The 144,179-nt window shown below is 38.6% G+C and overlaps 4 protein-coding genes across 6 annotated transcripts; 2 read left to right on the forward strand and 2 right to left on the reverse strand.

Moving 5' to 3' along the window:
- Positions 1-4,949: 4,949 nt before the first annotated feature.
- On the forward strand, positions 4,950-19,398 carry OSGIN2 (oxidative stress induced growth inhibitor family member 2). 3 transcript variants are annotated; one of them, XM_059863415.1, is made up of 6 exons: positions 4,950-5,184; positions 8,080-8,234; positions 12,924-13,060; positions 14,683-14,874; positions 15,531-15,622; positions 17,578-19,398. In XM_059863415.1, exons 1-6 carry the CDS (start codon positions 5,141-5,143, stop codon positions 18,623-18,625), a joined length of 1,668 nt encoding a protein of 555 aa, XP_059719398.1. In that variant the 5' UTR covers positions 4,950-5,140; the 3' UTR covers positions 18,626-19,398. The 3 variants fall into 3 exon arrangements, with proteins under 3 accessions (XP_059719398.1, XP_059719389.1, XP_059719406.1); XM_059863406.1 differs by lacking the exon at positions 4,950-5,184 and adding an exon at positions 5,420-5,567; XM_059863423.1 differs by lacking the exon at positions 4,950-5,184 and adding an exon at positions 5,705-5,726.
- Positions 19,399-27,911: 8,513 nt separating this feature from the next.
- NBN (nibrin) lies at positions 27,912-50,673 on the reverse strand. The gene is made up of 16 exons (XM_059863391.1): positions 50,515-50,673; positions 48,681-48,814; positions 46,998-47,143; positions 45,578-45,737; positions 45,062-45,165; positions 40,157-40,274; positions 39,688-39,878; positions 38,506-38,606; positions 36,899-37,040; positions 36,191-36,451; positions 35,446-35,914; positions 33,144-33,215; positions 31,957-32,112; positions 30,836-30,949; positions 29,800-29,849; positions 27,912-28,112 (listed from the first exon to the last, which is right to left on the reverse strand). Exons 1-16 carry the CDS (start codon positions 50,543-50,545, stop codon positions 28,082-28,084), a joined length of 2,280 nt encoding a protein of 759 aa, XP_059719374.1. The 5' UTR covers positions 50,546-50,673; the 3' UTR covers positions 27,912-28,081.
- A 2,045-nt stretch (positions 50,674-52,718) lies between these two features.
- Positions 52,719-67,390, forward strand: DECR1 (2,4-dienoyl-CoA reductase 1). The gene is made up of 10 exons (XM_059863436.1): positions 52,719-52,870; positions 56,134-56,336; positions 57,238-57,295; positions 57,446-57,532; positions 59,871-60,018; positions 63,205-63,304; positions 64,541-64,613; positions 66,572-66,718; positions 67,034-67,096; positions 67,189-67,390. Exons 1-10 carry the CDS (start codon positions 52,805-52,807, stop codon positions 67,246-67,248), a joined length of 1,005 nt encoding a protein of 334 aa, XP_059719419.1. The 5' UTR covers positions 52,719-52,804; the 3' UTR covers positions 67,249-67,390.
- A 6,547-nt stretch (positions 67,391-73,937) lies between these two features.
- Positions 73,938-91,053, reverse strand: CALB1 (calbindin 1). Its single transcript, XM_059856825.1, has 11 exons — positions 90,966-91,053; positions 90,602-90,678; positions 86,068-86,142; positions 81,314-81,397; positions 81,169-81,225; positions 78,128-78,205; positions 75,819-75,874; positions 75,682-75,721; positions 75,537-75,590; positions 75,333-75,404; positions 73,938-74,923 (listed from the first exon to the last, which is right to left on the reverse strand). The coding sequence occupies exons 1-11, from the start codon at positions 91,045-91,047 to the stop codon at positions 74,810-74,812; spliced, it is 789 nt and encodes a 262-aa protein (XP_059712808.1). The 5' UTR covers positions 91,048-91,053; the 3' UTR covers positions 73,938-74,809.
- Positions 91,054-144,179: the final 53,126 nt, after the last annotated feature.

A 144,179-nucleotide genomic window follows, 5' to 3' on the forward strand; every position in this document is an offset into this window, starting at 1 on the left:
TGTTCTTGTTTTGAAAACTATTGTTATCATTCTTTCTAATATACTTCAAATCCCTCAGGCCTTTGTATATGCCAGCCTTGACCAGTTTGTTTTGCACAAAATCTTCTCCTCACACTTTTCAAACATCCATGCAAGTACACAAAGCTTCCCCATGGATTTGGCACTATCCCTAAGAGATGCATCCTGACTTTCATAACAGGCAGCTTGGGCAATGGCTGGGAACAATCTGTTTCAAAACAGAAGAACTGAGAAACATGAAACTAACATGAATACAAATGCAGTTTTGACACTTTTAGAACTATGTTACCCTTTTTCCAACATCTCCTATGACATCTCAGTCCCCTACGAAGTGTGCCCCACTGGCTGAGAAGGCAGCACAACACATCCACTGGAAACTGTCAGGAACAAGTTGTGCATTCTCATGTTTACCAAAAAAAATGCTGTTAGTAACACAGAGCCACATTTAAAAGAAAGCAAAGCAACACAATAGAGATAGGCCCACTTCTTTAAGAAATTATAAATCAGACTTACAAAAATATGGATTTAAAGTTAATTTATAGTTAAGGAGTTACTTTTGATGATGTTTTGGCATAATCAGAAATATGATTGAGACACATTTTGCAGGTTTTTGGGGGACAGAGGATTAGATGTAGCTTATATAATAATTTACCTCTGGGAGCTGTACTTTGGCAAAATAACAAGCACAAAGAAATAAATGGCAGAAATTGGGAGGGGAAAATTCTATTCTTCCAAAAAAGTACTTTTTATAAACAGGAAAACTCTGAGGTAATAGACAGTCTTTCCTAATTAAAAACTGCAAATTGCTTCCCTAGAAATGAATGTGACATAAAGTAAAATTACTAGTTGCTAGCATCAGTATCACCATGATCTTACATGGGATTATTTACAGAATAAAACATTGGGGCACTGCTCAGGAAGTGGCTTGGCATTGGAGAGCAGACGGTGAATTTTCGTATATTCTTTTATAGTTGCTGTTATTATTTTCCTTTCCTTTTCTGTTCTATGAAAGTGTACTTATCTCAACCTGTGAGTTTTACCTTTTGGCTGATTCTCTCCTTCATTCCACTGGAGGCAGTAGCAAGTGGTTATGTGGTGTTTTAGCTTCCAGACCCAGTTAAACCAATGGCAGAATTCTTTGTCTCTTCTTTAATCACAGAATACTACATAGACACCTTTTGGGATGTTCAGGAAAATTGCACCCTGAGGTGCAAAAGGCCCATAAAACTGTCCTGTCAAAGCTTCTATAAGATAATTAGAATAAGATAATAACTTTTAGTAAGATAATTCTTTGACACAGAAATTGTTGAATATTTATTCTCAAGCAATTGTTTTTTCATTAGCGCTTAGTAACATCTGGAAAGGACCACTGAAAATAACTTTATTCACAGGTGATGAAAATATCCCAGGAACCTTACAGATCTGCTCCTTTAAGATAGTTTTATAAGCATCTTTTCTTGGTCCCTCTTGACAAGTATCTTGGCTTTCTGGCAGGATCTGTTACAACTGCAACAGAACTTCTTCACTGAGATTCCCCCATTTTTACAAATTTTTCTTTTTTTTTTTTTTTTTGAAACTTGGCCAGGCAGAAAGTTGTTTTTCAGCTAGGCTGTCTAGTTGCCATCTTGCTTAACAGTATTGAGAGCAAATAAACTCAACCCTTCCTAATCTCTCCTGGCCTTTTTTCAGCACCTCGTGCTTCAGGCTGAGTGCCACAGGATTGTGGCAAACTTTCTATTTGCTCATGTCAGAAAATGTTTCACTACTCTGTCACTTGCTGGGCCCTGCAGTTCACACATCTTTTGGAGTCATTTGATGTCACTGGGAGCAAGCTTGCTCTTGATGAGACATCTGTCCTGGGTAAACTCCAGAGCTGAGACACTGCATTATTCATTCAGACAGAGTTGATAATAATCCCGTAGTGACATTTGAAGCCCTGCCTTATTTTGTACTTTAATCTCATATTGCAGTGGGTGGGGCCTGGGAATCTTACCAGAATGTTGCAGTCACTTTCCTTGTTTCCCATGCTGTATGACAACATGCAGGTTGCATTCAGGACACTGTTAGAGTCATTCTTCAGCTACTCACTGACCTTGTCACTTCTACAGAAGAGGATGTAGTCCTTTTTCCCATGCTGTGCATTCTGATTTGAGGCAACAGCCTCCTCTTCTGATGCTCCCAACACAGGCAGGATTTTTAAGAATTCTGTAGCATCAAGTACTAAACATATTTAGTTACCAGTCAGTTGATCAGAAGGTACAAGTTCTGTTAATAACTAATAATACCCTCATGCTTAACAAAAAGCTATTTAATGCATTTTCCAGCACCAACAGTTGAGATAATGACTTCCTAAATACTTGGGGAAACGTATTTTCAAATTAAATTGATTTTGAAAAGAGAATACTCTTGAACAAATGTACAATTTTATTACCTAAATTTGTATCATAACTGTTAGCAAGAGAAAGGAGATTTAAATTAGCTAATTGGCTAGCATGATTTAAAATGCAAAGATTTGGAATAAAGCTAACAGCCAATAACTGTCCAAATCTCTTTACAAAAATGAACTCAACAGGAAAAATAGATCCCTTTAAAATGTGAGGAAATGTTTGCTGTGGCTTGATGTGTTTTAGTCTCTTCCCATGTGTTCCAACCTTAGTGAAAAAAACTAATAGAAAGGTACATCTAAAGAAAATATATTTTATTCTGACACATGGAATTTAAAAAAATCTCAAGCACAAAACACAGACATTTGAAAAATCCAAGTTAACATGTAGAAATTAAAGGGAACAGAAAATTTTATTTCTGGGAGAAGCATAATTCATTGAAAATCAGGACATGTATACAGAACATAATTTCCAAGGAGGCCCCACTAGTACTTTTTCCAAACCACCTCTTTATATCAAAAACAAAAGGTCCAATATAATCCTTTAATTTTAAATGTGAAAGCATGCTGGGGGAAGATATATCCTGACCTTAGACATGGACACAGATGTGTTTACTTTCCTTCTCGAGTGTATATACATAAAAATGGCACAAACTAATAACAGGAACAGTACAGCTGAGGTTCTGTGTTATATTCTAGATGGTCAAACTTGTTTGTGGGAGGAAATAAGGGCGGTACTTAAAGCCAAATACAACCTTAATACATTGATTTTGAAGTCAATGTCACCTGATGCTGCCACCAAGTGAAACCGCAAAAACTTTTGCTTGGTTATAGCTAGTTTCCTTGAAATGTGAGGTCCTGAAGACATGGAGTTTTGTGTCTGGGAGGAGATTGTCCTGACTATGAGGAAACTATTATGTGAAAAAAAATTAATAGTTTTTTCAATTTCTGCTGTAGTTTTCTGCAACTCATTGAAAAGCAGAACAACCTTAATAAAACAGTATGACTATTCACATAGTATGAGTTATGTGGTCAACAAAAAAATCATTCACATAGTTTCCTGGACTAAAGACAGTATTTTTGAGGACAGAGAAAGCTAAATGCAGCTTCATGTTGCTAACTCTGGTCTAATGACATATTAGACCTGGTGCTGCACTTAAATAACAATGTGTTTAACTGAATATGTCTCATCCTTTCAAAATATAATATTTTATCAATATTCTATATTTCCTCAGTGGTACAGCTCAGCTCCTGTGTTCTTTTACCTTAAGCTTTTACAGAGCACAAATCTAATAAAGTCATTCTTTGTACTGGAACCAGACTAGACTAATAAACACTAAATATTCTCTGACTACAGACATGGCAGTGTTGAATGAGCAGCCTTTAGGTGAACTGGGACTGTCAGCTGCCAACAGCTACACAGCAACTCCACAGCTTTGTAAGATCTTGATATTGTGGATTTATAGAACAGATTCACAATGAAGAAATATCTTCATTGTCAGGTTTAACTCTGTGCGGAAGGCTGTAATTGTTTAGTTAATAGTCATAGATTTATTGGCATTCACTCTTATTGTCTGGTAGACTTTGAGAAAGAAAAGCAGTGTAAGACATTAGTGTCTCAGCAGACTGACTGCATGAGCAGAAGCTTAGAAAGCTTCTGGGACTGTTTAGCCTGTGGACGAGAAGGGTTGGAGGGATCCTTAATCCATAAATGGGAGACGAAGAAGAAGACTTGATCAGAAAATGGGAGGGAATGCAATGGCTCCCTGAGAAAGGATGCAAGTCAATGGACACAAACTGAAAGACAAGAAAATCCATGCAAACATAAGGAAACGCGATTGTCAGAGTGGTCAAACACCTTAGCAGGTTGCTCAGGGAGGTCATGAATTCTCCATCCTTGGAGATACTCAAAACTCATCCGGCCTTGGCTTTGGGCAGCTGGCTCAGGTGGGCCCTGCCTGGGCAGGGGGTTGGACTGGATGACCTCCTGAGCTCCTGCCAACCACAGTCCCTGAGATGGGTGTGACTCCCCACATAAGCACTTCTTCAAAATATTTATGATAAGACACAATTCAAAGTTATTAACTGGTCATATATGAAGCATTGTTCCCGAATAGGCGGCTGTTAGTCAAAAGGTACGTCGAAAATTTTTTAATTGTTTGATTTCTGTCAACTTCTTCATGCGCGTCTCTAGAGAAACCCGATGGGGCACAGCAGGACGCTGCGGGCCGGGATCCTCCCGCGCCGGCCCAGGAGCCCGGTGTGAGTCCCCTCAGGCACGGCAGCCCCCTCACGGGGCCGCGCGGCTGCCCCAAGCCGCCGCGCCGCCTTCCCCCGACCCTGCGCCCGCGCCGGGTCGGGGCTGCCTGCCCGCGCCGGGCCGGGCCGGGCCGGGCCGGGCCGGGGCTGCCTGCCCGCCCTCCCCGGGGGAGGCGGCGCAGCCTGCATCCTCCGCGGGGGCCGCGGGGCCGCGGCAGCGCCGGCAGGGGGAAGCGGCACTCTCCTCCCCGCTCCTCTCCCCTCCGCTTCTCTCCTCTCCTCCTTTCTGCTCACCCCGCTCGTCCCTCCTCCCTGCCGGTGCTGGCGGCGGCTCCTCCTCCGCGTGTGACCCGGTGCCGCATGTGAGCGGGGAGGAGGAGGGACCGCGCGGCGCGGATCCCACTGTGGCGGCGGCAGGAGCGGGAGCCGGCGTGCGGTGTCCCCCCGCAGCCTCATCGCTGGGCCCCGCCGGCGCTCCCCATGCCCGTGTGGTGCTGCCGCTGCTCCCTGGCCGGTCACTTCAGGTGAGGCGGCGGCGGGGGGCGGTGGGGCGGCGCGGGAGCCGGGCCGCGGGGCGGCGGGCGGGGCCGGTGCGGGCAGGACGGGCACACCGGCCGGGTGCGGCCTCCGCGGGGCTGCGGCGGCGAGCGCGGCGCTGCCGGCCCCGTGCGGCCCCGCCGAGCAAGGGATGGCGGCGGCGGGGCCCGGGCGGGCGCGCCGTGACCTTGGGCAGCGCCGAGGCGCAGCCGGGCCGGGGGCAGCCCGCGGCCGCTGATGCTCGGTGTCGCTCCGGGGTTCGCAGCGCTGCACCGACCGGGATGCCGGCCCCGTGGGGCACCGCTCCGCCCGCTTACCTGAACGAAATCCAACAGTCTGGCAGTGGTGAATTCTCTTCTGGAAGTGTCAGGTTGAGACCAAATTCAGATGCCTTTTATATAACGAGTTTTCTGTTAACCGCCCACCACAGTCCGTTTCTTCCTTTCTATTTTTTTTCTTTTTTTTTTTTTTTTTTTCCTGAAAGTACGCAGTATATTCTAGCATCTTTCAAAACGGCTACCTGGAAAAGGTACCATTTATTTTAAAAACCTGCAACAAATTACGCGTTGTTATCAAATTATTATTATTAGCTTTTTCAAATGGGACAAAAACTGTTATGTGTATGCTGTGTTTTTTCTCTTAATGGGTTAAAAAGAAAAAGGCAAAACCATGAAGGCACATTTTTGCATGTGTTTAGAATCTGGGTGATTGACAGAATGTAATTCCCTATTTGAGTGACCAGTATAAGATAAATTAGGCTCTAGTGTTGGAACTGACTCATCTTGTGCCCACTTGCATGTCTGAAGGACTAGAGCCGTAGGTGATTGTGCCAAGTCCCCACCACTGCAAAGCTGTCTACCGTGAGTTTTATCAAGATAAAAATTGCTGATATTTGCTGGCTTTTAGTGCTGCTCAGAGGTTAGGAAGGTGGTGGCCCCTAACTTCAGATCTTGCTAGGTTCTGGTATGATGTTCTTGCAAAGGAAGTACATGCTGCTGACAACACTCCTTCGTATGCCCTGCATTTTGTGTGCAGATATTCCGGTGCAAAGAACGAGAAACTGCACATTGTGTGCAGATATTCCTGTGCAAAATCACCAGTTTGGTAATTTGTGATGCACTAAGCTGCATAGAAGCAACATTTTTATTGTTAAAAGATTCTTCTACAGCATTGTGCATATATCTCTTAAAAGAAGTTTTGAAATGTTTCTTTCGGTTTTGTGTTCCATCAAGCGCAGCAAGTATAGTAAAGCCACACTAAAGCAGGCATACTCCCCTTAAGCCTGTCTTTTGCAAAACATAAGGTAGTATGCCTTTGTCAACTTTGAGCAATGGCTGGAAAATAAAACAGTCCCCCTGCTCCTTACTAAAAGAAGAGGTGAAAAAAATCAGTATGATAATGTGTTAGGTGTCTGCAAGAGTTAATGTGCAGCTGTAATCAAACAGTAAGAAAATAATTTGCTTTTTTTTTTTTTCCTGTTGTACTGCAGGGAATAGTGATATCAAGTACTTTCCAAAATAAGTGCAAGATCAGAATATCTCCACACCCTTTTTAACAATGCCATCAGAGAGATATATTACAGATTGTGCTACTGCTGTTGTTACTGCACGGCTCTCTCTCCAGTTTACTTCAGACTTCCCCACTGAGGAAAGGCTTTTGAAACAGAATCTTGGGTGCTGTGGGAGTTGAGGCAGTACATGGTTTATGTGGCTTCTTGAAGGCTCTGGGAATTGGATCAGCATCTTACAATTTTGATCCTGTGTAGAAAATAATTGCTGAAATGCTAGAATAGCTTTAAGATATGCAAAGTCTTACGAACTAGATAAGATTACTTTTATTTATTCTTGATAATTACTATGTTTATTAAGAGAAAATTTTTTTAGAAATTTTTCTAGAAAAATATCCCCTTGTTGATACAGGTATTTTTGATGAAAACTTTGGTTGTGCTTACTTCACAAAAGACTTGACAAAATAACTGCAGTAACAGACTGGTTTTAGTTTGACTCTGTCTTTCTAGCTAGACTGATAGTTTGTGTGCTTCTTCAATGACCTGGGAAGGTTTCAGAAAGGACTCCTAAATAATTAAATAGAAAACATTATAAGACAAGTCTTTGTATTCAAGAAGCTCATCTACATGGTGAAGAGTTACAAGAGAAACTTAAGTGTATTTTTCAGAGAAAGAACTGAAAAATCTAGGAAAATGGCCAGCAGTGAAAGCAGTCTGCTGTGCAGGAGCTGACCTGACTACATGGCAATTCCTTCTGTAAAAACTTTTAATAGTGGTAGGATGGGTTATGTTTAGTGCTTAGAGGGATCACTTCACAAGGATCCATCCTCACACCACTGCCAACTTTAACCAGCCTCACTTCTCTCTGAATGCAGATTTGTTGAGGTGAAGTCCTGTGTGCTGTTCAGCCAGCAGGAAGGGATATGAACGCTGCTGTTGTACCTTAGCTGCTCCTTCAGGCTTTGTCTGGCCTTAATGTTGTTAATTGGCTAGGCAGTGTGTATCTCCTGATTTGATAAGGATAATGAGGAATGAGTTCTACTGTGTGTGGGATCAAAATAATGCTTGTGGCTATACTTTGGCTTTGTATAAACTGAGATTAGAAATCTGCACTTCTGCAGAGCCATCTGTGCTTTTTTGTTATCCTTCTGTAGACTTGCTAGGAGAAAGTAGTTTTAAAAAATCTTCTGTTAGAAAAGCTGTGCTGAAGAGTAAAATTGTGTAGATTGGATAAAACATATCTGTTTTGGTCTCAATTTCGCCAGTTTCGTTGCTTTTAAAGTAAAACATCAAAAGCGACTATTTTTGAAGAGTCTGTTCTGACAACAGTTCACTGTTTCATTTTAGTTTTCTCCCATCTGTCCTTCTTAATTAGAACTTACAGCGGCACTGAAACCGAAGGACAGCTTTTGAATTCCTTTGTTCAGTACTTTGGTGACAGTCTTGGGAAGAAGATTAAAAGAATGCCTTTAATTGAAGAAACTGTTCTGCCTGGGGACTCCCTTCTTACCCTGCCTGTAGTAATAATAGGTGAGTTTTTTCCCTTTTTAAAGATTCACTGTCACTGTCATTGCCTTTATTGACCTGCTGCATGAAATAATTTATCAATAAATAACTAATGCTTAGAATCCTTATAGTGAAGATCTTTATTAGAGTAATACAGTTGTTATAATTAACAACAGTAGCATTATATTATGTTAAGGGACTTGTTGGAGTATATTTGAATTTAAATTGTGCTTTGAAAAAATCAGCTGTGTTATTTAGCAGCAGAGTGGGATATGGGAGTATTAACAGAAGAACTGTATTGATTCTAGTGTTGATAACATATGTTTTGATTAGTGTGATATGTCTATTTCTGCATGCATGGAGGTTGTCAATGGTACACCAGTAGAAATCTGTGGGGTCATGTGGAAGAGTGAAAAGCATAATGTGTGCTCTGTGTTGGTTAGGTGCTAACTTGTCATTAATTGCCTTTTTCTCTGTTGCATCCATCACTAATATCTATATATTCTCCCATCTTTTTCAAAATGGATCCATCTCAATTTGGCTAGTTTTAAATAATAAATTGTAGTCTTGATTGAACACTTAAGGGCTTGTACTTGTAAAATGACAAGGTAACAGAGGGAGGAGGCTCCATAGGTACACAACTTAATTGAGAGTGCCAGCATAATGTGTATTGGGCCAAGCTTTTTCAACAACAGCTGATCACCAGCTCATTCTTGCCATGACTTCATGAGGGGATAAAGAAAAGATTTGAAGTAAAGAAGGTTTTCAATAATCTAGTCCAAAGCTGTTGGGACTAGAGCAAGTACCTACCTGTAAACAAACAAAGATTTTGGAGATCGATGTTGCAACATAATTGTGTTCACAGTCCACAACATTGAAAGACTGGTGTTTGCACAGTGCCTGTTCTCAAAGCTCTCTTTATGACAGTTTAAAATAGTGCTCATGGTGCAGACTTAGGTGTGTGTGACAGACGTGAATCACTTGATGAGTTCTGCATCACAGTTGAAGAGAACGGTGTCCTGGCATTTCGTCAGCCTTAGTATAGCTTTGTCATATGGTTTATGATTCAGTTTCCACTGTTTAGTTTTGCAGAATGTGTTATGCAAATACCTGTGCTCAATGCTTTGTCTAGAGCACCTTTTTAGGTGCCGACACCAAACACAGCTGCCTTGACCACTTCTCCATCATCAAAATGCTTCTTCACAAATATATTTGAGACACCTTGCAAGCTGATCTTTTCCACTGTCAGCCTATTATCACTGAAGAGCCTTTGAAGGGTTCTAAAATGATTTGATAATGTGGTAGAGGAGTATGAAAATAGTTGTCATCCCCCCTGCCCCCCATATATGCACACACTCTCTACTGGTTTAATAACTTCTGTGCAGTAGCTGTGTACCTGTGTTGGGAAGAAACAGATACATTCCATCAGGGTTGAACAATTTCATGCTGAAACTCCTAAGTTTAGAATATGTTCTATGCTAAACATTTTTATCTTCTGCACTAGTTTTGATCATTACTATGTGGAACGTTGTCACTTCTTAGCCAAATAACAAGGCTGTTATGATACTTGAAGTTGAATATTTGCTTTAAATTTAGACACATAATGTAAAGGTGATTGTACTACAGTTTGCTGTTGATCAAGAGAAGATTTTGCTGATATTCAAACTTCCAACTCCTTCTTAAATGAACAGGACCATGGGGTTTCTGATTATATTCATTGTACAACTAAAGTTTGTGTAATAGTAGTATCTCTTAATTGCAGTCAGAGATCTTATCGAAGGCACTGTGTGCAAATAAAAAACAAAGTTTGTAATTTCAAAAAGATTTTTTTCTCTTTTCCCCAAGAATTTTCTGAGAAAACCATAGCAAGTCTAATTGCAGACTTCACAGCTGAGCCTTCATCCTGTGTGTTCTTAACAGCATATCCTCAAGGGATTTCCTTTCCCTTGAATTCAGTCTACTTAAAGAATAGGAGCTGGGTTTGGATCAGCTCTCTGGATGGTCCTAGAAAAGTTCAGGGAACTCAGTGACTCAGTAATTCACCTTAACATCACATAATCTCTAGGTTGGAAGAGACCTTCAAGATCATTGAGTCCAGTTCATGCCCCCACACCCCAACTAAACCATGGCACTGAGTGACACATCCAGTCTTTTTTTAAACACATCCAGGGATGATGACTCCACCACCTCCCTGGGCCGGCCATTCCACTACTTTGTTACTCTTTCCCTAATATCCAACCTGTATTTCTCTTGGTGCAGCTTTAGACTTGTCTTCTGGTTCTGTCTGTTGCTGCCTGGAGAAAGAGACCAACCCCCACCTGGCTACAGCCACCTTCCAGGAGGTTGTAGAGAGCAATAAGTTCACCTCTGAGTCTCCTTTTCTCCAGGCTAAACACCCCCAGCTCCCTCAGTCATTCCTTATGGTGCTCGTGTCCCAAGCCCTTCACCAGCCTCGTTGCTCTTCTCTGGACACACTCAAGCATCTCAAACTCCTTCCCAAACTGAGGGGCCAGAACCGGACACAGCACTCAAGGTGCAGCCTCACCAGTGCCGAGTACGGGGGAAGAGTGACCTCCCTGCTCCTGCTGGCCACACTGCTGCTGATTCAGGCCAGGTGCCATTGGCCTTCTTGGCCATCAGGGCACACTGCTGGACTTCTCCTCAACAAATTTGCATTCAGAGAGAAGTGAGGCTGGTTCAAGTTGGCAGTGGTGTGAGGATGGATCCTTGTGAAGTGATCCCTTTAAGCCCTAGACAAAACCCATCCATCCCATCCTCAGTAATTTCTTTGGGCCTTGCCAGTCTTTGGGTGACATTTGTTAACCATTTACTTTTTTTAGCCTTATCTGGGAGGAATGCTCTTTTGCATGGCATCCTTGGCTGTGGCATACATTTTCCTCTTTCCGTTGTGGATAAGTTTTCTTTATATCCCAATGGAAAAATAAAGTTAGCTGTGCAATTGTAAAAACATTCAAAATTCTTAATGCATTCTAGTTATAATTCTAAAAACAATTAAGAATTTACTCAGCCATGGAAATGCTTGTGAATTATTGGTATGATTAAAGTGTTTTCGTCATTTCATTTGATTTTGTTAAGGATGGTTTCTCTGTAATGCTGCAGTTCTCTCTCACATCTATATCATGGCAAATGGGTAACAGGAGGGGCTTGCATGGTCTTTAAGCTTTAAATTCCTAGACTGAAGCATATCCAGCTATCTTATGTTGATCTGTTTGTGAGAGGGCAGAACAGTGTGAGAGTAAGGAAGATCTTTTTCACTGTCTTTAGATTCTTTAGATGATTTCCTGTAGCCTACGGCTGTGACCAGTCTATGTGCACAGAATTATAATAAAGTATGGGATATTCTGCCACTGGGGACCAGGTGAGTATAGCCTGGTGAAAGAGGAAAAAGAGATCCAATGTATGAAGAAACTGGGAATGAACAGGGCCTCAGCAAATTAATGAGGGATTTAGGACTGAGGAATCAGGAAAGGGAGAAGAGACAGGCATTGGAGAAATGGGATTGTTAACAGGTGATGAAAATAGTGTGTGCAAAGGTGATGGTGACAAGAAAATGACCTGTGAATTCTTAACATCAAGAGATGAAATGGTTAGAAGTAAGAACAAACATCCAACAGTGCCTGCTATATTAAAGTATGAATGAATTAATAACTTAAACCCAGAATTTGCAGTGTGTGCTAAATACCATGTGTCCAAACAAAGACAAAGTACTGACAAGTGCCTCATTAGGAGAACACTATGCTTTTCATTCAGTTAATGAGTAAGAGGAGCTATAGAAATAACAACACATAGCCACATATTTAAATTTTGTATCATAGCACATACTTTTCTGATTTCTCTTTCTGTAACTTTTGATGTCTGAGTTTGCAATATGAATGTTACTTCTGTATTTGCATGTGATAAATATGGTCCCCTACTTTGTTTAATACTGTCACATAAATAGAAATGTTTACCTTATGGTAATGTTTTGGTCCCATCTATCTCATACTTCTAATAACATTTTAAAAATAATTGTCTATTAAAATTGTGTCAATATACATATACAAATTGAAAATGCTACAAAGCTGGTAAAAGTTTTTGACTTAATACTCTTCCTGAACAAAGAATGTGGACTTACATGAGTTTCTTTTTCTCTACCACTTACCCACAGGAGGTCTGTGGTCACTTAGGTTTTATGTTGCTGTTTTGCAGTGTCTGTAACTTCTATTCTTTCAGTCTTAAGCTTTCTGCTTCTCTTCCCTTTATTTTATGGACAGACCTGAAGAGAATATAATCCAGATTGTCTTTCTGCTCTGTGTTGTACAGTGCCTGTGGGAATGCAAAGTTGTAAGATGGCAATAATATTCAGTTATCACTGTGACTGACAGGCAGGCCATTAGCAGTCAGGCCATTTTCACACTGTAGTGAATTTGACATAGTAAATTAGGGAACTTCTTTATATGCATTTTGCTTCCTGGTGTAAAAGTCTGGCTTGTTTCTCTTTAATTGAAAAAAAAAATTGCTCTCTTTATTTGGAGGATGGTCCTTGTAAAAGCTCTATTTTACTGCAAAGTTTATAAGCTGATTTGAAATCATACTACTGGCATTATACTACTTCATTATTATTTTGGTTGCTGTATATTTAGTGATTAACAAACTGTAGATTATAAACATTTTTACTAAAGCAGCTAAAACAGTAAATTTTTTCTTTAATAGGAAATGGACCTTCAGGAATTTGCCTTTCTTACCTGCTCTCTGGATACAGGCCATATTTGTCTCCTGAAGCTATACACCCAAACCCCATTCTACATACAAAATTAGAAGAAGCTCGACATCTTTCCATTGTTGACCAAGTAAGCTTTGGTTGCCTTCTTGTCTAGCTCTTTTCCTACTGTAAGCATTTGTGCATTAATATTTTGTTATTCTGTTAATTTAAATAGAATCAATTCTATTTAGATTAGATCCAAACCTGGACTGTGTAGTGTTGTTTGTGGCTCTTGAAGGCTTTTAGTTTGTGGTGTTTTTTGGTTTTCCAGTCTGCTGTTTTGTGTGTTCTTACTACTTGCCAGGAATGTATAAATTATGACTTGGTCAGTGGCTGATGCAGGAATTCCAGTTGTCATGTCCTGGGATGTTTGGGCACTATCATCAAGGAACACATGCTGCTAACATACACAAAGTACACATAGTTCAAGTTAAAATATTCTTAAATACTACAATTCTTACTAAGATTTCATTTTTAGTTGTATTAGGGACATATATCCTCTATAAACACAATCCATTTTTCTTTTTGGAACAGTATGCATCCTTCAGTGTTTGTGTTGTATTGATAGTTGCTCTTGTGCTGTAGTTGTTACCATGTATACGTGCAATTTTTCTGTCTGGTTTGATTAGTCAATTGTTCTCCAGTGTTTTTCTTTCCACTTGTCCATTGGTTTGCCATGTTAACACTGTTTTCTGCTCATCTCATTGTACTCCTGATGGATTACTGACAATGTTGTCATTGTATTGCTTTTGTGACTAATTTATTTGAAATACAAACATGGATTTATATTTGTAGGAGGTAAATAGGAGTTTGTTTGGCTTTGGATTTTGGAGGGTGTTTTTATTTCAGTGCTGTGCTATTTGCATGTAATGTTTACTCTATGTCTCAAGGGCTTTTCCTTTTGCAGGAGAGTGGGTTGCCTAAGTTTTGGCTACAAATGTTTCATGTACTTCATCCTCTCCCAACCCCCTGATATTTTGACTAATTAGGAAGCTAAGCTGTACTGACTTTGTCAGCAACAATTGGTCTTTTGTCTAGTTCTTTCTTCAAATCTCTAGTTTCTCTTCAAATATTTGCTATTGTATAATTTTTGCAATTATTGCAATTTTTAGAACAAGACTGGTTAAGCGATGCTGAAATGTGAACTTCACAAAGTTCTAGAAATTTTTCTCAACATTACCTGCTGTGTAAAATAATCCTAGTTTTACTTTTAAAAATAATGCTTATTTTATCTTCATTGTTTTAAGATATAATACAGTTAGTGTTGGAGCTAGCTAAGAGCTGTCAAAAGAGCCTTTTGTGCTTGATTTTTAAAGCCTAATGTTTTTAGATTCCAATTTTGCATTATCAAAATGGGGCTCCTAGAAATATTAGCAGTCCTTTGTTAGAAGCAGTCTGCTGTCTATAAATATAAATGTTACTAAGTTGCTCTGATCTCTATTTGTCCACATACTTCTTTGTTCTCCAAATACTGACTTGCCCCAGAATTGCTGTTATTAACAAGTAATTTTTAAATGAGTGAGATGTACTATTCAGAGTTACAAAGAACTGAATCATAGCAGTTATTTCTGAAAAGTGTTTTGATAGAATCTCTACATTAAATACCTTTACCTAAAATGCAATTTGATTTGTGTTTTCTGTTGCAATTCAACTTCTGCACATCAGAATAGCATGATGAACATTAAAAGTTTAAAATTTGTCATCCTTCAGGATCTGGAGTACCTGTCAGAAGGCCTGGAAGGACGCTCCTCAAACCCAGTTGCAGTGCTTTTTGATACATTGCTTCACCCTGATGCTGACTTTGGCTATGACTACCCACCTGTTCTGCACTGGAAGTTAGAACAGCATAATTATATTCCCCACATAGTGCTTGGAAAAGGACCACCTGGCGGGGCTTGGCATGTAAGTAAAAATTTCATCTCGCTCCTAGAGTAACTTAAAAATGGTGAATTTTGGGATTTTTCTTACTGCCTTACTCTAGGGTTGTTTTAGATGGTATCCCAGTTTCAGCTGCTCATTAGCAAAGCCCGAGTGGGGGATATGAGAAAGGAAGGAAGAAGTTGCCTTTTACTTGGATGTTTGTGACCATGAGTGCTGTCTTATATTACCAGGTTTTTTGTTAGTTCACATTTAATGAATTATAATGAAGAGTATTTTCTATAACTATTTTTTCTTGTCTGCATTGCTTCCAGGTGCTTTTATATACAATCTTAAATTTTGGTGTCTTTATATGATGCTGCTTTCACATGTTATGTATTTCCTTCCTCTTTTGTATTTCAAATAACTTGCTTTTAGTTTCCCTTTCACATGTTCTCTCTTCACCTTCTTTATTAGCTCATGTGGTTGCTTATTATCTAAGTGTAACACAGAAACAGTTCTTCAGTTCTTCATTTAATGTCCTGGGTTTTATGTTGTATTCTGGTATTTTGTTGCTTTACAATGAGAAGACCTTCACTGATTTTTACATTTGAATTTTTTTTTTTAATTACATTCTACATTTGAATTGAAATTTGAATTTGAAATGTGTCTGATCATGCATCTTCATATTTTCTCCATAGTCCATGGAGGGCTCTATGCTAACCATCAGCTTTGGAGACTGGATGGAATTGCCTGGCCTCAGCTTTAAGGAGTGGGCAGCTAGCAAACGCAGGTAAAGATACTGCAGAATCCATTTGGGAATCCTAGTGGCTATAAAAATCCAGAGAATTGGAAAATATTCAAACTTCACTATTCACAGGAGGGCTTCTTGTTTAGTTTGTTAAATTGTTTGATGGCACTGGAAATTCTTCTGCTGTGTGTAATCTGATGGGAAAAAACTGGACAATGGTCAGGCAGAATAATTGCTGGTGAGTGCACTGAAAGCACCGTACAGGCAGCGGTGTGTTCCAGCAGCATTTCGGAAAGAGGTGCTTGCTGAAAGCAGTTCTGATCAGAGGTGAGGGAAGATGGAGGAAGGAATTTCAAATCCACTGAAGGAGGTATTGCAAGTTCCTCTTTCAACAGCCATGCAGCTGAAGTTGCTGCGCACACCAGCTTTCTTGCAATTCTGGAAGTTATATATTTCAGCATTTGCTTTTACAGGCAAAGCTGCAACATCTGAAATCTATGAATTTTAATTTTAAGAGAATAATTCAGTATTTCTGTGTTAATTTCTAGCAATGAGTTTCTTGAAAAAACATGAGAAGAAAAGTTAATCTTGTGCAAGCTCAGTGGTCTTACTTCAGTTCATAAAGGCCTGTGTCAGCAGATGAACCTAGGAACACTCTACATGAGCTTTTTCTAAAATTTAATTTTTTTTTTACTTTGTTCTAGCAAAATTAAAGGAAGTTGGTTTTGTACCATGTATGGGAAAAGAAGAAGTACAGTTGCTTGAGCATATGTCTTTAAGGGCAGACTGTTATTCATTTCAGGACAACTCTTGAAGTGAGGAAACTGTAGCTTTGTTCTTTAATCCTTTTCTTAGATAACCACAGCAGTCTTGCCTCCTTGCCTAACTAAAATCCCGTAAGCTGCTTATTATCTGAAGCTATGTATTATAGTTTTCAACAATGCTAAAACCAGAAATGCTGACCTGTTATACTGCAATTAAACAAGCTTATTTAAAAGGATTGATGATAGTGTAAAATTCTAGTTATGTAGAATAGTTTCCTAAGTTTCCTTGTAAGAGGTGTCACGCTGTCAAGTTATTCTCTTCCAATAACTATCTCATGAGGATTTCCAGAGTAGTAACCTGAGCATTTAAAAGAACATGTGCTATTATATTGTTAGTCTAAGAAAATGAATAGCCTGATTATTTGTAAATATTAAGTGTAATTTAGTGGCAATGCTGATGTTCACTACAGTTTGTTTTGCCCTTTTCCTAGAGCTTACTTCTAAAGAAGCAGCAAAGTTCATGCAACTGTTCCAAATAATTACACTGTCAGCTATTTTTCTTATAAATGACACTACAATAATCACGAGAAAAGCACAAATGTAATAGCAGGTTTGCAGTGCAAAAATGGTTTTTATTGAACACTTGAACCTCACAATCCTGTTTACATAGTTGCATTAACACTCTGTGTCATGTTTGCTTTGCTCATTCATGTGACATGGAACTACTTCATTTGATACTTAGTGAACTTAACCTTACCCAAGGGAGAAGTCTTTTGTAAAGTATAATGACTACTTGGTTCCAGTAACATATTGAACCTAGAGTTTCAAAATTAGCACTTAACTATGACATTTAATTAATCAGACCATAAGTAAGTTCTCACGGGGTACAAGTTTAGCCAATTGTTGATATTTGTGATGTTAAACTTTGTAAACCACTTCCATATGGAGCTGCCGTGATGCTCCAGAGCTTTGTTACATCTAATTTCTTAATCACCATAGCAATTTACATTGTATAGTCACTTAAAACTGTGTTTAAAAAGTTAGCTGGTCTTGTGTATCAGGAAACAAGAGAACAAATAAATCAAATGCCTTTAAAGATGCTGAACTCAGTGTCATTTACACTGAGCAGATTCGCTCCTCATAAACTTGACCTGTCATGTGGTATATCATATCTGAGATTTAAATTACCAATAAGGTCTATTTATTAACCAGAACCATTCAATTTTCTTTCAGAAATATAAAGAGTGATCGAGTAATGCCAGAGGAAATAGCTTGTTATTATAAACACTATGTTAAAGTTATGGGCCTCCAAAAGAATTTCAGAGACAATGTTTACATAACATCAGTGTCCAGGCTTTACCGAGAAAAGGATGATGAAGGCAGGAGTCACCAAAATGAAGATATTTCAACACAGCATTTGGAAATGGAAGATGGACAGAAATCAGTTATTAAGAGAAACTGGGAAGTCAGAGGTTATCAGCGAGCAACAGATGGCTCTCATGTGCCCTTCTGCCTCTTTGCTGAGAACGTGGCTCTTGCAACTGGAACCTTTGATTCTCCTGGCCGACTGCAAGTTGAAGGAGAAGACTTTCCTTTTGTCCTCCATTCCATGTCTGACTTTGGAGCCGCAATCAGCAAAGGAAAGTTACGTGGGAAGGCAGACCCTGTGTTGATTGTGGGTGCTGGACTAACAGCAGCTGATGCAGTACTATGTGCCTATAACAACAACATCCCAGTAGTCCATGTGTTTCGCAGAAGAGTTACCGATACAAGCCTAATTTTCAAACAGTTACCTAAAAAGCTTTACCCTGAATACCATAAGGTCTATCACATGATGTGTACTCAGTCTCATACCGTGGACTCTAACCAGCATTCTGCTTACACTAGTTTCCCTGAACACAATGTACTTTCCTTCAAGCCTGAGATGAAGTGTGTTCTTCAGAGTGCCTCTGGACTGAAGAAAATTTTGAAGTTTTCTGTAGCATTAGTTCTGATAGGTTCTCACCCAAATCTTTTCTTTTTAAAGGACCAAGGACATAGCATAGGTCATCACTCTAATCAGCCCATCACATGCAAGGGGAATCCTATAGAGATTGATCCATACACTTACGAATGCACTAAAGAAGCCAACCTCTTTGCTTTAGGGCCTCTGGTGGGAGACAACTTTGTACGGTTTTTAAAAGGAGGTGCCCTGGGCATTGCACGATGCTTGGCAATAAGACAAAAGAAGAAACATGAATTGATTGAAAGTGAGGATGGAGGAGGTGAGGGGGTACCATAAACGAGACATTAGAAACTCTCACATCCGGGATTACAGATGTAGTCTTAACAGAAAACTCACTGGCAGCAAAAGTTGATAGCAGTCACATTTCTGTTGTGTACAAGTAACCTGCGCTTGTATTGCTTGGTAAAGGATGCTGATATTACGATACTTCACTCTTTAAAAATACAAAAAATTGATCTGCTATTTCAACTGATCTCAACTGGAATGCTTCCAGATAAACAGAAAATGAGACTAACTTTTCTTGGCCTGCCTGTCTGTCATCTCTTGCTCAACTACAAGAGCAGACTTCGTCTGTGAAAGGCAATGCCTACCAGAGTGGTTTTACATTTTAGTGTCAAATGTGACATGAATACTCTTACCATGAAATTGAAATAACTTTTAAAAGCAGAAAGCTTGTTTTGTACCAAGTGATTCTTTGTCCCAAAGCAAATTTGGAGCCTTCTGCTTGAAACAAGGATTTTATTTATTTGCTACAGTAATACTTGGAATGAGCACTTAGTAAAATGGTTTCTACTATAAGAAGTACTTCTGTAAGCAAGAAGTATTCCTCAACAGTTTTAAATTATCCTGGTAATTGGAATAAAAGAATAAGCATTCCCATTTAATCTTTAACGATTTGACACAACACAATCCATTAATGTTTCTTCACACTATGCCTAGACTTGGGTGAGTGCACAAAGACTAACATGAGATGTTCCCCTACAGTGATATGTACATTTCTGAGAATTCGCATTAACATAAACAATAAAGTACTGATGTAAGTGCTCTTATTACAGTGTCAATATCATGAATATCTAGTGTTCTACTGAAAAATTAGGTACATAAGAAAATTAAGGGGGTTTTGCTTCCAAGCTCAGGAAGACTGAATGGCATCACTTGGCTGATGAAGGTGGGTTGGGTGATAGATATTCTCCCATTTGACCAAAAATTGGTTCTCTTTTTTTCCTACAGCAGCACATGATAGTAAAATATTTTAGCCTGCAACTTTTGAAACTTAAGAAAGGCTTATATCTTACAGTCAGCTAAAAAACAAACCAATCTCAAAACAAACATACAATAGTACCTTTAAATCTTAAAGCTTCTAATGGAAGACAAAGACTTAACTTGTACCTACCTCTGAATCCAAGTTTCATCATTCCATTCTATAATGTAAGACCTAGATACCGTTTACTGGGTTTTACAGTAGTTAGTTCAACTAAACACACTTATAGGTTATTTACCATCATGAGGTTAAGTTAGGAAAGTGGATTCCCAGAACTCTCAATAGACAAAAGTGATTGGTCTTAACTGTTTCTTTACCAAATATTTTCATTCGGGTCCAATATGATGGAAAAGGTGTTATTTTTCTGTTTGGGGTTTTTTTGTGTTCAAGAATGCCATGTTAGTTTCAAGTATTCTGTTTGTGTGATTAAAAATCTCCATATTGAACTTCAGCAGATTTTAAAAAGGAAGTTAGGCTTTATGAAACTGCTAGTGGTTGCTGGTTTCCCATCTGCCTTAACTTTCATAAATGTTTCTATCAATTTCTTGCAAATTCTTGCATTGCCCACATGGTTGGCTTTAGCCATGTATTGTCAATACTAGCTAAAGTCTAAGCATGTTTTTTTTTTCATATTTTAACTGAGATTCTACAATTTGCCTTCTCTGGAGGAAACTCTGTATAGAAAAACAAATTCTAAACCTGTGCTACCTAATAATTTTGACTGTTGTAAGTGCTGAATACTTGATTATAGAATTTTATTGCCGTTTAGTTATTGGGGAATACATCTGCACTGTGATTAAGTTCCTGCAGCTTTGTATCAATATAATTGTCCAAATACAACACATGGCATGTTACTGCTTTTTCATAAAATCACAGGAGACATTTAAAATGCCAACATAAAAGCAATTTACTTAGCAGTTATTTTGCAAAAGGGGGAAAAAACTTCAGCCCCTTTTCTAGCCTCAGCTGCTGCAGCGACTCACAAGCTCTGTGTGTTGTAGTGACAATTTTGTATCAGAGATCTTTGACCTATTCTTACTCAAGTATCTTTCACTGCAATCTTACAGCACCTTGAGGTTTAACTGCTTTTTTTTTTTCCATCATTCTTGCCAGTATTTTTGAGCTAAAAAGTTGCATGTGAGACTCCCTAGTTGGGCAGAGAAATCTCAGTGGTCATGTTTATTAAGCCAGTGTAATAATACTTTTTTCAACCTAAGCTTTTCTAAAAGATCACCTTGTGTCTTCTAGGAATTGCTAGATTTCAAGCTGTAGCTAGACTTTTTCATTTTCACCTTTCTGATTTCTCTCTTTCTGAGAGAAATTTCTGTTTCTATTCTGTTTAGTATTTTGAAGAACTAGGTGATAGGAAAGTTTGGGCTTTGCCTTAAGATAGTTTTACCTACTGCATTTATTGTGAATTAGATGTTGGCACTGAATAGTTATCTTTTGGGGAAACACCTTGTTTCTCAGATAAAAAAAAAAAAACCCAAGCATTTGAATTTCCTGTGTAATATAGTAATTTATAGAAGGGAGACTGTTTCTTTCAGCTCTTCTTTCATTGAGAAGAATAAACTTTTAAACATTGTGTATTTTAAAAGGGTACTTAGTACTTAAGATTTATCACAAAAATGCAGACAGGAAGAACCTAATTTTTTAGCTGAAGTAAGTTAATTTGGATTTACAGATTTTTTAAAGATGTGTTAACCCATACTGTGTATTTTCTAATAGGCTAGTGGAAAAACAGCTTTTACACTTGGATTTGGTTCTTAATGCTGTGAATGTGTCTTCTAGTTAAATTATTGCTAAGAGTATTTTAAGGATTTCCAGATCCTGAACTGCTGGGAGATTTTTCCTACTAGATTTTCCTAACAATCTGACTCTTTCCAGTACCTCTTCTGACTGAATTGTACTTAAAACTTTTTCCACAAAGGAGTAAGCCTAAATTTCACCCAAGTAAGTAAACACAGGAATCCTTTCTGCAAGTAATCCAGAGAGAGTGGTGACAACACCACTGAATTCTTCTCTCTCAGGAAAGTGATTTGTCTTGGACTAGAAGCCTGAGCTTGCCAGTGACTGCATGAAAAGAGTATGGCTCCCAGGAACAGTGGTTATGCACTGAGAAAGGGACAACAAAGTCTATCCCACAGCTCCAGGTCCCTCCTCCTTGTCATAGGGAATTCTTGTATTTTACCTCCGGCCTGGTGGATGTAGGCAACTTCTTTTTAGTAATTTCATAGAGGGATGTTGGCATAATGAAAAATATTCATTTTGTAGAAGGAGGTGGCTATAGCTTCTTTCACAGCACAAGAACTGAAAAGAAGGCTAGAGCCAGAAGTCCAGGGTATTTACTCAAACATGGAGGAAATCAAACTAAAACCTCAGCTTTGAGACAGGCCTGACCTGCATAGCCAGTTGAAAGGAAAGGCCATTTTTAGGCCTAATACTCTTAAGAGAATGAAAGAGAGTAAAATTTGCAAGCTTGCAGTGAGTCTTCACAGCTGACAAGTGATGACCAGTGAGGGATGATGGGAGGAAAGCTGTGAAGAACATGTGCAGTATGAAGTGCAGACGTACAGGTGCTGAAGTGCCAATGGACTGGGGCTGTCTCATCCTCCTGGGGGGAGATGTGGGGCTGTGACAAGAGCTCTGCACAGGAGCTCTTCATCCAACACCCGGCCTATGTATCGTGTGAGAAATTGTCTTTGCTGATGAAGCTGTAGGACCGGATCAGCGACGTGGGGTGCCAAGAGATAAGGCTTTGTTACTCTGCTACCATATTTTGTACTTCTGAGAAGCAAGCAAGTATCTTCTTGTAATAACAGGATCTTGACAGTGCTCCCACACCTTTCTAAACAGGAAGAGGTAGCACACATTTGCTTTAAAGGCAGCTGATTTTATTACTGTCCATATAGTAATGATTTAATTTTGAGTAAGGGAACCAAAAATGCCAAAAGGTTTATACTGTTACATCTTAATTTAGATGATCCATTAGAACCTTACAATAACAATGTTCTGTCCTAATTTTTGGGTTCTTACTTTAGAGGGAGAGCAAGACAGAAGCATTCAGTAGATGTGAGAGCTTGTTGTATAAATATTTTCCACATTTCTCCTTGCCCAACCTGAAAGAAAAGTCTTGTTTGAAATACCTGTAAGAATTGATTTTACTGAGAAGAAAGAATGGAAATTGAAGCATCTTTGACAGAAAAAGAAAGGCTTTGGTTACATTAGGGGTACAAACCTGAAGTGAGGAATTATAAACAGCTCTTTTTCTGAAACAGAGTATTTTTGGGAATGTGGTACACTGGGAGTTTCAGTTTAATTTATTTTTGAAGCTTGAATTGCACAAAGAATTGTGTGGTCAAGGATGAATTTGGTGTGAGGAACAAGGATTATAGGCAAGGGGGAAAGCATTTCTAGTGTTATTTAGTAGCTATAGTGAATCTAAGTGCTGTTTTAAAGATGTTTTGTCTACAGACACTAGAACATTTCAGCTCAAGCATACCTTGAACGAGTTCATATTATACCTGTCTGCATGTTAGGTAATTTTCTAACTGATAATTTTGTACTTTCAGGGCATCATAAACCAACTCTTAAAACCTAGGTGTAATCAGAAGTCATCAAAACCAGGAAACAACTTGTTCTGAAGACTAAGTAACTCTAATTTGCACCTTCCTCCTCCATCTCTTTATTATGAGATCACTGGCAATTAGTACCAGCCTACAGTGGATGCTTCAATAAACTGTCCCTAGACACCCTCTGTAGACTTACATGCCAGCATAAAGAAAATTAACAACTAGGTTTGCTATGTATTCACAGAATACTATAGAATCCTGGCATTTTTTAGGTTGTCCTTTAACTAGATATATGAATATTTTTCATCAGTTTGGATGCTAGGACCAGCTGCTACGTGAACAGTGAGCTATTGTTTGAGAATTGATCCTGCTACCTTACGTCTCCCTGGCACAATTTACTGAGTCAATACTCTGACCTTGCCCATTTCTGTTAGACCTGCTATGCTGGTTGTATGCTGGAATTCCAGTTTGAAATTACATAAAGGACTGTATTCATCTATGTTTCCTCACACACAATGCCCCTGGACTTGGAGATATGTGTAAATATAATTTCTTTGTGTGTGGCACTGCCAGTTTTCATTTTTTGCTGGAGTATGCTTACATAATTTTTTTTTTTTTTAAGATGAGCAATGTAAACACATACAGAACATTTTCTGTAAGCAACTTGTGAGCAAAATCTCTCTTTTGATTAGACGATAAATATTCCTGTGGTTTGCATGCTAGGCTTTTTTAATCTTAATGTGTGAAAACTGATTACAGACTGAAGGCAAAAAAACTAAAATAGTGTCACCTAGAAATCAGCTATTTTGATTTTGAGAAGTAGGGAACTCAAGTCAAATGAAAGATCAAACTGCAGAGGAAAAGGCATTCAGAATGAGAGAGATGTTTTGCATGGATCTGGTACTGAAACCAATGACTGACAGATTCCAGTAGTAAAAGCTGCAGCAGAGCAGAATGGGCAGAGCGCTAAAGCAAGTGGTAGAAAGAGTTGCTAGTCAGGGATATCTGATATTGTGTAACATTCTTGTAACTATCTCACTGGAATGTGGTGATGGCAATCAGAGATGGCAAGAGGAAGAGGGGGGAATAATGGTAAGGAAGAGGGTTCATTTTTTCGCACATTTGGCTTCAGTTCTAATGAGATACCAGAACAAACTGAACATAATTGGAATTTGAAAATCAAGCAAAAATCTGTTTGGGAATTTGTGACTCAAACCGGATGTGGCCAAATGCGACTGAGGATTGATTCAAGAAAGGGAAAAGAACAAGAGAAGAGGGTGCAAGACTCCCTCCAGTTTTATGGGAGATGGAGACAGGAAAAACATGGACTGAGAAATCATTTGTATAACATGGACTGGAGCAAGATGGGGAGTGGATTAGAGGTAGGTCTACAGTAGAAGCTTCAGCTACTGTCTCAGTTAGGATTTAATGTGGAATAGAGCCTATCACATATCATGAATGAGGGCAAGAAAGGAACTTGGCATTTCAGAGGAAGGTGATGGGGAGGTGGCTGGATGGAGGAACTCGAGCTGACTGCAAATACAGTTTCCACATATAGGAACTGCTGTAATGACAAAGGAGAGGGCAGCCCTGACGCACAACTGCCACCATTCTGGGAGAAGATGGGGGAGTTAAGGGTAGGAGAAAAAAGGACAGACTCATACATGTGAATGGACAGAAATAGAAATCACACTTCTACAGTGTGAATATCTTGGTAGTCTTCAAAAAAACCCAAACCTGTAGCTTCCCCAGCTGATGTAGAAAGTGGGAAGTCAGCTGAAATTGGTGTGAGTTAAACTGAAAACTAAACATGTTTTTATGCAGGGATACAGCACCTATCCACAGTTTTAGTAGTACCTAGAGTGATTCAATCTGCTTTAAACTGTTTTTATCAGCTAAACTGCTGAATCCAAGACTGTATGTTAAGAGCCTTGCTAATAAAAAGTTTATTTAGTTTATATATTGTGTGCATCTCCTTCCTGTAAGCAGCATAACCAAAGTATTAAGTGTTACCAAAGAAAAAAAGCATCCCAAACAAACCCTCAAACTTGGTTACACACAAAAAATGGAAGAAACAAGATCTGATGTTTCTGTTTAGATGCATTTTTAAGGTGAAGAACATAACTTTGTCAAAAAGGTGGGTATACTTGCAGACCATCAGTGTGGCAGATGAAAGAAACCTTAGATATCCTCTCCGATTTATTGAACTTTTTTTAACCTTCTAAAGCAAAGCAGCACCAACCAAGCTCTCCCAGGAACTGAATGGTTGAAACCACAGAGCACAAGCTGCACAGTGAAAATGGAGCATACAGCAAAATTTCTGAACTGCAAGATGCAAAGTTGATTGCCCTTGGCTTGTGCTCACAACCTTTGCCTTACCTATAAAAATGCCTCAACCCATGAGCTTTCCATCCTTCTCTTTTCTGATTCTGTGATTCTCCCATCCACTGGGGAGTGTGTGAGTGGCTGCCTGGGGTTTAGCTGCCTAATGTAGGGTTAGCCTACAACAGTATGTTCTATACCATAAAGGAAATTCCAGGTGAAGTTAATACACTAGCTCCAGGGATAAGGCAGATATTGATCTTATTTATTGGAAGTTGAAATTTATTGGATCATGTAATTATGTCCTTCACCATCTACCTCAGAAACTTCAGTAACAGAAGGCCAAACCAGTAAGCCAACAAGCATATTTCCTCTAAAGTACTGAGGTGAATTTCATGACAAAAAAAAAAAAAAAGCTAAAATGGAAGGAAGACTTCAGAATAATGAATAGGACTTGTAACATGAATTTGGTGTTAGAATTAAAGCCATGGTTAAGGGGTTTGTACGTCTAAGCTTTTTAATGCAAGCCTAACTTCATATTGAAATAGCAGAAGCTCACGTGCATTTATGTGCAGGCTTTTCATCAACTAGACAGCAGCAGAAACTGGATTACAAACCAAACTATATCACCTACTAGACACCCTCAAGTTGAAATCTGAGTTGAAAGGGAATCACAACTCTTAACAACTCAATTTAAAAAAAACAAGGATCAAAGCTGGTTAATTCAGCTGTCTGGGAAACTGGATTTGAAGAGCCCTAAACCATAAAACACGTACAAGAGCGCTCTCAGCTATGCCACCAGGGTTGCTTGAGCCCCTGGCAGATTGCAGCCCCTAGCAGTCTGAGCAGCAAAGGACTTAGTCTTTACTCTGTTGTAGAAGGCCCCTATACATTGCGTGTCTTGTCCCAGAAATTCTCCAGCTGTTTATTACAACTGTAAATACAACCTTTCTGAAGAATCTTGGAAAACCTTGTTCATTGATACTCTGCTATCCAAACTATTAGCTTGAATTTAGTGACAACAATCCAAAATGTCAGTAGTCTAGAAGAGCTGTTGGATCAGTAGGTCTTCAGCCAGAAAACCTGGAAATTTTCACAGCGACAGCAGAAAAACTCACCTGAGGATAGAACAGTCAGTACTTCTCCTCCAGAAAGAATTTCAACTGCTTAAGAACTGCTTAAGTCTTTTTAAAGGTGTTTGGTGGATAAGATTTGATGTGCCCTGATGCAAACACTCTCACAGCTTTTGTGCAGCCCAGAAGTATTGGGCTGCACTTTGTGTATCACTCTGGACACTGCTGACCAGCAGGAAGATGCCAAGACAGACTCAAGAAAACATTCACTTTGGAAGGCCAAATATTTTCTGCATGTTGCAACCATGATGACTTCAGCACATCTGCTATCTTGACATGCAGATCTCACAATGCTGTTCCTCAGATCTGATACACAACAGAGCGGCTTCAAACGGGGCAGCTCATGCTGACGGTATGCTCAGAGCTCTTGGCAGAGGGAGTGATTCTGTTTGTGTCAATTCAATCACATCAACCAGATTACTTCCTCACATGAGGAAGGAGATCCTCCCCCTTGAAATAGGCTGCAATACAGCTACTGTCCATCTTAATCTGTATGTGATATCTGTCCATCTTAATCTGTATGTGAGACGGACTTCATACACCTGAGCAGGAAGTCTGGAAAGTTTTTCTCACTGTACTTCCAGGGTAATCTCACTAATTGTAATTCTCAGATCATTAAGATGAGCTCTCCTAATCCACAAACAGGTAATTGTTTCATAGCTTTCCTGTCAATCAAACTATTTTGAAGGCCATATTTTTACACAGTGATTGCAAAAAGTAAAGCCATGAGAGAAAGAAATGGGTCATATAACTCCAAATGGAGTGTAACAGCTGTTTAAGACTTTGTCTGGCTTGGAAGTAAATTTTAACAAATGAACATTCAACCACACTGATTTAAAAGTGCAAATTAAAATATGTTTAAGCAAGAGAAAAAGAAGCTGTTTTTTTCAGTTCCAAGATATTCTGTACCAGTAACAATAGCATATGCTCTATAAAATGAACCACAGAGAAGTGGTTCATTATGAATCATATAACAATCATATCTTATCAACCATATCATATCATGATCCAATACCAGTTGCATCTCGGTCTAAATAGATTTTCAATTCTTAAGATAATTCCCTTGAAAATGCCTAATTAACAAAGCCTTTCTAAAAAAAAGAAAAAAATAGCCTGATGCTAACTTCCTTTTTTTCCCAAAACAGTACTGATAACCAAACATTAGAAATAGCCTAAAATGAAATCCTAAGTATCTACAATATTTTACTGAGCATCACTCTGAAGTAACTAATGGGAAGGTCTTGACAATGGTGCAATCTGTAAGTACCAAGCAGTGAAAGGAACTTTTCTTTTTCTTTAATAAAAGCAAGACTTAGAAAACATATCTTACAATAAGAGATATTCAAATGGTCATATATAGGAACATCATACACACTGTAACCAGGAAACCTAAGGAACAGAAAGCAGGTTTTGCCAGAGAAACACTATAAATCCAGGTCACAATTTATCTTCTTCTTTTCACATTAGGATCATATCTGCAAGAAAAAAATCAGATTTGTCACAAATAAGTAAAACAATGATATTCAAAGTTTATATAGATATACAAGGTAATGCAAAGAGCTTTATTATGTATTCCTAACAAGGGAATAACCAGTGCTCAGTCCTTTCCCTGACTACACCCCTATAATTAACTATAGTTACTACTACTGGAATGAAGGATGCATAAGGTAGAAGAACCTCTGTATGAACTTAAGATAACTCTTACTGAAATTTTCAGATTTCTTAATGTACAACCTTTAAATCTGACGCATGAACAAGCTTTTCCAAGCCTTTCATGTCATAGAACTAAGCTCTTTACTGGAAAAGGACACCACAAAAAACAAAAGAGGAGGGAGGGAAAAGGGATCCTGTATGTTTATGCTGACGTACATTTGGCCACAACTCATTCAGACAAAACCTTTCTGCTGCTCCCTGCTCCCACCTCAGATCCTCACCCTATCTTGCCCTTTATACAGCTTCTGATTGACTGTTAGAAATTTAGAGCTACTTTCTGGATATACTAAATAGTTACCTGATTTACTGTAATATGCTTATACTTTGACTCTACTTGACACTGCTATCCCTTGGCCTTCTCCATTTGTGCTTCATCTCCCAAACTCCTGTCATTTCTTTGAAATTCTGACGTGTTTTGTATTCATCATTAATAACTCACAGACACAACTGAATGATCAGGCAATTTTACTTCCACTAATTCTCCTTTCATTCATCAAGACTTTATGCTTAGACAGAAAAATGTGACAACTTGTGAGCAAAATTACATCACCATGTATCTAGAAAGGTATAAGAAGTCACTGTTGTTGCTATACAACTCAGACTTCAAAAATTAAATGTACACCCTTTAAAAGAAATGCTCTATTATGAACTGCTAATGAACAGAGCAAATTGTTAATGCAGTAGGACTTTCTGAATGGCTCTAACATGGCTTGCTATGTTAGCATCATGTTTGTTTGACAGTGATTCAGAAAAAAAAAAAAATCCTTCTTCATCACATACATTTCTCTACCCAAATGCAAACTTTTGGTGTTAGTCAAATTCATGAGAGGTGAAAAGTCAAACACTGGTCACTTGTTTCTTCACATAAAAAACATAGAAAGTAATGAAGTTTTTGCAAAACAAAATAAGAACCCTGTATTAACTCTCAAAACAGTTATTTGATTTTATTGTTATAGCATTGTAACATGATCGTTTTAACGCTTAAATGTCTTTTGGACAGCAAATTCTATGGAAGAGTCTATGGATTGGATATGGATTCTATGGGCAGGGGAGAAGTGGGGAGATAAAGCAGATTCTAAAATCTGCCCCTTAAAACCATGCCCAACTCCTTATTAGGCACTACAGCTGAAAGAAACTGGAAATCTCGCATCAGAACAACAGCAGCTTCAACCCTGTCTGTGACTGGCTACAGAGATGCTGACAGTCATGAACATCTTGTCATGTTAGCTCCTCCACCTCACCTCCTCCCATTTTCCAAGTTAAATGAAGCCTGAGTAGGTTGGTTTTCCTCCCCAAAGAAAATGCTGAACCACTTTGACTACATTCTATATATGAGAATACGTGAAATTTTGTCAAGAATAGTCAAAGCAATCTTTTCCAAAATCAAAATTTGTCAAAAAAAGATGTTATGCAAAAATACACATTTTTCTAAGAACATAAAACTCTTACCTAAAGAGATCATCAGCAAGTGATTCTTCTCTTGCGTGTCGGTTCTGTTCCTGAGAAAGGTGATTTAATATTTGATAGTTAAGGATAATTCTAATGAGCCATATAGAAAAACAATATTCCTGCACTAACTCAGTTTTCCCCAAAGAATTATGTTTTCTCTAAGTACTCCATTTAGGGCATATTCACATTAGACAAATTATTTCACTAACCAAATTTCACTACTGCTAACAACTAATGAAATAGTTTGTGAAAGGTATCAATTTTGGTCAGAAACGTGCTTAAGCACCATAATAGAAATATTTTTTTTTAATCTGATTATTTGTGTATAAGGGAAATTTTAATTAGCATTATCTATATTAAGGGATAAAAAAATGAGATAAGAAGTGTTGATGCAACTGCATCTCAATCAGGCTCTGGAAACAATATGACTCATCAGAAAGCATTTTTAGGGAAACTATCAGAAAATGAAAGTGCTAAAGAACTGCCATGATAAGTGTTTTTTCAGGACTTTTGGATCTAAAGAGGCACACAAAAGAAAAAATAGTAAATTTATTCTTACTACATCTCTTCAGTTTACTGCAATAGAGTTTTACTCCTGCATTTCCTGTTCTGTTCAAGACTAGAATATCACCTGTACTGTACAACTATTTGGACACAGTCAGCCATAGAGAAATTCTTTCTAGCTTCCTGTCACGTTTTTACAAGTCACAAGTTTACACAGCGCTTATTTAACTCATCAAAAGATTGTTCTCATTTAGGTTACTGATTTTGCTTTCCATAAATATTACTGATTACATGAGTGTTGCATGCGAAATGAATTTAAATAACCAGAAAAAGATGAGTGTTACCACTGACCTCTGACATTCTGTAACTTCACTACTGTACATGCTCCAATGAGCATGCATGGACAACTAACCAGCTGAGGTTTAATTTAAAAAATAAAATACTGAAGTACTCCACTAACTATCACAGGTTGGTACGACCACTTACATTACTCAAGTTTTTATTTGGTCATGTTTAAAAATGAATTTCTTACCTCCATTTCTTGCCTTAACCAGTCTTCTAGCTCTGAATTCTTTTTCGCATGGTGAGCAATCAAATCTGATCCTCCAATAATGTGTGGAAGTTGACCTGCCCCAGGGTAAGCTACCTGTTGGACAATAAATTCTTACAACTACAAGGCAAGCACAGTGCAAATAAAAGATCTATTTTAACAAATTCAGAAAGTCTATTCAGACATCACAGAAGAAAGTCAGGCAGTCTTTCTTTGATTAACATTCAAAGATCATATTTAAAAGTGACTGAAGTTAAAAAAGCATTTACAGAAAGCTATTAACTCCCTCCTTTTACCAAAAGGAACAAACAAAAATACATCTGTTAAGTTAAATATAATAAATAAATTTCAGAGTGCATTAAGCGGAGTTTGAAATATCAATAAAAATCACTTTATATTTTATTGTCAGACTGCATAAGCATCTGTTACAAAACGGTGGAAAATACACTATTATCAGAAAATTAAAACATTATCTAAAAATGAGAGCATACTCTCAGGAAGTAGTATTATGTGATCACATTCTATACATTGTGTTTTACTGAAATGCATTTCTAGTCATCTCATACCATTTGATCTTACTTTTTATTTTATTTTTAATATAAGTTGAAGTGGTACTTTTACACTGAACACTAAGAATCATTTTGCAATTGTCTTCAAAACCCAAGCAAGCAATCATCTTACTTTTGTATGATACATATTTAGTTCTATTTAGAAATCCAAAATTTATTAGTTAAAATGGAAGATTCTGAATCAGCCTATGCTGTATATACAGGTCTTTGGAGAAGTGGATTGCTAACTTTTGGAAGTACAACCTGAAGTTATGGTAGCTATCACTCAACAACTTATTCCAAGTAACAGTTTGGAATAGGGAGTACAAGTATCTAAATCATCTAGCACAAGGTAAGCCTTTGTCAACCTGATACTTCTTCAGTCAATTAACAAAATACTGTTTACAGTATAATATGGTATTTAAATTGCTTCTTTCTTTAGTTATTATCAATTTCTAAAACAATCTTTAGTAACATATTTCTACAATCTGAAGGCAACAGTTTTTAGTATTTTTAAATAGTGCTATCTTGTGACCATTCAAAAAACACACCAACCTTTTTGAACATTTTGAAATTTTTCTTTCCCCCATAGCTGTTATTTCCAGAGAGATGACTGTTCTGTCTTGGATGGCTGACAACCAGTGATCTGAACTCTGTCAACAGAAGCCTGCTAGGAAGATTGCTGGAGTCATCTTGCAGTTTGCTGTGGTTCTTATGTGGGAAGAAAAAGGAAGAAACATTCAAGTGTGTTAACAGACATACAGCATATCTATCTAACAGTACAAACTAGAGAAATTATCTGTAGAGCAGAGCTAACCAAAAGTTAGGATTACAGAACAGTGAGGGAAAGCAGCAGAAGTGCTAAAGCTAAGATGATGTACAAACTTCTCAGACTCCTTATATACCATGAATAGAGTAAATTTGTTTTGCTTGTATTTAAGTATGTATTTAAATGCTCCATGGCAGATAAAGTTGAACATCTTCAGATCAATTCCAGCCTACAGATATCTGCCCAACTTTAGGGCTGTAAGCTGAATTTGATTAATATATCAAATTTTTCTTGTCCATGAGAATGCTCATACATCAGCAAGTTTGCATGCACACTCTGCTGCCTGGGGCTACATGTATGTGGATTCCAAAGGATGTCTGAGGCAGGACAAGCTCACAAGTTACATTAAACTATGTTCAAGGACACTCTGCCCAGATGGAGTACAGCTGCTTTATAGTAAAATAAAACTAAAAGTCCTTTAATCTGAGCTGACCCTGCACTTTGGTACACCTGCTCAGCATTCCCTCTTCTTGGGTTTGTTTTTGTATGTAGGTGAAATGGTATTATCCTGTCCCTTGTTGACTGGCTACACTCTATCTCTTCAGAATTTTTTTTTATTTCAGTTTCATTCAGCCTAGTCTCCTCTTCCTCTGCCTCACTGTCACTCCAAGCAATTATCCTCTCCTTCCTTCCTTCATCTCACCCACAAAAAATGAGCATGCTATCTACTGTTAATCACTGTATATGACATCTCTTTTCCCAATGCTCCATCTCTTTCATTTTAGTTGTGATCTTACAGCAGACAAGATTACATCCCTGGCAGGTCTTCAAGCAGTAATCTAAGAAAATCATCAGTACAACTATTAACCACATCGAAGAGTTAACACAATGATATGTAGTTTCAGTCACCTTTAAATAACCACCCAAATGCCATTACAGAAGCACACAGATTAACAATTAGCTGGCTCCTTACCAACACTGGAGACTCTTGCTTGATATTGCTTTTCATTTCTGAAGATAGAACTGATCCAAGTTCCTCTTCTTTCTATTTGATTAAAAATTAATTTAAATATACAACTGAAATGAAATGGAAATTTAATTACATACAATTTTTTTCTGCTCTTTATGGTAGAATAAACATATTCAAATCAATATAAATTTTTAGACAGGAAATAAACTGCCCCATACTTTATTTTTTTATGATTTTATGCACACTGTAACAATAATTGGAGATTTTCCTCTATTAAAACATCACTACTACTTGTTCACTTGTTTTTTCTTTCTTCCTTATACACTAGGAAGTTTTGTCCATCTGTACAATCTTCAAAGTTCTGTCAGGTTCTGGAAAACTGTAAAAGCTTTTGAATATAAAAGGTAATATTTTCAATTTGATATTTGAAGTGTACATATGTGCAGAAAGGACATTTCATTACCAGGACAGGAAAGTGTTCTGCAGGTTGATTATGTCCTATAGTTTAAAACTAGATTTGCATTACATAAATTATTTTCAATGGCTGATAAAATACCAAATCAGCTTTATGCACCTTGTACATTTTGAGTCAATTACATTCTTTGTCTTGCCAGATACATAAGGTGCATCTATACTTAGAAAAAATAGCTATCAAATTTGCCTGGGGAGGTTTATCATGAAATCTCCTTCCCAGTCCACTGGAAATGTATTTTACATTAATAAAGTAGGTCATTATTAAACTATGAAAATACTTCTTTTCAGCACAAATCTTTGAGTGCATATTTATCTGAGAAATTACCAGTTTAGTTGCACATAAGATTATTTGTCTCCTTCAGAATCCTGACAAGAAGTTAGACTAGAACAACTTTCCAAGCACCAAGCAACAAATTTCAATAGACTATTGCAAGCACCAATTTTAGTCTGTCAGTATGCTCAGACCTAATAAAAAGTACCTATTGCCTGATAGGATAAAAAGCAAGAAACAAAATTCTCTAAATTATAGGACTTGTCTTTTAAAGTTTGCCTGTTAGTAACACACAGATAAAAGAGCATTATAATGAAGTTAAAGCCCACACTTTGCCAGAAGCAAGCTCCAGTAAAGCATCAACCAGGTGTCAAGCTGCTCTGACCTAAGGAAGCACAGACAATTACTAATTCTCATGTGGTCCAAGGAATCTTGCAAATTCCAGTTAATCATGCATTCAAACTTTTAAACACTTAAACACTGCCTACACTGTAAATGGACTGGACAGTAAGCATTAAAATATATATCCTAAATAAACAACAAAAAAACTCGTTCTCGTATTCCTATTGTATTGTAAATACTCTAGACCTCTCAACATTGTTTTCCTTTATAAACTTGCTTTTCTTTTTTTTTTTTCAACAAAGTGACCACTGTTAACTCAAGGTGTATTGTTTTCTTCATACCTCTTAGAAAATTTCCTTAGTGTCAAAAACAAAAACCAGAAAAATAATCACAAAAACACAAGCTGTGTTTTGGTTTTGCTGTTGTTTTGTTGGTTTTGGTTTAAAATTTCTCATACAGGAATTTAAATAATCTTTCACACAGTACCAAAGACTCAAAAGATGTTGAACACTACTGTGGTGTTCAACAGAAGAGGTCAACTAGAAGTTTCTTTAGAAAATTAATTACAAAAATATAATTGAGTACTATCTTAGTATAAATAACAATATTATAATTAACACAGCAACAAGCAGTATGAGAAACTTTTCTTGGACCAGGAATATATTCTCCTATTTTTCTTACAGTATATAAAGTAAAAAAAAGAGGAAAAGTTCAGAATTTCAGGCAGCTTTCAATACACAAAGAAAAAAATGCCCAAAAGAATGAAAAAACATGGGTTTTTTTCATTTACTTCTCTGAGCTTCCTCGTCATGATCTGCAATTTGATCTTCCTAGTCTATATCTCCACTTCCAAACACAATTTCTAGTGCTTCTGTATCTTTAGATAAATCATCTAATTCCTTTCTCTTTTTTGGTGCATGATTCTCACTAGAAGTGGTTTCAGTGTCTGTTCTATCACTTGTTAGTTTGACACTTTCCCTCATAGGCTTTATACCCCTGTCTTCTGCAAAATTCAGGTAGGTGTAAAACTGCAATGTTCACATGTAAAGGATGAATCATTCTGAACTAAAAATTGATGTATGAAATTTAAGCAAACAAATTTTACAAATTTTACACTTTCTGTATGCAGGCAACCTCCCCCTTAAAGGAGTTAATTGCATCCTTCTAACAAAGTTGCAAATGTCAAGATTAGGCACCTGAGAAGAATATAAAACTTACCAATACTTTATTCTCCTCTTGCTGATTTACATTTACTTCTGGAATCCTGCTTCCTTTGGCTTCCAAACACTGTCTTTTTCGTTTACTTCTCTGAGCTTCCTGGTCATGATCTGCAATTTGATCTTCCCAGTCTATATCTCCACTTCCAAACACAATTTCTAGTGCTTCTGTATCTTTAGATAAATCATCTAATTCCTTTCTTTTTTTTGGTGCATGATTTTCACTAGAAGTGGTTTCAGTGTCTGTTCTATCACTTGTTAGTTTGACACTTTCCCTCATAGGCTTTATACCCCTGTCTTCTGCAAAATTTGGGTTTGGGTCGAGGATGTTATTTTTCTTTTGATGCTGTTTTGCTTCACTGTTGCAGATCAATGAAGTTGTGGATTCAGTGCACTTGGGAAGAGGTGATGACCTTTCCTCCAATTTTGCTATTTTGGGTACAGATGTTTCTTCTTCTTCAGCTCTTTCCCTTAGCCAGAAATAAATTACAAAAGAAAGAAATTACAAAAGCATTTTTTGAGTATGATTAGCTGTACCCACAACATAACAGCTTCTGGTGTTTTAGGGACTGCACTGTAAAATTTAAAGTACCCTTGAGGAAAAACTTTCCATTCCAGGAATTTGATCTAAAAATTACCTTTTAAAGTACATGTCAAATTTAAAGTACATTGCTTGAGTTAAAATTTTCCAGAAACATCATGAACATGCCAATAAGGGAAGTAATGTCACAAACATTTCAACGCACCTTTTTCTAGAAACCTGGAAGTAATTTGTAATTGAGTTCGACTGGTGACGTGCAGCACTCTCACGAGGTTTGCCAGCTTCTGGAATTTTAGATGGCGAGACAGGCTGACTTCTCTGACTGAGCCCAGATGTTCTGTTCCCTCTAGGTATCGATGTTCCTGCATTTACACTGCCACTTGTGCCACTGTTTTTCTTTCCAGTTGTATCCTGGAAAGCCATTTTCTTTTGTCTATGCACCTGGGAAGTATTCTCTATCTCCATACTAGATTAGAGAGGAAAGAAATACTAAATGACACACAGGAGGTTACCAGAGATACATCGAACCAGAGACACACTTTTAAAAAAGCAATAGCTGTCCTTTGAATAAATTTGTATAAACAATGTGCTAAAAAAAACCCTGTGAAATCTGCTACAATCAGTATATTTTTATAATTTTGAAATGGCTTGAAGATTTTTAATAGTTCAGACAGCCAAGACAGATATGCAGTATCTACATGTGCATTTGAAAGTCATAAAAATCCTATGGGATGCTTTCTGTAATCCAGTACTCAAAAGCAGAAATTATCTCACTGCAGTCAAGTGACAGCAATTTAGTGAATGGCATTTCTAACCCTGTATTTCTTTCCCCATGGCAATGATACTGTTCCTCTGCCATAAAAGACTGCTTTATTTGCAAGTATTAGCTTAGAAATTGCCATGAATACTTTACCATGTCTGCTCCTCTGTATCAGCTATGTATAAGGGGCTGCTATCTGCAGCAGTTGGCATTACGGTTTCATCCACAGCCAGACTCTGCGAAATGGCTCGGCCTACGACAGCTGATGCAGAACTTTCAGGTACAGCTGCAAGAGCTACACAAGAGAAGAATTAGAAGATTAATATAAAATCCGTGTTTCTTTGCATGTGCTACTGCACATTACTACCTGATCACATGAGATCTTTGTAAAATGATATTAAAGTGGTTCTCGTTAAAAAATAAGCTGATTTATTAATTTTAAAAAAACTGACAGAAATAGTTTTAAAGAACCATATTCTGGAATTCAGATTTAGTTAAATATTCTACTGATTAAGTAATGAAATTCTGCTTAAATAAAAATGAAACATAATGAGAAATCATATACCAGTATGTACATAATGTACTGAAAAAATCATGTGGCATATATTTTATGCAAAAAATAATATATTTATCACGCAATATATAGATCATGCAAAACTGTCAGAGCACAAAATTCCTTATATTTACTTCTGTATGATGACCTCTAATGTGATTATTGTATCTGGGATACAGGCTTTTTCAATTTTAAATACTGCTCCCTTTAAACTCTGATATACAGTCTGTTTACACAATTTCAGACAAGTTAACTTTTATCCAGTTAAACTGTTCAGACTGGAAACAAGAATCAGCATCTCTGCCAGTATTGCATATATGTCTTTATTCAAAATACATTTTCAAGTAAGTAATGTTCCTGCATGTAAATACAAACTTAGAGGTATTTTTCTTTGATTTTTATAATAATGGTAGGATTTTCTACCTGATACAACAAACCAGAATCTATAAAACATAATTCTGAAAATTTCATAGCAACAAAATATAGAATAATATGAAGAGGCATTAAGAGAGAAAAAAAACCTCTTTCTGTCTCTCCAAGACTTTTGCTATTACCACATTAGCAAATAGAAGCTTCAAGTCAAAACTTGGAATGTCCACTCCCAAACTACTACTTCAGCAAATGTGGTGATCATGTCTCATTGTCTTAACTTACAGAAAGATTATTTTTAGTTTTGAACTGTGCAGGAAGTGTCTGTATTTTCCTAAAGCAAATTCTGTTTAGAGCAAAGGGCAAAAAAGAAAAAAATGCAAGCCTTAAAAAATTATTTCCATTCTTATTCTCCTGATTTCTGAAATTCATCTTTAACTTCCTCATTACCCCAGTCTTTTATGAAAAGACAGAATAGCATGGAATTCAAACTACCACATACACATGAATTCAGTGATCACTAAAAATATGAACTTCAGATTTTTTTAAATTACCTTTCCTTTCAAGGTCACTCCTGTATGTGTCTGCCTTCCAGGCTAGTTTTAGATCCACTTTTTTATTTACATCTAAGAGTCATATAATTTTCATTGCAATTTACTGCAAGACCATTAAAAACGAATTACCTCTTTGGAGTTGTATATATTTTTCATAGACTGTCACTCCTTTTTAGTGGTCTTGCAAAACAGAACAACTTGAACATCATAACTGATACTTCTACACAAAAAGAAATACTGCCTCTTTGAGGCTGTTAACTTATTACTACCCTTCTTCCAATTACCTTTGGAAGCAGGCTGCTTTTGAGGGTTGCAGTATTTTTCTGTAGACATGAAGATAACTGCCAATCCAATTTCTGCCTCTGGAATAGCCCTAAGATTCTTGCTGTTAATATAAAAATTTAAAAAAAAAACAACCTTTTTCAGTACAGAGTCAAAGATGAACAGGCAAATGACCACAGGTATGGAAAAGTACAAAATGCTCCACTCTTCCTCCAAAAAAAAAAAAAAAATCAGCCTCCAAAAAACACTACCGTTTTTCCCAATACAGTAAGTCAGCACAATTATCCTTCATTACAGCCATGTCCTGTATAAATTCCCATGGTTCCTGCTGCTGTAGCTACTGTCTAGCTACAGTAATCTGGCCCATACATCTCTCGTTTCCCAATTTTTGGGCATATAACCAATTATGCTCTACCTCTGATTCAAAAATGTGTGAAAAGAGACTCAAAAGATCTGACCACTTCTTACAAGTCAGGAACCGTTCCCCCCCACAAATCTTCTATACTACAGTCATGAGGAGAGATTAAGTCCTGTCTTCTCTACCAGCAGCAAAATTTAGGGGATGTAGGTTTATGTGTTAGGATTGAGATTTTTGTCTCATTGTTTAAATAAAATGGCATAATGATAATCCTAACATTTATAATATATGCAGTCTGCCCTCTCAAACAAAACATACTATCAAAACAAAAAGTAATTTTCATTAAACTGAAGCTGTTCTTTAAAAACACTGTACAAATAATTATACAACAGTGAACCACATGACCTCAAGGTGCCATCTCATCTCCTTTTGATGAAATTACATATAATCAATGAAATATCATAAATTATCTATTTTGAATTCTTAGAATGTATAAATTTTAATTTCTTTTAAATAGTAGAAGAGAAACTATTTGCTGTCTGTAATTTTAAAGCAGCTTCATTATAATGAATTTCTGTAGAACTGAGTTCTACAAAAATATAATAAAAAGAAGAAAGCAGGAATTCCATCAAATCCTCACGGAACTGCCAAGTTCTTTCTTTACTGCTTCAAGAAGTTTTAGTTACTTTGCTAAATACTTAGAACAATGTAAAAATGCCCTCTTTATAAGCAGCCTCCTGCTTAAATATGTATGTAAGCACCATGACCAGGTCTCTGCAGAAGTTCTGAAATTACCCTGCCACTGTACAAGAGAACAATGCTGCACCTTTCCAAGTCAGTCAGAATGGAATCAGTCCAGTTTGTCATAGAGTCAGATCCTGAGATCTGAGAGTTTGCCAAACCCACATCAACTACACAAACTTCAGGAGAAAGCAGTAAAGGCATTTCTTTTCTTCTTTCTGTCATCAACTTTACTTCCCCTCCTCCAAGAACAACTGCTGGACCCAGTTTCTTGTGCTAAAAAGAGAATGCAAAAAAAACTAACTTAGAATGCAGTCAATTCAGAGGTATCAGAATACAGAACAATCAGTGTAGTGCTTCTCAATGATGCACTACTGCAGATGAAATATGTTCTGTTCCTCCTCTACATTTTATCTTGCTTAGGCCACTGTACAATAGGATAAATACACAGAAATCCTTCTTTCCTGAAGAACCCAGAATGAGTGTGATTTCAGAGTGAACAAGTCTGAACTTAGCTACTCCCACAATATTTTTGCAATGAAAAGCCTGATTACCTGCTTGGCAGTTAGAAATACAAAAGTTTTTCCACTGAATATTTTTTTCCTTTCACAATGCTCAGATAAATCCAAGTTGTCACTGCCAATGGAAGGCTCATCAACTGGAGGATAAAAGCTGGAAGAACAGAAAATGAAAGTTACAAAATTCAGATTCACTTATCAGTCCTGACTCACAGTCCTTTCTGTTTCAGAGTAAAGTTCTGAAGTTAAAATCCTGCATTTCTCTGTTAAAACTACTTACATAAATAATTTTCAAGAGATTGTTAAGAAGAAACAGAGCCCCCAGTTTCTCAACATCAAAGGCAACACCAAGACTTCCTACTTCAGTTACTAAGAAAACACTTTAAGGAATGCATTCACCAAACTGCTATACACATATCCTCATTCTTACTAACAATACAGACAAATGAGCTTGCAACTTCCTTCTGCACTTACTCTAGACAATAGTAAAACTCCACACAAAATTAGTCATCTTGCTTGCTCTACCCTCCATGTGTGGACAGTTACCCCTCATTCTCTTCTACTGCATCAAATTGTGTACCACCACACTCAAGAACAGCCTACAACGTGACAGCAGACAAGCACACTTTCCTTGCTGGTGGGATAGAGAACTGAAAGGATTCACTCCACAGATTCTCTATTATTTCGTCCAATACAGGGAAAGTGAGCAAAAGTTTAGCTGGGAAACATATTAGGCAAAAATAAAACTCTATCCTGAAGCCCTAAATTATATCACAGCCTGTGACCTCAGCTCCAGTTGATAATGGCCTGCCCAGAGCATGAAAAGCCTCTGGAGTTCGGACATGCATCTAACCAATAATTTCAGGATACTTACAAGATCTTTTAGCCACATTTTCACTGCACAACAGCAATTCTGACAGAGTTGCTGTTGTGCAGTGAGGTATAGACATATGTCTATACCTTGTGCAGAGCAAGGTATAGACATATGTCAGAAAGGATGGTAACTATAGGTCAATTTTAACCAAACTATACCAAATCTTTACCCAAATAGCTGTTTATGTACATAGTTTGGCTGATAACAGAACTACTTTATTCTGATAGCTGATTATGTATCCTTTCCATACTACTATTCAGAAAAAAAAAAAAAAGAAACACACCAAAAAAAATTCAGTTTAACAGCAAAGACTGGCAGATTCTAAGGAAGAAACATATGAAATGCCGAAATACTGATGTTTCGGAAAAAAATCAAACATATGTAAACAGAAAAACATCCCTCAAACACAAAAAAATAAACCTATATTTGAAGCTGAACACAAAAATAGGCACATAAATTTTCTACTTCATCCAAATATGCAATTCAATAATGATAGGCTAAAATGTGTTATGAATAGGCTATATAGTTACAGGTGCTTTTAAATAATCTTCATTCTTGCGTGTTATTCACAATCAATTCTTCAACCTTTATGTACACAATGAAAATTAAGCAACTTAAATCCACCAGATTTTGAAAGGTATTTGATCTATTTCAGCAGCCTATTCAAATCTGTTTACAGATATGTAGTTGCACTGAAATTGAATAGATATGATCAAGCCTACTAATTTCAAGTAGAAGAAGGGCAATTCTGACTTTAGTTATTATGCCAGAAGATTTCTGATAGCAGATTCTCTAGAGACAGTTATTAACCTAAGATAAATACAAGGGACAAAGTCATCTTTAAAGATGAAAGGACAAGTAAAAATGGAAAAAAAACCAGTTTTCACTACTTTGAAACTAGACTCTAGTTTCTTTATAAATATATTTAAAAATCTCCATCTTTTAACTTCAGCACACAACTTTAAATCATGATTGTCTCCCAAAAAAACAACTGTTGGTTTTCCTTATAAATTCTCACTCAATGCTGATCTAAGCTCAACAGACAACAGTCTTTTGCAGTCAGAATTCTGAAGTGCTCCTCAGACTTGGCCTCATAAGCTTTCAATAGTAACACCTTTATCTTGAAAAGATCACCTATAACCTTGAATCTCTCAAAACATAGATTATGATTCTTGGTGAGTTTCTGTTAAAAACTCTGTTACTTTTCTTCTTTTTCAAAGCCCTACTGACACTGGGCTGCAGTAATAAAAGACATTTCACACAGGATTGCACTCATGCAGCCATTTGTGAATCTTCAGTTATTGTTCTTCCTTGCATAGGTTGTCAGAGAGTACCAGAAGACTGGGGTAACACCATGAAAAACTCAAGTCTCACATTCATATAGGAACTGCAGGTTTACCATTACATGAAGGCTTACTGTAAACAAAGACGCTTTAATTATTTTTTTCTTTTTAAGATAATGTTTCCCTAGGCTTTTTGGGAGGGACCAGCTCTACAATAATAGTAAAGATGTAATTAGCAGTGTCATCCAGTATTGCTATCTCAATATACTTTTCCTGTTTCACACCCAAACCAGTATTGCCCCAAGCTGTCTGGTGTCCTGTGGCTATACCAGCTCAGGTCAGCTCTAGCTATGATGCACAATAAAGAGATTCCCAGTCGAAGTTACAAGTATTTTTGGAAGTTTAATGAAAATAGTTGCTAAGTAAATTTTCAGCATCCTTCCACAAGCTACATCTCAAAAACATGACCTATTTAAAATACAGCAATTATTTTAAACATAGATCTGTATATTAAATCAGCAGTTACATTTAGCTTGATGCAGAACTCTCTCTGAAAGCTACATAATGTGTATACTGCTAATGTCACTACCTTGTAGCATTCAGCATCTTAAAAGTCAGCAAAAATATTTTAGGAAGGTAAACATATCTATCTGCTCCTTTTTCAGGGAGCACTTATATTGGAATATTTACCAATATATATCCAGATGGGACTTGTCCAGCTTGTCTAGCCTCTGCTGCTTGACCAAAGGCAGCAACTGCAGTGTTTTCACCTCAGAGACACTTCTGGCTAAGCTGGTTGCTGCAGCCGGAGCTGGAGACAAGTTCAGACATGCAAAGCCCCGGTTTTACCTCTGTGCAGATGCTTTAAGGTTTGGTGAAGAAAAGGAGTGGACTCTGCCAGAGTTTTGATCCAGAGTTTATTCAGATGGCAGGCTTCTGAATCCCATAACAGCTCTAACTGAAATTCCCGAACCCGCGTAGTTGCTGGGTCTTTTAAGCCCAAGGAAAGGGGGAGGGAAGGAGTAGGGATCTCACCAACCAGGTGCAGGGAGGGCAGGTCTCAGGTGCAAGGGACACCTGGGTGGGCCAATGGCCCCCAGGGATGCAGGGCATCTTTTGAACACTGCCAATCCCTTCTGGAATGCCAAGATTGATAGACAGCACCCAGCATGCATCAGGGTGGGGAGAGGAGAGGTGATTGACACCTGGGGAAGGACAGGGATACCTGAGACAAACTATGACATCACACTGCTACACACTTAAAAGCCAGTTATACTGTCACTTCTGTATTAAATAGACACACATCCTGTCTGCAAGACAAAGACACTGTTTGCTTGTTCCTGTAACAGACAGGAACAGCAGCATTACCACCAGGTAATATTCTACCAAACAAATTTCAAGTTGTACAAAAAATCACTAGCTTTTGATGGCTTGTGTGACTTGTACTACAAAAGAAAAAAAAATCTCACAGGAAAGTATTTCAGAGAGTACTAAATAGTTTGTTTAGTTTTTTTCCATCCTCAGAAAACAATGCAGAAATTTAAGTAGAAGGGAAAGTTACAATTCATTCAGATTCTCTTTTTCTTCTGAAACTGAAGAACAAATGAGTTTTAAGCCACTCACAGATGACTGATTTGACATATTACATAAACCCTGCTAATTTAAAGCAGCATCTTAGAAACTAAGGAGTATTTCCTACCAATTGCTCCAGATTGACATCTGTATTTTTGTAACAAGGAAGTGTCATGTTCTGTGATACATATTTTACTACATATCAAGCACAGTTTATTGTGAATCCTCTTGTTTTGTTTCTATTTCTCTTGTTTTGTTTCTATTTCTATTTTATTTTTATGTGTGCACCAGAACCTGGTTTACTATCTACCCAGCCTCAGTCTTCAAACTATTCTATCAATGGCTACTACCACACCTACTTAAGAAAATAAATTGCCATTTCCTAACATATATGCATATTTATGGCCATATGAATGTATATACATAGTGAGAACTTCTTACCTGTATAAACCACATGCTCATACAATAAAAAACCAACATCTATAACCCCCAAACAAATGTCTCCCTTTTCAAGGTAAAATGAGTAGCAATATGGGCTCAGAATTAATCGTCACATATGATATTGTGACTATTTTACATTTTCTCACATTGAGAAAATGACCAGAAGAACTATTCTGCAGTATTTATTGATTCCAAATTAAGAATTCCCTTTTGAAGTTAATTTAACCATGAAAACAATGAATATTTTATTTGCATTTAGTGAAAGCCAACACATATTAGTCTCACTTCATCTCTCAAAACATAATAAAAAAACTCTTCTATTTCAGAGAATTCAATGGTCAGGCTAACTCTGTTCTGACCAAAGTTTACAGTAAACTCAGTAACTAACAGCACTGGAAAAATACCTCTATGTAACGAAATAAACTTCATACATTTCTTTTATAAAAGTGTAATTTCTTTATTTTTATATATCAATTCCCAGAAGCGTCTGAAGCCACATTTAAATACCAACAAACAAGTTCCTTTTCAGAGACAGTAACATCTCTAAGCATAGAGTGAATTCCAGAGCTCATTTTATAACTCCAGAGATGAGAACAATAAAATTGCTGGAATATTAAAATGTTAATCATATTAAGCATTACTCCACAAATAAAATTACTATGAATTGCATATTACGTCAAAAATCATCAGATAAATGTGTAGTTATCTGAAAACCTAACTCCCATAAATTTCATTCTGCAACACAGTAAACAAGATGATTTGGCAACTTACCTTTCATGATTTGGCAACTGTTGCCTGGACTGAACAGCTCTGATTAATTCAGAAAAAAACTCTGGTTTTATAATTGGTCGAGCACAAATCAAAGCACATATAGTCTGAAAAACCAGAAAACACAAATTTACTGCATAGAAAAAGTTCAAATAGAATATGGTTCAACTGACATTAGCTTTTTAAGATCTAAGATGTGGAAAGTACCAAACAAATAAAACAATACTGATTTGTGCTTCTAGGATTGTTTTGCTTTTAACAGCCTAGCTTTTAATTGGTGTCTTGATTAAAGTTATTAAAATGCAGAAGGCAACTGATGAAAATCACTAAGTCTTCAAAACTGGCTTTTTTTGATTTCTTTCCCTTCAACCTCCTGTTGACATACACAGCTTCTAAACTTGGAAAAATAAGAGCTGACTACAGTTTTGTAGAGAAAAATCTTGAACAGGTCTAGAATTTAATTAGCAGTCACGGGAAAACTGCAAAACAATGCTATCAACAGGAAAAAGCTCAACATACCTTAACAGTAACTTTTACTGATACCATTACAAGGTGGGTACATTCTTTTGTCCATTCATTCACTACAAGGCCTCCAAGCTGCTGGATGGCTTGATTTAAAGCATTTTTCTGAGCTACATCTAAACACGAGGAGCAGACAACCAAAGGTTCATATTCCACTCTGCAAAGAGCAAGTAAAAGAGAATTGCTTACGTTAATTCAGCCAATCATTAAGATGAACAGAGCTGACTTAACTATTTGTATCTCACGGAAATCTGAAGGAAAAAAATAAAAGACCCATAGTCTAATCTATATCAAAGTAAAATCTTCCTGCTTTAAAATTTCCTGAAGAAACAAAATACTAATTTTTTATTCAGAAAAATTAATGACAATTTGACCTGATGTGTGAAATATTTCTATGGACTTATGGCTCTTTTACAGACATCTCAAAGAATTAGTGCCTCACAAATAGTGCAAGGTCTGGGAATATCAAAAGAAATTTGAGCGTGTCCCTCCAAAAGCAGAAGTATGCTCAACAGCACAGGCTGCCAAAAGATCAATACTTAAAAATACAAGTGTCATAAAATGCAATGTCAAGCAAGCGTCCTAACATTTCCATTATCCTTGACCATAAGCCTTGATATATACTTTAGATCTTCCACATCAAATTCCCTAGCAAAAATTATTTCATTTTTATGTTATTTAAATTTCTTTCTACTTTGTAGACTTTCTACTACAATATCCATGATGTATCTGGTCTCATGGTGTGATTCCTGTATCATATTTCAGGTATGTTTACATAAAAGATTAAAAAATAATTTATTGCACTAATTAGAGGAGAATGCCAAGTTTTTTCTAACAAAAAGTAATACCAGCAGCATTGATAAAGATGAATAAAATTTTAAGGCAGAAAGCCACCTTCTGGTTACATTAACATTGATTTTAATGGTCATTAGACTTTTTCTATTTATCTGCTACTTCATTTTTAGAAGTTCTTCCTGTAAATAAACAGACAGCACTGGCTACCATGGTAAATTTGGGAAAAAAAGTCAAGCTGGGTTCATATCCTCCTGCAACATCAGTTCTTTTCTCATTACATTCTAACAAGGGCTCCAACAAACTCTAAACCTTTCTCCCTTCTTCTCATTTTGTTCTTTGCCTAAAAGAGCCTGAAAATACTCACTGTACATGACATATCATCATCTAAAATGCCAATGCTTTCTTATCTACAATTTTAATCTCCTAGTGTCAAAATAAATTATGTAAAAATATAATGGAAAACTATTTCAGAAGCAGGTGTGGAACACAGGCAAAATGCTACTTACCTCCTCTGCTTTCTAAAAATTATTCACTGCTGTATCACTTGCAAAGTTGTATGATGTGCTAAAATATTCTTCCAAAAAATTAATTTTTACTTGATATTTATAATCAAAACACTTACCTAAACTTGCTCTCAAAGACTCCAAAATTGATTCTGTCACCAGACTTCAAAGATACTGAAGTACCATTGAGTTTTGATCCATTAACAAAAGTACCATATTTGGATGTATCTCTTACTGTTAATATAGGTACTGAGAGAGACTGACTCTGAAAATAAACATAAATAAGCCATTATAATTTATCAGAATGAGACAGCTTTATCAGAAACAAGTTACTATCATTGTGAATCAAATCAATGGATAAATAAGAAGCAGCCCACAAAATATCATCTTAAATAAAGACTTTGGACAATGAGGCTTGCTATATGTAATTATTTATCTTCTGGTTTTTGTAGAGGAATGAGAGAAAGTATACATGTTTTTAGCTTTAGAACTTTTGTGTTTCTTAAACTTAGTATTTTTGGAGATAGCACTTCGTCTTTCTGGAGACTGTGCATAGCAGGTAGTCATTAGCCCAAAGCCTGAGCTAGTGCAATTTAGCAAGGCTCTGAGATTTATTATGTTTTTATCTACTGCTCAGTTCTATCCTGGGCATTGGGCTGAATAGCAAGTAAAAGACTAAGGTCACCTGAGAGCACTTTCTTGTGCTTCCTTCCATGAGGAATGATAGTCTTCCCCCAACTGCAGGACATGAAGACACCAGCATCTCTTCAGAAGAGATTAGATACTGTCAGATTTCCAAAGTGGCTCACAAGCCAATGAGAACACTGACAGCTTGTTTTTATGAAATTCTGCCATGCAGTTATATGCTACTACACAGAATGGGTAAAGTGTGAAGGGACCACTGGAGGTGATCTAATCCAAGCTGCCTGTTGAAGCAGCTTTCCTTACAGAACACTACTCAGGATTGTCTCCAGGCTCCTTTGGAGCATCCAGAGTAGAGACTCCATAACCCGTCTGGGCATTCTGTTCCAGTGCTGAGTCATCCTCACAGTAAAGTTCTCACTTGTGTTCAGGTGGGACTTTGTGTGTTCCAGAGACTGATGAGGTCCCTTCTCAGTTGTCTCTTCTCTAGGCTGAACAGGCCCAGATCCCTCAGCCTTTTCTCACAACTGAGGTGCTCCTGTCACCTCATTATCTTCATAGCCCTCCACTGGACTCACTCAGCATTTTCAGTATTAAAGGGACAAATATACTTTTCATGTTTTATTTAAAACACTACATAAAGGTTACATAAATGAAATTTCTGCTGACTGGCTTCAAAACATCCATAACTGTCACAACACTTAGTGACAGTAAATTGCTGATTGCTAATTCTCTTTGGTACATTTTTCTTTTCCGTGCCTGAGGTAAATACAGAATTAATGATGTGAAATGAAACAGAAACTAAGTCTGCAGTAAAACAACTGAAGGAACTTCCTAGAACCTAAAATTTGTCTGTGTAATTAAACTTAATTGCATAATTTTCCTGCTATGATTATTTTAATACAAATTCCTAGTGAATCCTCACTCTGGAATAAAAGGAAGTTTGAACTACTAAAATTATGCCACAAAATTCCTCAACAAAAGCAAAAAAAACTAAGGTGAAAAAAAAAATAATTTCAAGATAAAAAAAAATACAGGTGACCAATGGTTCTACTCCAAGCATAAAATTGGTGAGAGATAAATGAGAGTACGCATGGTCGTGGCAGCCTGAATTATCCCCACAGTGCATTGGTAATGCAGTAAAAACAGTGGCTACTTACAGGGCTTGTTTCAGGACGACTTACAGTCAGAACTGCATGACTTCGACTGATAGACTGATCATCCTGAATTAAAATTGCGGAGTTCCTGCGTCCAACAAGGTATTCTACACCGCTTAAAAGCCGGTATGGCTCTCCTGGAAACAAACAAGAGACAGAAAGATACCAATTTAGAAAAAAAAAACACCAAAATACCTGAAGCACATGGGAGAGACACTGAGAAGTTTGTAGTACATCTGAATATCAGCTTTGCCATGCATCATTTATGGTCAGAGCATGGTACCAATAATGCCAAGGTTGTGAGTTTTATCCCCATGCGTGCCATTCACTTAAGAACTGGACTCAGTGATCCTTCCAACTTAGAATATTCTGACTCTGAATTCTGTGATTCTGATTAGAATTATCCACTTAGCTTACAGACAAAACCTCTTCCTTTCTTGCTCCATTGCTCTGTCCATTATAAAAGGATACATTTTACAATAAACAAAGCAGTTTCAAAAGTGGTAGCACAATTTTTTCAAGGATGATATATTTTTACCAATACCTTCTTGAAGATTAAGTGTAACTAGAAGAAAAAAAAACCCACAATGTAAGATAGGTTTTCTAAAACATCTTTGTAAGGATACATAATTTTTGAGGTTATATTATTTATTCACATAACTGATTAAGAGGTTCAGAGGAAAATGTCCTCCTATTGAACGTAAGCAGATCTTTATGTAAAGCAAATTGACAGTAAGTTCAGCCTCTGACCAGTGCTTATGCTTTAGCTTATGCTTTGTACCTGTCACCTGGACCCCATGGTGGCTTCCCAGTGAATGGCTTGACTCTCTCCCAAAGGTGTGCTACCACTGGTCAACAGAAACAAAAATGTTCCTTGATGAATATCGGTATGTAAAGATAGATTCCAGTTATCAACCCTGGCAAATAACTTTCCAAATATGAACTGTGCAAAAATGATCATTCTGAATAGAATGAAGAGTGTTTTGATTCACTCAAGAGCATCCCAGGCAGTAAGAGCTAAATCAGTTCATTTCAACACGATTAGGTGCTGTATCCACCAGGAAATAAATCAAACATGAAAAATTTCCTCCCAGTGAACAAGGAAATAGAGCAGATGCAGTTGTGTTAAATCTGTTCCTTACAAGCACTTAGAAGAAATATGTCTTATATGATACCTATTATTAAATGTATTATACCTATTAATGCATTATATGATACCTATTATTAAAGCTCCTAGAGACAAGAAAACAAAGTAAAGTATAGAGGCGATTCAGTTTCAAAACTCTTCATGCAAGAAACGCCATGAAGTTCAACACCTGGTCCTTGAAACATCAACACAAGTTACACATAGTTTCTGAGGTTGCTGCCTCAGAGTTCAACTCTCCAGGTATTTTAAAGCAGGACTCTTTAACCTGCAGCACCTAAGACATCCCACACAGGTTCGAAAAAAAGCCCTACTAGGTTTAACAGGCGCTGTGGTCGGCAGCGCTCCAGGGAAATAGGAGGCTTCGCCGAGGACGAACGCCCCGAGAGATCAGGAAGGATTTCGACCACCATCGGCCCGAAGCAGCACGGACACGCCCGCCCGGCCGGAGCCAGCCCTATGGAAGCCAACACGGCAGCACGCCCGGCTGGAGCCGGCCCTATGGAAGCCAACACGCCCGCCCGGCTGGAACTGGCCCTATGGAAGCCAACATGGAGGCACGCCCGGCTGGAGCCGGCTCTATGGAAGCCAACGGGGCAGCACGCCCGCGCACGCGACGGTCAGGGCAGGGAGGGGCCCGCGGTGCCCGGGCCCAGCCCGCCGGAGCGGCGGAGATGTCTGGCGTTCCCTCACCTTTTCCCGAGGCGGGCACCAGCTTCCACATCCTGGAGCACCGCCCGGAAGCCCCCGGCAACCCGGATAAAGCCGGGCCGGGGAGAGAAAAATCCCGGGATCTGCCACAGCCACCGCGATCCCGCGCGCCGGGCCGGGATAAGGGGAGGGACGCAACCGAGTGCGCCACCTACTGGCCTCGGGCTACCGCTGCAGCCCGCGGTGGGCCGGCGCGCGTGCGCGGGGCGGGGCCGGGGCGGGCAGGGCGGGGCCGGGGCGGGCAGGGCGGGGCCGGGGACTGGGGCGGGGCCGGGGACTGGGGCGGGGCCGGGGACTGGGGCGGGGCCGGGGACTGGGGCGGGGCCGGGGACTGGGGCGGGGCCGAAGCGGAAGCGGGGCGGGGCCGGGGAGGAGCCGAAACGGGGCCGGGCCGCTCCCCTTCGCTCCGTGTCAGCGTGGATCGGGGCTGGCGTCTCACAGAAGGCTCCTCTGTGGCCCCCTCCGCTACAAAAAGCCAGGCTGTGGAAAACTAATACATTCAGTCATATCATCATGTTCGCTTTCACCATGGAAATACAATGATTATTTCGCAGAGTCAGATTTGTATTTTCCGGTGCGTGGTTTGAAGTTTGTTTCCTCTTGCTAGCATTGTTCCGGTGAAGCTTCCTAAATAAAGCTTCCCTTGAACTATATACACTCTGTTTCTCCTGCGTTTTTTTTTTTTTTTGGTAGTTTATTTCTTTCTTTGTTGTCGCAGTTTTGTTTTGCTTTTCTGTCCAGTGATTACAGTTGCCTTGAGGCTCCGTGTGGTTGAATTAACTGATTAATTAACTGACTGTGTAAGTCTTAGAGCAACTGTCTAACTCTTACGAAATATTTTCCATATGCTGCCGTAATGATAAGTGTGGCAACTCCTGCCCAGCAGTGTGACAATGTTGCTTCAATGCCAGCCAGACAGTGTGCAGAACTTACGAAGATGTTACCTACTCTAGAGCTTGCTGTACCAACAGAGCATCAACAATTTTTTTTTTTCCTAAATGCTGAACATTTAGAGAAAATGGCTGTTCCGCCATTTTTATACAGGGCAATGATGACTAAGCTGTAGGATTTAAATTCTGCTTCCTCTGAACTCCCACAGCAGTGTGTAATCAGTTTGCCTGGAATTCTTAACTCAAAAGTTGATAGCACAGACCAACTGATAGATTTTTTGTCTTTCATGCCAAGTTTTGTAACTGCATAGATTCATCAAGTGTGGCGTCCTCCCCTCAAAACCTGCAGCTTTACTAAATCTGTAGGTTCTTACTATGCTACTCCCCCAACCCCTTGCTCTTCCTTATGAGTAGATAGGACTCTGCAGGTTTCTGTGGTTACCAAGGCTGTGCAAATGGGTGGCTATCAGTCAGTCATTGCTTTTTTCATCAGTCAGTCTCTGTGCTCAGCACAGATAAATCAAGCATTCTCCACCTGTCACAGCTGGAAATGGAAGGCACCGGGGCAGCAGCTGTGGCTGAAAAGTGCCCCTGTGTTCTTCCAAAGTAGGTTCTTTCACCTGGTGTGCGAGAGGCCAATCCAGATCTGATTTATTTACAGTTCTGAGCAGAAAGGCATGTTGGGTGACAAATCCACAAGGCCAGTGCAAGGAAACCAAAACTTTTCACTGTTTAAACATTTTAGCAAAAAAGGTCATTCATGTCCATTGGCTACCAGTTACCTAGTTCTCTCTATTTAGTGTTCCATGTTCTATTGGTTCTATTGTTCTATGGTCTATTGGTCTTTCACTTCTCCTGCTGTTTAGTCCATATACTCAGTCTTTCTTTTCTTTTGGGTCAGTGGGCAATCTCCCCCATCAGAAATACCCAGTCAGAGCTGACCTAAGCGAAGTTGTCTTTATTAGTTTTTGTTTATCATGGGGATTCTGCCAAGTGCCCTTGTAGCCCATAAATTCTGCATTCTTTGTGTCCACTGTCAGTAGTAGATCTCTCTTCCCAAGTTTGATCTCTCTCTAGGTCTGAGATCATTGAAACACGTCAAGCGCTAAGCCTTAGCAAGGCAATTCCACCGACAAATAATTTGTCTTTCACCTGAACATCGCTTAGAGCTTGTTTCCTCCTTTCTTGTTGACTAGGCTTGAAAGTATTCAAAGATCAAACAACAAAGAACATCCTTTTAAAAGAATTTTTTTTACGCATTATACGTTTCGCAGCGCCTGGGGCGGGGGCGGTCCCGCCGTTTCCCCGGGGCCCGTGGCTGCCGCTGCCGGCCCGGCGGCCGCTCCTCCCCGTGGAGCAGGCGCAGAGCGCGGCGAGGGAAGATGGCGGCGGCGGCGCGGCTGTGGCGGCGCGGGGTGCGCGGCCCCTGCGTGTTCGGCGCCGGGCGGGTAAGGCGCTGCCTGGGCTGCCGGGCTGAGGGCGGACGGGCGGCGCCGCGGAGGTGTTCCGCCACCTTCTGCCCCGCCGCCCCGGCTCTGCCCGGGCGCCGGTGTCCCGTCAGAGGGAGGGCGCGGTGGGTCTCTGCGGTTGCCGCTGCCGGGACTGGGGAAGCAGCCGGGAAGGGGGCACCCCTCGGTTCTCCTCAGCTGCCGGCCCTGCCCGCCGCGGAGCCCCCGCAGAGGTGCGGGCTGAGCTGCCCGGCGCACGGCCTGCTGCCCCACCGCCGGGCGGGCCGTGTCACCCAGCTGAGTGTGTCGCCCTTTGGCCCCGATAGCACAGCTGTGCAGGGCCATCCATTTAGGTAAATGGCTGGAATGTTGCTGTCCAAGGGTGGCGTGGCTTGACTTGTGACCGAGTTGGCGTTATGGCAGGCTTCTGAAGAGAGTACCTGAAGGGAGCCTACAAGAAATCTGGAGGGGAACTTTTTTCAAGGGCATGCAGTGACAGTACAAAGGGGAACGGATTCAGATTGAAAGAAGGTGTTTTAGGTTAGATATGGACATGTTGCCCAGAAAAACTGGATGCCCCATCTGTGGAGGTGTTCAAGACCAGGTTGGATGGATCTCTGGGCAACCTGTTACAGTGGAAGGTGTCCCTGCCTATGGCAGGTGGGTTGGAACAAGATGATTTTTAAGGTCCTTTCCAGTCCAAGCCATTCTATAATTCTGTGACTGTGTGGATGTTGCTGGAAACCCTTTCTAGTGACTTCTCCTAGAGCACGGTGCTTCTTTCTAGTAACTACTTTTGTGTTTCTGACAAGGCTTTCTGCATTTATTTCACAGTTCACTTCCACCCCCTGGGTAAGGGTTGTTTTTTGGTTTGTCAGTGATTTGTGTGTTTGTTGTTTGATGTTTGGTTTTTTTAAAGCTGTTTACTGGCTTCTTTATATCTGTGTTTACACCTGAGATTTAATTTAAAATCTCAGCCTTGGGCAGTGGAATGATTAAATTGCATGGGTGCTATCATAGAAGCCTCTTGTGCAAGCCAGTAAGGAGATGATAGGAGTCTGACTAAACGATTGCTCAATTATGTCAACTTTACTAGCTGGTTATCGTTGCCATACTTTATTAGTCTTGGTGCAGCCTTCTGCTTTTTCTCTGTTATGGCATGTCCTAATCTTCCCCCTGGAGCAGAAAGAAAGCTGCTTGCAGTGTTTATTTCACCGACGGCAAGAAGACTGGGCTGTGTCTGTCACTACCAGAGCACCTGATCAGGGAGTCTCAGCACTCATAGGGGTTATCTCCATATCCTGAAGGAAGGGGGAGTCCAAATGCTGTCTTGATTTGCAATCTCTGCCAGACTGCCCTGAGCTGAAATTCTCCAGAGGGAGTTTTTTTCCTGAAGAGAGATGAGCAGGGGGCTACTAGGAGAGTCCCAAAAGAGAACCTTCACATTTCCCTTTCCTGGAGGCTTAATAGTATCCTCGTACTCCGTGAAAGCATGCAAATTTTAGTTTCATTGGGAGAATTAAATAACAGCAGTGATTTACAAATGTGATAGTTCTAGCTCAAGCTTTGCTTTCTGAATTTTGTCCTATGTAGTGGCTCCAGCTCTTAAATTCAACTCAATATTAGTTTTTCACAGAACATTCTGAGTTGGAAGGGGCCCACACGGATCGAGTCCGGCTCCTAAGTGAATGTCCCATACAGGGATTGAGCCTGTGACCCTGGTGTTATTAGCACCATGCTTTAAGCTGTATTAAATTGTCTGTAATTCCATGGTGGTTCTCTCTGTTTTCACCTGAGTTACTTATGCATATGTATTACCACACAGAAAGATTCATGTGCACACTTTTGCAGGCCAGCTTCAAACTGTGAAACCCCCAAAGCACTGTACCTGTGGGAAGGACAGAGTAATCATCTATCACTAAATATGTTGTCTCTTAATTTTAGTGTTCAAAATGTGAATTAGTAAACAGAACAAAAAGGTGCAATATTTTTACTATTTTCAAACTACCTTTCTTCTTCATGTCAGTCTATTGAACGATTGCATGGTTTTCTTAACAGGATCACACAATAGTAACCATTCACTCTTCTTTCACAAAATTGTATTAGATTCTTTTACTTTGTATTAAAATAAATACATTATAGGCTCAAGTACCAGGTAAAGCCTGAGAAAATAAGTATAACTTACAGTCTTCTAATTGTTTAGCACATCAAAAATAAAGTAAATCTAGTTTTGTTATACTTGGAAGCATTTACAGCTTCACGTTGTGATAACTTCTGTCTTTTAAATAATAATGGAATTTCTCATTTATTACTGTAGTGCTCCTGTCCCAAGACATTTAATTCAATACTTAGATTAGGGCTTGAGTTAGTTTAGCATATTAGGATGCTAGAAATATCCTGTTTGCTATTTTTGCTGCAACTTTCTTGGTGACATCACAAATTTCTTATTGCGTCTGTGGGGTATTTTCTTACTAGCATAGTTTTCTAGATGTAATACTGAATTTTCTTCTTTTGTCATGTCTGTTTTTAAACATGTTCCAACCATGTGTCTTTTTGCAGGGACTAATCCTTCTGAGGCTAATGTACTGTAGATGGTATTTCTGCTGGGATAGAGTGTGATGCTGGTAACCTAACCCTGCCCAGTTTTGTCTGGGAGATGGCATTGGTTTTCTTAGCAGCTCCAGCGGCCATTAGGGCAGGTCTTGTGAAGTTTGATTCTGTCCTGTTCTCCAGTAAAGAAGAAGGTTTGGTTGAATGCAGTAGTAAAGGATCAAAATCATGAGTCTATTACTGAAGATTTTAAATTTGTAAATACATACATATGTAACCTGAAATCACATGGATTTGTTTGTGCATAAATTGCGGTGCATATATCAATCTGATGCCCAGGTCCTTCTGTAATTAGTTGTTAATGGTTTTCATGCTTTAGTAAAAGTGATAGATACAAAAAGTCCATGAAGTAGCAAGAAGCATGACTGAAGTTTTTTTTTTTGTGGTTCTCTAGTTGTTCTCTAGTGGTTCTCTAGTTGCAGTATAATATATAAAAATAGCTCAAGTGCTTTCCTAGTCTAGTGATAGCGTTTAAGTAAAGGCCCATGTGTGTTGGTGTAATGCAATCTAGTCATTCTTATATTCATATATATTTACTTATAATAAGGGAGTTATGGTTGTTACCTCCACTGGCATAGGAAAATCTGGTCTTGTGTAACAGTCCTGCATACAGAAAAGAGAAAAAACTAATTTTCTGGGTTTTTTTCTTTCAGTTTTTCAGCCGTGGGCCAAATGTGCTGCATCAAGACAGCAGTGCACCACAAGCTGCATTCTTCTCACCTCTTCAAAAAGTGATGTTGCCACCAAATACCTATCAAGGGAAAGTGGCCTTTATAACTGGTGGAGGTACTGGGCTTGGCAAAGGGATGACTACAGCTTTGTCCAGTTTAGGTGCCAAGTGTGTTATAGCAAGCCGGTAAATATTAATGAACGTGTTTTAGAACTTTCATTTAGTACTGACTGCTGAATAGATGTTTTCTTCTTTACAAACCAGAAAAAATTATTCTATTTATTCTGTTGCAGTACGTGTTTAAATTATAGTGTCATATTGTGGATTTTAGAAACTTGCAGATTTATCTGCAAATGTTAATGGTATAAAAATGAGTAGGAGGAAATAAACTAAGCACAATTTTGTGAAATGTGGCAGCAAAATAACCTCAATATTAGGCATAAATTCAATTAAAGCCTTAAAGAGAACAAAAATTTGCAGTGGGCAAATTATTGAACAGTAATAAATGTTATTACAGGTGTTCTTGATACAGATTTAAATTATAATAAAGAATTAAATCCATTCCTCTTCTGACTTTCAACAAGAGCCCTGATTTTCCTTTAATGATTTTCTGCAGCTCTCAAGTACTGCAGTAGAGTCTAGAAGCACTTCAGTAAAGTCTAGAAAAACAATCTCATTTTAAATCAAAATAAACAGAAGTGGTGTGGCATTCATACTAATAGTAATTTGTTTAATTTTAAATGTGAATTTGTATGTCTGTTATTAATACTAGTAGAGTAGTAGCTAAAACTGTTTGTTTTGGTTGTGTGCTTTTTTTCTGGCTTATCACATGTTGTTTAGCTTTAGAGTCTCTTGCCATTTTCACTTCTGAGTTGCTTTAAAGTAGCAACCATAAATTACTTAAAGTTTTCTTTCAGAAAGTTAGTGGTTAAGCATAGTTTTAATCATAGTTTTAATTTATGAAAATTTTTGTGCACACACACATATTTTAAGTTATAGTTCATATTTGCAAAGGAAAAAAAGATTTTAGTAATCTGAATTGTAATTGCATTTAACTGACATAAGGGATGTTAATAATTATTTCTAGGAAGCTGGATGTTTTGAAAGGAACAGCAGACGAAATTTCATCTAAAACAGGGAATAAGGTAAATTTTTGCAGAATTATGAATATGTTACATATTATACTCTACATTTTATTGGATTTGTTTTTTGCATTTGTATGCTTCTATGGACTTGTTTAATTTATGAATGATACAGTTTTTAAGTCTTAAAACTGCCTTTACATTATTCTTTAGGTTCATGCCATCCAGTGTGATGTGAGAGATCCTGTTTCTGTTAAGAATGCTGTTGCTGAAACAATCCAAGTGGCAGGACATCCTGATGTAAGTCTTCTAGGGAAAGGAAAGAACTCATTCTTCATTACTGAAAATACTTTGCATAGTAGGTGTGAAGAAACTTAATAAGATAGAAAGTTAATGGAGTCTAAAAAGACACTAGACAGAACAGTGGCAGTACTTCAAGGTAAAGCTAACATTCATAGTTAGACCAGTTACTCTATTCCTGTAGTTCTTAAAATATTTGGTGGCCAAGTAGACAAAACATTTTTACCCTTACTCTGAGGTCTAACATCTCATTTCAAATAATGGGACAATTCTGGAGGCATTCTTTGAATTAAGGGAATGGAATATTGCCCTTAAATCCTCCTGAAAAGGTGATATACCTGTGTTTACTGAATTACATCTTAACACAATGCTTCACAAATTAGGAATGGAAATAACCATAAATGTCTTCTTTGATCCTTGCTTAGCTTATTAATATACACAAAGAAGGTTCCAATTTGAAGATTAAGTTCTCATAAAATGAAGAAAAAAGACTTCAGTCAAGCCAAGCATCTGCTTTTTTATAGTTTGGCACAAAGCCAACAGAGCTCTTTACATCAGATTGTGAGGAGGGTCATCTGGTGGAGTCTGAAAGATGATAATCACCAGATTCTGATGTGATTGAGATAACAACTTGGATTCTGCTAGCTGATAGAAAGTGTGATGATGTAGCATCATTGTAAAGGACAGTCAGATTTAAAACAGTTTACTGTAAATCTAAAACTATTGTATATCTGTTGTTGACAATTTGCACTCAGGAGGAGCTTCCTACAGATGTGGCAGAGAACCTACTGAATTTTAAATATTGTAAGAAGTAAAAAAATTGTAGGCTATATAGCTGTAAGAGTGCTAGAAAGAAGGCAACTCACTGTCCTGATTTGTAGACAAGATTCTCTGGATATTATTTTGACTGTTAGCTAAGGCAGTTTTTGGCCTAAGTCAAAATCATGATCTTCAGGTTTTACATGTGTACAGAGAGGGAGGAGATTTCTTCCTGTATAGTACATTTTTAGAGCACCAGTAATTTTCTGAATAAATGCTTTCCATGGCTTGTTCTTTGCAAACATTTACCTTCTCTTTAATTTCGCGTATTTTGTGTATTTAAGATAGATCACAGAGTAAATTGAATATTCAGTTATTTTTGTCCAGTTTTTTTCTTAGTTGCAGACATGAGATGTTAGTTTATGAACCCTAGGTGTCACTCACTGCCATACTGCATGTGAGGTGAGATCTCAAAGACAGAAGTTGATGACAGTGACTTGAAAGTCCTTCCAGCTTTGTTTTGTTCATTCCATTCCCAAGAATGTTACTCCCATTTAGAAAGCAATCATTCTTTTTTCATGGCTTATTTTGGCAGTCCTACATAACTCAAAGATCACTAGTTTTATTGTTGTGTCTTTCCTGTATTTGTTCAGTGATTCAAGTAACCTCTTTAATATCTCAAGGTGTTTGGATTTTTATTCCTTCAAATTTCAGGGAGACCTTTAAATCGAATTTGCTGTCCATATGTATAATTTATGGCTGTTGTATATTATTAGTTTTACATTAATGTAATATGTACTGTGCTCTGTTTTGTTATTCAAAATTAAAATATCTTGATTAGAATCTAGCTCAGAAGTTCTTCAGGACAAATAGTTTATTTTATCTGCAAACCTACATAAATCAAGGGTGCCATTCCATTAGTAGTCCATCATTTTATTCTTCAACACATTATATTATTAAATACGCTAGATCTGGCTACATAAGTTTTGGTTTAAATACTACTAATGTGTTGCTTAGGCTCCTGAAGTGAAAGTATCCTCTGCCTGATGATTGTTCATAGGAAGTGACGGAGGTACATCTATTCAACAAAAGTTTTGTAGTAGTTGTTTGCAGTACATTGTATCATAATCTTCTCATCATGACTGATTTGAATTCCTGTTATACAAGAGTCACTTTATCCAGAATTTAGTTAACAGGTTGCTGCCTTTTGCTTCTATTCCCATGCATCCATTATATTAAATAGATGTGATGCCTGAATTTGATGGGGGCAAACTTTTCTGTTAGGATGCACTTGAGACACTATAGAAAATAGTGACTTAGGTCAGCCTCTACATGATACAGTTCCTCAGTACAGTAGTTTGGAAATTCAGCTCATTTTATGTTACTGATACTTTATCTGTACTGCAGATGGTAAAATTTCTCCTGGATTTTTCTCCCTCTTCCCCTGTTCTCCATACCTCATTCAGTGAGAGTATATTTACTTTTGTCCCTGGAAACACTAAAAAGCTCCTTGTAAATTCTTTACTTTTGTCTCAGGAAGAGTTATTTTTAGTTAACTCTTTTCTTTCATGTGTTTCAGGTTGTGATAAACAACGCAGCTGGAAACTTTATTTCCCCTTCTGAACGACTTTCTGCTAATGCCTGGAAAACAATAACTGATATTGTACTTAATGGTACTGCTTTTGTAACTCTGGAAATTGGAAAGGAGCTAATTAAAGTAAAAAAAGGTATTTAAGCTTTGTGACATGTTATTACTTGCTTTCCTTGCCTTACTGTCATTATAGCCAGTTTTGAGTTCATATGAGAAGAGAAATACAATTTTTAACATTCTTCTAGAAAGGAAGTTTTTCAGTGAAAGCTGTACTTAAGTATCACACGGTAGATCTGGCTAACAATTACTTCATTGTAGTATCAGGCCTTAGAATTGGACCCAGAGGCCAACTGAGGCCAAATATAAAAATCTAATTGCAGAGTTCTAGTTGTAAAACATTTTTAAAATTAAAAAAATAAAACTTTGTGGTAGAAAAGAAAAAAAGCTGTTATTTCTTCCAAATTTTCTCTAAGTATTTTAATTTCGTTGTACTGAACATGGGATATTTCTTTAAATGAGCCAGAAGTCAGAATATCCCTTTGAAATTTCCTCCTACAGTGAAATACAATTTTCAGCTGTGCTGTATGACTAATAGTACTAGACAATATTACCTTTAAGATAATTTGAAAAAGAACTTTGAAATTGAAATCAGTATTGGATTTTATTTTTCCAGGTTTAATTCTTAATTCTGCACTACCTAGAAGTTTAATTCAGTATCACAGTTTCACCTTAAAAATATGACAGTTCTTTTGTATACTATTTAGCCAAAGATTTATTTAAACAGATTATTGTTTTAAAAGGAAAGGTGATGTATGCCCTTCTATGTTATATCATAGATATTTACAAAGAACTGCTTTCATTTTGCATTTCAGTTTAAATTGAAAAACAAGGAGTTTATTTTATGAGATCAGAATAATATAAAGTCAAATTCATTTAAAAGCAGGGAGATATAATTATGGTTTTCCATGTGCCCTCACTACTGAGCCCTGTTTTCAGAAGTGGTACAGAAAATGTGTTGGAATACTACTTTTTGTATTTACACTGGTATTTATTTAACCTCTGAATTAGTTTCTTCTTTTCTTCACCTTCTGAATTAGCTTCTTCAAAATCCTCTCCAAAAAGTGTTCCATGAGCTTACACTATTTCATTATAACAATGTGAAGTTAATATTGTTTCAGTGGCTCTGTACCAGTTTTTGTTAGTACACAAGTATGTCCCCTCTATATTTTAGCAGCGCATGAAAAATTAATTTCCACCATTCTAGTGTTGATATTCCCACATGACAAACCCATCCCCAGCTATGACTTACTGTATCATTATGGCAGACCATTGAAATAGGTTGCCTTATGGTCTTCCAGGTGCACATGGTGTACCCATATAGTAATGTGAAATATGAAATCAAACATGCTTTTGATTTTGCTGTTGTTGAATGAAAACAACATTACTTTCCTTAATTCTGTCCTCAAATTTGGTAAAATCCAGATGTCATTCACCTTCATGTTGTCCCTCTTTCTTTGACTTATAAGCTTCCAAAATATTTGAATTTCTTTTGCTATTACTTGCATGTCTTCTTTCTAGGAGAGTCCATCTGTAAATAAGACTTTTTGTTAAAGGCTTTCTTAAGGCATGTTTTTGTAAGTCATATGTATATGTTTATCTTTTTACCTTCATTTTATTTGCACTTGCTTGGTTTTTTTTTTAGTGTGAGCAGAGGCCTTAGTTTCTAAAGTGATGCTACCTAGTGCAAATATTTCAGAGCAGTCTGTGAGGACACTGAATCTGACAGTTTCTAGAACACTGGGATGTCCTTTAGGTCTGCAGTGTGACCTACATTAAGTCTAATGTGGTAAATAAAAGTTCTCTGCTCTTAGACTGCAAGTTTGTGCTGGTATTTAAAAGGAATTTGTAATCTGCTCGTATGTTACTTATTTTTACAAAGTGAGAGGAGCTAATTGATCTGTTATTGTCCATTTTATGAAAATAGGCTTTAGAAATAAAAGCTGAAGTGTTCTTTAAATATCGAGCTGTAAATTTCTCAGTTATTCTTGCTTCTGTGTTAAGTTCACCTAGCTTACATATATTTAACCTATATTTTAAAATAAAATCCATGGTTTAATTCTACAAAATGTGTAATTAACAATAATCTCTAGATAACTTCAAAGTTTTTCTAGGGTTTTTTGCCTTTCAAAGTCCCTCAGTGAAGACTCCTTTTTTGTAAACAGGGCCCATGATTTCTGGATATCTGCTGGCATTTCAATTAGTGATTGTTTTTGGTTCTCTTTAGTTTCTCTTGTGTAATATTACTGTAATTTTTAACCTGAGTCTGCTTACATGCAATTTATCAGTAGTGTATATTGTTTTAGAAATATCCCCTGGGCAGCTATTCTAATGAAATTATTTTTGAAATATAGTAAGTAGAACAGTTATTTTAGTTACTATGACGTAAGCAGTGAACTGTCATCCCTTGTCCTTCATTTCCCAGCTACAGTTAGCTCATGCCAGTCATTGATCAGACATAATTTGCAGGATTCTATAAAAGAAAGACTAAATAAGCAGTTGCAGTTTCCATTATATTCTAGAATGTTTTTTGCTAGTTCTGTTATAAAATATAGCATATCAAAGAAAGTAGTTCTTTTATAATGGAGTTTGTTGTGATAATAATAGGACAAGTTATGCAGGTTCACTCTGTAATTGGCTCTGCTGCAGAAAAAGCTTCTGGAAATTTCTTTAAAATCTTTTTTTTTTCTGCATAAATGTTAACTCAAGCCCTCAGCTATTAATTGGAGATTATGCCAAACCTAACTGTTAATGCTGATTTTTTTTTCCTTGTTTGTTTTTTGTTTGTTTGGTTTTTGTTTTGTTGTGTTTTTTGGGGTTTTTTCCCCCCACTCAGTAATTGATGAATTTAGGGCAAAATGTCTGGTTAGTGACAACTAGACTAGGGCAGCTTCTGAAAAAACACTGTAAGATCTTAGGTTTTCACTCCAGTTAGACTAATTTATGCATTAAGTTCATTATCAGCGGAAGTGTGAGGGCTTAGACCTTCAGAACCTAATCAATAGCTATTTGCACTTACCTGGAACAACTTTTAACACTCATGCAAAAGAGGGAACTGAAATAAAAAGGCTTGGAAAGAAAGTTTCAAACACTATGTTTTTAAAATGCCTTTTCACTGCCCAGAGGGGAAAGGTATCCCTACTACTTGAGCTGAAAACTTCTCTATCAATTAGCTTGCTTTTACCTGAACTTGAGAGTTTGATCTTTAGGGTTGTTTGGTTTGTGTAGTGTGGGTTGTTTTTTAAATGTTTTTTGCACCTTCTAGGAGCAGCATTCCTGGCTATTACAACAATTTATGCAGAGAGTGGTTCAGGATTTGTGTTGCCGAGTGCCTCTGCCAAAGCTGGTGTAGAAGCAATGAGCAAGTGAGTAATACAGAAAAATGTGTGCTTTGGTTTTCACATCCTTAACATGGGGTAATTAATTGGTCTATAAAAATGGAGCTTATTAGTGTAGTCCCCCTGTTTCACTGTTCCACAAGAGTTCAATTCAGGCTTCAGTATCCTAGCAAGAAAATAGTAAGCTGGCAGCTTCTTACAGAGGGAAGTTTTAACTGCTACTGTTTTTTTTTTTCCAAGACTGAGATAAAGACAAGTAGAACTATGTATTTTGGCAATTGCAAGTTACAAAGTTTGTTTCACAGAGTTTTGATAATCAGGTTCTCTTGCATTCTCATTGGTGAACGAGCATCTAAAGACACCTATGAGGGGACTGTTTGAGATCTATGGCACCTTCTACATTCTTTTGTCTGAGGAAAATACGTGCCTGTTATTTGGGTGCAGTATGGTGTGGCTTCAGCTCTGTTTAGATTACTCAACAAATTTGTTTCCTGTCACTATTTAAAGTTAAAGTCGGCAGTTCTACTTAGTTCTGAACAGTATCATGTTGACATATCCATTGTGCTCAGCAAACAAAAGGATTTATCTCATTTTTAATTTCAGGCTAGTCCATCATAGCACATAAATCTTTCCTCTGCACTTCAGCAGAAAGAATTGAATAGATTGGAAGCCTCTTAGTAACTAGAATTCTTTATCTGGAAGAAAATGAGGGACTGAGTAATGGTCTTGATTTCTATTCTACAGAGCTGTAACGGAAATGTGTACTTTTCAAAGACTTTATGACTCAGCTAATTCATTCACCATAGTAGATCCAAAGTACTCTTCATGCAGAGTAAATCTCATAAAGCAAAACTATTCTAGTGGTCCTGATTTAAAATGTTTAATTTCAAAACATAATGTGAGAGCAATGTTAGAAATGTATACTTGTGGGATAGTCTAAATTGCCAGAGAAAGATGATGGCCTAACGGTTGTTTGGTAAAGAATTCAGGTGCCAGCACCATCCGTGATTTGCAGGGGGTAAGAATTGCTCCTTCACCCCACTTTACCTATGATTGCAATATTCCTTTGTTGGTGAATGAGATTTTTTTTGCTTCTCTGAAATTATTTTGTTAAGAACAAAAAAAACCCCTTTAAGTAGAAATTTTCTGGTTCAGGAATGTTCTAATATTTATACATTTGATTAAATTTTAATTTATTTTTTTCTGAATAGGATTACAATATTGTGTTTAAAATATTGATGCATTCTGTTAATGAATTTTTAGGTCTCTTGCGGCTGAATGGGGTAGATATGGCATGAGATTCAATGTGATTCAACCAGGTCCAATAAAAACAAAGGTACATGGCATGAAGTGAAACACAGCCTTGAATATGCTTTGTAGTACAGACTTAAATTCACAACAGTCTAACTTTTCTGTAGCTGTAAATTCTAATATGATTTCCCTGATAGTCAAGACTGTGCTGGAATATTGAACACACTTCCCTCTTAGTCTTTTTGTAAAATAAGATTTTTTGAACTTCTGAGACCTGCCACTGTCCCCTCTACTACACTTGATATAAACAGAACCTCTTTTTTTAGTGTTTCAAAGAATTCATATATCCAAGTACTTAATAATGATTCTTATTTCTGTGTACTTAGTTTGTCAAGTGGAGTGAATCTTAACAGTTGTTGGAGTAAAGTTCCTGTTTCTGCCTAACCCTTAATTTTTAAATAAAACATCTGAAACATTCCAAAATCTTAGGATCTCTTTTAGGTATATGAGAACAGAATCTCACTAGTTTTGTTGAAAATCTCAGAACTAGAAAGAGAAAAACTAAGTTTGCAAGGAAATGAGAAGCTTTGAAGTGAGTGAGAAGGAGGACTGAAGGGTTTGAAGGAAGTAATCCAGAGCAGCTGGAACAGGAAGAATAAAGAAAGCAGTCCTGCAAGAAGAGAAAGGAGGATCCATTTCCCATTGAATCAAATTATTATGATTATGAGCACTAACAACTAATAATGGTATTACTTCTTCCATAAAATATTTCACAGTTGTTTTTGCTGTTGTTTTGGGAATAGGGGTGCAGAGTTGGTTCTTTTTTACTTTTTTATGTGTTTGTTTTATTTACTATTCTTTTCTTTTTCCCTCTAGTCAGTTTTAGATGCTATACTGGAAATCTTATTTTTCTTTCTAGTGAAAAGAGTCAAAACTAAGTGGCAGAATTAGCAGGATTATAAAAATGTTGAAATACCATTAGAGGATCAGACCAAAAGTTCTCCAGGCCTTTTATTTTGTGTATTTTTGAGTAGAAGAAAAACACCTGGCAAGTTGAGGGATTTAAGTGTCTATAGTGCTACCTCCAGTTAATGTTCCTTTTGTGAACTAATAGTGTATAACTTGTTTGAGATAATGTATGTTCTTAATAAAATGCTACATTTGGTGTATGGTTCCAACTTGAAGTTTCCCTGAAAGCATAAAAGGGCAGACAGCATATTGCAAAACCAAGGTTTTCTGCCTTAGGAGCAATATCAATGGCTTTAAAACATAACTGGTTTAAGTCATGATAGGAAAAGAACAAGGCATACAAGCACAACACTGTTAGGCTTATAAACCAGCAATTAAAAATATGGCAATAGTAGACTTAAATGGCATGCTTGCAGCCATGATTACATGAATTACAATGTGCTTTAAATCATAACTCCAGTAATTTAGCCTAAATGTTACTGACACATTTCTGATTTTGAGTGAGGCAGTTATTTCCTTGTGGAGGAGCAGAAAAAACTCCTTTTATTTCCCGTGCCATTTTAAGCTATTCAAGTACTAAAGCCTCTGATGACTTCCTTTAGCTTTAGCAGTTGCTGCAGTTTAACTGAACTTGATGGTTTTTTTCTTTTCCATTTTATTTACTCTGTCACCTATACTTTTATTTTTGGTCACTTTCCTGTTCCTATTCTCCCCTTGTTCGTCTCCTCTGCCCATGCAGCAATTTTGAGTCTTGGTTATTTCCTCAAAATTTTGTCAAGGGTGTTTGAGGAAAATAAGATGATTAAACCCTTTTGTTTTTCACAGATAGATGGTGGGTGACTATCCCAAATGGATTAAATTCCAACTTATCATCAGTAGATGCATATCAGTGCAACAGGGATAAATTGCTTTTCTTTCCTACTTCTCTCTTTTTCATTCTACTGACAATTAGGGTGTAGACAGCTTCCTCACAAATATTAACTTCCATATTGTGTATGTGGAGTCAAATCTCTGTTGGATTTTATTTTCTGGTGTTGGTATGACTTTTTTTTTAATGTTCCTTTTAATTCTCAGGGTGCTTTTAGCCGCCTTGACCCCACAGGCAAATTTGAGAAGATGATGATTGAGAGGATTCCCTGTGGTCGTCTGGGAACTATAGAAGAAATTGCAAATCTTGCTGCATATTTCTGCAGTGACTATGCAAGCTGGGTTAATGGAGCAGTGAGTTTTGGTTGATCTTGTTTGTACAGTTAAACTGATGATGGTGTGAGTATTGCTGATTTTTTTTAAAGCCCCGTTTTCAGAAATGAAACAGGACATCTTGATTTAAAATTCTTTACAAGTATTATTCATCTTTTAAGTGTAGTGCATGGTTGTTAGCGCATTTAAAAAGGACTTTACAAAGTGATTGTATTGCATTATTTTTAGTATGGGCATTTTTCACCCAAATCAGTAAAATTAACTTTCACAGTTCATAACAAGGGAATACTGCAGAAATCACACAATTACTAAAAACACTGTTTGTGCTCTTTCTAGGTTATCAGAATGGATGGTGGAGAATATGTTTCTATGGCAGGAGAATTCAACGCTTTGAAGGGGGTATTAATTTCCTTGTTTGCTATTTTACATTCAGATACTTTGATGTGCAAGTGTTATATGAAATTCCAATAAAATCTCTTTTCTTTTGTTAGGTTACCAAAGAGCAGTGGGATATGATGGAAGCAATGATTAGAAAAACAAAAGGCTCCTAAAGTACATAACTTTATGGTGGAGATTTTTGGAAATGAACCACTACTTTTTCATTAATATTAGAAATAAGCAATTGAGAATTAGTCTTCGAAATCTTTTTTATGCTAATTTCAATAAAATATTTTGAAATTGTTGTATTTTGAATATAGTTTGTATATTTTTTCAGTGTAAAATCTGTTCTGTTGCCAGTAGTGAACAACAGTTGGTCACTAATACTTGGTCTTTAGATAGTCTTACAAAGCCATGCTATAGTCTACAATCAGTCTTTTTTTTTTTTCTTTTGATCCTCTGAGGATTTTTTTCTCATATATATTCAAGTGTCTATTAATATTATAATACCAATAGCGTTTCAGTAGTATCATAACTGAATGTAATCATTAATCTGAAGAGAGAAACAAAATACTAAGTCCTAATCTTCACACTTCAATAAGAAATTCTAAACTTGCAGATACAGTTTCACATTATTAGCAGGACTATATACACTGAGAAAAGATGTAACTCCTGTGGTTACTTTGGAAATCTTGAAATGCCTGACGGTCTTGATCTCATCTTTTGTGACATTTTCAGTCTGTTAATTATCTTTTTCTGAACTTTAAAAATGGCATTTACAGACCTGCAGTGCCTTTCTAAGGAGTTTGCTCTTTGTCATGATGAAGTTAATGTTCTTGAAAATGAGAAGCTGAAAATCATTTGTTATTACATATGTGTGACTATGGCAGCTCTCCATAAAAAGTGGTTGTTATATTGGGACTGAAAGTGTTGAAACCTCATTTGTTGAAATGTATAAAAATCCCTAGGTTTCATTTGCATTCGCAGGCTGGTACTAAAGAAGCGTTTAGATGGCATTACCTCTGAATCTAGTCAATTTATCCATCCCAAATAAACAGGTCATAAAAAAAATTGCTCTTCCTCTTTTATCCAAATTTAGAGAGTTGGTAGGTTTTGTCCCTCGTGCCTCAGACAACAGCTGGAATTCTTCAAAGAAATTATCAGCCTCTGGCCTTTACAACCTGAAATCAATGCCTTTTTTTTTTTGGTGTTTAATCAGAGGTCCAGCCAGTGACCACATACGAGCATGTACATAGTTTTATGTGCTTTGAGACTGATACAGTGATTTAAGAGTCAGGACAACAGAATCAATTTAAGGATATCTTCCTTCAGGTGCTGGTGGCAGTCATGTATTTTTTGACACAGTCCAGGGCATACTTAACATGTGCCAACATCTGACTTTGAAGTCACTTGATTGCTTTATTACAAATCTGAAGCAAGCTAAGATATATTCTGCTGAAAGTGTGGATTGTATTAGTGCAGGCTTCCATGTGCCTTTCTCCTGTGAGTGATGGTCCTGTCTGGGATTGAACAGCCACTGATAATAAAACAAATCAACTGTGTTTGTTGGAGCAGGGTTCACAATATAAAGCAAAAGCTTTATGGTAACTTGGGTTTGGTAGGTGTGTTGTCAAGATCAAATTCTGACATGACAGCCATATCTTTTCCCTAAGAAGTGATTTAATTGAGAAGTTAGGCCCATATATACCGTTTTTTGCAGGTCATCCTTTGCATATAATTATAGTGTCTCCTTGTACGGGACACAGTTGCATATAACACTTTGACATTTGAAAAAAAGTGCTTCAGAGAAAAATTCAAATGTATGTTTGTGAGATGTGGTAACATCAGTTATTTCTCTGGAATGTCTAGTAGGTTATCCCCTGGTGGCAGGCTGTCAATAAAAATAAGTTCCTATCAGTCTCTTGCATGTGTGGGTTTCTGCGACTTACTGTAGCTAGGTGTGTTGTGTGGTTGAAGTACTGGACTGAGACTGGAGATAACCAAGTTCAGTCTCTGAAATTGCCACAGACTTCATGTGACCTGAAGTCATTTCAGGTCTGTAGCCTGTGAACAGCAGGACAGGTGTACTTTGCAGTATTCCCTCAGAGCTGGTCATCTGAAGCAAGAAGACTGGCTAGTTCCTTCTAGCTCACAAAACATAGGTCCTGTGTGGGGCACAGGTGTGAAAGATCAAGAAAGAGGCATATTCCAAGTCTCAACATGAAGTTGGGATCCAGTTTGTGCTTGGCTTTGGGTGTCAGGAAGCACTTCTGCCTGTCATATGGATCTCCTCCCTGTGCATAAAATAATAGTAACATAGGATAACAGATTTTGCTTCATCTGACATTGTCAGAATATTGAAGGGAGGCCTCTTAAAGCCTGTCTTGCAAAGAGATACCGAGGATTTATTTACTAACAAAGTGTTTGTCATTTGTAGAAATGGGTACTGCTTCTGAAGTGTTCTACCTGTTAACTGTTCATAGCTAAATGAATTATTAATTGTAAAGTGACAAAAAACCTTTTTTAAAGCGATGGAACTAGAAAACGCATTTTAAGTTTTAATGAGCATCTATAATAAGAATAGGATTTCTTTTATCTTGCTTATGCCAGTGACATCCATTTCAAACTACACAAGTTAGTTGCTTTTAGATGCTGAACATTTTGTCTTGACAAGGTGTATACAATATGTAGGTTTTAGAAATGGCATTTAATGTTTTAAGAGTTGTATGTTACTTAATTTACAAAATAGTTGCTACTGTATAGACTTAGTTAAGTGAAAAAATGTAACTGATCTTGTCATACACTGCTAAAGGAGAATGGAATAGTCTGGCTGGGACACATTTTCTTCAGTAAAAGTTGATAGACTTGGTAGGGACAGGAAAGGAACATTACTATGAAGACATGAATCCTAAACATCTCAAGTTTACATTTTGCCTAAATACAGTGTAATTGTTACTGAAGTAGAAACACATGATACCTGAACTCAGGAAAAGGATAAGAAAAGGAAGCTTTATAACTACTACTTAACCCAGGCAGTGTCTGATTTGGAAACTCCAAAAGAAGCTGTTCCTAAATGCTGATGAGGATTAGACTGTCCTAGAAAAGGCATAAAATACTGCTAAAACCCAAGAGGTGTCCAATCCATAAGCATGCCCCACAGCTTTGTATTACAGAGTGAAATAAAAGCCATTTTATTCCAAACATAGCTAAACTGGTAGGAGAAGTAATGTCTATGCTGCCTTAGGCTGGCATATTTGCCCTGAGATTGCCAGTGAGCCCCAATGTAAATGGAAGGATAAAAAATAGTATTGTTTTGTGGCAAAATCCTTTTATGAAGTTGGAGGGACAGGATCATGGAGGAATGAGTCAGAAAAGGTAATGGTGTACATTGGAGATTGCAACAGGAGTCAGTGGGGGTGTAGAGGCAGTTTAATTTTCATGAGTCACAAGGATGCTTCCCTAAAATCCAAATACCTTTTTAAAAATTACTTTGGCATGGTCCATCAGTGAAAGGTGTTATCACTTCCATGAGCTCAACTTGGAGACACCCACAAAGAGGATTCATTGTTTGTTTTCAACTGAAAAGTACATCTCGTCTGCTTAATTAAATCTTGAAATTACCCTTTTTATTTACGCTGGTGATTTACTGTCTTTGAACCTGTTAAAATTTATTAGATTAATTCAGTGCTGCAAAAGTTTTATTGTGCTATAGTAGGGGCTTATCAACAAGTTATGAAAATCATTTAAGATTGCAAATGAGAGAAATTTGTTGTATTTCCTCTTCACTATGATACCAGAACTGCTGTCAGTCTTTAGTTCTCCTAGTTCTGGGAACTCTCTCCTCTTAAGTATTTTAATTACTGTTGAGAATATTGCTTCTATTTCCCAAGCTGGGGATTTGCTTTACAAACAGAAGATGATACTATTTGAGGGAACTGTGAGTTCCTAGCTGTCTGTAGTGGCTTCCAAATTCTTGTGAACCGCTCATTTATATTTTCTTTTTTTCCCATACTGATAACATGTAACTAAAGACACTGAACTGTAAGAAACTTTGTACCATTGTCTTCCTCCAATATAGCATCTTGTGTTACAACTGCTAAATAAGTAATGCCACTTGAACAAAGGTAACCCCACAGTCTTTTAATATGCAATAATTAAATATGCAATAAAACAAAATAGTCTTTGGGATTTGAGTGCACTGACCTGCTTTTAGTTGCTGAAGAAGAACTTCAATTGATTTCATAGGGAATTGGAGGTGCTCAACACTTCAGAAAATCAGGCCATGTATATTCAGGTGCCCAAGTATTTATTCTGTATCTTTTCAAAGCCACAGCAAGTAGGAGTGGATTTCAGTTGCCCTCCATAACCAGTGGCTATAACCATGATCATGATGAGGGCTTAGTAAAAATCAGAAAAAGCAAAGCTTATGTAAAGAAACACAGCCTTAACTGAGGTTTAAGGGGAGTTTAGCAGCAGTGTGTATGTATTTTATTCATTGATGAGGTTCATTTTGCATAAAAGTGCTGATGACGGTCAGCACCCTAGTCTGCATTTGACATTTGCTCATGGAATATAGTGTTTAGAAATTTCATCAGCTTGTGTGGATAATATTTTCAAAGGTGGATAACTAAGTTCTAAGCAGGGTAGATTAGATCACTGCTGCGCATGAACTGTTGATGATAGAATAGTGAAGCAGTGAACAAAAGAAAGCCAATGTATTTGTTTCAAGGGCTGCATTCAATCCCGATTTAGTTGTTGGTGGAAATTCACATGATATTCTCCATAATGGTTAGCTGGGCATTGTTAATGGCCCCTGAGGTGCCCTGGTGGACAGTACTGTGGGCCCAGGTGGAAGCAGGCACTCACTCTGCCTGACCTGGTACTGTTAAGGTTTACTTCTGTCAGCCAACACTGCATTTATAATGCCAAGGTTTGAAGGGCCTCATTATTACTATTGTTATTTTTCTTTCAGTTCACTTGTTTGTGCTTTAAAATTTCTAGAAGATCACCTTCTTTGATTTGACTACCTAGTGCTACGTTAAGTTTTGATCTGTACATATTTAAACTAGAATGGGCTAAAACATTTTACCACATACTTGTAATTTGTAGGACAGTGATTTTTGGTATTTGTTGGCTTGAGTGTTTCTTTGCATGTTTATTGTAGTATTTATAGACAGCAAAATGCTTAATAGCTTCAGTAAAGGGGATCCCAAGTAGCTCTCAGTTTCTGTGTTTAGCTGGAATATGGCATATCTGAACTACATCATGTAAATAGTCTTCGTGTATGCTACGATTTTTCTTTGGTCGCCAGAAGGAAGAAGAAGTGTTCCCTATCATCACCTCTCTTATAATTATGCCTTGTTCTGCCCCAACCCTGACATTTAAAAATCAGTCTGTCTAGGAGTGATTTAGAGTTTAAAACCAGGGGATTTTACAGCAGTTTTGACTTAGCCATACTTGTCACAATTTGCTTTGCACTGACGGTAGGCACCTTTGCTAGAACTGGGGTTCTAAACTGCTGCCTTTTAATCCAAGTTTTATTTAAGAGAAATAACTGCAGGAAACACCCTGCCTGTGGGTGACTGAGACTTGCTTTCTGTGTTGTGTCATGCAGCAGAGCCAGCTGGTGGGCAGCAGCAGTAGCAAAAGGGTGGCTTCAGAATGGATCTGTGACAGTTACCCTTCCTTGTTCAGGAAGACAGATTTAATTTCTGTGGCGACTGTCAAAAACACTTTAAAAGCTTTATCTCTCACTGTAACGATGCAGCAAACATATTTTTACACACAAGGTTTGGGGCTTTTTTCTTTACATTTTTAAAATGTTAAAATAAGGCAAAATCCAGTGTTTCAAGTGGACAATATGAACAATATCAATCATTTATTGTACTGATAGGCAGATTCACTTTTCCTTCACTTCATATACACAATTGTATTTCACATTGCATAGAGAAAAGAGGAGACAAGCAGGTAAGACGTTAAATCACTGTGCATGGAGTGGGAGTAAAACAGTGAGAATGAACTGGCTTAACCTTATTTTAGTTTTTTGTGTGGTTTTTATTCCCAGCAAGACCCCATTCAGTACCACCGACCCCTTAACTTTCTGAGGCTCAGGCTGGAGAGAGCCCAAGGCCATTAGGCCATTCCTGAAATGGTATTGAGTTGCTTGAGTTCACCTGAGGAATTCGAGGATTCATTTCAGTGGGAGTTCATTGACTGTAATCTTGAAGGATTGAGCCTCATTGTTTGAGACACATTTCAAGTAAAATGCATTTGCTTCCATATGTTAAATAAGACACAGAAATGCATCTGAGAAGTTATATATAGCTAATCTGCTAACCTGGAATTGCTTCCAAAACAGTTGTACATGGAGGCAACATAGGTTTATTGGCATTAAGAGACAGCCCAATTTCCCTCCTTCTCCAGTACTTACTGGGAGCAGTGGCCTGGACATTCATGAAGTTGTCTGGCATAAAATTGGTGTAAAGTAAAAAGGGAGCCAGACCAAAAGAACGCCAAGGATGCAAGAAGATAGGGCTGCTTCATAGTATAGTTCCCATTTAAAAAATACATCTCTAATATAATAAAAAGCAGAGCCCACCATGTAAACTAAATTAATAAATTGTTATAAAATCTGTACTATTTTTTTCTTCATTTAATGTCAAATTTTAATGCTAGTGAGATAGGCTAATAATTCAGTGTAAGATCCAAGGAGGCACATTTTTCTAAAATAGTTAGTTTGTCCTTTACATGGTACAGATACAAGAATCCAGGAGATACACAAACTAGACACCAATAATCTTAGGATATTAAATTTAATTATAGATTACACAGAATATGATGTAAAAACAGCAATTTACTAGAATAATTATAACCTGCAAAATGTGAAAATAGTTTAGAAAATGGATTGTCATATTCTCTGACACAGCAATAGTCATGAAAGGTACACTTATAATATCATATGTTAATCTGTGTATTAACTATACTACCTGTCATTTAGCCAGGATTTCAAGACAGATTAAAGGCATTTATTTCTGAAGTGCCTATGTTTAAATTCAGTAAAACAGCTAGATTGAGAACACTATATTTTTATCAACTACTGCATGGAGATCTATTCCAGATAAATGCTTTGTCTATATGCTATGAATTTGCAATGAGAAGAGTAATCGTAAAACTGCAGAGAGTACAGACCTGTGAGTGGGTGTTTTAACAACTCAAAATATTTCTTAGTGCTTTATTAAATTTTTGAATCAGACATGCCAATGTCTCTTTCCTATTTCAGACCTAGATCATATTTAATCTGAATTCATGTTTTATATTTAAAAACCCCACATTTATTTGTTTTGGGAAAGATACGTGTTTATGTGTAGATCTTTTTGTTATGTAGTTTAACAAGAAATGTTGCAAGTGTCAAAGGATATGATGACCACAGCAATGTCAGCAGGTTTAATTTTTCTCCAGCCATGTTTATGAAAGCAAAAACCCAACCAAAACCAACCCTGACATATTTAGTTTCTTTTTGAATATACAGACTGGCCCAAACACTGACATTCTCTTTATCAATCTTATTGTTACAAAAACTGTACATTACAAACAGTATAGAAACAAACTGAAAGGAATGTGCCACACATCCTGGCTAATTTTCTATATGCAGTTTAAAAATACAGCCTACTCCCTTATAGTGCACAGTTATTCTGTAGAGTACATCACTAGTTAAGTGGACATGATAGAAGAGCTCTAGTTTTCCTCAGCACAGAGAATAAGAGCCAATTCTGCTCGGTAAAGCTTTCCTCCATCAGACAAGGCCATGATGCTTTTCTTGTATGTTGCAAGGTTGGTAATGTCTAGTTCCTATTTAAAGAACAGATAATGCTTTATAATCCTGTTTAGTTATCAGCATGAACAAGTTTACTTCCAATGGCAGGAAATGAGAAAAAAATCCCAGGTATTCTCAGCCTGTCCAACAGTAACACGCTAAGATGTTTTTCATATATTTGTATGTTACCCATTATATGATAGCCATATGTTAGCTTGCTGCTAGCCAGTGTCTCAGAGGCAAGCAAGCTCTGGACAGTGTAATCACAACTCCCCTAGTTCAGGATTTACACTGCTATTATTTCCACCACAACTTTTAGTTGTACTTTGACTTCAGGAATTATGACTTAGAAGCTCTATATTTATCTTATTAGGGTGGATTAAAGCGTCCTTAAAATCCAAATTAAATCTAATCTCTAAGGAGAAAGAAGCCCTCTAGGATTACCTTTTTGTTCTTTTCACAGAGATCCTTCAGTAGGGCATCAAGTTCATTTTCATCTATATAGCCATTGCCATCCTGAAAAAGACCATGAAAGACAAGGTTAAACATTTATTTTTAGTTCCAGAGGTTACAGCTAGTTCTCCATATATTCAGAAAGTAAGTGCCAATAAACTACACCATTTATAAAAACATTTTTTAAAGACTTACTTGATCATACATCTCAAAGGCATTATTGAATTCTTTTGCACACATTTTGACACCCTAAATGCCAAAAGGAAAGAAAACAAACCCATTAATGACACCAGTTATGTGTGATGGTAACAGGCTACCCGAAGAATGCAAATATTCATACCTGAAATTTAATAAGAAAATTTTCCTGTACAGGGAGCAGTCTTTGGAGAGAAAAAAAACAAAGGTCAAAATATTTAACTGTTCCCATTAGAGCACTTGACATATGATATTTCTTGTGAAAAGAAATAGAAGACATACCTGGCCAGTTCAGTAAGCTCCAACTTTCCATCATTGTTTGCATCAAACATCCTGAGCTGAAAGAATTTATATATTTAATATATCAATCAAAATTAATCAACCTAATGCAGAAAACACTTATTTGGAAAACTTAAATCCAATTAACTTTGTCCTGAAATTATTTCCCCGGGTCACATTTGCTGTGTAATACAGTTTATTTTAAGTACTGACTAAGTAATTTATAGTAAATAATTCTACTGCAAAATCTTGATAAGAAAACAGGTAAGCAATTCTGATTAACCTGCAGCAAGGTAAGTCTTAGCCTGCCTAGACTGCTGAATGAATTCCCTGTATGAGAAATGTGCATGTTATTATTTATAAATGAGAGGAGTGTTGATGTGATAACATTTTATTTTGACTTCATGTCATGATTGGGTAATAGAATCATTATTCTCTATTCATAAAGATGTAAAACTGTTGAGTTAAGTGCAATAGAATCCAAGGCATTCAATTCCCAAGACAGAAAGCAATAGACATTTCATTCAATTGAATAGGTCTAACTATTTAAGACAGTATTTTTTTACTGTGAAATATTAAAAAAAAAAAGTGAACAGATGCTGCAGATGATCCTATTTTCTTGAAGGCATGAAAATAGGAAAATAAATCTCTCAAAATAAGCATAATTAAAGTATAGTAACAACTATGTTAATATAATTTCACAAAATAAGTTGTTATTAATATATCTAATAATTTTTAATAGCTCTACTATTAAAGTGTTTTCCTTTGAGGCCTTGAAAGAACGACTTCCTGCCACTTGAAAGGCACAAACAGCATATAATAGCTGTTAGAAGTAGATAAAGATATTGTTCCTGCATAGGACTTTTCTCTTCCAGTATTTATGTCTGTATAGTTCCATTTTTCTACTTTCAAACACCATATTGCACTTGCTGTGCAATAAAAGAGTCACAAAAGCAGCAGACTACAAAGCATTGTATGGAAAGCACCACCAGCCACACTCCATCCCATCACCTGCAATCCCAGTAATTTTAGATGTCATTTATAGACAAGAGGAAAAGCAACATCCTGTATTGACATATTTACATAAATATATATCCTTTTAAAGAGAGAGCTAATGTAATGCAATGAAAAAAGGCCTGATTTCATTTCGTTAATACACAATAAATGACAAAGGATGCCAGAAAAAGTGACCAAATCTACGAACACTTATTTCTACACAACACCGTGGTTCCTTTTAACACTTCCTTCCTTTGTATAAAAACATCTGCCTTGTGTGCATTTCCCAGGAAAACAGATATGCATTTGAGGGAGGTAAGTAAGCAGTGCAGCTGTGAAGTGAATTTATTTTGTATTTTGATGTGTTAGTGGCTGGCTCTGCCTGCCAGCAGCTGCTCAGGACTGTGTGTTTTTTATTGTCCTTCTGTTTTCTGCAGGAATGATTGGAGAGCTGGGCTTATTTTTTTCTTTTTTACCTAAATTCTTTGTCAATATGTGTCTCTGCAGAGGCCAGAACTTATAGCGCACTTTAGGATAGAGGTCAAAAAGCTCCCTGAATGAAAATGTTATCTTCAGCAGTGAATGAACAGTGACAAATCTATGTAAATGTTTTATACTGGTACAATGAACCAGCAGACTTTTTCCAGGAGAGATACAAGTTTTGTTCAGCCAACCTTAAACCAGTTTGAGGCCTAGTGTACATTTTTGATTTTTACAAGTATTGTAGGATGAAAACAAGCTGGTAAAACGAAAAGATGTAGATTTATACATTTCCTGAAGACCAGAATTCTGTCTTTTTTTTTTCTTGAAAAGCCAATGCAGAAGCCAGTACTGGTCCTTACCATGGAGTGCCATAGCAATGGGATGGATGGATTGTTCAAAGGATGGGATGACCAAGGAAGTTTTGCTATAATGTTTATCTAAAATATCAATTATCTTCCTTGAAGCAAGGGGAGAAAGAAAGTGTGGGGTATTTGTAAATGTAAGGAAGTCACCATGCAGTGATATCTTTTCAGACAAGAGACAGACACAGCACTAAAAGAAGGCAAAATATAGAAAGTAACACCCAGTTAATTTGATCTAAACAATAGAATTATGACAAGAACCATTTTTCTCTTATGAAATGTGAAGACTTTGGTTTTACAGCTAGCAGCATGAGGGAGCAAACCAGGGAAAATACAATGGCATGGCATGATACTATATAAAAACCAAGAAGGTTAAAAATTCCTGGACTTTTCTTTTTGAGCAGTACTGCCCATTATAGGAAGTTACTGAGTAACTTCCCATTACCCCATTATGCCTTTAAATAAACTTACCATTATTTCTGTGTATTCTGTTAGCTTTGAGTCTTCAATCTGCTTATTTGCTTTCTGTAATAAATCTTTCAAGAAACTCTGTTAAAATAAATAGAGTAATAGGTGAATTTTAATCTACAGCATAAAAGATTTGACTTGCTAACTTCAGATTAAAGTAATGGGAAATAGTATTTTACTTTCACTTTAGTATCTACTACTGAAGTGCCAAATAAGTAGGAAAAATAGTTATTAACAGATAAGAGGATATGTTTCTTTTGGAAAGTTCAAGTATATTGCATTTTATTTGGAAAAAGTAACTAATAAAACTTCCTGCATTGTATGCAAATAGTTGTATTGTGAATTTGGAAAAAGATTGGCTTTCAAGTATACTGTTTCTTAATATGCATTATCAGTAAACTAAACTAATTAACCTTGAGTCTCCTTGAAAACTTGTATGCCTAATGACTTCTTGCAGCATCTGAACAATTTTACAGAAAGGATCAATGATTAATTGAGCTTTGTCCTTGCCTATGGCATTACCTCATGCTAGAAGTGAACATTGCTTCTTCCGACTTTGTATTTTAAATGTGTGCAGCCAATTTCTTTGCATTTTTGAATGAGAATTTGATGTCACATGACTTGAAACACCAGCCATTTTTACTTTAAAAAATAAGAATGGTGGAATGGTTTCCACCCATTCCATGTTTTAAATTTCTGTACTAGATCTGTGACATTAAAAAAAAGGGAGATAGCAAATTGTGAAGCAAGGGCATTGCAAGACCTGATGAAAGACCTAATTCCTGTCATCAGTTGGAGTGTCATTATCCTTGCAGAATTTTTGGCCACATTTCAAGCCAGAAAATGGGAGAGCTTATAAGGAAATATACTTGTATTCCTGGACCTGAATGCAACCATGTCAATAGTGATATGACTAACACTCCCTATAGTTCTTTCAGCCTGGCCCCCTCCAGGCTGGAGGCCCTTCCTGGTAGTTTGTATAATGAAGAACAGGACTGAAATGTTGTGAATGGATGTTACAGAAACCCATTTAATCTTGTGTGCTTCAATGGAAAATAGAACTGGAAGGGAAATTAAAAGGCTATTCAGTCCATGTCTCAAGAAAGGATTCTATCTATCTAAACTTCCTGAATTAGTCTCTGATCTGAGCTATTGGCAAACCTTTCCTAAATACAGGCAGAGATGAAGAGTCTGCCTCCCCCTTAGACAACATATTCTACTGTCATTACTATTGTTAGAAAGTTTTCTTGATTTCCAGCTTAAATTTCACTTACAAAGTTGTAAGTGGGTGTACTCCTCTCATAGCAAATACTTTAAAATGTTTAGGCTTGCCAAGAAATACTGATCTAAAAATAAAACTGGACATTTATGTCTTATTTTCAGTGTTAAAATGACCTCTTTCTCTGATGCAAACGAAACCTCACGGCACAAGAGAGATGAACCATTAGAGATTCAGTTAAAATGTCTTCATTCTTCAGCTGGCCCTCAATCAATCCTGCCTTTTAAAATCTATTTTAAAATATAGCAGTCAGCAGGCATCATCTAACAGCTGGAGAGTTCTCAAGTGCTACCTTTTCCTGATCCTGCAACTTTAAAAACTGGCCTGGTGCACCCAGTCAGCAGAAGAATGGGCTTGTCTGCCTGAGGGTTACCCTGAGCTTAGATCCTCAGCTAATGTCACACAGATATCAAACTCAAAAGAGAAAGGGAAAAGGAAAAAAGATGTGAATTTTCTGTGATGGATTTCTTTTCTGAGCAGAAGAACAGTAAAGATTTTGAGCAGTTTGATCTCCTGGTGCTCTATGTAAAACTTACATCACTCTTTATACCCCATATGGACAAAATAGTCCAAATTAGATGGATAAACACAGATAGTTCTCTTGCTATGAATTGCTTTGATTCTTTTGAATGTGAAGCTACAATAATGACTCAAATGCAGTTGAACTGTGGAAAATGGCACCTTTCTACTCAGAAAGCTGTTGTATATGAGCATCTCTGCTATGAAGAAAGGCAGAGAGAAGTGGGACGCTTAAGCTTGGAGAAGAGGAGCTTCAGTAGAACATCATCAAAGTATATAAATGCTTCAAGGGAAGGTGAAAAGAGGATGGAGCTAGGCTACTGACCAGAGACAATGGTGACAAAGTGAAACACAAAATATTCTTTCTGAGCATCAGGAAACATATTTTCACTGCAAGGATGACACAGCACTGGCACAGGTTGCCCATGGAGGCTGTAGAGTCTTCAATCTTGGTGACACGCAAAGACCATCTGAAAAAGGTCCTGGGCAACTGGCTCTGGGTGGTATTGCTTGAGCAGAGGGGCTGGACCAGATGACCTCTTGAGGTTCCTAACAACCACCCTATGATTCTGTGATACTAACTCAACATCGACAAATTTATGTCGGTTGTATGACTAGGGAAATAAAATCACCCTTGTTTCAAGATTTCTTAACTGTGCAAGGCCGAGATGGCTGATGGGCTACCTTTATCCTGCTCTTATTTGTGCATACTAAAGCTGATGTCAAAATCCTTCTGGGTTAACCAAGCACAGGCAGCACAATGCCATTAGTGTTAGTCTAGCAGTATTAGAGTTAGAAAATTGCAGGGTTATGTGGTACTAGAGACAGCATCAACTGTCCAGCAGTATAGAGTTTAATAGTAGTGATGCTCTTAAGAAAAAACACAACAAAGCAGCTCTTTTCCCTAAGAGGCCAAAAAAAAAATAGCCAACATAGCTGTCAGAGACTCATCTTGTTTTCTTAATCTTTCTTACTTTTCAGCTACCTGGTACCCTAAGTCATTTGATACCAACACTGATCTGAATTAAAACATGGCTTAAAAAAACATTGTTTTTTTAAGAGATTAGACTTTTCCTTTAAATAATTTACTGGCCATAAAAACATCAGCTAATTGTATTGCATTTTTTGTCATGTTTGAAATGCAAAAACATGCACAGGTCGGTATCTGAAGAAAGAGAGAGCTGCACAGGCTGTAATCCAACACCTGTTCTCATGTTGTTCATGCTCATAGATGATACTGGTTTACCTTAAGTTCCTCAGAATCAATGAAGCCACTGTGGTCGCTGTCATATTTCCTCCATGTCTGCAATCAGAATGGGAATGCTTTAATGATATGTTTATGGCAAGCAGGTCTTTGATGGTTTTGTAACCGACAACTGTTCATACTGTACCTGCATGAAATCTTCACTTGACTTTAGCTGCTGGCATCTGAAGAACAACAGGAAATTCTCTTCCGTTGGCAATACCTGAGCAAGCTGTAAGAGAATTTAAGATTAAATTTTGGCTCTTTATCAGGCCTGCTGAGCCTGTAATAGAGCATGAAGATTTTTAAAAGTGTATGGAATTCTTTGTGCTCATACTGCTGCTGCTGTACTGTGGCCCACTTGGAAGCTTCATCCTGCTAGCTGAAGTGTTTGGAAGGTGCCTCTGAAAGGCTGCTGGCCTGCAGCTTTGTCACAGTCATCAAGGTCAAACAGAACTTGAGGTCTGAGAGGGGGGAGTGAGGTAGCACTTTACCAAAAGGGTAGCTGGGGAAAGGGGGAAAAAAATCACCCATGCAGAATTAGAATCTGTATTAAAATCCATTGAATCGGCATGAAGGGAAAGCACAACACAAGGATTCACAGAGGATAAGTGTGAAGGACCACAAATTAGAAAACAGAAATATAGACCACTCAGATACCAAGGAAGAGCGAGAAGGAAAGGAACACTGACATGAAGAAAGTGTGTGTAATGTAAATGGTTAAATATAAGGAAAAGCCAGGAGAAAAAACCCCAGAAAATAGGGAGGGTAAAGAATGGCAGTTCTCATTTGTCAGTCACAGAAATGTGTTCAAAAAGAGCTATAAATACCAGGAAGAAATCAAGAGGGCTTTTAGCCCTGCAAAACCAGGGATGGTTCTTCCAATGCCTCTTCTCTACAAAAGGCTTTTTTAAAATCAGACATTATTGTACTGATTATTGAAAATGTTCATTTACTATAACTCAATTTTGGCAAGTGACAAATGTAGAAGATGGAAAGTATGCTGTATAATTTAATGTAAATTCATGATTTGTTTTTAACAAAAGCCCAATTTTTTTTTTTCTGTCCTCAAAATGTATGAAATATGTTTTGATTAAAAAAAAACTTTTTACTTGAAGAATAGACCAGCTGTGCTTACTATGGAGAAAATGGAGAAAGACAGATTTCTTAGCTGCATTCTTTTATGTAAAATGACATCTGCAGACTTTCTGGAGTCCCATCTTAAAATTTTGATTCAAATTTTTGTTTTTCTGCCTTCGTTTCACACCCTCAAATTTTTTGCTCTGCCTATTTCAGTGCCATTGCCTAATTGCTGAGGCTTTTTTATTGGGAACCAGCAGAGCTATAAGTGACTTCAGCTCTCACCTCACAGACACAACAAAGTTATGGAGACATATCTCTTGTTTCTCTAAAATCATATGTGCAAGGAATCAGTAAAATTCTTTTAGTGTTGGTACAGCTGAAAAGACACATCAGAGCGCTCTCCTTACCGGAATGGCGCAGCTGATGACAGGCTGTCAGGCCCATCAGAACCTTCTGAGTGCTTTTGCTGAGTGGCTGAACATGAAATCAAAATCAACCCAAGAAATGCATTTTTGTCAGCAGCTTTCAAAACCTACTCCATCATAAATAGAATACACACGTATGGGTGAGTATATATTTATGTGTATGCAATAGCTAAATGTGTCTAACTCAGTCCTGATTTATGAAAAAATATCTTCATTTCTCTCATGACAGAAAAGCTTTGATTTTTAGAGTATGCTCCTATTTCACAGCAAATGTTGAATGGAAGAACTATTCAGAATAAAAAAGATAGTTTGGTGAAGTGACTGATTATAACAATGGGAAGGGATTTGCTTTTGTGGAAAATATAAATAAGATGTCATTCAATGACATAGCTGACTCCTGTGAATTTTAGCAAGGGCACCATAAAATAGTAACTGTCCAAAGGATCATTAACAGCTTATTAGCAGTACAAAACTGTAATTGAGGCACAGAATATATTACCTCTGAAAGAAAATTACCTTATTTTAAGCTATACCTCTCACCCTTTGTAAGTCTCAGGGGAAAGCATTAAATTGCTTTTTGTGGAAAACTCCGCAGTATTAAAGGGATGAGTAGATTGTGTGGAAACTGGTTCAACTTCCCAGTCCCAGTTTTATACCACTACCAAGAAGAAAGATGGAAACCTGGTTCTATTTTAAGTGATGACTTCTTTGTGGGGATAAGCATAGGGGGACTCTGTGAGCATCTTTAAGTAAGAGTGCAGACCACTGCACGTCTGTGTAGGGCAGCAATAGTAGTTTAGTGAGCCTTGAGCTTTGCTGCTCAAGAGAAGGTTTATTATCTCTGGATCGCAAATAATAGACGACAACTACCAGCCTGAGACTGGTTTGACTCCTCTCTGGTCAGCTGCAGGCTGAGGTGTGTCTTTATAGGCTACCTAGCAGAAAAAATACTCTCAGTACCTAAACCAATATCAGAACTATTTTTTAGACATTGTTCTCTAAGTAAATTCCATTGATATTTAATGCTATTTAAAATTCCTTTCGCCTGACAGAGTGAATTTGCTTTTTAAAATCCCTTAATAGAGCATGGGAGTACAAAGAATATTTTAGGCTAATAAGTAGTCGATTTTTTGGCAGCAGTAATCTTCAAATAATTTGAATGAGAAATTGCTGCAGCTCTGAGTTTTGAAACCTTGGGTTTCACAGCCACATTTTGGTAAAAGCATTGGTCTCAATGAGTACAAAAGGTGAATTAAAGGTCTCTTACACAATGGAAAGAAAGTGGGCAGGTCGGGCTCTGCCTTTAGCTGGAGGACACTGGATAATAGCCAGCAAATTAACTGCAGTGTGCTTGCAAAGACAGAACCAACACTTGAACTGAGCTGAAAATCCACTTCTCCCTCTGTGAAGCCACCCAAGCCTCCTCTTTATCTCAGTCAACAGACCTTTCCTGAAAACTCAATATTGGCTGGCACATTCTTTGTCAAATGCTGGGTGTCCGTTTTGAGAGCCACGAGTCTGAATGGCTTTACCTAAATTTTCTTGAACAGTATTCACACACTTTTCAGAAAAACTATTTGATGCACTGTGTAAACGGGAACAATCTGGAGTTACTGGTTAATTTTTTTAATATAAGGAAGGAGAGTCAAGTCCCAGCACCAACTTTAATATCATACTGCTCGGCACGTACCACACATTTCATGAGTCCCATCAGCAGTTTCCAAATCAAGCTTCGTGCTGATGTAAGGGAAACAAAATACAGCTATTGGGTTTGGAAACTGCTATATTAAGGGAGAAAGTCCCTTCAGTCACTGAAGTCCATACTATCACTATTCACTTGCTTCCGTGAATGCTGAGCATGCTTGGCCCTTCACTGGGGGTGGTGAGCCATATCAGACCCCATTGGATTTGCTCATCTTCCCTCATTAAGTAAACATCAGAATCAGAAATAGAATTTGAAAGGTAAAACTCCCAGTTATCTTCCCTAAGTGAAGAAGAACATTCTTTTTCAGGCACTGTTCACACATTCTTCTTGCATCAGTGCTGACTTCACAGATATTCAAAAAGACTAATTTAAATAAAATTCTTCAATAACAAATAAATTAGCATTTTTTAGTCCAAAACAAAAAGAGTTGTTATACCAAATAAACTCTACTTCTTTCTAGATGCAAAGCTATTTGATCAATGCTAAGTATTGTTAAAAGATGCACTTTTAAAAATCAATTGTGGCTGCAAGTGAAACAAATTGTTCCCATTTCTGTGGTAGTTTAGTCATAATTACATATGCCTTTAAACAAGTATATAAAATTCAGACATACAACAGAGGAGAAAAGGTATCTTGAAATGATCTATTGTATCAGCAGTGATACTTTCTATTGACTTCTACAGATTCTATTCAGTCCTCAGTTTTAAAATTAGATACTGACCCAAAGCTGGTCACTGTAGAAACTTTGCAGGCCTGGCTTGTTTCCAGCTGTTTTTTAATTAGCTCTCTAGGTCAGATTTCTTATTATCAGGAAAAAAAATACTGTATCATTTAATAATAAAACCTCAGTCTCACTGCACTCAGAGTGACATAAATGAGTCGTTGATTTAAGTTCAGAGAAGTGACTTCTCAAATTGTAACCCTATAACCCAACAAACTCTCCTTTTTGAATTGCAGTGCTAAAGAGTGAAATTCAGAGAAAACACAATGGTTCCCTGCTTCCTATCAAGTTGTCTAAGTTATACAATTGTTGAGCAGCTGTATAAAGAGAAGTTGGTTATCTTCAGCATCTTCAGAAAATGGGAGTAAGGAATGTGAGAATTTTCTGCCTGCAGTTCTGTAAGTTCTGTAAGTTCAAGAAAGGAAATCCTAAGAAATTCATTCTTAGTCATGATTAACATGCTGACTTACTTGGGTTACATATTTGGGGTTTTTTAGAATAGATTACATACAGTGAATGCCCAATTAACTTCACTCAGACGTTATCATCACTATCAGGAATGGTGACAGAGCACAAGTTCAAAATCACAGGTAGCACTACATCACATTACTTCTCATCAAATTACCTTTTAAATTTAAATTTCTGAAATAGAACTTTATTCTGCTTTGTAGAAACCTTAAATTGCTGTTGATGCTTATTTGTATTGAATGAAGAGAGGAAAGTTGAATGACTTGTGGTGAAACGTCTGGAATGTGGTAAGGAATACATTACTTGTTAATGAAGAAGTTTCATTAGTGAAAAGAAAAAAAAAGATCTTAAGGGCGAGGAAGAAATATTCTGTGCATCTAAAAATCCAAAGTATTGGCATATTATGCTCACATTGTTCTGTGCTAAAAGTATTTTCTTCAAGTAAAGTTACAAGTAAAGCAAAGTTAAAGTAAAGTTTACAGTTAAAGTAATTGTCTTACCTCAACTATACCTATTTTTCCATCAGTAGATTTTCCGTACTGGTCCACAAAAGCTTTCATTTCAGGTGTTAAATCCTACAAAGTTACAATGATAGAATCATTACTTTAAAATACAAGAAACATATGTAAACATACTTGAATAATCTATTATTTGCCAAATAATATACCACATTTAATGAAGTACTCACACATTGCAGCTACATTCATCAAGTTTAAATGATTTTTTTTTTTTTAATTTTACTTCCTAGGGAATTCCAATATAGCCGGTGTGAATGATTGGCATCTAAATGCTTAGAACGCTATTTTAGTTTACAGAATGAAAAAATTATAAAGACAGATGTGTTGGAAGATGTGTCTAACAGTTCCTTTGTTTGAGATGGTGACAGTGAAGTTCATAGGCAATTATTACTCCATTTTCTCAGTTTTCATTTTTAAATTAGTAACTTGAAGGCAGTGCATCTTTCAAAATAAGGAAAAAATTTCAGTATTATACATCTCAACACCAAAATAGTCTTTCCACATCTTTGAGTGGATTTTTCCTGAACAATGGATGCTATTTTAGTCTTAAAAATCTCATCACAATATCATATTTTTCACTGTTTAGTATTTGGTTATCATGGAAACAGAGTAAAAATGTCACTGCTTAAATGTAGAAAGGGAGATTTAGTCAGGAGAAAACTTTAAGCAGTACCTTTAATCTAACAGAATAAAGCCATCGTTGTTGTCCATATAAATTATGGTCCCTGCTACACATCTGTCTTCTAAAGACTATTCTCATTCTAGGCTATGGCAAAAAGTTCCAGCCTTGGGGTAAATATCGAAATATTTGATTTTGGACCTGCCTTTCTTTGATTTGAGATGTCATCAACCTTCAATACCGATTAAACTTTTAATTTTCTTTGTAAGCTAGTGAAACTATTCAGCAAGAATAGGGTTACAGCTATATTGAAACTACGGACAATTCTACAGTTATAAATGAAGTTGTGTCAGACTTTGGAAATTAAAGGTTTAGCTGTTATAATAGATCTGATTATAAAGGACCTAAGTGATTTTCTCACTGGAGACACGGGGACTCTCAGCTGTACAAAGTCCATTGTAGCTTGTCCCAAATTTCACCTGCCAAAGCTAACTAAAATGTCAGCTCCTTGTAGCTGATGCAGTCACGGCCTAGTATCCTATTTCTGTCAAAGTCATCCATAGCAAGTTAGTAATTTGCCGTGGCTTTAATTAGAGATGTGGTTATTAATACAATGGACTTCAAAGTCACCTTTCATCTAACGATCCCAGAGTGGGGACAAGTTTGCTTAGCAGATAGAATGGAGAATTAGACACTTGGATTTTAATTAGTCCTGGTTAAATATTTTACTAATCTTTCTAATAGCAGCTCTGCAGTGCCGGGCATCCATCCAGTGTCCAGCCATCGAAGGAGGCACAGTTGATTACAGGTTAAACAAACCAGGAAACTTATCCTCTAGTTCATTATTCTGAAATTATGGTGAGTTTTTTGGTGTTCACTTAACCTGCTCATGAGCTGCTTGAAGAGTTATTTTAGTTATGTTATTCAAATAAATGCTCTTGGTCAAAAAATTTGCCTAAATTTAACTTAGTCCTAAAGCTGATACAGATGCAGTGCTCAATTTTTGAAATAAAGAAACTAGCCCTTCTGATACCTTAGAAAAGACACCTCAAACAAGTGGAAAAAATTAGCTTTTTCTGACACAACTTGACAATGTAAGGATAACTGGCACTACAGAAACACTCACATAATTGTACTCACAAATAACATACTTCTGTGCAGAAATATTGTCATTATCTATACAGGCAGGGAAAGTGGGAAACGGATGTGGAATAGCTCAGACAAGACCCCCCCTATTGGCACTTTATCAACCTCTGTGCTGGTCACTTACAACCCAGCATTTCTTTTGGCAATTGGCACTCCCAAATAGAGAATGGATTGCATAAATGTAGGTCACAATAAACAGAAACTATGTTGATACACTTTTGTGTCTTTTATCTTTAAAAAAGAGTTCTTTAAGCATGGTTGAAGATATACCAGATTAATTCAGTATCTACCATAAGGCATGAAACAAAAAGGCCTGATGTTTCCAAAGCCCAAGCACTAAACCTTCTGAGTAGACATTCCCCCCTTCCAGGGGGCTAGCCTGAATCAAGCTGCATGCCACCTCTCTGTCTGAGAAAAAGCAGCTGTGAAAGTACAGGCTTACTGACTGGATTAATGCAAGGATTAGCATCAGAACATAATTAGAACAGTTCTGCAGCTGGGAAGAATATTGGGAAATATTAAACCATCCTATTCAATGACAGCATCAATGTGATTCTTTAATGCATATGGCATGACTGATGTAAAATCCAACTATGAAGAATGCATAATTGAATATTTCAAAAATAGTGAGCAGAAGAGCGACCTGAAATGCAGAAGTTAATGATGACAAAGAAGCTTTGGGGTGTTAAAAGAAGGACAGGCAAGGAAATGACATATAACCTACACTAGTTTCTCAATGTGTCCCTCCTGGCAAAAGAATAGATATTCAAAGATACTGAATTAGTATCCCGTGAGACAAGAAATGAACTAATGAGATGCTTGTTTAGCAAATGAGCCTTCAAATGCAAGAATCAGGTTAGATTTGAAACCTAAGAAGACAGATAGCTGTACTCCAGAGCCCACAGACCTGCTGCTGAATTTGCTACTGTAGATTGCTCTTTTCAGCAGAACACTCCAAAGCTAGGTTTGAATCAGAGAAATGGGACAGAAAAAACATCTGAGCATTTTAAGAATACAGTGTCAGATACCATCAGGAGTTATTTTAAAAAACTCACATACATTATAACATTTGTAGCAGATAAGAATAATCCTGCAAGGGTTTCTGTGTTGCTTTGAGTAGGCTATGTTTTAAAAAGGTGCACACTTGCTTCGAGAGAGAAAAGATCCTGATCTTAAAATTATAAATATTTTTTACTTTGAGCCTCTACGCAATTTTTAACTACTCAATAATATATTAGCATTTCTACTAACAATGCCATTCATACTAAAGAGGCTTCAATATCTTCTTTCTACCAAGCAAACTTGAGAGTTTCCTGCACTTTAGCATAGAAGAGAGATTTGTTCTGTTGCAGTACTTGAAATGTATCAAAGTTGTTTAATATTTTCAGTGAAAAAAAAAAGAAATAGACCTTTTCCTTCTAAAACACCCACACTAATTTTCCAATTTTCTGTTTTGTTTTGAATTTTTTAAACTTCAATTTTGATTTATTTTACTTTTAATTTTAGTTTGAACTTACGCTCAGGAAAATGAGAGCCTACGCCAATGACTCCTATAAGAATTAACTGCTACCTAGACTGCAGTAACATTAGAGACATTACTAAGAGACAGATTTTCATATGTATAAAGTTTGTACTCATATAATTTATATTATACAATTTTCCACAAAAAACAATTAAGGTTCATATTAATTTTTTTTTCTGCGTTTAGGTGTAAAATATATAGGAACTTTCAAAGCAAAGTTAGATATTGAAAAGCTATTTCTCAATTTGGAGGCATTCTTATTAAAAAGTATTAATCTATTTTCTTCATGCACACATCATCCACTTAAATTATTTTTTTTCTGTTTCTTCAGAATTCTTTTAGCATAGACTCACTTAGACTGATTCCATTAAGTTATATATTGGGCTTTGATGTTAAAAGTGGCTGTATTTTTACACGGAATCTTTAATTTCTTTCTTTCTTTCTCCCTTTTCCTTTCCCCCCCTGCATGAGCATAGTCTGGAGGAAATTAATAATAAATTTCAATAATTAATAATAAATTTTCAATAACTCATACACATACGTGTTTTGGCAACTCTATCAAAAACTTCGCTGTTTCTCTGAGCCATTTAAACAGCCAGGATTTGGTACTCATACTCCTGGTGAAGAGCAGTAAGTGTTTAGGAGTCATCTGCAGATCTATTTAGTGACCACCAAGGGGCAGAAACGCATTTCAGCCCGTGCTGCCCATTAGGTGTGAAATTAAGAGTCCAGCTACCCTGAAGTGATGGGTTTTACTCTTCCTCTTTTTTCTTTTTCTTCGTCCTTTTTTTTTTTTTTTTTTTTTTTTTTTTTGTGTGTGTGTGTGTGTGTATCTTCCCCCCCTCTCCCCTCCAGTTTTACATATCTGGATCAGATAAGATGGATTGCAACGGGACAAGGTCCCATCCAAGACAAAAAGACAGCATCCATACATTCCTTGACTTTTCTTTTTAAGCACCGTCAGAAGTATTAGCTTGAAGCCTTGCAAGGTACGAGCGGGAGCCGCTCATCAGTGAGGTGGACCCTGGTTTCACCTTTCCAAGGCAGACGATTTATCAGATGTGCAACCTGCTCATTTCTAACCAAGCTATTTCCCTTTGCCCGGCGCGGCAGGTGCGTGAACCGCGGGATGGCAAGAGAGAACAGAAGGAACCGGGGCACTGGAGTTTGCTCAAGAAAACTCTTCTTTCCCGACGAAGACGGAAAAGTGGGGCGAAACATTAACCTACCAAGCCTGCCTTCTTCCGTGCCTGCTGCAGCTCCTGGATGAAGTTTTGTAGCTCCTTCCCGTCCATGAACCCATTGCCTGAATGAACGACAGAAAGAGTTACGGCCGCCGTCACCGCTCCCTCCAAACTCTCTCCGTTCTCCAGCGCCGGCAGGGGCGTCTCCGACCCGGCTGCTCCCTCCCGGCGAGCGGCTCCCCGCGCACCTCTCCCGGCACCGGCCCCGCTCCCGATGGCGCCGGGGCTGCGGACGGCGGGCGGGGACCGGGCCGCTCTCGGGCGGGCAGCGGTGCTGTCCCCCCAGCCTCCCGCGGGCTCGCCCCCCTCGCCCCCCGCGCCCCCGCCGCCCCGGAGGGAAAGGAGTCACCGTCGGAGTCGTAGTGGTGCCAGATCTCGAAGAACTGGGCGGCCGAGATCTCCACGCCCTGCAGGTGGGTCTCCGCCGTCATGGTGGGCGCGGGGCGGCGCGGGGGGGGTGGGGGCGCTGTCCGCGGTCCTGACTCGCCTCTGACCGCGGCGGGCGCGGAACGACAGCGGCGGCTCCGACGGCTCCTCCCGCCGCCGCCCCGCCGAGGGCTATTTATGAGGCCGTCCCGGCCGGGCCACTCCCCTCGGCGCTGCCCTCCCTCTCCGCGGGCCCCGGCGCGCCCTCCCCGCCCTGCGAGGGGGGGCCGGGGTCTCCCGACGGCGGCACCGCGGCCGGGGCCAGCCCCGCGGCGGAACCCTCGGGAACCGATACCCCGCGACGTGGGAGGGGTGTGTGGGTGCCGAGCGAGGAGCCCCGAGCAGAGGGAGCAGCGCTGAACGACCCACTCAGGAGTTACTGCGCATCCCTTGCGAAGAGCATGCCCATGAGACGTAGGGACAGAGGGTGAGCACAGCCTCGCAGTTTAGCCGTGGGGTTTCCATGTCGAAGAGGGTCCTGAATTTTAGAGCGTGGCTTGCAGCATCTCAGGATGTTCCGGTACAAGAAAAAAAAAAAAACAAAAACAAACGCTTGGGGCACCATGTGGGCTGCAAGGACCCCGTTTTTCACTGGTCCATCCCCAGTCCAGAGCTGCAGACAGTTTTGCACAGAGATGATCTCTGAAGAGCTGCAACCCTTTACCTGATATTTCTTCTGAGATATAATGGGATCTTGAGATACCCATATTGAAACAGTGCCGAGGCATAAGGGGCACTACCACAGTCTGCTCTGACTGAGCAAGAGCTTCTTTTTCATAGACTGGCTTTGGAGCCTTGCTCTCTTATAAGCAGTGAGTTGGAGGAAGGGAACAGAGCAGCCTATAAAAATCTTCCTCTTGCAGTGGGGAAACATGGTGCTGTGCTGGTAATGCTGACTGAGTCCCTTTTGGGATGATTAATTTTAGTCATTAGGGCCACCTGGATACTCTGAAGCACTGAAACTGCCTTTATCCTTCCAGCAGTATCCTTCAGATACTACACTGGATTACGATGGTTTGATGGTCAAGATGACTGGCTGACAGGACACTCGCAAATGCAGTAGGTAGTACAGTAAAGATGAGAGATGTAAACAGCTGGGAAACCCAGAATTTTCCATGTGTTAAGTGATTGGCATGACTAACATGAGGGCAATAGTATGTTAAGACTCACAAATAGCGTGAGCATACAAAATAACAGGGTAATGCAGAAGACAGCAAAATGCCAATGGGGAGGGATAACCCACAGGGATGAGGGGGGGATGTTTAGTTAAAGACTACATGTTGTGAGAGGGATTTCAGTAGATTGGGTGGCTGAAATCTTGTATGCATTATGGAACAAGATGTGGACATAGTGATTAAGAAATCATGAGACCTTATACTTGATTCCTTCCATCTTTCCATTCTCCTGTTTCTCCACCTGTTATGTGCAGCCCTCTCTCCTTCTGGCACTGCTGTTTGGCTGTGAGTTGTACAAGAGATGCACCAGGTTGGCCTGTGTTTTTTAGCTACTGAACAAAGCAGCAGCTAAGAGAAAAGACACAAGAAACTGATTACTAATCTCTTCAGTTCAAATATTTGTATTAGTGAAAAATGTTTAGACTAGTTTTGCCATCACAGATACCCATTATACTTACAAAAGGGATGAAGATATTTTTATATTTTCTTATAATCAGACTCTGGGTTTCACCATGTAAAAAAGAAATAAAAAGTCAAGACTGGACCAATTTCCCATCTAGGAACTGCTTTTTAGGCATTGCTTTCTCAGAGAAGGAGACTTTAGTGGGACCAGTATCATGAAACATTTGTAATCTGCCTACATCTTTTCTTGAAAATAAAGATCTGAATTTAACACGTTTCCTTCCATAAAGTAGCAATAATGACCAGAAAAGAGAGAATTCATGAGGCTTTTTTTTACAAGGAGCAAGGACATGGCAGTGCTCTGCCTCGACAAATGGAAGCACAGTGAATCAAGCCTGGGATTATTCTTTGTTCTTGGAAAAGACAATGGGGTGCCAGTGACGCAAGGACCCTGGAAGGAGACAAAGGTGGAACTAGCATTTCCTTCATTTTTAGATAGAAGATGTCTGTGCCAGTGAGGCAACTTCTTATACGCCAAGTGTATTGAATTACCCTGTCCAGTGCAGAATTTCAGCTTCCAGCAAGCCTGCAGGAAAAGAAACCAAGTACTGAACCTGTTTCAACAAACCTCTGACTTGCATCTGATGTTGATTTGCTCCTTGCTGCTTACCATTTTCCAATGGCACATCACATCTTGTTCTTGTCCCTTTTCCTTGACCCAAAAGATTGTAGCTGAATGGGAGCAAAGAATTGTATGGGGCCAGTTCAACCTTGTTCATCTGACTCTTCAGACTTTTAAACAAAGAGGAGCTGTGATGCTTACATTTTAAAATGTTCTCAGAATAAAATATTTTACATAGGTCATATGTGGCCGGGAGGATTTATAAGAAGTCTCACATGAACTTTTGCTGCTTCTCCCTGTAACTGTACAATTGAATGCAGATGCTTGGACACGTTGACCTCTCATTATGCTAACATCTACAAAATCAGGATTGGCTCCAGAGCAATTTATGCATCTTTGTGTACTCTTTATAAAGCAGTATATCAAGGTGAATGGGTCTCTTAGTTCTCTGCTGCACTTGACATGATCCTTCTGCACAGGCATAAAAGTAGCAGACATTTCCATGCCAAAATAATCACTTACATAACTAACTGTACACCATATTTTTGTGATTAATGAATAAGCAAGCCAGCATTCATATTTAATCCCACTGGACTCTGCTTATGCAAAACTAAATCGGAAACTGGTCATTTCAATTCAAGAAGCTATTAATTTCCATTGAAAGAGGAAGCACTGGAAAAGATTTAAAAATGTAGATATATACAGGATGTGATCCATAACTCAATGAAGTCCATGCAAATTTTCCCAGTAATTCTAGAGGGCTTTATGCAAGGACAAAATTGTTCTCATTTTCAGAAATTATATGTATGATAAGCATACATTGATTAATGAATTACTTTACTGAGAAGCCCAAGCCCTGTCATTCATTTTTACAAGAGCTACACAAGCCAGATCCATATCTGGCAGAAATCAGAAGACCTACACTGAAGCCAGCTGGGAATTTGACCCAGTATCTGAGTGGTGATGATTTTCTTTGAAAACATTTGTTGTTCAAATGCTTTTCATTAATATTTTTTTGTATGTAGCTTTTCTGAGACTTCTTAACTTTGACTACCAGACTTCTCACTCACAGGAAAGCACCTAATGATAGTAGCCCAAGGAGTTCTCAAGATGTGTGGGAATCAAACATGCCAATTATAACATAGAATATCCCCCAAATAAATAGCAGGGCAAGTAATTCTCAGTCAGAAAACACAAAAATTTAAGCATCCTCTGAAGCATCACAAACCTGATTTTGTTGAGCAGAGATCAAAAGAGATGCAAATGTAAGAACTTTCAAATGAACATGTCCAACATGAATGACACAAAAGCTCCACGAGGACCACAGAAGTTGTTATCTATTCTCAGTCCTTCATCAGAAGTTATATCAAAGGCTGGGACTGTTTTGTCGCCTCTCTTTTGAAAAGCCACATTCTTGTATGATCCTGAGTTGTGGCTAGATTTGCCTTATGAATTTCTTCTTTCCTGTTAGATCCTTAGTGACTATTAGCAGCACAGTCATTCCTGAAAGATGTAGAAGGTATTCCTGGTCTTTGGCTGAAGTTACCCATTTTTCCATATGGAACCATAACAGTAAGAAGCATTTTGAAGCAAGTGATTTCAGAGATTTTAATTATAACCTTTTCATGATACAGAGAAGGTCTCTCATGCTCTTCTACACTCTAACATTAAAATTCATATCTGAAAAATATATTAACTGGAAGTCTTTAATAAGAGGAAAAGTATGAAGATTATGTTAATTCTCAAAAAGGGAAAACCCTTGTACCTATACAGGGTATAGCATAGCATAACATAATGAATACTGCTATTGTCAGTCTTAACGGTGACAGATGTACAGACCAGATGATAGATGAGCTTTATAAAGTGATCCTTGGAACCCAAACCTTGGAAGACTTTTTTTCTTTTAAATCTTTGATCCACATGCTCAGATAGGATCCCCAAGCTTATGCCTGACACATAAACCAGGCAGAGAAGCTGGAACAGTGTTGGCACCTGGGCTGTGGCAGAATTTGTTGGGCTCTAGAATGCAGCTTGAGATGTGTACAAATACCACCAAGTATGGCTGCCTGTGGTTGGGGAAATGTATCTTTTCAGAATATGTGGCTAATACTACAGAATAGTTTATTGCTTACTTTTTCTTTATCTACATTTCAATCAGTTATTTGTATTCCTTAAAAATGAAAAAGAAAATGCAGCATTGAAATGCACTCTCTGTTTTAAGCTGCCCTTGGATTATACAGTCATTATGGTAAACCACTATTGGCACAGGAAATATATTATGTAAATAGTACGCAAGCCTTCGCTGGTTTCTGCAGACAGTATTAGACAGAGACAGAAATATATTTTTCATGCACAAAACAGAATTGTCCAAAATAATTTTGAGGACTTAAAATATTTTTTAATAGAAAGTGCAAATTGATGAGTCATTTGTGAATTCAGACTGCAGCATAATCCAAGCCTTAACCTTCTGACAGGTGAAGCTAGAGCCTAATTCATCCCCTTCTAATCTACTTTATATCTTTACAGTCTCATCTGTAGCTTACCAAGAAGCATAATGACAAGGCAATGCTTAACAACAGTTCTGTTAGCATTAGAAGGCCAATAGTCTATGCAACATGCTTTGCCATATCTTCCCTCAGAGATCCTCAGAGATCCTTGTAAGGGATCCCTTGTAAGAACCTCAGAGACATCAGAACATTTCATTCTTTACTTTGCTGCTCCCTTCCTTCAAGAAATAAATGGATGCCTAGCACAGACCTCATAGGTGGCCTGACTGGGTTGGAGTCAGGCCTGACCTGACTCCAACCCAGCCATTCCCAAGAACTGGGAGCATGATAGCCTATGGCTTCAGACATAAGGAAACAGTTTTTTTGTTTGAAGGAACACAACACCATGTTCATTCATGGAAGGTTGTAGTGGGTTGTCAGAGTATCAGTACCACCAGAAACAGCGCTTGATGTGGATGGGATCTGTGTGATGATCTGTTTGGTGCTATGGACCAGCTATAGCCAAGCAGAAAACAGAAATCATGCAGCATTCTTGCATTTAGCCTCAGCTTTCCCAAGATAATGCCTAACTTTGTATTGTCTTGTATTTTACTGCTAAGTCCCTGGCTAACTATGAGATTTAAAAGAGCCTTAGGGATGACCTAACTCGTACCAGTAAAAAGCAGTTTGGGAATGACCTAACTCATGCCAGGAAAAGCAGCTCCTCTTGCCCACCTGCCACAATCCCATAATACCTTTACCCTGGTGGCCTGTGAGGTGTTGTGCAGCTGCTGCTACAGCCAAAGCTTCTTGGGGCACCAGGAGACCTTCAGCTGTTGCCTTGGGTTTTCTCCCCACAGCACACACTGCCTGGGGATGGGCTGCAGGTCGCTGGACCCAGTGCCATCCGTGAGAGCCTGATCAATGTTTGCTTACATCAGTGTTCATCTTTGATTTTCAGTGAGTTTCAGTGCAATTTTTAGTGGCTTCTGTTGCTGTAGGACAGACTGGATGTTTATTTTCTTTTTGTTTGGATTTTTCTCCTGTTCCACTGTTTGGATAATGTATATTTGTGTGCAATTCCAAGCAAACTCAGCCAAGTTTAATTGTCTAGTTAGTACTTATCTGGGATGTTAGTGCTACTACTAGTGGTGGTAGTTACTAAAGCTTTCAGCGATCTGCCTTGTGAGACATTTTACTGGAAGACAGCTGGAAATTTAGGATCCTAATTTAAAAGGTTTGCCTGCCTCTTTGGAGGATTTTAGAGCTCCTGTAGAGTATTTAGGACATTTGCATTCTGGAGAACTAGAACTCAGACTGTCTAGTTTACAGGGCAGTATGCATGCTCTGGCCAAACATTAGCTCTGCAGTGGGAGGAGAGCTGGGTGTGTGTCAGTGGTCCCTGTTCCCAGAGTCCTCACTTCCTGAGCACTGACTTCTTTTTTTTTTTTTGCAAAGAAACTTGAGCTGACAGCTGAAAGGAAAAATAGTACACCCACAGGTCCTGCTGTCCTGGTGAGTGGGGGAGCAGGGCTGTGGGGAGCACTCCGGGGCACACCTGCCCTGCAGGCCAGGCACATCCACAGGACACTGTTCTGCTTGGAGGAAAAGCTATAGTGTGACCAAAGGCATGGAACTTAGGGGTACATTGGATGTGATGGGATCTGTGTTGATTGGTTTGGTGGGTCAATGCCCTGGGACAGAATAGGAGACAGATCTTCCTCTCTGTTTTCTTTGCAGCATCTGAGCTGAACTCAATGCTCTTCAAGAAGAGCATGAATCATGAGAAGCACAACCTGTGTCCCAGAGTAGTTATATAGGATGATGGCATACTGTTAATTTGTAACTAGGAAATGCAGTGTTCTTCATAAGGGTTGAATTAAAAACATAAACCATAGTCTTTTTCTTGTTTGGGTTCACAGCACAGGCATATCCCATACAATCTGTGTGCTGCAAGGCTCTACCACAACATAACAGTTGCTTGAAAAAGTACTAAATATAGCAAAGTTACAGAATATGAAGTTGTTTAATAAGTAGCTTCAACCTTTTCTAAGTAATGGAAAAACTTGTGTTATCTCATTCCAAATTCTTTTATTACAGTTATAGGTCAACCCAAACAACTTCAAAGCCATAAAATTACACGGTGAGAGTCTCAAAGGGTAATATGGAAAAAACAATAAATAAAGCAAACAATATTATAAGGTGAACAGGTTCATCTTCCAACTGTGCTGAACTCAAAACTAGCTCAGCAAAAATGATGTAAGTGCCACTGTAATAAAAATTTCAGTCATTGCATGCTGCTGCACAGCATTGTGAGTTATGGAATGGACAAAACTATATGTAATCAATTATTACTGCAACTAGGAGTCTACAGAAGCAGGCATGTAACTCTGTCTACTTTTTCCACACAAATATCATAACTATAATTCAGCTGTAAAGTCCATTCTTATGCACAGCTCTCACTGAAGATCAGTGCCTGGTAATCCTGTATGTCAAAAGGAGAATAATTCTTCTCTATGCTCTTTATCTCCCAAATTATATGAGCTCTTTTTACATAGACTTTTGCATTCTTCTATTTCTAACTTTTATTCTATGTTTCATGTTTCCACCATCATCTTTCTTATCCACGTATTAAAATAAGTGTGTGATTTTTTTAAAGAATATAGAATATTTTACTGTGCAAGCAGACTTTAGAGCACTGTTTTCCATTCCCCTGATCTATTAAAAAAAAAGCTCTTTAGAAATTTAAATAATTTACTTGGTAGATGAATTCAAAATTAGAAAAGAGAAATTTAGTATGGAATCCCTGTTTTAATTCTCTTAGGCATGTTACTTTTGAAGGTAATTGACAGCTTCCTCTAAGTAGCTCCTGGAAATGATTGCAGCATCTGATAAGCACAGCGGCTTCTTGGAACCCTGTAAATGCCTGCACTCAAGTTCAATATTAGAAGCTTTCCTTACAGCAATTCATAACATAAATACTTATCAAAATTGTCCAAGGTTTGCAGTAAAATTATGATTAGAAGGTGTGATATAGAAGCTGGACCCTTTTCTGAGCAAAGATCAGGGCCTCACCTCATGATTGTGGAAAGAAATGACATTTACAACAGCCAGAGAATGGAAAATGTTAGCAAGTTAAAGCAAACAGAAGCTAAACGTTAGGCTTTCACAACACAACAGTGCAGTGTGTCCAACCTGTTATCAGTTTACAACTTTAGCCTCACAGTCCTCTTTCCAAACTCACTGACTTCTTTGTTGCTCTTTGATTGAGATCGACCTGGATTGCTCGGCCATTCCCACCATCCCTCGTGCCTCACTGCTGCTGTGGGAGCCAGCAGGAGTGTAAGAGCTGTGCAGACCAACCTGCTGCATTATTCCTCAGCACTGAATGTGAGTATTTAGTACCTTCATGGAAAGATTTTGAGGTGCTTACTTTCTCTTCTCAGTTAAGGACTAGCTGGGGCCACCAGCAGGGCTGCCAGTTTGACCAAGTGGACGCAAAGTAAATCAGGAAAAGTTCATCCTATATTTAAATAACTCTGAACTAGGCAAAAACAACGAAATTTTGCACTCATGCAGGAAAAATTGCCATTCATACTTCAATTGGTCTCTGTACTTTCAGGGCACAAACTTAATTGCCCAAGTGGTTTTGTCTTGGTCTCACCAACTGCAACACAAGACTGACCTCAGCTCCAGGCTTCTAGTCCCACAGCAGTTTGTGTGAGAATCATAAAGACACTTCCAGACAGCCTCTTGTCTTCCACAGTCCCACCAGCAGGATTTTTACACAGGTTTTCTTTATGTTCCACCATTAGCTGTAGTAAGGCTCTTCACATGAAGCATAGTAATCCAACACATTCAGGTGCTTGGGCTGGTTCTCAGATGCCTGTTTGTCTGCAGTGAACCTATCTCAGACTTGCTGGGAATGAGAATAATAGCCAGAGGTTCCCCACGACTTTTCATCAACATCTCACTGACTGTATCAGTCACTCAGTTTCAAAATTACTATTTTGAAATGTCTTTCCGTCTGCTTCTCAACATATCCCTACTCTTCCAAAAGCCTGGAGCAAAGTAAGGCAGTACTTGCCTCTGTGCTATGGAAAAGCATGGAAAAGGCAAAAGTGACAAATAAAAACTGTACTCCCAAAATGAGTGTGAATCAGCCTGAAACAATCTCTGAATCTGTGGCCAGAAAAGACAGAGGAAAATATCCAAGAAAGCCACAAAAAAAAAACAAAAAAAAAAAAAAAAAAAAAAAAAAAGAATAAACCAACTGAGAAATAGTGGAACGTGGGAGCTTTAACACCAGCATTGCTGCAGCCTGAGAGAGCCTGAGTTAGATCTGAAGGAGCACCCAAGAAAGGATTATTCTTCTTCCTCCACCTATATGACAGGGTGTCTCTATCCAGCCATACCTAAGAAGATGAGCTGTTCTGACACAGACAGCTCCAGCAGCTTCTCTTGAAGTCATTCCAAAGGACAGACTAAAGGACAGACTAAGGGACAGACACACCAGAAAGTAAATATTTGTTCTGGTAATGAGCTCCATTCAAGTCCTGCATTTAGGTAATGGAGCATATGCTTGACTGACCAAAATCTTGCACTGTGGGTACCTGACATACTTTAGAGCAGGCTTATTCTGATTTGCCATTCTTATGCCATTCTGATTTGCCAAGCTTTATTGTTCACTATATTTCATGAATATCCTATATGCCTTTTGGGGTGGCACTTTTCCTCTTTTTTTGTGATATTCTTTAGTGTGCAGATTAGGTGTGTTTTGCATGGCTGCTCTTCAGATTCTAAAATACATAGAGCCTTTATCTTTGAGAAAAGTTTGCTAACATCAGTGAGCCTTTCAAATACTGTTTCTAAAGACTTAGAACAATTTCTTTCACAATATATTTTTCATTGACGAACCGAGTTCCTAGAGTGGGATCAATCTTTAATCTTTACAATTAATGTTGTAAAGATTACATCTTCAGTAAGCTGAAGATGTATTTTTAAATACTGCAAGCTGCATCTTCCCTGGATGCCAGGGCAGGACTTTTTTTAGTTCACAATGCACATGTGTGTGTCTGGCTTGTTGATGCTTTGCATGTTGATATAAAAGCCATAATACTTCTCCAGTTTCTTACACAGGACTCATATTCTTTCCTTTTGCTACACATACAGCTTCAAGGTCATTTGTTCTTAAAACTAATGTACAAAGCAGATACAATTCAAGAAAGTGGGAGGAGGCTTTGATTTCACAGGAGGCACAGTGGGCAGGCTGGATTCTTTAGGCAACAGAGTCGGCGGAAGCTTTCTTCATGGTCACTTCTTCATGGGGAGAGCACCGGTAATTGCAATTCACGATCTCCTCTCTCTCCATATCATTAAAAGGCAGTAAAGCACAAGTAAACAGCAATAGGGTGCTGCTAAACTGTTGGCAACCAGAAAGTATCAGTAACTTGCATGCTGAAGACATGGCCCAGGAAAACCCACCAGAGGTGATCCCCATGGAGTAGCTGGAGTTCAAGCAGGATCTTTGCACTGAGCTAAGTGAATGCCCAATGTGATTTTCTGTTCTTGGAACCAGAGTCATTAAAAAGTGCTAGAAAACAAGGGAAAATGTAACACTCACAGCTTGGTTTTTCAAGTGGATCTTTCTTTCTCCTACAAAGAAGGAAAATTTGGCAAGAGAATAATAGTATTGTTTAATCAAATTGCCTGATAAAGGCAATACAATTTAGAGATATGTATCTGTCTCCAAAGTCTGTATCTAGGCACCTGTGAACACCCTGCATGACTTTCCAAAACTCAAATACACACAGGTCCTATTAAGCATTAGAAGCAGCAGATGCTCACCATCATTTTCTGAAAGTTTTTTCCTGAAGGTGGTAAAGATGATCATCCTTATCAGTTTTAGGGTTTTTGTGATGTGTACTGTAGCTCAAGAGGGAAGAAAGTGAATTTCCTAAGTGGAATAATATTTTTTATTTATCAGGACCATAGCTAATTTTTGATTACAACTGCAAGGGCCATAGAAACACGCATAACTGTGCCTCAATGATCTTCATATTTAGGTGTCTGATGTTTCATTTAACTTCACTGAGCTCAAGCTATAAGTTTGGAAAGCCCACAAATTTCCTGTATCTACAATTCAGTGCAGGCTACATAATGATCAAGATGTTGTATCAATTTTTCCCACCACCGAAAGAGAAGAGATGACATGTAGTGACTAGTCTAAGATAAAACTAGTTGGATCAGATATAGTTAATTTGAATTGCTTGTAAAGATCTATTTTAAACTTAAGATTAACAAGTTTGTGTTGCTGCAGGCATCACACTCTCAGACTGGTTAACACCAGTTGCTCTCCCGGACATGCTCTCCAGATTAACCAGGCATGAAGTAACAGAACCTAAATATAGGTTTCTATTTTTGTTAGAAGGCGCTGTCCTTACCAGGTAAAATTTCTCATTTCTTCTCTTACTAGAATATATAGTTTTTATACAGTCACTTTCTTTAAAGCAGAGGTAAAGCAGCTATAGATTGATCATTGATAAGTGTTTGACATTGGCAAATAAAAGTATCTGGAAGCATCAAAGGGAATTTGGTGCAATTGTTTTAGTAGCTCTCCTTAATGATGTTGAAGTTTTTCTAATTCCTTTAAGTATGTGGTGTTTATAAAAATATTACTTAAATCACTGCTCATGCAAGTGCTGTTAGCTGTCAGGGAGTGCTAGTCTCAGAGATGTACTTTGGCTTCAGTACCCACTATCAGCTTTTCTGGTTTGTGTGTTGTGTTTTTTTTTCTATCTCACTTTGGACCTGAATTTTTTTCTTAGCAAACATTTGTGCATTTGTGTATAATTCTGAATATTCTGGAGTCTTTTTTATTTTGTTAGTTTGTGAGGGGTAAAAAAGATAACAAAAACTTTCAAATGTGTCAGTTTCTGTGGTGTTAGAAAACAAGAAAATTAGTTACTCATTTTCCTTTTTTTTTCCCTCTCAGGGTTTTTATTTGGGAGAAGGTAAGGAGAGAGGTCCTTTAAGCTTTAGCAGGAAATACCCTTGTTTTACCAGCTCCTGCAGTCTTGGCTCAGTAATGCACCTCGTTACCAGTACCAGGTCACCATGCCCAAGAAATCTCACACCACTGGAAGGAGTCCCAAATACTCTTGTCCAAACACTCCCCTAGCTCAGCTTTGTATCACCTACACAAAGCAGCCCTAACATCAGATTAACTGGCCTCCAGATGATCCCCAGCTTGGGGGGATCCTTGGTACTGAGAAAAATCAGTTTGACAACTGCCATGGCACCTTGGTGGACCAAGGCAGCTGGGTAGGTGAGAAAATTACTCTCAGTAATTAGAGAAATCCTTCAGCATCTCTAATGACCAGGACAAGACATGTAGGGGAGACAAAGAAGAGGGTGAACACCCAGATCAGAGGGCATAAAAGCCACCTAAGTGCTTCCTCTTTAAAGTGATGTGCAGCATCACAGGTCTCTGTGGCTATATATTTGTGTTAATTCATAGAAGCCTAAATTTTTTTTTTTTTTAACTGCATGGTACTCCACATTTACTGTTATACTAGTGACTAACCTGCTTATAAATGAGTTGGGCAATTTCTTGTTCCCACCTGTGCTTAAAAAAAATATGGTTCTGGGAGGGAAAGCCAACTCCTGCAGAATAGATATAATAATCTAATAAAGGAAGGGAATTCAGAAAAAAGCAGTAAGTGGGAATCATTTCTAAGTTAGTTGCTGTTATTTCTATTTTCTTGACATTTACAGCTTCAAGACCCGTAGGGTCAGTCTTCAAGATTTTTGCACCTGTGGTAAATATGCCTCCAAAATTGACGAATCCCACTTTTCTTCATTTGTATGTAGGCAAAGCTTAGAAATACTTTATTTTACAAAGTATTTCTTAGTTTTAAGGTATTAGTACAAATGTTGCTTGCAGAGTAAATCTGACCCAGAAGAAAAGAATCCTGTTTTCTCCAGAAGAATCTGAGTGAAGCCTGAAATGCATTTGTATTGAAAATGGTGTGCAGATTTGTCCCAGGTGTGCAGATTTGTTTCTGAAGGTATCTCTTAAAACCATCCAAGACACTATTTTGTATCTAGTTCACCTGGGTAATATGAAATGCAGGAAAGGATTAATCAGTCTTCTAAGATACGTGACATAGAGATCATTATTTACATATTAGACATAAAAAGTTCCAGTTTGTTTAATACAGGTTCGAATCAAATTTTTATTGTGTAAGTTGACTTCTTCCTGGTGACCTGCATCTGATGAAGGACACAGACCTCTTTCTATGCTGGTTCTGCTTGCTCAAACCCTGTTACCATGGCTTGTGTGGTGACAGCTGGGTATGGCATAGATGTGACAAATTCTCTTTATCCACAGGAATCTCTTGTCTTTCATTTCTTCTGCATAACCTAAAAACCCAGAAGGCACTTGACTCTATGACTCACATTTAAAAATAAGCATATAAAGAGCACAGGTACATTTTTCAAGGAATATTTTCCCACTTTCATGGGTGATTCAGAGCTAAATAATCAAGGAATGCAAGTCGTGCTTTTACTGATGTGTGGGGTGGATGGCCATAAGGCAACCATCAAGCTGGGACACATGGGACCTCTGCCTCAATTCTCTCTTCAGAGGTTGTCAGGTCTTCTCCTGAGTGTCAGATATTAAACCCTAGTGCTGCTTTTCCATGGCTTGTGACACCTGCTAGTGCAGCCCTAGATGTCACCTTTCTTTACTTCTGTTTCCCTCAAATCCCTCTTTCTTTGCTGAGGGGTATGTTGAGCTCAGGAGAGGAGAATCATTCCCAGAACTACAGTTGCTCCAGATTGCAGTGGACTCCAATTCTTTTGGACCCTGGAGAGGAATCTAACTTAGTCCAGGATTTGTACCTCTCCCCTTTCTCTTCCTTCCTCTCCAAAACTGTAAAGAGCAGTTTTGCCCTCTTCTTTCTGCCCGTGAGTCAGCACATTGTGGGGTACTTCAGCCTGGGGCTCTCTCCCATCCTGCTCTAGCCGTGTTTGACCCTGAATTGTGTAGCTGCATGTTCCTTTGTCCAAAGAGAAGGAGTACTGTTCTGTGGCTGCCCCATTCTTAAGTGTTCTTTACTCTGTAAGAGGAGACATAACTATTCTGAGGAGAAATGCTTTAAAATACCCCACTATCACATCATACGCCAGCATTTAGGGGCTGTGAGTAATACCCTTGGGGCCTGGGTGGCCCCAACCAGACTGAGCACTTTGGAAATTTCCACTTGGTTTGTAAGAATCTTCGTCCCTGCCTTGGTCCAGCTCCCAGCTCCCAAGTCTGGAGGCAAAGGTCAGAATACCTGGCCAGAACATTTACTGGTGCAATGGATGGGTTTTACAAGGTCTGTGCTGAGGACTGTCTTTCAACAAAGTACTGCCCCAGTAAGAATTGTATACTTACAGTATGTAAAACTTAGAAATTTGCCATCTCAGAGAATTTTGGTGCCTAAGCAGGAGAATGATAAAACACACTGTTTACTTTTATGGTCAATAAAGTAAAGCCTGTTCTCAGATGCAGGGCTCTTAAGTGGCTGTCCATTGCTAACATGAGACTTTAGACAGATTTTATCCTTCTGACGTTCAGTGGAACAAATATCCTGTAGTTTGCAGATAAGGATCACTCCAGGCTCAGTTTCAGTTTGACACAGTTGTTTCAAAATTCACCTTGGGTATATTTTTTCCCTTCAACTTTATCTAAAAAACTAATCAGCCTGGCTAATGAATTAAAGGGGTCAGGGGAATCAATGGTCCTTATTTGCATTAATTTAAATTAATACATAGCTGTTTTATTGAATAAGGAGAGACAGGTCTGGTGTTCATAAATAACTGATAGAGAATGAACACAATTCAGTAAAAATATTCTGGTTCTCTTGTTATGAACATACACTGAAAATATAAGTATTTTTTAAATTAAAAAGACTTATCATGTGAAAGTGATCTCTGGACAGGTAAATGGTGCAATTGAAAGGCAGGATGATTGAATAGCTGAGGTCCTGCTGTTAGACTTGGGAGGTCTGGACTCAGTGCTCCCTGAACCGACTCCCTGAATGGCTCTGGGAGCTCTTTGGATCTCTGGTGCTTCAATTCCCCATTCATGAATTTTCTTTCTTGGAGCAGTATGGTGAAAATGAATACCTGAGAAGCTAAGGATGTCAGATTTTCAGTTGTGCAATATGGTAAGAATAGAAGACCAATACAAAAGAAAAAAGGTCAGTCTCTTCTGAATGGATTAAAGAAATGTAGTGAGAAAACTGGAAGGGCTGACAATGCTTTTTTGTTAAAGTCCCTCTTGTTTTCCCATGACATGCTAAGCTAGCTCTGTAGTATGGAAGGCTGTAAGAAACCTTATTTGAAAGCACAAGGTTTGTTTCCAAAACTTCTTGGTCCCTAATCATTCTTGAGACCTCTGGAAAATTGAACTGCATTCTTCTAGAAATTGTTATATGTATTCAAGGTAATGAACTTACTTGACTGACTGCAGGCTGCAGAGTCCAAAAGACTCATGACTATTCCTGTGATATTTGCTCAGAAGAAAAATATTCTGAATTTAGGTGCCACTTCTGCTGAAGCATACCTGCTTTTCATTGCAAGGACAGGTGATGTCAGCTGGCAGGACTGTTAGAGTCAGTGGGATGGCTCAGATGGGAAACAAAACTTTTCTGAGCAAGTTCTCTCTATGCAGAAGAAATGGAAGTTCAATGCCACACAGCTGAGTGCCATGCAAACAAACTGTGGCTCCAGCTGTGGCACCCAGTGTGAAGCGCTGCACTAACATCCCCCCTATGAGGCAAAATGGGTTCATTTGCAGTAAATACTAAAGTAAATTCTAAATATTTTATGCAATCAACCCATTTTAGTTCCTGAAAAGTTATAAAAATTAATTCCTCAGATTTTCTGTGGTGATCTTTTATTGAAAATTACTTGATATAAATCCCATAGTAACTCTTAGGTGTCTTATTTTTCATATGAACTTCCTCAACCACTAGACAGAGAAAATGTTTGTTCTCCTCTTCCATGCAAAAATGAATGGCTTTTGTGTCAGGGAGGAGATGCCTTTTTTGCAGGCCACAAAGAAGCGTAGACAGGGCCCTCCTATGCTCAGAGTTCAAACCTGTTAGGACAAAAGCAGAAGCTAAATGCAGATCTCTGCATCTCAGGCAGCTGGAGACACCAACAGGGGAAGCAGAACCCCATCAAAGGTTGAATGAAAGGGCTGTGTCAGGATTGGTTTAGAAAAGAAATGAACTTCAGCAGGATTCACAAGCACTGTGGCACCAGTTCAGCACTAACCAGCACCCAGTGTTACTCCTGCAGTCAGGAGAAGTTTGCCTGGTATGACACCAATTCCTGAAAGGCCACCTCCGTCTCCCTGAGGACCTCAGTGCTTACCTGTATGGGAGGAGATTTTGAGCTAACATTTGCCAAAAGGCTCCCTCTCAGGGCTAGAGGACAGCTCTCTAAGATCCCTTGTGTTTCAAGCCCTTTTTTAGTATTCATAACAATAGTTCAAAACTGAAGACATTCAAAACTGAATGTCTTTAGAGAAAGAAATGAAACCAATATTTAACTTGTTGTAACAGCAAGGCAGGAAGGAATGTTCCACAGAGCTCCATGATGTTCCTATTGATCATGCTTTTGAATTTCTTCCCTCTTGTTTGGTGACAATGTGAGGACAAAACTCCTCAAGCTCTTTTTATCTCTGCAACAAGTTCTGGTTTTAACAGGAGTCGTTTTCGGGGTACTAGAGAAAGAAAAGGGAACATTGGACCCTGGGGACACATTTCCATAGGGTAATGCTATTGAGCTCCTTGATTTGTGCACAGCATTCTGCCTTGGGATTAAAACTAGGGAGGCATTTGGAAAACTACCTGCTGACTCAAGTTATTTGGTTGAAGTGTGCTCACAAAGTACCCATTTGTGTTTATAACTGCTCTGTGAAGATTTTTGGCAGATGTTGTGCTGTTAGCCTGAAATATAGCCCTTTGTTTTCCTTAATGATCAAGAGCTGTTCATACCATGCTGTGTTTCTGATGTCATTTTGTTGGTCAGTACTCTCCTTCTTTGCTCCAGCAGAAACAGGAATGGAAGCAGTGATAGCAGACTCCCACTCATCTGATGATACAGGCTGGAAAAGTGAGAAGATGTCTAGGAGGAAGAGCCATTTTCTTTTAATCAATTATTAACATGTAAGTCACTCCAGCTAATCTTTGCTCAGCAGAGTGAACCTCGTGAGCAGGTTTTTGAGCAGACCAGGCTTAGCTGAAACCAAATGCTAGAAAAATAATATTCTGGGCAAACCTGCTGAAAAAATTCCACAGATGACAAACGGTGGAGAAAATGAGAGTATGCCTACTTATATTTATAGACATGTTCTCATCCTAAGTATCATAATGCTCTTTAGAAACCTAGGAATACACACAGTGTGTGAGGACTGTTTTGCTTTACCCCTAGTAACAATAAGTGAATGAAAAGGGCCTTTCTGTTAGCACACATAGTAGCACTGCAGTGAAGAACACCCTATCTAGTAGCAGGTTGTGTTAGCCAAATATAACTACCTAGTACCAGCTTGGCACAGTGTTGTTACTAGGACAGCTATTTTTACTGGGAGTGATATAACACCTGTAGCTAGTAGATGTTGTCAAAACACTGATGATGTCTTCATCACCACAGTACCCCTTAAAATGGAGAAGTGCAGAGATACAGTACAGAAATAAAGCCCTCATTTAAACTCTTTTTTTTCCCAGGGTAAAAAATGCAAAGCTACTAAATTTTTTTTTTAAGTTTTTCCTCACAAGAAACTTTCCACACAATGAACACTAATTGTTAATATGACAAAAAGAAGGATATATCCAGTTTAGCAGTCACACAAGCTAGGTATTCTGACAAAGGTCACAAAAAGGTGCATATCATTTAAGGAAATAGGGTCAAAGTTTTGGATTTGCAATGACATTGGAAATAAAGCAAGCATGATCCAGATTAAGGTACATCATAGTAAGCACCCAGGTTGACCTGCTGGAAAAAGTAATTAATGCAAGTTTTCTGTTTAAAGCTGATATATGTTCTCTATCTCTGATTCATGGTTGACAAGACACACAAACCTGGTCACCTTTTAACACCAGGAAGACTTTTTATGGCTCTGCAATTGTAGCTTTCTTGGAAGAAGCCCTCTGGGACCTCAGATTACCAGTCATATTGCAACAGTGTGCTAGAGTTTAAATAGGGACCTGAAGTAAACAAAGACCAAACGTTTGTTAGAAGTTATTAAGTGTTCTCAGAACACTAGTTTCTTAAAAAAATGCATCTGTGTATAATTGTTATAGTTGTCTTCAAAAGAGAACTTACTCTAAGCCACAGAGGTGTATCATTAATGAACAGCAAATTAATCAAAAGATTCTTCTGATAATGTGCTTTTCTTCAACTTACATAAGCATTACTTTCAGCAAAGAATTTGCTAATGAGTTTCCTGCCACAGGAGGACTTATTTAACAGAAAAAAAATTGAACGGTGTGCAGAGAGAACTAAGTGAGGGTATAATGCTTCTAAATTATCAGAGTTATTCAGACACAGTCCTCAGAGCAGCTCCAGTGTGAGCTGTCGCTTCTATACATTAAAAAACCCCTGCTTTATATGCTTTTTATTTACTTTATTGCACTATTTTGGATCAGAAGAGTGTTTTGAAACAAATGTCTCTGCTCATGCTTTGGTTCCTGTCATGTATTTGAAATTTGAACTGGATTCCTCTGCATGAATCTAGAGGGGAAAATGCTCACTAGTATTTTAGCTAATGCATTGCAACCGCAAACAGGTCTTCAGTCTGTGGGACTGGACTAGAGCTGCTCTGGAGGAAAAGGCAAAACAAAACCCTGTGAGAGGTACTATGTGTATGTTGGGTTCTCAGGCTCTTTCCCTGTATAAATCTACTCCTACTGATCCACAAAATTAAATAATACAGATGGAGGTTGTATCATCAGTTCTTGCTGAACCAAACTAACAAAGCTGCTGTTTGGTTTTGTGTGTCGTTTTACAAATTTTCTTCTAATCCTGTCATGTTCTGGTCCATTCCTGATTACAATCAACAGTCTTGCTCAATGAAATGCGAAGGATAGCATCTGGCAATAGCACTGAAGCAAAAAAGGTTGCAAAGGTCTCACTGCAGACTATTTGAAATGCCTTGGAGTCCATGCACACAGCTTTATTTGACCTTGGCTGCCTTATTAATGCAAGTAGGAGTAACATTTTTAGTACTGATCCCCTGCTGAGTTCTCTGGGCTGTAATGCATGTATCTTACCTGTGTAAGTTGGTACAGGTAGATCCTAGCAGTGCAGAGAGGAGAAATGGAGTTGACGTGAAGAAGAGACCCAAGCTAAGAGACTGGAGATGGATTCTAATGTATAATTAATGGACCAAGAGACAGCATCCATAAAAGACTAAAGCTGTTTGGTTACTAGAGTTCTGTAGCTACATTCTGTGTTAGTTCATCATGTGTGGGTCAACCCTTTTGTCTACTGAAGTTGTTAAAAATAACCCACCTGGCATCAGAAGGACAGAGCCAGGGTCCATCAGAGATGAGCAGTTTCCTGACAGGCAAATACCATCGCAGGCATAAACTCTAATGCACTCACCATTGCTGTGGTGGAAATATATCAATCTCTGTATTAGATTTGTGTGTCTCTGTATAGAAATGAAAGTGAAACCAATGTATATTTCTGTGGTAGTAGCACCATGATAAATTTTAGAAAAATTATAAACATGTGTATGTCTTCATAGTGAAAATTCTTAAGATTTTTATAGGATGGGCTTTGGCTAATACCACTCTGTGATGCATTTATATGCCTTAGATAACAGTCTAGGTTTTCAAACTGCAGATGGAGGTGAAACAAGTGTCTCTTTTCAAGTTAATTTCACTTCCAAGCCATCTCAGTAGTGCTACTAATGAATTTCTGCCTCTATGTATATGATATTTCTGAATGTCTATCACCAGGGCACCCAAATGTCATTATAAATTTAATGAACAGCTGCTGCCCATTAAAAGTAAGTGTAACTTCTATTGCTTAAATTAAACTAGTTTAAAGTAAAATGAGCATTTAGGTTAGGCAGGTTTTGCTGCTATTTATATCCAAAAGTTGAATTTCTCCCAGACTGAGGGCTAGTTTCAAATTGCATTTATTTCTGCCACCGTTATTTTGACAGAAAAAAAAAAGCCCCATAAATTAGTATCTAAACTGCATCTCAGCTCTGGTCATTTCTAAAATGTAAGTAATCATGGCAGAGGATTGAATTATATTAGATGAGGAACTTTTAGCATTTGCTTTTTATATTGCCAATTGAAGATATTACGCTGAGGTTAATTGGGCCATTCAGTTGTGCTCTGCCACTTTGTCTTTCCTGAAAGGCTTCAGTTAGATGGCTTGCTAAAATTCCTATTATCTCTGTAACAAATCTTAGTTTTACTACTGCTGGTCTAGGAGCAGAGGAAAAAGATTAGGGCAGTTTCAGAGTAGAAATAATTTGTGTCTTTGATACTCTTTTGAATTCTCAATTATCAGAGTTCATAGGTGTGTCCAGAACCAAACTTTGTCAGGGCAAACATACCAGGACAATTGTAAACTCTCTGCCAGGTAACTAATAGCAGCAAAAAAGGCCAGGTTCAGTATGTCTAGGACTGCTCTTCACAAGTGACAGAGCAAGGTTCAGTCCCAAATCACAGAGCTGTGCCCTGTACTGGCAGAACATCCAACTGCTAGCTCTCTCTAATTGTAGGAAATCTGTTTATTAGGGTGCAGAAAATGGACATAATTTTAGGGAAATAGAGAGACATATCACACATGCACAAATATTGACAGCATCTGCAAGTCAAGAGGAAATGATGTTGTAAATAAGCCATTTAGCATCCTTCCTCTTCACCAATGAGTATCTCTTATCACTCCACTTTGGATATCAACCCCACCCTCTCCTCAGCTTAGCTCTGCAAAGAGCAGCTCTGTGAAGGTCTTTGCCTGTCTCAGGTCCTCAGGGAGCTTTTTCAATCCAGCTGTGAGCTGCTGCTCTGTAGTGATTCAGCTGCATGAAGAGGCTGAGAAAGCAGGACTTGATAGTGGAATGCACGGAGTGGTGCTTTCCATCCCACCTTCTCTCATCCAAAGGGTTTCCTCAGTGTTTCCTCAGAGCAGGTTTTCCAGCCTGCAGAGCAGCAGTCAGGGATTGGCCTGGCCATTTAGAAAGGAATAGAGGAAAAGGGAAGGTGGAGGCAGAGCCCACAAACCCCTTTGTTCTTGTGGTGACCTCCGAAATGCTGCTGGAGGACATCTTAGCTGTGTCCTTGCCCAGGGAGGTGCCTGACGTCTGGGGCTGCCCCGGCTGCCCTGCTCCCTGGCTGGGGCACTGGGATGGTTGAGGGCTGCCTGGCCCTGCCCTGTGTACAGCCCCTGAAGTCCCCAGCCCTAAGCAGACCCTGGCTCGCTGGCAGCTCTGTGAATGACCCCACTTTGACTGGGTGTCTGCAAATATTTCCAGTTGTATTTCTATGCATAATGTTAATTATCAAAAACCTCAGAAGGCTTTTGACACATCTGGCTGAGGAGATCTTCAAACAAATTTGAATGGAGAGTAAATTTTTCATTATCTAGTGGCACTGTTTGGAGCCCACACTTGTTTTGACTTCACACCTGCTGCAGGGCACTTAGCAGAAGTCAGGTGGGAGAGCTCTTTAGATACTCACTGGCCAAGGTTATCCCACGTGATCCCAGCAGATCCAGCACAGAGGTTCTCTGCAGCTCTCCAACAAGCAGACACCCATTAAATTCATCATCTTATTCAGGTGGTGGAAATGTAATCCTTCTCTTAAACAGTGCTACTGTCTCCCTTGGATTTCTTCTGCTCTGGGTATTGAGTTGTTGGCCTTATTATTACTCTTATTTCTTCCTGCAGTTTGCTACTTTTATTTTGAGGAGAAATTTATGCACTAGGTTTCTTTGTTAGGTGAACTCTTTGAGTAGCAAAAGCAACGCAATGCCTTTGTAATATTTTAGTTTGCTTGGAAAATATCTTCCTATCCCTATGAACTTTAAACTTGGCATTTTTGGTAGGGCAAGGGAGAAATGGTGGCTCTGTGACATGGTGCCTGACAGCTGACTGTGGTGCAATAGAATGGCTCCAGGTCTCAGTAGGGCAGTAAAGAGTTCATGTGGCATCCTGCCTGAAAGGAAAAAAGGAAAGACTCAGTGTCCAGGAGAGCTGGATTTAGAGGATCACCTCAAAGGTTGACATCGAAAATACAGGTAAGAAAGTTTCAGGACATATCACATCCTGTATGTCAGCCATTGCATCAGTCACTTTCCCACAAATGTTCTCTTTCAGTTGCAAGTAGTTCAGTAACAGCTGGGTTTGGTTCATCCTTTACCAATAACTTGAAGTGAAGAAGGAAAACAACTGAATGATCCACAACAGCAGTAAAGCACCAGCAGCATGCATCTTGTATTTTAATCCCAGCAAGGGGCAACAGAGGACTAGAAGCAGAAGTTAATTTACCATATCCAAACATCCTTCTGTGACATGAGAAAAAACCCAAAGCTTTTGCACATCCTGAAGCTATTTTAAAAATTGTCTAAAAGCAATATTTTTGAGGCATATTGTTGATGAATGGGACACTTTGATACATGCTGAGGTAAGGCTTTGAAGTGCTGTTGTATGACTTGGAATGCAGGATTTTGAGTATTTGCCCCAGTTGTTTGGAAAAACTGAGTCCAGGGTTTCTAACACTCTTAAAAAGGCTTAAAGAAATGCAAAACCCTTTTTTCAAATTTCCTCCTTTGGTTTTGTATAAATGGGTCTTTTCAGAAGGTTTCATGCTTGTAACCTCCTTATTCTGGGTGAAGACCTATTCCATCAGCTTGCTGAATTCTGAATATGAAGGCCCTGAGCTCTATTCCAGATGCCATGTACAACAGGAGTGACTTTTAAAATCATATATATACATTGAACTATAAAAAACTTGGGTGGAAGGCACTTAAAGATCATGTAGTTCCAACCTCCCTGCCATGGTCAGGGACATCTTCTACCAGACCAGGTTACTCAATGCCCCACCCAACCTGGCAATGAACACTTCCAAGGATGGGAAAACCACCATGCCCCACACAATTCATATATGTACACTGCAGTTCATAAGTCCCACTACTTCAGTGGAAGTAGTCATGCACATATATGTCCTCTCCAGCCACTGAACTCAGTGTCAGCATGAGCTTGTCAACATTAAAGCAACATCAAAGTGGAAGATCCCAATGCCTCTGGTAAACTACTGTGTGTATATACACATACATATACATAACAAAAAGGGTTTAATGAAAATGATAGGCAGGTCTGTTCACTCCCTCCCCAACAGACTCACTCTATGCTACTAGCAAACATCTGGTTAATTAGTAGACTAAAGAGAGGTAAAATGCTGTACAGAATCACTTCTTCCATGAGAAACAGGTTAGGGGATTGCAGTTTGAAGACAAATAACAGATGGGTAGAACAATTTTTTTTTACCTTCCTCATAGCAATAGGATATTCTTAATTACAAAGAACTGGTTATGAACAAAATGCTGGCCAAAGCATGGCTACACCAAGGACAAATCTTGCCTGAGCAACCTAGTGGCTTTCAATGATGGAGTGATTATATCAGTGAACAAGGGAATAACTCCAGATTTCATCTATCTGGACTTTTGTAAGGCATTTGATGTGGTCCCCACAACATCCTTCCCTTTTAAATTGAAAAGAGATGGATTTGTAATTTGGACTGTTTGTTGGATTAGGAACTGGTTAGATGGTCACCAGCCAATAGTGGTCAATGACTCAATGTGACAAGGGACATCCCTCAGGGGTCTTTATTGGGAGCAGTGTGGTTTAACATCTTCAGCAGTGACACAGAGAGGGGGATCATGTGCACCCTCAGCAAGTCTGCAGGTGACACCAAGATGAGTGCTGCAGTTCACACACCTGAAAGATGGAATACCATACAAAGGGATCTGGACAAGCTTGAGAAGAGGGCTCATGAGAAACTCATGAGGTTTAACAAGGCCAGTTGCAAGGTGGTGCACCTGGATCAGAGCAATCTTTGGTATAATGTAGGCTGTGGGATGAAGGGGTTGCAAGGAGACCTGTGGAGAAGGACTTGGGGATACTGGTGGAGGAAAAGCTGGGCATGAGTCAGCAATGTGCACTCACAGCCCAGAAAGCCAGTCATGTCCTGGGCTGCATCAAAATAAGGATGGTCTGCAGGTGAAGGGAGATGATTCTCTACTCTGCCCTTGTGCCCACCTGGATCACTGTGTCCAGCCTGGGGGTCCTTAGCACAGGAAAGACATAGACCTGATGGAGTGGGACCAGAGGAGGGCCATGATCAGAGGGATGAAGCAGCTTTCCTGTAAGAGAGTTGGGACTGTTCAGCCTGGAGACAGGAAAGCTCTAGGGAAACTTTATTGAGGCTGTTAAATATTTAAAGGGTGCCTATAGGAAAATGCAGACAAACTTTTTAGTAGAACCTGTTCACATAGGACAAGGGTTAATGGATTTAATCTAAAGGAAGGTCTATTTAAATTAGAAAAAGAAGAATTTTTTTACCATGAGGGTGGTGAGCCACTCTAAGAGAGAGTGGTAGATGCCCAGTCACTAGAAACATTCAAGGCCAGGTTGGCCAGTCCTGTCCAGCCCAAAGTATTCTCTGAATCTATGATTCAAAGACTTCTGGGCAGCCTATTGAATCCTGTTTAATATTGACCTTGAGGTGTTACAAGTGAGTGTAAGGCACTTCAGAGACTTAAGTACATTTTGCTGCCTCGTAATGTAATTGATCTTGTTCAAACCTCCAGAAAGGTTTGAAAAATATGGTAATATTTTTCACATTGCAGCAGCTGCAGTGGTGTGAAACATTAATCATTTCTACATGATTTTTAATTAATGGTCTTCAGTCTCTATGAGTGTACAGTGGGAGTAATTTTCATTTGTGCTCTACTACAGTATTTGCCTTCCTTTAAGAAAACATGAACAGTCTAAGTCAGTAGCACTTCTCAACATGAAAATTGGGCTCTTAAATTTTAAAACAAAACTACAGTTAACTCTGTGGATCTGCAAAACCCTTATTCAGGGAAGTGAATTCAGAAATTCATGTCTGAATGTTGATTCATTAGGCATCTCATTTCAGAAAAGTTAGTCATTTAAAGTGCACAAGATGTCTCTACATCCCTCCCAAAAAAGTAGAATTGGGATAGTAGAGATGCCATCATCAAGCAGAGCAAGAGCTGTTAAAACAGCAGTGATCTGCTTAAAAAAAAAAGCAATACAGTAGAATTAAGAGTGCATGTAAATTACTTCTTGCTGAGGACACAAGTTACTGGAAACTCCTTTCTAAGGGATATTATGCTTTATCTTGGACACGTGTATTACTTCAATTAGGTAGTTTGCTCTTTAACTTGGAAGCATGAAGTGTCTGGACAGTATTATTAGAGCTAGCTGTATTTTCAGGGCCCTGCTGTGCAGTCAGCAGGAATAATTTTTCCATTCTCATTTATGAGCCTTTGGAGCCATAAACACCTCCCAGCTTTTCATGAGGTGCCCTGTAACTGAATAAGCAGTAAGTTCATTAGCAGTCTGATTGCAGAGAGGGAGCAGGAGAGAGTGTACTCCTACAGAAAACCATATACCTTCCATGTACTAGCTGGTGCAGCCTTCTAATGAGGACTGACAGCAAATTCCTGCTTCAACACCACCATTTGAAATATTCAAGGAAAGCAGGTGAAGATAGATAAGCAGAATAAACTGAAATTTTTCTTCCCCTTTAAATGTATAGATGTGTATATAACTAAGCCTTTGTCCCTTAACTGGTTCACACCCAGTTCTTGTTAGCAGTAACTAAAAGTGCCACAAGATGCTTCAACTTCTGTAAGATGTTCCTTTCCATGTGGATGGAGAGTGACATCACAAATTCCATGACCATAGCTGGCCCCAAATCTGGTAGGTCTGCATATATGGGAGATCCTGATGTTAATATTCAGAGGTTAAGTGCAAGATGCTAGTCGTGTCTACCATTTTCCTATGAGTGTTAAATTTCTTTGATATTATGAGAAGTGTATTAGAGGATTAAGTGTCTTGCATCTTCATCTCTGCAGAATTTTCTGCTGCCTGGCTGTGGGATGGTGAGAGGAACTGTCATATGTGACAGGTTAATAGAAACAGATTTTTACATGCATGAGACCTCCCCAAGCGTGTGGTGGGAGGGAGAAGTGCTTGGGGCTTTTTATCAAACTTCTTTACAAGGCAGAGAACTCATGATCTTAAAGGCACAACTTTTTCATATTCATTGTGTAAATCTGACACGACCCAATTCTATGGGAACATTAGCAGGGAAACACACACCTTCACTGAGTAAATGTGCATCCGGCTTCCTTGCAAGTCCCATCTTTCTTTTTCATTCATACATTCATTAATTCCTTGTTAGACCATGGAGAAGCATTCCTCAGCAGCAGGGATGAAGGGACAAGACAGTTATTCCTCTTGTTCTAATGATTTTAAAGTCTAGTTGTTTAAATCCAGTTTATCTCTTCATACAAAGTCTCTTGAAGGAAAAAGAAAGGAAAACGGGAAGAATTTCACCATAAAAGGAAGAATTCCCAGTTTTACAGCTGGGACAGAGGCACACTGAAGCCACACATACTCTTCAGGGACATCTAAAGAATGGTTCCTCCACTGGTCAGCAGCTAACAGGGCTCTCTGCAGTGTCTGTTCTGCCAAATGGTGTCAGGAAATGTCACTGGACAGTAAAATCTTATTATACACTATGCCAGACTGCTAAAACCTAAAACTGTCCCCATTGCAGCTTAGGCTGGCTGCCACTCTTCCATACAGTTTCCATGAAATCTGAGGCCCAGTGCAAGCTGGGGACTCTTACCCACACACAGTTTGTCTTGGAGGCTGTTTAACACCATGGTCACAGTCTGTTTGGTGATAAAGAAATGGCATAACTCTAATGTAAACATAGCTGGCTGTAGAGCAATATATCTTTCAGTCTCTGTTAGAAGATGAGTGGTTAAAGTTTAAATAATATGTGCTCTTCTCCTGGTGTAATAAATTGTGTTCCTACTTCTGAAAAAGTAGTGGTTTGGTTTTGGGAAGAGTGGTTGAAGAGCTGAGTTTGTCATTGGGAACAGTTTTGTGGAGCTCTTTATGGGTGTTAAAACTCAGCCGTCCAGAGGATACGTGCAGGTGAGAAATGGGCACTGTGGTCCCAGACATAAGAGAAAATTGGAAGAATTCCTTCAGGAAAAAGACAAAGGCTGATACCAGAGAGGGTGAGTAGGAGGCCAGAAAGGGGTTGAAAGTGCAGGGACATCTGGCTTTGCTGAAACAGCAAGCACACTATGACTTGTGATTAGCTCACCAGCTGTGTCATCTGTGCAGCCCAGGGACCCAGGAGTGCATGGGAGGCTACCCTCCTCCTCAGGAGTTTTCTACACTGGTGTTAGCACAGGCAGACCTTGATCCTGGGCAGCACAACATGTGCAAGGCATTAAGGAACACACCTAGGCCCTTGCTTAGAATGTTTAGAATCTTATGTAGAATCTTACATAGATTGTAAGTGATATGGCTCCCTAAATTCTTATTAAGAAACAAATCACAAGGTGACTGAGACCACTTTGGAATAATCGAATAGGAAATTAATCTAGAGGAAATGAAATGCGTCTAGAACAGAGAACATGAATTTATGCATCCAGCCAGTAACTGGATCTCTGTTCCTTTCCCACTCATTAGCCTCTTTTCAGCAGAAGTTTCACACTAAAAGGGATGACTGTTTTAAACACAGTATCAATGAGAAAAGTACAAGTTAAGCTCCTTTCTTTGACTCCAGCTTTGTTCCCAAGCTGAAGCATGTGTAATCAGGATGGGATGCAGGGTAAGGCAATATGCTGGGGAATGGAATGTCTTATTAAGGGATTTGTGAGTGAAATACTTCCACAATCTGCACACATTCACCCAGTGTAAAATAATTGTTACATCCTGAAAGTAAATCAGCACAATGAGATAGGGAAGCTGAGTACCAAGTTGTTTATGCCCCTTCTTGATGTAAGATTTTGGGAGTCCAACAGCTGTTGGAAGAGATAACTCCCTGATTGCTTTTAATCTTCATAGCTAAGGCTGATTTCCATCTCACCTTCTAACACAAAGTTTCATGCTACACTGTTAAAAAAGTTTTCAGGGTTTATGTACAGGAACCTGATGTGCTTGCATTTTTCTCTCTCCGCCCTGATGTCTCTTTTCAGGGGTAAAAAACAGCTGCAGTATTAAAAGAGTAGTTACAGAGACTGCAGGCATAGCATGATATCCAAAGTTCAGGTTAGCACCATCATCAGAGTCGTGGGATGTGAAATGAAACGGGGAGAAGCATTACATATGCAAAGTAGTTCAATAGAACGTGGCATTTTGGTCAGTGGCCAAAGCTATATTGTTTCTTTTCACAGTAAATTAGTCCAGTTCTTCTTCTTTTTCTTTTTTTTAATTATGAAAAGCTTTGATTCTGATCTCCAAGCACTGTGTGTGATTTCTAGTATTTTTATCCCCAAAGCAGGAATGCAAAGGAGGCAGTTATCTTGCACTCCTGTTCTTTACTAAAATAATGCAAACTTCTTCAAGGGACTTTTTTGGATACTTAATCTGTGGGTCTTACTTTCTAACCTTCTTACTTGCCAAAAAGGATGAAGAAATTTGTCTAGAGTATGGTGAAATATTTGGGTGATGATTAAAGTAAAGGATTTCCTCTGTCATTCACATTTAGATTACTTCAAGCCTTGCAGCCTGAATTCTGAGATTACATGTGTAGTTTTCCAGGTCCATATGGGAACTCACAAAACTGCTGCACATTTGAACTGATAAGATTTAAGGTGAGCTGAAGCATAGAGGAGACCAAGGCTCTGCTCTCGAACCTGCAGAACAACGCCTACTTGCTTTAAGTCCTAGTTTAGCAGGAGGGGAGTTTGCAAATCAAATTGGCTCCTGCCCTTGTTGACCCTGATATTATATTGATATATACCACATGAAACCTTATATACAAGAGCACATACCATACATTATGGCAAATCCAATATTTTCCTGGAAGTTAAGAGAACAGGAGACAATCAGGATTGCTTCTCTTTCTCATTTAGAAAGAAAAGTCCTTTCTTTTCCTTTAGTTTTTCTTAAATGTCCTTTTCAGTTTTAATCAGTAAATAAGGGTTATTAAATAAAATTTTAAAAATAATCTGGTTTGGTATTACATATTTTTATTTTGTTTGTTTTGTCCAATGTCCCTCTTGTATTTCTTTGTGACCTCTTCTTTTACCTTGTCCTTCAAAACTTTCACCCTCCTTTGCACTTTTACAAGGCAACAAACAAACATGCTTGACTAAAATGGACCTGGTTGCCATGCAGTCTGAGTCTTGTAATTAGGACACTGAATGCTTTTCTTTTAAAGTAAGTAAATCAAGTCTGATGCAGATTGGCTGCAATCATGCCTTTCTATCTTCTAGAAGTTGTCCACAGAGCAGTGTTAAATGCTCCTTGTTTCCTTCCTGACTGAGAATGTCTCAGCATAAAAGTGTCTGACATTATAATTAGTTCCTCTGTTGACAGCTTCAATATAAAGATGTAGGTCAGAAAGAACTGGAGACCAGACTATCTTAGCAACAGTGATCTGCTTATTTATTTGATCCGTGTTAGCCCAGGGCTTTCCAGACGAGGAAAATTAGGATCTTCACTCAGATGTACTGAAGATTTAGGTGTTCATGCTGTGTATTGTACTCAAGGGCAGCACACCTGACAGTACAGACTGCCAGATCTGGTTTCTCTAAGCAATGGAGAGAAATGGGAACTGGATTCAGGCTGCCCTCTACAGCTATGTAATATAAATGTTTGGCATGAATTGGAGAGTTTACCGTGGCTGTGAGCAACAGGGCTCCCTATGCAGTCATGGGGCTTCCTAGGCAGCCAGGACAGTGATCAGGATGGTCAAAATAAAGAAACTGCGTTGAGTCTGACAGCCCAGACTGTCACCAAGCTGGATGCCACCGAGTCTACATCACCCTGAAACGGAGTCTGCCTCTTGCTAGCAATTGAGACACTGTGGTTCAGCTCCTTGGTGCTGCTGTGCTTGGCTTCTTGTGTGCATCTCACCAGAGGACAAGTAGTACCCCTCATCCACCTCTGTGAAGAGGGTGTTTGCTGAAAGTCACTAAGTTAATAACTTCAGCCTTTTGACCATCTCCACAACAGTGGTCAACTGAGGGCTCTGACTGACTCTGCCAGGCCAGGAAACTACATCTAAGTGATATAACACTGAATGTTGGGCCACCTGAAATTGCATAGAGAAAAAATCTCTTTCCCTAGGAAGTTATTAATCCAATTCACTGTTAATCCTATTTTCCCAGGGTCCAAGTCTGTTGCTTTGTCTTTGCAATCTCAATATACATGGCATTAATAGAAGTCAGGAATGAAAGCATTTCCCTTAAAGCATTCTAAAATCCTTTTTTTTTTTTTTCAGACTATACACAGACATTGTTATTGCCCACATTTGTGTCTGATTGTGGAGTGTGATGGATTAGGGGGTGTGGGTGTCATTCTTTTCCTAATATCACTCTCTGGAGAGCTTGATTTTTATCTCTTTTCATGCTTCCTGATTTATCAAGATAAAGATGACATCAGCTGTTTAAAATGGCTCAAAACTGCTGTTCTTTGGCAAAAAGTGAGTCATTCATAGCTAAAAGGAATAAGATTAACATTTCAAATTCTTGCTCCAAACAATAAACAGGCTCAATAGCAAGACTGATTTTTGTGTTCGGTGTTTTTACTGTCTGGCTTTTGCTTTATTTCAACCTGCACAGCATGGGGCTGGTCAAGGAGTATATTGAGCATTCACAGCACTTTGACCAAAAGTGCAATTTATGGAAATCCTGTGTGTCTTCAACTTTGATCCTGTTAAAGAAATTCAACAGGATATGCAGAAAAATCTCTTTTCTTTGCATAAACTTCAGCTGAAGCTTTTCAATCCCCACTTGAGACGAGTCTTTAACAACTGTACTTCATGTCATGGATGCTTGTTTTTATGCAGTAAGTTTGGTTTGGGGTTCTGTATTTAACTCTGGCATGCTACAAAAAAACACACCTCAGGTCTGTGCTGAAATCTTGTTTTCCAGATGTACTTAAAGCTTGAGTGAGAAAGAATTTGGGTCTGGTTACACCCCAGCCTTGCAAGATTATAATTATTTCTCAGCACATTTTGAGGCAGAGGCTCCTACAACTCAGTCTTTTCAGTGATGGTCACAACGGTCCCTGCCTAAGTCCACAACAGGACTAAATGTAATAAAATAGAAAGTAAAGGATAAAATATTCAGAAGTTTAAAAGTCTCTTTCAGGGTGTTTGTGGCTGTGTGACACCGCTGCAGAGCAGAGAGTGCCTGCCCTCCTGGCTGCTCCTGTGTGTGCAGGATCTCAGGCTGCTAAGGTTATATCTGCTCTGGTGAAGCTGTTTCCCACCAGGAGTTTTTATAGCTTCCCTAGACTAGGCTTAGGAAGTTGATTTCAATTTTATAAAAAGCAATAATTTCAGATGGATTATTTATGTTTACAACAAAGAATCAAATTTCTTTAGTGATGCACAATAATTCCATTTGTTTTCATGGCAAAACAGGAGAATAATTTAAATGAGATATTCAGTGTCAATTTTATATTTTCTGCCATATTGAAATAGAGTGAAAAATCTCCTAATTTTGAATTAGTTGCCGAGCTTTAAGTTGGCTTCAGAATGATGTACTGAGTCTGTGTGTTGGGAGGATTCATTGGCAAACCAGCTTTAAATGTCCTTTCTAAATTGAGGTTTTTTAAAGTATACATGATTTTTAAAAAAAATTTTTAGGAATTTAAGCCAAAAAAGCCCTGTATATTTGAGTGAATAAATTGTTCAGCTAGTTCAGAAAGTTCAGCTAGCTCTGGATTGTCTGGTCTAACACATTCACCACAGTGAGTTTTTGAACCATATCCAGTATTTTTTAGTGAGTGATAGGCCAAGTCCTGAGGTTTGAATGCAAACTCACACACCATATCTTTAAAGATTCTTATCTGGATGAGGTTTGGTGTTACTACCACCAAACTCCACTGTTAAATGAAGGAGAACTGAAGTCTGTGAACACAGACCTCAACTGAGCATCTCAACAGATTTCCAATGTTACATCTGTATGAACAGAATTAAGCCAAAATTGGTTCTGCTGGAATCTGCCAGTTCTAAATAAAACTTGTAGCAGAAAAATCCCTTTTGTGTACTGCATCAGTTGACATGTCAATAAACTGAATTTGCAAGAGACTCAATGTATAAAAAGATCAATGTCTCCTTGGGTTCTTAACAGCTTCTCTTGTCATGAGATTTCTAGTACTTAAATGCCTTTAGCCTTCACTACAGCCCTTACGTTTGCTCTGCTATGATGTATGTGTGATAAAGATATTTAGGATAAGGTAGGTTCTCAAGATTTGCTCCTCGTGTGATGGGTGAGTAGGGAAGAGAAGGATGAAGTTTACCTACAAAGACAGATAAAATATTTTTGGGTAAATTTGCTAGCTAGAAAAATGACAGAGCTTTATTCAGCTTACTCATTTAGACAGATTCAAGTTATGGAGGAGGAACAATTAATTTCATTCTCCAAGCTGGCAGACTCTGACTCTTATGAAGTCTTTAAAGAGAGGATGGTGAGACACTCAGGTTAGACCAGTGTGTTTTGAAAACTGGATCTCTTAATGAAATGTGCAGGAGGTCCAGGGATGACAGCCCCGGACACAGAAAGCTTGGATCAATTAGCATCAATCTTAGATTAATTCTAATTCCTTAACTCCGCCTCTGCATTTTGCATTTACCAAACTTCTCATATGCAGCTACTCTAGGCACCACCCTCACCTTTGCTGCCCATCTGTAAAAGTTGTACAGATTATATTATTATTGACTCCTCTCCAAATGCCAGTGAGGATAATACTGCCAAAACCAGGTCTGATCACCACCAGGCTCTGTGCTCCTCCACCTTGTATTTGGACAAGAAATCTGCAGACAATACCAGAATTTGAGACACACTGCAGATCTAAGTGGCCCATCATCCTTCTTTGATGATAACCAACACTGGGAAAAGTATACAGAAGGGACATGAGCATCATGTCCTCCAAGATCTCAGCTGTCTGAAATTTATGACTCAAGTATTTCCTGAACCAAGTTGTTTAAATACTTACAGTGGGTTCCTCTTTTATTATCCATAAGCCTTTCTTGTATGGAAATAGAACCTAAAGTGTGGGGACTGTGTCTGTCTTTTCGTGTGGTACCAGGAGCAGCCTGCAGGTCATTCCCACAGAATTCAAAGCTCCTTGCTGTACAAGTCCACTGAAGCCAACAGCTCTGTCCACGGTACCTAGGGCAGGGATCTGCCTGCCACACACCCACACTGGGAGCTGCTTTGAAGCCTGCCTGATGCACGGGAATATGGGACCTGTTGGGACACTGGAGTCCAGTGGTGCCTTCTGGCTGCCCAGGAAGACAGATTTGCAAAACTTCAGCTGTTTTTCCATGTTTTCTTGGGGCAGCCATTTACACACAAATTCAGAAATATCACTAAATACTGGGTTTGTAAGAGCCTCATCCTAAATCTACCCTCTGCAAAGGAAAGAAGTTGATATTACCTTTTCTACCTACAGTGCTTTGGAGAGAAAGAATACTACTGGAAAGGCATGCAGCTGTTTCAGTGACAGGCAGGGAAAGAATGGAAATCTTAGATCTGAAGCCAAATTAGAAAGGCACCAGGTTGAATCCCAGCAGCATTACAGATGCATTTGTGTCTTTAATTGATTTACCTCCTAAAGGACTTAAACTCTTTTACTATTTCATTTGGAGATGATTTGAGATATTCTGCACAATTAGGATTGTGCAGAGAAACTTCATGATTCTCTGCAGTTGAAAAAAAAATTCCAGGACATCCCTGTTGCATTTTCCTTTTCTCATAAGTTGTTCTGGACATGTGCTTCATCAATGCTAGCTGTCCTGGTGTTAATATGCTGACACTTTGTATTGCTTTATCCTGTTAGAGAAAGAATATATCATAAAGATGAACACAAATCACTTGAGGTTGTTCCCACCATGTCTGGTTCTTTACCTCTTCATATTAAAATATTACAGCTTGGTCATTACCTCTGTCTCTTACTTGTCTATTTTGGTGCAGGTTACTCGGGGACATCCCCAGGTCTTTGCTTTCTGTTACTCAATTTAGCCCCAACTTCACCAGTGGAAATTCTAAGGATCAGGGAAGGATTTTTTTACACATATCAGCTTGTGACATAACTTACAATTTTCATCAAGCCTGATTCAGAAGGAAATGCAAAATAAGCCAATTACCAAACTTCCATCTCTGAAGATTTCCCATTTTGCAAGAATAGAGGGGTCTAACATACATAAAAATTGATTAGGAGACTTTGAAAGATTATTCAGACCACCAGTAGTCAGATTATCTCACTATGGGACTGTCAAAAATGCACAGTTTTATGATTTACAGATCACTCTGCCTTGTGAGGCTCTAAACTCTTTTATGCCTGACACCTTTATGTATTCAACACTGAATACATTCCGTCAGTTTTTAGGAACATATTCAGAGTTGTCAAATTGTAAAGGCCTCTCTCAGATATATGGAAACAAAGTAGAGTGTGGGGATCAATAATTAAATACTGGCTGAAACAAGCATTTAATGGGAAAAAAAACCCAAAACACTGGCTGTTAGTGTTTAGTGCAAGGACAAGCAGATTTGGCTAGTGTCAGCAAAACCATGAGAAGGCACTGAACTACTGAGGAGAAAATTCATTTAGCTAAATTTAGAACCTCCTCGAAATGACAGAAACTCCCATTAATTTCAAAAGAGCCAAGATTTCATGTAGAGCTCCTAAATTTAGTACAGAAGTTGAAACATTCATAATTAGCAAAATGGGAGTTCTGGAATGGTGGGAATGGCTTTATTTATTTGCTCACTAACTTTTATTTCACTGTAATTTGAACAATCATTCATTAGGGGAATGGTTCATATGTTTCCCAAGCTCTTTTCTTAAATTTTCAGAAGATTTTTGAGGGAAGATTCCTCAAGTTTTGTACAACTGATAGGATTTTCGTGCACTTCTTGAATCAATAAATGGTAAGTTTCCTTCAAAAATCTGTTTTGATTTTCAAAGAGCTGATGGCAGGCTGTTCCCTGTACTAAAGCAGAGAAAGAGGCATACATCCTTTGTCAGTGTAAGAAAAATGTAGATCTACATTTTCATTCATTCATGCCTGGCTTCCACCCAAACACCAGAAAGGATTTCTTGTTTCCTCTAGCAATTGTAAACCGGAACGAGCTTGTATCTTGTTCCTCTTGAGAAGGCAGCTGTCAGGCAAACGACTTCACAAAAAATAATGCTTGTGCATACTCTGCAGTCAGCTCTAATCTGTTCGTCCACAAACTGTAAATTGTGCAGAACTGGATCTCTGTCAGCTGACTTCTTGCAGGGAGAGCTGTTAGCTTCAATTAAGAAAGTACAAACACAAACACCGAACCTGCTGACTGGCCTGTATGCAATTTCACCTTCCTTGGTTTTTTTTTTTTTTGGTGGTGTTTTGTTTTTTTTTTTTTTTTTTTGTGGCAATGTAGGCCTTGAATAGTTCAGTAAATCTTCTCATTTCTTGAGTCAAGTTATACCAAAGGCTAACTAGGTAGCTGAGGAACTTTGATAAGGTTGATCCTGGAATTTTGTTAGGAAATCTCGTGACTCTGATAGCAAGTACTTAAAATGCCCTCCTGCCTATTCTAAACTTAATGCAGCCATGTAAATTTTAAGAGACCTGCTCAAATGAAGGGCAAACTTGCCTACTTTGTAGATAGAGGCCTTTAATAGTGGAACTGTGGTATTCTGGCTATCAACATTGCCAAAGTACTGATGTCTATGACATGCTCCTCCTTGCTCTTACCTCTGATTGGAAGTGAGCTGAGCATAGGTGGCTGAGCACTTATGAAACAATCAAGATAAGTGGGATCTTATATTCACACAAGTATCTAATCATAATATTTGTCACAATAAAATATACAGAGTGAAGAATGAATGAAAATACTGTGCAGAGAGCTGTGTCTCCAGCACCACCCAGTAATGAAAGTCTTGAAGACTGTGTGTAAAAAATAGACATGAGTGGCTGATGCTTCTTTTTGTATATCTTCCTGGATATTACCTCTTAATTTACCCTCTTTCCCTAACATAATTTCTCCATTGTGGAAAAAAAAAAACAAAACCAAAACATTTAGAGATTTTTGGAGTAGAAAGCTGCATATCTATAAGTTCTCCAGCAATCTGTTGAGTTGCTGAATGCACTGATATTTTTGTCTCCCCAACACCCTATATCAGAGTTCCACCTTTGAAATATATCCCATGTGAAAGACAACATTTTTGATTCTTCAGAATGCTGCTTGATAACACCACCATTTTCTGAAAACCTGAAGCAATTTTAAGAAAAGTATATCTTTTACCAATTCCCTGTAAAAAAGAAGTCACCTTTCCAGGGAGCTGCTGATTGCCTACTGGCATACAACTCGAACAAGGTGTATTGTGCAAAATTGATCCTCTTTCTAATTTAGTGCCTAGCTACCTCTAGGATATATCTAATTTGGGATATCACGTGCTAGTAAAATAGAGATTCATACAGAACTGTCTCCCAGATATCTCACAATTCCCTCCACCTTTGGTCACTACACTTGCCTACTTTGCCAGGGCATTCAGAAGCTGCTGAACTATTATTTTCTTTGCCATGGTAAACTGAGAAGAGAAGCCTCTAGGAAGGTCTGCTACATGCTGACTGGGAAAATGAGGCTTCCAGAAGTTCCCTTTGTCCTTTACTCACCACTTACCCATCCAGCTTTTCAGAGCATGGTGAGCGGTTTTTTGTTTTGTTTTTTTTTTTCTTTGTAAAGTGATAAAGCAGTTTTTTGTTATCCTATCCTTCCCTGTATGCTTCTTTTAGCAGAAAAATAATCCATTAGGAGGAGAAATTTTCTCTTTGTATGACTTAGCTCCTAGCTGAAAGGACCTCTTCCCTTTTCCTATTTTCCCAAATGCTTAAGAAAATTGCTCAAACAGAAGTTTGTTTGTTCTTTGTTATTTTGTTTGCCTTTATGAAGACTCTTCAGCAATTTTAAACCTTATTTTTGTAATTATAGTTTCTGTGTACTAAATAAAATAAAACCCCAAACTTTTGTTGTTCTTTTTTTTTTCTAAAGAAATAAAGTTCCTTCAGTCACCCTCGGATAATTGCTCAAAAACACATGCAGAGTGTCAGCAGTCACTTCTAATAATCTTGGGGTTATATTTGACAGCACATCAGCTAAGTGGGTGCTGAATATTTCTGAAGACAGGTGAGAAGTGGGTGCTAAATATTTCTGAAGACTTTGGCCAGACTCACAGTAAGACAGAAAGCACTCCAGGCAGAGCCTCAGCCAAACCTCCCAACTAGGATGGGTACGTGGCCCTGCACAGGTGGTTTCTTGCACAGGTGGGTTCAGCCTTCCATTAATTAGAAAGAGCCAGATGTGAAGGTGAGGCCTCTGCTCTATCTATCCCCTGAAGACTCCAACACTCCTAGGATGGTTGGAGAGAGACCATCCTGGACATGATTTTAGGTCTAACTTTTCCTCGTCTACAAAGTTTGAGTAGATGCCAGAGAAGCTTTGTCTTGTCCTTGTGGTTTGTGGCTTCCTGCTATGTTAAGTCCAAACCAAACATTGGTTTCTGAACCAATGGCATGGTAGAGGAAAGGCAGAATCTGTGTTTGGGATACACACTGCCATCTCCTCTCCTTGTAGCTCTCTCTGCCAATGGCGACACTAAGGAGTTTAGAGATTATTGCCTCAATATCCAGAAAAGGTAGACGAAGTAGTTAGTAACCCATGGATCACTTTTCATGAGTGTAAGGCATCACCACTTGACCAGTAAAAGAAAGGAGGACAGGTTTCTTAATCAGTGTTTTTACAAGTTTTATATAACTTTGGTTGCCAGTGGGGTTTCCCTGAGGTGCTGTGATATTCACTGTGGTATGGGGAGCCAGAGGAATTTGGTTGTCTGTTGCTTAAGGAGCATCTGCACACCTTACCAAGATGAAAGGGGTGTACTATTAAATGGGAATGGTCACTAGCACATACTGACCTCTGAATCATCCACAGCTGTCATCTCCAGAAGGGCTGTTCCTTCAAAGCCAGCCTGTGTTGGGCAATTGCATGATGGGCAGGACACAGGCTTGTTTCTTTTAAATTCAGGTTCCCCAAAAGTGGGGGATACATTTCTGAAAGGAGCAGAGAGAGGCACTGCTTAGCTGCTAGACCAGCAGCAAACCTGATTTAGCCCCTACCAGGGATATGCATGTCTCAATTCCAAAAGCTGGTCTGCATGGACACAGAGCTAGCAGCATGTTTCAGACCTTGCACTTCTAACTGATGAAAAATCTGATACGTCTGCAAGTGATGGTATTTCTGTTCTTGCAGATAGAGGATAGAGGCATCACATGTCATGGCATCATGTTGCCTTTCCACAGTTACCATATGCTTTGTCAACACATCAGTGTCCTGCTTCAGAGCAGGATGTTTCATCTGAGGATGAACCTGGAATTCCCTCCCCTCTGAATGCAGAGAATGAGCCTGGTGGACTAGGATACTCCTAAAATGAGTCCTGTTTCACCATGTAAGGATTTCCATGTCACAGGGGATTACATTGCAGTGATGGGTGTCTCAGATATAAGCTAAAGATCCAATTGCACCAGGAGGAAGGGCTGCATCCAGCCTCTAAAACTAGATCTGCTTGCTGCCTTTAAGGAAGGAGAGGGACAAAGATGCTCACTGCCGACCTGTGGACTTGGGTATCTCAGAGATCGCTCATTCCCTGGTACATTTTGGAGCAACTGGAAATCTTTCAAGACAAAGCATGTGATGATGACAAATAAGCATTCAGAAACTCAAGAGCTGCTGTCTTCCTCCCTGTATCTTAGGATCTCACAAACCCAGCGTGTGATTTTTGCTGGTTCCCTGGTGACTCTGGAGGTGCAGCTTCACACCTAGCCTCAACTGCACAGACCTCTCCAACACATGGACTCTTTTTCAAACCAGATTTACAGAATAATTCCTCCTTCCACAGCCAAACAGTGCCTTCAATCTAATGAAGTAATTATTATACTTCCACTTGGGGAAAAGAGCCAACATAAAACCACCCCTCCAACTTCCTTCTTTTTTTTTTCTTCTGGAATACTTATGTCAAAATGTTTTCTGAAGTTCTCAGCACTCTCCTGAAGAAAACACATAAATGCAGTAGCCTTTTTCCTTTCCCTAGGAGCGGAAAATGTTCTGCTGCTGCCCATATATCCTGCAGGAACACATTGCCCTGTGAAGTATGCTTAGACAGTGCCAAGGAGGGAGAGTAGATGAAGAGATTACCTGATTTGGTTGAGCCTTGCTCAGACTTTCAGCGAATTACTCTTCTCTCAAATACAAATTTTCATTCATAGTTTCTTTTTTTTGCTCATTCTGATGGGTTATAACAGAACTGTTTTGAAGGTGTTGGACAGCCATGCTCTCCATGCAGAGCTGACAGTTTTGCCAAGTTTGAACAGTGGAAATAAATTTGCTTCCACAGTCCTTAGTAAGAACTGTATTTTGGATAAAAACTTTAATGACTTCCCAGGGTTTTTCCTGAGGATTCAACAGATCTGTTTCCAGTTGTTTTTTAAGTTTCTCTTAAACTCCCCTTTCTTCACATAACTTGTAACTTTGCAAGTTTGAGGTTCTGCTGCTTATACTCTGGCTGAAGTTACACGTGAAGGTCAGTGGGAACAGTTCCTCATGTGCATTGCAAATGCATACCTATTAGGTAGTGTTACCTAGTAATCATTACATTAGCTCATTTCTAGTTGTTCTGATCTCTCAGAAACACAGAATGGTTGAGGTTGGAAGGGACCCCTGGAGGTCATCTGGTTCAACCCCCCTGCTCAAGCAAGACCACCTAGGGCCACTTTGCCCAGGACTATGTACATACAAACTGGGAATATTTTCAAGGGTGAAGTCTCCACAGTCTCTCTGGGAAACCTGTGCCAGTGCTCAGTCACCCTCACAGTGAAAAAGTGTTTTCTGATGCTCAGAAGGATCCTCTTGTGTTTCAGTTCGTGCTCATTGCCTCTTGACTTCTGCAATTCAAACTGTCCAGCTCCTTATATGATGCCCAGAGTGGTTTGTTCTGTTCTGAGAAACTTCCTGTAATCTTCCATAGCTCTCCTTAATACACTGTCCTCCAGCTAATTCTGAAGACAAAAAGTTTGGTGGTTCTCAACTTACATCATATTTAAGGACTACCACCTTTCAACCAAGAGATTGTTCTTCTAATGTGCATTTACACCGAAACTGGAGCTCAAAACACATGCTAGAACATGAGATTTCTTGAGTAACAGTCACTAGAAGTTGGAATAGAAATAACAGCTGTGACTGTTCTGATTTAATAAAAGCCTTAATGCTGCTTGCTTTTGTATTTGATGCTCCAAGGAACAGAAGTGCTTCTGTTCTTTGCTAATTCTTACTCTGCTCTGCTGTACCTGCTGCAACTACTGTGCGCTGCTCTGGATTTGGAGACACTATGGGAAAGAGCAGGATCAGAAGACACCTAACATAGGGTCTATCTATAGGGACAGAATTTCCCAACTATTTTCAATATTCTGAGCTGAACCACAGGTTTGTGTACTTGTTTGTAAGGCACTTGTCTATGCATGTGAGGTCAGGGCAAGTAATTGTTTGGGGAATGTAACAGGTTCATTTATTCCTGTGCATGTTTTATTTGGCTCCCCATTTAAAACCTAACATGATTCTTTTACATTAAAACCATTATCAGATTTCTGGAGTTAATGAGCCAGAGAGACTAGAACACAGCAAATTTTCTTCCACTGACTTGGAAAAATGTAGTCATTAAAAGAAATATTATAACTTGTTATTCCATGGGTCTAAGGGTTGTTTATTTGCTTATTTATTTATAAAAAAATATGAGAATGACAGTGACATTAGACTTGGAATGACAAATTTCAGAAGGAATTGAGCAAGCATTAGTGATATCTGCTATTTGAAACTTTGGCTGATGTGTTAAAGAACTCTGCTTTTAATATTCCCTCCAGCTTTAGAAAGGGGTGAATGCCGAGTAAAGCATCAGGCCCTAACAGCAAGTTACCAGCTGTGATGCCAGATGTGGTTTGGTGTCTGTGAAATCTCTTTGCAGTGCCACAGGTCTACTACAAGCTGTCTGGTGTGATTGACATCCTCAGGGATTCAGGGCAAGTCTCTCTGGGCAGCTTCATGCAGAAGTTACTGCTGGAACCAGAACACAAGTTCCTCTGCTCCTCCTCAGGGCTTAGCTCAGTAGTAAGCATGTAGTTAGCATGCGTCTATGGACAGGTATGCAGGTGTGGATATATCCTAAATGAACCCACAGAAATTTTCCCACAGAAATTAATATTTAATATTTAACAAGTGATCAGCATATCCTGATGACTAAGCAGGCAATAGCAATGGAGCTGACTAGGGAAACTGAATTTTTCAGCTCTCTGTAGTCACTATATAGATATGTCAGTCACTATAACCAAGGTAAAGCTAGCTAGTCTTTACAATTGCTGCCTTAGTTCGTTGAACTCAAGGTACTTAAAAATGCAGAAATTTCTGGAAGGATGCAGTGTGCCAACACTGTCATCTCAGTGTGGTGCTGAAACACCTGAGCTCTTCTTCTTAAACCCCCTCACTGTGGTGAAAGGACTGGGCTGAAAGCAGGTCTACTGACAGTGTGCCATTCCTTGCCATTGGGAATGGGAATAATGGGCTGCCCTTTGTCCCATGGGGAAACCCACCACCCCCATTGGCCTTGCTGCCCTGAAGATCCTGCAGGAAAGATTGGGAATCTGCTGTGCAGCAAGTTGCCTTCACTGTGGAAGTGGCTCCAGTTTTCCATACTAGAAAGTCTGAGTGAGGAAGTATCTCCTTCACTTGTTAGGTTTGGAGAAATATCTATTTAAGTTGCTTAAATGCCGCTTGATTTCTTTCTTTTTCTAGATTTCCGGAGATTTTGTTTACACATGGTAAAATGACTCCAAAACCCAAAAAGATTTGTTTAAAAAGGGTAAGGTTCACTGTGAAAATGTTGCTAATGAACTCCTCAAACCCAAAATTTTAACAAGCTCCAGAAAATGACATTTATTATGAAGATAGCATGAATTCATCTGAGTCACTTTATTTACTTGTCAGCACCAGACTATAACATGGACCAAAATGAAAAATTACTAAAAAATTTTAATTGTACTTGAATAGCTGCTTTAATTTAACAGATGTTGACTAGATCTAATACACACTTTTCAAACTAAGATCCTGAAATGAAGAGTCTCATTAATTTAGGGAAATGAATTTTATTTTGTTCAAATAAGAACATCCCAGAGAGCAGATGAAAAAAAAATTTAGATTTCATCTTTGCCAAGTCTAACATCAAAACCATTTTTGTTTAACAGTTTATTAAGCAAAATGGAGCTAATGTCTGCATGTGTCTCCTTAGAAACTAATACTGTTGAGCTCATTATGCCTTCTCTCACATCAAAGATATTAAAAAATCAACTCTGTTTGGGTGTTTTTCTACTGCAGGGAATCTTGGCTGGACACCTGGGGTTCTGTAGTGGTTTATTCATTTTAATACCTTACTCTTTAAAATTTAAAGCCATTTTAGTGAATCTGCTGTTACCAGAACATTGTGAGAAACAGGCAATAGACAATGTAGCTGTTTCTTCAAAAGGCCTCTATTTAAATGGCTCCTAGCATCAGGGGTCTTAATTTCCTTGAACTCACTCACAATTAAAATAACCTCAAAAAATTGGACCTTGCTCCCTTATTTACAGAAAAGGCATCTGAACTTGTATTCTCTGCAAGAGTTTATTTACTCAAGGATTTTCTGTCAGGCATAATCCCCACCTTTCAGAGACTAAATTTCATCTAACTTAATGAACACATGAACTAAATTGCTCTTTAAAACATTTAAAAAGCAAAATCCTATACTAAAATTTAAAGAAGGTATGTCAGACCAGACTCCAAGGAAAATGAAGAATTTCTGAAGGAGACACATATTGACTACAGGGATTCTTTTGTTTATTACCCTCATGCCTATGGGGAAATAAAACATTTTAATTGTATCTGAAAATTTGCTTGCAAACTGCTGACCCAAAAAGATTGCCCTGGAAATAATTTGTTGCAAGCTTCTTGGTGAACTACTGTGTGAACTGACACGCAGACATCTGCTGCTGCTGGATGGAAAATTCAGTTAGTTGCAGATATTCTCCAAAATCAAAGCTCTGATACAAAGCTGCTGCAGTATTCAGCACCGGAATCCATGAGAAACACATGTGATATGGCACACCTTCTGAGAGAGGCTGCAAAAACTGGTTCTTTTGGGGATCAATATGCTCTACTACCCAGAGCAATTTATAAACCATGGATTCACATAAGAGAAATACCCAAGAGCAGGGTAATGAAGGCAGTTTTACAGGTGCTGTGTGCTGCTGGAGCAGGGAAAAACATCCTGGCCCTGAAATCATAATTCTAGGTGTCAGAATCTTATATGACTATTTGCAAGACTTTGTAAACACAGACGGGAAATAAATAAGTGTGTTCCTGTGTCTGACAAGAACTGTATAAGGAGGAACTGGGGAAATGTAAAATCATTATATGTTTCAGAAGATGAAATATATATTTGTTTTCTTCCATGAAACCATGGCAATATTCTCCAGCAAGAGGAAAGGTGGCTGCTTGCTCTGGGTCATTTGATGGGCAGAAATAGAACTGCTTTTCCTTGTGCTCTACAGTAAAATCTCCATGCTCTCAGACCAAGATGAAAAACCTGTGTGGGTCAAAGAGGCATCTTGTTTTTGTGAGACATCTAAAAGCTCTCTGCCAGCCATGGGCAAGAATGTGTGCAGATACTTTGACAGGAATCCCTGGGAATAGGGCAATGTTCTGCCAGACCTTAGAGTTCCATGGTCTGCTGCTAGCCCAATCCCTTCACTGGTTAATGTTCACACTTCCCCAGAGCCTGTCCTGAAGGTATTCCCAGTGTGTGTACTGCAGGAGTAGATCCCATAGTCTGTAGAGAGTCTGGACAAGGGGACTGTCACCCTGTTCTTCTCAAGTTCTTCTAAGCCTTCTGATGTTTACATTTTGGCAATGGAGTTTCTCATGCACATTTCATGTAAATAATGATTGTTTTGCATTCCTTTCTGGAGAAAGAGAGAATTAATGGACTGTTGGTTTGACCAGTGTGGTTGGAGAGGTAGCAATTTCATCCTCCAATCCATAGTCACTTATGAGAATTTTATAAATACAGAGGTCAAAAAATAAAAGTCCCTTTTTTTACCTTGGACATCTCAGAGTGCGAGTGTCATTCATTTTGTGCAGTATTGTGACAGGGGACACTTTGGGAGGAGCTGCAGCAGAGAATGTGAGAGCCCCTTCTGCATGCCTGTCTTGGAGCATCTGTCCACATGCAAGCTCTGCCTGGGTAGCCTGAGGAATAATAAACTCAGTGTTAAGTGTTACCAGAATGGTCTTGAGGATTTTTGGCACAGGGTTGAGATGCTCTGTGTGTGGCAAACTGAAATCTCAGTTCTACATTTGCTACTCTCTCTGCCACCAGCAGTGATCACTCTGTGAGCCATGCACCAGTTAAGAGGGGTGATGGGCTTGGCCGAGAAACCACTGAAACCCTAAGGCTAAAAATTTTGTGATGGAGCTGGGCGGAGAAAGGCATTGCCCACTGAGGCACTGAAGATGGAGCAGGCACAGGTGATTACAGCATGGCATCAAAAGCAGCTTCCCTGAGCTCTGGGCTTCTCGTGTGTGCTCGTTTCAATGTACTTGCTTGCTCTGAGATTGTAAGAAAAAGACACAAAGCACCCACAGGACCCAAAGCTCTATCAGAAAGCCTACGAGTGTTGTATGTCTTTCTGAAATTTGCACCTTTCAAACTTCTTTCCCTGCTGCAGAACCAGCAGCAAAGCTACAATGAAGAGAGCTTCTACATTACCTGCTCAGCTAAAATGTTATGAAAGAAATATTTTATTCAAGTTTTAGAAAGAAATATCTGAACACAGACAAAACCTCCCACTCTAAACTATCTGTATTTTTACTGGAAAATAAATTGGTTCACTAGCAGATTTTGCTGTTACAAAAAATACATTACAGCTTCAGGTAACCTGATAACTGAGCCCAAACTATAACTCTGTGGTCAGGGGCATCTTCTCTCTCCACAGCCCAATGGGAGAGAGCCCTCAGCAGTTGTACAAGGGCACAGGGGAAAACATCTGCAGAGCAATAGGTGCAACACTTGGCCATTGCTCTGTGCAGCACAGCTGGACAGAAATCTCAGACCCAGTAGTAGGACCCAGCAGCCTGATTAGCTGTAAGATGGATTTTATAAGCTGATGGACAGAGTGGTACCATCTGGTAGTCTGCAGGAGCAGTAAGTGGATCTGATGATGCAAGGGCTCTCGTGAGCCTGCATGCCCATATCCCGGTTTCATCGCTGCATCCTGGAGACATTCTCAATGCAGGACTCCTGTTCTGAAAAACCTTCAGGCCACCTCTCTAGGGATACAGCTCAAGGAGCACTCTCAAGGGCCACAGCTCAAGGTCCAAGTTTCCCTGTAATTATTGTGTAACAAGCTTATACAAGTGGTTTATACAAGTAACTCTCTCCAAATCTGCTGCTTTGCATGGTCTCTCTTCCTCCTCCTGCAAAATTAAACTGTTTTAATTTTTATCCCAAAACTGCTTAAGCCTTTTTTTCTAAATAGATAATTTTCTAATTTCCCCTGAGTTTGGATATATTTTCTTTATTTTCATCTACATCAGGTCCCAGGACAAATACTGGTAAAGCACTCCACCACACCTACCATAACTGGTTCCCCTGTAAGACACGTGGGTGTTACAGAATTAGACAAAAGAAAGTAAACCGGGGCAGTTTAGCTGATAATGCTGTTTCCCTGTAAGGTTATAGAACGTAGCAATGTGTCCTAATGAGAGAAATATCTCCTTTATCAAGGGAAAGCTATTTTTAACTGATTCTTTTAATTGACTTGCAGTAACTCCTTACATGGAACAGTGGATGTTGAAACATCTCAAAATCTTCTTCTCTAACTTCCTGTAAAAAAACTGTATTGGTCAAGAATATCTATAATTTTTGTGTGCTAAGATCAAAACTAAAAATTTAGATTTTGACTTTAGTTCTGAGTCACTGTAGCATAGTATGAAATTAAAAGAAAAGAGGAAGAAAGAATTTGTCTTTTTTTATTTCCTGTCCATTTTGCTCTCTCTGGAAAGCTCTGTGTGTAGATGTGTTATGAAAGAAACAAAGGTGACTAAGGGTCCCGAAAGGATCCAAGTGAAATGTGGGTTATGTTCTAATTTCTGTCACCTCCATTATTCTGATTTTGCAGTGTGATGGGACACTCGTTTTATCACTCCTGCTTAAGAAGACAGTGAATACTTGAGAATGCCTGTAAGCTGAAGTGTTCCTGATCCTTGCAGGGGGATGCAGAGAGGGAGAAGAGAAAATGGAAAAGGGGAGGATTCAAGGAGAGGGGCTACTTTCTATGTGTTTCTGAGGGGTCTTGCAAAAGTCAACCTTTGACCAAGGAAACTGAGATTAAAGAGAGATACTCACCTCTCCTGTCCTGTCCATAATGCCCTATGGGCGATATTCCCCAAGATGTCAGTATTGCCTGAGGGGAGACAGGCTCTCTTTAATCATGTTTTCCAGGTCACCAAACAAAGGTGTTGGGCACTAAGACATGGACTTTCTACCCTTGACATGCAGGTATACTCTTCTCATATAGTGAGACTCTCAGGCATTGTAATGTTTCCAAGCATTTCCAAGAAGCAGAATGTCTCCCAGTGTTTCCTCTGGGACATATTGTTCTGCATTATCCTCTCTTCAAACTGAGCCTTGAAGTTATATTTTACCCCCATATGATCAAGAAAGAGTTTTTCTCTGCAGGAATTTAATCTTGTGTTCTACTGATTTGCAGGTAGTGAGAAAGCTTTTTTAAAGCTTTTTTCTCCCCTATGCACAGAGGATTTACCTCGCAACCTACAACAGAGCAATTAGTGTTACAAAGAGTTAGGTGCATAAATTCAATCCCCTAGATAACAAGTACATATTAGATGCATGGTTATGAATTAGGTGTGTTATATTTATAGAAAGCCTGGCCCCTGGACAGCCACCAAATGTTAGACCAACCTGTTCTCTACAAATGCTAAGATGAAAGTAACAGTCAAAATAGGATATTGCTGTCCATTTACAGTCTAGAAAGTCCTTGCATCTGATCTGGCACTGGTTATTTTCAAGTGTCTTTTAACAATAAAAATAGACTCTTCAATTTTGATGTGAGGTTGCAATGTATGTTAGCAAGCAGAACTAACATCAGAAGATTGTACTGAGCAATCTGTTCTCTGCAGAGCAGGGCAGTAATACATGATCAATTTAAGAGCTCAAGGACATTGACTTTCAGTAGCAATCACCATCCCAAGCCACTAAACCGAGGGACAATTTTGGTGAACCTGATCTCTCACACCAGACCTCTCCACAAAGGGTTCTCATGGTGAGGTAATCCATGCCAGGACGCAGTGCCACAGCTTTTCTCACACTGCAGGACACAAAACACCTTCCCCACAACCTGGAGAAATCCCTTCTTACACAACTGGGAATAAAAAAATTCCTCTCTTTTTAGCTGCTCAGCACATCTTCATGAAGCATATTTGGAAACATTGCCTGATCATGGGCAGGCCCCCATTCCTCTTTCCTGGGATGTAGTGCACAGGACACATGTGCTCATCATCCAACAGCAGATGTGGCAGGGTGATGGTGCTCTGGGTGTCCTGCCATGGCTTCCCAAACTGCCTACAGTCACTTGTGTGTTTTTTCATAACATCAGGGTTCCTAGCACTCTGTTCAATCCAGATATTTCACGGGTCTTTAAAATAAATAGCTGGGGTTTGCACCATGCTATGGCTTCCATTATCTATCTCGTGTGCTCTGGAGTGAGGTGGACATGTATTGTGGAGTAAAGCACATCTACAGCGTGCACCATGCCTGAGCTGCCCCCAAATTTAACTTCTCTGAAAGAGAGCCAGAGAGGGAACTAATGTACAGTGAGTGTGAACAATCAGGGGCTCTGGCAGCCTCAGCTCTGGATTGTCACCTTGTAGTAACATTATGTGCATGCTGCACCAGCAAATAGGTTTTTTGCCAAAAAGATGTAATGTGTCTTATGAGCATAACATACATTGGAAAGTACTAAAACAAAAAAAAAGAAATAAAATTCCCCTCCCCTCCACATGGGCACTATCCTTTTAAAATTTTATTTCCTCAGCCAGATATTGTGAAATTACCCCAAAATCTAGGACAAGCTGATGAATGCCTTCTCAGAAAGGACTGTATCCTTTTTGACTTCTCACACAATGAGGGAATAGACTTTCTGCTTGTGAATCATAGACTTCTTTTTTGGTTCTTCTTTTTTTTTTTATTAATTTATATCTAGAATAATTAGTCAGGTGGATGTTTTATTGTTGGTATTTTTCATTTATTTTTTTCCATGGGATTTGCTCAAGAGTACCAAGTTTTTAATTGTCCTATACCAATGCCTAGCTTATTGCTGAGTGTCAATATCATATCACTGACAATCTCTAAGCAAAAATTAAATTTAGTTTTTGCATAATTTTATTCTATACTTTCAAAGAGGTCACATTTATATTGAAGTGTAACAAACAGGACCAGAAAGAGCTCTCTCTTTTCATATGGGCATATAGCACTTCAATTATTTGCACTTAAAAGAAAATGCATTCTGAATGTTGCAATGATAACAGAAAGTTTTCAAGGAAATGAAATCCGAGCAAAGCCTTTTCTCAGTATTCTAAATAATTTAGATTATAGAAAATATGATATTTTTTTCCAAGAAAAGATTTCTCTTCAGCTAGATGGGAATGGTGATTAGCTTTGCAATGATAATGAGACCAGTAGTACAGTTCCTAAGGGTATGAAATGTTCACCTGGTTTTAGAGCACAGTGATTGCAAAAGAGTCATAAAACCTCCTAAATCTGTATATCCCAGTTAAGTTCACATGTCTCTTAGTAAATGTAGAACAACCTTTTAAAATCCCAGTTGTGCTTTCAGAACTCCTAGGATTCTCCTGCCAATACCACACCACATCTCCCCAAATGATTTTTTGCCTGAAGGAAAATTACATGGAGTTTTTTCCATCAGTTAGGTGCATTAACTGAAGAGTGCTGGAAATTTGCTGCTATCTTTTCTGGATCTGACACCTGCAACAGAATCTCACAGAATTCCAAAATGGATGAGATTGGCAGGGACATCAGAAGTCCTCTGGCCCAACACTCCTGCTCAAGCAGGGCCACCCAAAGCTGTTTGTGCCGAAGCATGTCCAGACAACTTCTGAATAACTCCAAGGATGGAGAGACTCCACAGGCTCTCTGAACAACCTGTGCCAGTGCTCAGTCACCCTGACTGCAAACAAGTGCTTCTTGGTGCTCAAGAGGGAACCTCCTGTGTTTCACCTTAGATGCTGCTATGTAGTGTTTCAGTTTCAAACCCAGCCTGAACATACTCTGATTTGAGAGATTTATGCTGTTGTTACAGCAAGGAAATTAGAGATTTCCTGATAGTGCTGTCTCTCCTGCTGTTGAGGAGGTCAGTTGTTTTATTGTTAGCACAATGATGGTAACTCACAGAGCCAAAAATATTGTTTGTAGCATCTATCATATGCACCCACATGGCCTATTGTAAAGGGACCAGGCTATCTCAGCTTTTTACTGTTCTAAACTTCAGAGCATTTCAGTGGAGCATGGAAATATTTTTATCTCTGTTTTTTAATGGATGAAGCCTGAGATCAGAGAAGGTAAGTAATTTGTCAAAGGGTCCCCTTTAGTAGCTGCAGTAGAGGAAGGCTCTGATTCTGCTTCCCAGAGACTTCCCTGCAGCCCTTGCTCACAGGGAGGTTGTGGTTCTCACCTGACAGTGATTATGTCCTTCAATGAAAAAGATTTTATATCGTGCTAGCTGGACAAAAGCTTTCCCTTACATATCTCCTCTGCTGTCATTGATGATGTATGTCACCATGGTTCACTGAGGACACACCTCACATGAGCCTGGTTTGCAGACAGAAGTACTTTTTAAACAAAAATAATTCATTCTGAATTCTAAAGTCAAAACAGAATGTTGGTGATATTGACTTTTTATATCCAGACTATTTGATGTAACATTAGAAGTTTTTCTTTTCATATTTGCATGCATTATGTGCTTATAAAAAAAGACTAAACAAAATATTCATCCAGAGATAAATCCTTCCCATTAGATAGATTTCAGACTGGAGAAACTGAAATGAAATATTCTGAGCTGTATTCAGTGAAAGAGAACAAGCACATTCTAATCCAATGAGTACTAGCTGTGGGTACAGTGGAAAATTACAGCTAGACTTTTATTATGTCAAACTTCTAATGCTTTTGCTAGCTAAAACCTTACAATAACAGCTCTTCTTCTGAAAATGGTTGCATGGCAGCAGAAATTGTGCAAAGGGATGTAACAGGCTCCCTCTGCCTTAAGAGCAGACAACTATAAGCATGGCAGGCTTTACACAAGCTGGGTTTTTTTGACACAAACATTCTTCCTTCCAGTCTCCATCTTTCTATTATAAAATAAAATGATGGCATTAGCAGGCACCTCCCTACTTCTAATTCCTAACAATGATGTTAGACAAACTCTAGTGCCTATTTGTCACCCCTAACCAGACAGCTCTCAGTGGAAATCAGTAAGATAAGAGGGTTTTTATTGTGTTTTCTCTTCTCAGTGCTGATAGGTCAGATAATCTTTTTGCTGGAATATGAGACAAGTCAATTGTTTCTCTAACTTCAGCTTTCATAATCCAGCAGCTAGCCATCGATTTTCAGTAGATTTGTTAGTGGTGGGTTTCTTGGTTGCTGTTTTTGGGGTTTTGCTTTTCTGGTCTTGCTTTGTCTAGATGCAGTGCTCTTCCTTCATTTATCCCTTTCTGTCAGGATCAGTCTCCCTTTTGTACATTGGCACAGAGATTCTCCTGGAATGTTGGAACCCAGGACATCCCTCTGGCTGCCCTGGATGGCTCAAGCCCCTGGCAGGGGCTCAGACACCTTGGCACAGAGCCCAAGATACCTGTGCCTCTGATTTTGACCCATGGAAAAAATTACTAAGTTTATATGAGGATCTGCAAGCCATGACAGTTTAAGTAGAATGATAGTTAGTTTGTCACAGGGTGAAAAGTAGAATTTCGGAGTTTTTAGATTGGGGGTTCAGAAGCCAAGATGGAGGGATTTGGGTGTGCCCTGTCCTTCTTCTTTCTTCTTCTTAGCCTCCATCTTCTGTGTGATGGTGGCACTTTTGGATTGGTTTAGAGTAGGAACACACTGTCTAACATAGGTGATAGGTATTGGGAAATTATTGTAGATAATGTACAGTATAAAAAATATAAAAAGATAACACTGCCTCTGGGGTGGTCAGTGTGCCACGGACTGACTTGCTAGACAGACCTCAGCAGGTCAGAAAAAGAATTTTATAGATAACAGAAAATAAACAACCTTGAAAAACACAGCCAAGAAATCCTGACTCCTTCTTTGATCTCGGGGCTGGGAAAAAGAGACTTTCTAACACCTCAGGGTCATCCTGACCACAGAGACTCCCGAGACTGGAAGATGCACCCTGTCACAGTGGTGGGATTCTGGAGTGATCAGTGCCCTCCAGTGAATGCTGTGATATTAAAGACTTCTTAAATTCAGGCATAAAATCTTTAGGATACCAACAGTTTTGTTATATTAGAAAGTATATCTGAGCTAAACCTATAGGTTTCATCATCTTTATCAAGCCTTTAGAAACAGCGTGTTGTCATTTTTAAGCAGATGTTTACAAAAAAAAAAAATTTCTGCCTTTTTTTTAGATAAACATGTACCCAAAAATAATCAGGCATTACTTAATGCATTACTTAATGCATTACTTAACACATTACTTAATGCATTGCCTTTGTTTTATCCACTCAAAATTAGTGTCAGTAATATGCAATAAGACACTGGCATATGTTTATGTTTTTGCTCCCTGTAAAAAATTCACAGAACTTGTATTATGTACATTAAACAAAATGGAAGGATGGAATATAATTACCAATGAGGAAAAAATGCCTTGTCTTCCTTTGTGAGATACATAACACAGATTTATATATCTCTTAAATAATAGCATCCACTGTGGGGTGCAGTTTATGTTCCATTTTTTTGTTTTGAATCCTTTACAGAATAAACCAGTGTATTTATATACCTTTATATATTTATATATTTATATATTTATTTATTTATATTTTAGTATATTTATATACCAATATAATACCTTTGTATTTCCCCTGACTGATTTCTCATCTCCACTGATCAGGATTTAAGCTTGTTCCTTTCTCAGCTGTTTGTAGCAGAGGCAGATTTTGACACCCCCACTTGCTCAACCTCTGCAGGGGCCAGTGAGGGGGGAAGCACTGCTGGCCCCCAACAAGTCACTGAGTTCATGTCACCTCAACAGCTGATCAGGAGATCCCTGGAAAACTCTGGTAGTGAATGAAATTGTGTGAAAACCTCCATTTGAGGCACTTTGCTGTGCATGCTAAAAGATGACCATGAGAAGAGCTCCCCCTCCATCAGCAACAAGCCTCTTGCTGGTGACCTGGAGGCTTCTACAAGACTTGCAACCCAGAAGCAAGTAGCAATATGTAAATATGTGTAAAGGGATGCATAGGTATATGCTGCATTCCATCAGAAAACACAGGTGTTTCTTTTCCTCCCACATCTTCAGTATGCCCATACCCAGGGTTGCAGCCACTCCCCAAAGTGGCTGTGCATCATCATGAGCAGAGCTCTATTTTCTAGCAAGCAGCTGAGCATAGATTCCTTCCAAGCACAACAAGACACCACCTTGTATCCATTCAGACTAAACTGTTTTCCTTCTGAGATATCTCTGTACAAGTCTTCTCATTCTACATCAGGTTCAAATCTGACTTGTCATACTTAAAGTCCACCCTTTAATTTCTGCATACAACTGTTCTCATATTTCCTTCCTATCTTCAAGAGAGCAGAGACTGCACCTTCCATATCTTTCCATGATCCTTCTCTTTTACCCCTCCTACTGGAAGCTCTTTCCTCCACCAAACAGCCAGTATCCTCCACATGATCTCTGTGAAACAATTTTTTCCAT

This window comes from Haemorhous mexicanus, chromosome 1, assembly GCF_027477595.1.
Source record: "Haemorhous mexicanus isolate bHaeMex1 chromosome 1, bHaeMex1.pri, whole genome shotgun sequence".
NCBI classification, from domain to species: domain Eukaryota; kingdom Metazoa; phylum Chordata; class Aves; order Passeriformes; family Fringillidae; genus Haemorhous; species Haemorhous mexicanus.

Bases quoted from the DNA above. Each gene is read 5' to 3' on its own strand.
- OSGIN2 (XM_059863406.1), top strand. From the start codon at position 5,479: ATGCCGGCCCCGTGGGGCACCGCTCCGCCCGCTTACCTGAACGAAATC. The intron at 5,568-8,079 runs GTTGAGACCAAA...CTTCTTAATTAG, and splicing joins TTCTCTTCTGGAAGTGTCAG to AACTTACAGCGGCACTGAAA. The intron at 8,235-12,923 runs GTGAGTTTTTTC...TTTCTTTAATAG, and splicing joins CCTGCCTGTAGTAATAATAG to GAAATGGACCTTCAGGAATT.
- NBN (XM_059863391.1), bottom strand. From the start codon at position 50,545: ATGTGGAAGCTGGTGCCCGCCTCGGGAAAAG. The intron at 45,738-46,997 runs GTAAGTGTTTTG...TGCTCTTTGCAG, and splicing joins GTCTTTGAGAGCAAGTTTAG to AGTGGAATATGAACCTTTGG. The intron at 33,216-35,445 runs GTAAGTTTTATA...TTAATCAAATAG, and splicing joins AAGAGGAGAATAAAGTATTG to AAAGAAGAGGAACTTGGATC.
- DECR1 (XM_059863436.1), top strand. From the start codon at position 52,805: ATGGCGGCGGCGGCGCGGCTGTGGCGGCGCGGGGTGCGCGGCCCCTGC. The intron at 57,296-57,445 runs GTAAATTTTTGC...ATTATTCTTTAG, and splicing joins CATCTAAAACAGGGAATAAG to GTTCATGCCATCCAGTGTGA. The intron at 67,097-67,188 runs GTATTAATTTCC...TTCTTTTGTTAG, and splicing joins AATTCAACGCTTTGAAGGGG to GTTACCAAAGAGCAGTGGGA.
- CALB1 (XM_059856825.1), bottom strand. From the start codon at position 91,047: ATGACGGCGGAGACCCACCTGCAGGGCGTGGAGATCTCGGCCGCCCAG. The intron at 90,679-90,965 runs GTGACTCCTTTC...TCGTTCATTCAG, and splicing joins GCACCACTACGACTCCGACG to GCAATGGGTTCATGGACGGG. The intron at 86,143-90,601 runs GTAGGTTAATGT...GTAACTTTGTAG, and splicing joins CACGGAAGAAGGCAGGCTTG to GATTTAACACCTGAAATGAA.